Genomic DNA, 139,650 nt, shown 5'->3' with positions numbered 1-139,650 from the left:
CTGCAAAAGAAGCCCCAGCTCAGGTTCTGCCTCTAAGGGGCTCGGCCCGATTAGGGACAGCACAAGGCAGAGTTAAGGGGACCTCGGATGCTAGAATAACTAGAAGGGACTGATGGGCGGCACAAACAGAAAGAAACCTGGTTCCTTCAACCCGCTCCCACCTGTGTCGCTTACTGTTAAAGTTCCGCAAGCCAGGTGGGCCCGCCGTGCTTTTTCCAGCCTGGGGTTTCCTGCGTTCCAGCCCCGTGAAGGCCGAGAAGAGCTTCTAATGGATTTGTTTGTGGAGGCTGGAAGTCTTTGTTAAAAAAAATATATTATTTGTTATAAAAATATTATTATTACAAATCGTGATTTTTCTTTATGCTCTTTAACAAACCTATCCCTCCCCAACCCCCCCCCCAGCCTCACCCCCATCTCTAGTATTCTGAAAGTTCAAGGAATTGTTTAGTCTTTTCTTTCTTTCTTCTTTCTTCCTTTCTTTCTTTGCACCTGGTCATTAGTGAGATCATAGGGTATTTCTCTTTCCTTGTCTGGCTTATTTCACTTAACATCATTTTCTCCAGACTCATCCATGTTGCTGCAAATGGCAGAATTTCATTCTTTTTTATGGCTGAGTAGTATTCCATGGTGTATGTACACCATATTTTCCTTATCCAGTTGTCCTTTGATGGATACTTAGGTTGGTTCCACGTCTTGGCTATCGTAAACAGAGCTGCAGTGAGCATGGGAGTGCAGGTGTCCCTTCGACACAATGATTCCCATTCCTCGGGGTATATACCCAGTGCTGGGATTGCTGGATCATATGGTAGTCGTATCTGTAATTGTTTGAGGAACCTCCATAGGAAGTCTTTTGATTTAGGTAAAGGACAGTGGCAGGTGTGGATCCTGTTGCCCCACAAACACATCTGTTAGGGGATACTCCATCTGCCTGACCCGGCCTGCAGGGAGAATGACAGTTCCCTGTGGTGAGGTACTGAAAGGGACAATGGCAGTGGGACGCCTCTTTTCTCAGGTGGCACATGACGAGGAAAGCTGATAGAAAGGAAGTGGAGCTCCTCCCCTCAGCTTCACTTCTCTCTCTAAGCCGCCTTGTCCCACACTCGCTCCTAATCCAAGTGCCGTCCTCCCATCCCACAGATACTGACTGAACGGCCTCCAGGTGCCAGGCACCGTTCTGGGACCGGGGTACAGCAATGATCACAACAGTGAGGGCCAGCTCTCAGAGTCAATGGAGGCTGAAAACGGGAAGTGTATTACCCAGAAATAGTATTAACTACAATACGGAAAAAAAGGCAGTGGCTTAGAGAGACTGAGTCTTGGGAGGATACGCCACTTTGGGTAGGGGTCAGGGAAGGCTACCATGAGATGACACTTGAGCTGAGCCCTCAGGGCTGAGAAGAGGCCAGTCTGCAAAGATTGGAGGTGGAGGGGTTGGGGTAAAAGACATCCAGACAGTGGGGACAGCAAATGTGAAGTCCTGAGGTGCGCTGAAGATGTCAGAGTCCACAGAGCCACAGAGACCTCTGGGGCATCTCTTGGGGTCATTTTCCCTTTCATCTGGTCCCTGCAGGGATGCTCACGGAGGCAGGACACCTTTCTCACCTACGCAAAGTGTACACGTTTCCACCGAGTGTCACCTTGACAAAGCAGAGCGCTTTGCTGGGGCTATCACCTCCTCTCTAGATGGCAAGCCGGGTTTTCAACAGTGACCCAAAGCTTTCATAAGAACAGAAAACAGCCTTCTGTTTTCTTTCTGGTGCCTCGTGGTGTCAGGTGTTCTGGCCACTTACTGTACAGACTGCCTGACTCCCGCCTGTCAAGGGCGAGGATGATGAAATTTCCTCTTTGGGTGAAAATGCTTCCAGTTACTTCTCTTTGAACCCACAAATACGTCAAACACTTACAAACCCAGTCTTTTTTTGGCAAGGTGGGCCCAAAACACCCCTCAGGGCAAAGGGGACAAGGGCTTTGCTCTCTTCTCCTAGGAGATGTGGAGCCAGACGAGGTACAGATTAACCTCCGCAGGCTCCCTGCCAAGGCCATCTCCCTGGGCATCACTGCGTAATGGCTCAGCACGGCTCCAAGCCGGGCTTCTCCACCCACTGGCCCCTGAGCTGCAGGGTGAGAGGCCTGCTCCTGTGCTGCCTGGTCACTGGCTGGGCTCAGGACAGCTTCTTTTACTTCATCGACAAGATGCTCAGGGGTCTCTATCCATGGTAGGTCAGATGAGCTTGGGAACTTTGACACCTCCCTTCCCATGTCACCCCCCTTACTGATTCTTCTAGCTGACCCCCCTGAGTTAACGCCACACACCCGGATTGTGAGATTCGATCCCAGAGGTGTGGTTTTCTCTAAGAAAATAATCGTGAGAATTACATGGTGAGGAAGACAGAATCATTCAGACCTCTCCAAGTCCCAGGGTGAGCATCTAGTCGGTTTCATTATTTCGTGCAGTTTCTTGATCGTTTCTCCTTAGGGTCCTCCAAAACCCTCTTTAAAATGTACACTTACAAGTGGTTAAGGTGGTAAATTTTAGGTTAGGTGTATTTTACTGCAAAAAAATAATAATAATAACTGGGGAGGAGAGAGTCGCGGAGCCACGGGGGCAGCACACTGCCACCAGCCACTGCAAGCAACACAAAGAGAGGTCCAGAGTCCACATCAGGGAGATGCCTCTCCCTCTGTGCTCTGCAGCAGGAGCCACTCTGACGGGCAGGAGAGTGAGGCTGGTGAGGGGGAAGGGACAGAGGGACAGTGGGAAGCATGCCCACAGGACAAAGGCCGGGAAGCGGGGCTCTCAATCTGAAGAAGATGGATGGAGTGAGATCTGGCAGGCATCATAGCAGGGCTCTCAGATGACATGTGACTCTGAGGACAGAACTGTGGGCAACGGGTTGAAGGAACAGACAGAGGGCACTTTATTCTAAGAAGGAAGGGTCCCACTGTCCAAGTGTGAGCTAACAGTGTAATGCCCCCCATTGTATCGCGGGAGCCCCAAATCTGAAAGGGCACTCGCGTAGTGTTTGCCTATTCCAAAGAACTCACCTGGGCCAATAGGTAGAGACATTGGTTTATTAGACTCACTGGAGGTGCTGATGGGGGTTGGTCAGCTAGAAATCTGCATCGCCACAGGGTACGTACAACAGTTATATAATGAACAGATCAAAGGAGAGGTGTAAATCATTTGCATGCTTATGTGCCCATCACCCAACTCAGAGCTCACAGGAGATCTGGCTGAGTAGATAAGTTAACCCTTCCTGGAGTTAACACTAGTATTCTAACTCCATTTACATGCTAATTAATTTACTCAGGGCTCCTGCTTCCTACTGTCTTCCATTTGTCTTAAAGGAAACGTGCCTTGCCTTGGGTAAACTACCTTGGCCAGAGGTAGTGGGGCGGGGGGTATCTGGTATGCACGGAGAGGGTGAAATAGGTCTATGTTCTGCATTTGCCTTACACCCCCAAACTGAGAAGGGATCCTGAGACCGAAGAATGAAGCAGGCAACTCCATACATTTTGCAAGTTTAGTAGTAGGAGTAGTATTGATGGGCGAGTTACTTACAGAGAAAGGATGAGGTGTAATAGTAGATCTGGGGAGGGGTGTGGGGGAGGGGCTGAAGCTTTTAAGGGACTTAGAGACAAGTGGAGCTGTGCCAAAGAGAGAAAGGTTGTGGAAGTGCAAGATTCCCAGCTGCCTGGGATGAGCAACGGGGACAGACTAGGGTTCTCCTCCTGCCCAAGAGCCCTCTGACCCAACCTCTTCTCTATCTGCAGAGTGTGGATTAGGGTCTCACAGATCTTGTTAAAACCATTTGCCTCCAGATCTTGATCTCCAAGCCTGGAACAAAGGACTCCCCTAGTCCGAGAGCCAGCCCTGCACTTCTCCGGGGCTGGGGTTCCCTTAGCAGGGAGATCCCCGAGCAGGAGTGCATGAAACAAAGTGATACCTCTGGGGAACAGAGTGTAAAATCCAGAAATAGAAATCCAGAAAGAAATGGCCTATAGAAAGCTGGTGTATGATAAAGGCAGCACCTCAAGTTGTGGGGATAGAATGGGCGACTGAGTAGGCGGTATTAGGACAGCCACGTGGGCTCAGAAACAATTGGAGGCTGTTCCTCTGCTGTGCACCAAGATGTGCTCCAAAGGGACTGGAGACTTAAATGTAAAGATGAAACTGTACAAGTACAAAAAGAAAACATGGATAAATTCTCCTATAATTGGGGAGTGGAAAAAACTTTCCTAATTCTGACTCAACATCCAGAAGTAATAAGGGGAAAGATGAACAAGTTTCAAGGAATTGAAGTTTTATGTGGCAAAAAATTAAATTAAGTTAAATAAGCAAAATTAAAAAGATAAATGACTGGTTAAAAAAAATTTACCACCTACATCACAAAGGGTCAATATTCTTAGTAGAGCATCTAATATAATAGGATACTTCAAAAAGTTCATGGAAAAATGGAATAAAAAACAATATAAATGATGAACTTTTTGAAGTACCCTCATAGATTAAAAGGCCAACGACCTGATAGAAAAATGCACTAAAAATATGAACAATTTACAGAGAAAAAAGGCAAATGTCTCAAAACTATATGAAAAGATGCTTTACCTTTCTGATTGTAGAAGAAATGCAAATTGCCCCGAGGAACTATTTCTCTCTTATCAGATTGGCTAAAATCCAAAAGTTTAACAAAATACTCTTTTGCCCAGGCTGTGAGAGAACATTCTATTTCATTGCTAGTGGGAAAGAAATGGTGTCATCCTTATGAAATGAAATTTGGCAGTGTTTAGCAAAATTGCATGTGCATTAGCCCTTATATCCTGCAATCTCACTTCTGGTTATATAGCCTAAAGACACACCACAAACAACACAAAAAAACCACAGGGACAAGGCTACTTGTTAAGGCTCTATTTGTAATAGCCAAAGCCTGGAAAAAAGCCAAGTGTCTATCAGTAAGAGCCTGGAGAAATAAACAATAGTGCATCCACACAATGGAGTATTTTGCAGTCATAAAAAAAAAACAAGAACAATCTCTACGAACTAATACAATGTGATCCTCAGGCCACTTTGTTAAAAGAAAAAAGACAAGGTGAAGAAAACTGTGTATAATGTACTGTTTATCCAAGAAGGGAAGACAAAAATATAAATAAAAATTTATAAACACATTTTTTCTTTTAAGTAAAAAATAAACATTGGTAGTTTAAACAAAAACAAGGAATATAGTAAAGGGGGAAAGAATAGATGCTAGATCCCTTTAAATGTATCTTCTTTTATAGATTTGGCTTTGACTATGTACATATTTTACATAATTATACAAGTAACTTAAATTTTAAAAAAGCAATTCTTAAAAATTAAAAGCAAAATGAAGTAAATGCTCCTAACTGTGTAATAGGTGGGTAGCATAAACACACAGAGAGGAACCATTCCAGGTGACTTTAACAAACATTAGTTTGACTGTATATTCCTAGTGAGATTTCCTTTAAGAAGAAAACTGTAAAAATAAAATATTAAGCTGTTTTCAATAATGATTGTTTGGTGGTTGTACTGAAATTGTTACCAAAACCGCTCCATATGTGGCAGAGAAAAATGTAAAAAAAAAATTCTGTACTTGTCTTTGAAAACTGAGATTTGGGGCATGGGAGAAAGATAATTCAGATGTAAAATCTATAAGATTAAGCAAAAACCTTAGAATTCTGTTGAATTGAAACTCTCAGAATGAACTCATATTTTTCTAAAAAACTAAAAAAAAAAAGGTGTGGGGGTTTCCTATCTCTGTCTTCTGAAAAGGCGTAGCATTACTGGACAACACAGAAACAATGACACTTCTAGTATCTGACGGTCTCCTCTAAATACCATTTCTCACCAAAAGGAACCAGGGTTCCTTGGAGAAATGGCTGACTGCAAGATTCAGGAAGTGGGAGCAAAAGTACAGTGAGCTTAAGCTTGGAACAGCTTATATGAGAAAGCAAAGAACTCATCCAAATCTCTTAATATAGAGGTCAAAAGGAGGGGGTCAAGGTGAACAGGCTGCCACTGGACCCAAATTGAGACAATTTGAAAAATCAATAAGGATAATAATTGCAATTAACTAAAACACATCAAATATGTTTAAATCCATGAGTTTATAATGATTTTAAAAATTCATTGATCACCTTTGGTGGACACTAGAAAACTAACTTATTATTGAGAAAATAAAGGGGGAATAATCAAGGACTATTTGGCCTTTTCCTTAAGAATTATTCTTCAGAGTAACCAAATAGTTCATAAAGGGAAGTTTCTCTGTGTAGAAATATTCCACATAATAATTGAGGAAGGAATTATAGATTTGAATATCACTATTTTGCAAATCCTAATATATTAATAGATTGACAGCTTCTAACAAGCAGAAAGATAAACAGACATTATGTGCTTCCTGATGGAACAAAACACCACCTATAAAGTAATTTTGTCAAAAATATGCCCAAAATATCTGATCAAGCTTCTATATTTAACTACTAATTTATTGGAAATTCAGAGGACAGAGGAACATGTTATGTAACACCACAAGTCAGCAAGCTCCAGAGTGTGGAGGGAGGGGCTGTGGAAGGAAATAGAGAGGAAACTAAAGAGACATTAACCAATCATGGATCTTTTCTGGATCCTGATTCAAACAAGTACATTTTTTAAAGGTATTTGTAAGACAATAGAGAAATGTGAATATTGACTGGACAGCTGATAATTTTAAGAAATTATTGTTTTCTGTGGTTGTATTTCAAAAGCAGGATCATTCCCTTTTAGAGATATATATTGAAATATTAACAGGTGGAATGATAGCATGTCTGGGATCTGCTTCAAAATAATCCAGGGTGGGAAAGGGGACATGGATGAGGATGTAGATGAAATAAAGGTTGTCATAGGCATGGGCTGGTAATTGTTCAAGCTGGATAAAGGTACATGAAATTTCACTGGACCATTCATTCTATTTTGGCAATTCTTAGAAATTCTCAATAATAAAATGGTTTTTAAAAATTAAGTGATTCTTTAACCAAGGAAGCAAAAGACTTGAACACTGAATACTACAAAACATTGCTGAAAAAAATTAAAGACACAAACAAATGGAAAGACCTCCCATGATCATGGACTGAAAGACCTAATATTGTTTAAATGTCCATAATACTCAGATTAGTCTATAAATTCAACGCAATCCCAGTGGTATTTTTTGTACACATAGAAAAAATCCTAAAATTCATATGGAATTTCAAAGGACTCCAAATAGCTGAGACAATCTTGAGAAAGAACAAAGCTGGAAGCCACACACCTCCTGATTTCAAAATATATTACAAAGCTATAGTAATCAAAACAGCATGGTACTGGCATAAAGACAGACGTATAGACCAATGGAATAGAACAGAGAGCCCCAAAATAACCCCTCTTGTATATGGTCAAATCTTCCTTTCCCCATTGTATGCAAAGACTACACAGTGGGAAAAGGATAGTCTCTTCAACAAATGGTATTGGAAAAACTGAATATCCACATGCAAAAGAATAAAGATGAACCCTTATCTTATACCATATACAGAAATCAACTCAAAGCAGATTAAAGACCTAAATGTTAAGACCTGAAACTATAAAACTCCTAGAAGAAAGCACAGAGGAAAACTTAATTGGCAATGATTTCTTTGACACCAAAAGCACAGGTAACAAAAGCAAAAATAGACAAATGGGACTACATCAAATTTCAAAACTTCTGCTTAGAAAAGGAAACAATCAACATAATAAAAAGGCAACTTATGGAATGACCGAAAATATTTACAAATCGTATACCAGATAAGGGGTTAATATCCAGAATATATAAAGAACTCCTACAACAAGCAACCTGATTTAAAAATGGGCTAAGAATTTGAATAGGCATTCTCTAAGGAAAATATGCAAATGGCCAACAAGCATATGAAAAGATTCTCAACATCACTAATCACCAGGGAAATGCAAATTAAAACCACAATGAGATATCATCTCACACCCATTAAAATGGCTACTATCAAAAAAGAAAACCAGAAAATAACAAGTGTTGGCAAGGATATGGAAAAATTGGAACTCTTACAGACTGTTGGGATTGTAAGATGGTGCACCCACTATGGAAAACAATATGGAGGTTCCTCAAAAAATTAAAAATGGAACTACCATATGATCCAACAATCCTACTTCTGAATATACTCATATATACAAAATAATTGAAAACAGGATCTCAAGGAGATATCTGCACTTCCATATTCATTGCAGCATTATCTGCAATAGCCAAGATGTGGAAGCAACCTAAATGTCCATCAATGAATGAACGGATAAGTAAAAATGGAAATGCATATAATGAAAGATAATTCAGTCTTTAAAAAAAGGAAATCCTGTCATATGCTATAACATGGATGAACCTTGAAGACATTACGCTAATTGAAATAAGTCAATCACAAAAAGATGGATACTGTGTGATTCCATGTACAGGAGGAATCTAAAAGAATCAAAGTCACAGAGACATAAAGTAGAATAGTGGTTGCCAGGGGCTAGGGGGAAGTAGGGAGTTTCTGAGCAGATAGTTAATAATACTGTACTGTACACTTAAAATTAAGAAGATAATTTTGTGTTACGTGTTTTTTATCACATTTTTTTTTAATTAAGTTATTCCTGTGCTAGAGAGGCTGATCCAAGCCTTGGGCTGGTTATCCTAACCTTTCCCGTGCTAACCAGCCCGAAGAGAAGGGGCCTGGCTGACTGAGCTTCAAAGGGGATACGGTCCCCAGCTGCAGCGGCAGGGCCACACAGGGCCTGGATGTGCTGTGAGAAGGCAACTGGCAAATCCAAGAAAGAAGGGAGCCACTTCACTGGGGCTGAAAGAGGCACCTGCAGCCCCAGCCCTCTCACCCATGCACCCCCCAAGTCTCTCTCTGGACCATTGCTGGACTGACTTAGTCTGGGCATTTCACCTTCCTTTGCAAGGAAAGGGCAGTTCCATTGTTTGGCTCTTCCATGGCTCTCTCAGGCTCTCGGCCCACTCACCTGAATCCCACTGTGCTCTTTCCCCATGTCTCTGCTGATCCCGGGTCTGTCTGCCTGGGCCACTGTGAACACAGAAGCTTGGTTTAGCAATCTCCACCTCTTCAGAATCTGGCTGGGAGCTTGGCCTAGAGTGGGCAGTCAACCAATGTCCAATGGATCCCAAAGAAATTGGGGGTTTTTTGGCTCTATAGCAAGACTCAGTTAATCCCCTCTGGTCTCCCCAGCTGGAAGGAATGCTCCTTCAGGGAAGTGCACAGGGAAGAAATAGAGGCATCATTATCTCCAACTGACAAGTGACCACACAGAGGCCCAGAGAGGCTGGCAATTTACCCAAGGTCACTCAGCTAATTGATGGCAGAGCTGGGACCAGCTTCTGCAGGTCTGGCTCCAGGCCTGGTGTTCTCTCAGGGGCACACACTCAAATCACCATCACCGGCCTCAACCAGGCAGGTTACTTCATCAGGCATGACAGGCAGGCCGGGGCCTCGTGCCTGTGAGCTTTGCAAGGGCCCAAGAAAATGTACTGCCTCCTAAATTCAAAAATAAGGGCTGGCTGGTTAGCTCAGTTGGTTAGAGCACAGCCTTATGTAACACCAAGGTCAAGGGTCCAGATCCCTATGCTGGCCAGCTGCCAAAAAAAAAAAAAGCAAAATCAATAAAAGTATAAAAGTAAATGTTTACCAGCTGTAAAGCTTTCATCTACTCAACTCTCAACTGCAATTGAGCTCAACTCTTTTTAAATTATTTTTTGATTATATTGATGTAAGCACGTTTTAATATGTTTGCCCTTGTTAGGTTCAGCGAGATGGAGAAAAGGGAGAGGGAGAGAGAGAGACCCGAACCAGGCACTATTTCAGCCAGAAAGCTTTACTCCACTAACATGGAGGGGAGACTGAGCCAGATCAGTTCCCCCAAACAAAGGAAAGCAGGGGTTTATAAGCCTTTGAGGGTTCTGGCAGAGTAATGGGCAACTTCAAAATCAGTAGTATGCAAGGTGAAACAGCCCTTGCAGTCTGCTAATATCTAGTCAGTTAGGGCGTAGGCTTCTAATTAGCGTCATTACTATATCAGTGTAAAGCACTCCAGCCCAAAGCTGGCTACAGCAGCCCAGGAGATGTTCCTTTGTTGATAACAGTCCTGTTTACCCCGTCCCAGGAGAGGAATTCTGCTGCCCAGTTCCCAGAGCAGAAAAGGGAAGGGGAGGGGGAGAAGGGAGGAAAGTTGCTTAAGCTGGCTGTGCTGATGTTAAGTTAGCCATGAGGCCTAATAGCCCTGATGTGCAGTAGAGCCTCCAAAATCTGAGCACACAGACCCACATACAGTACTGAACTCTGAAGGGTGCAGGCCTGCGTGTCCCAGCTAATGCTGGCTGGGTTCACTGTATTATTTGGTAAAATCAGATACCAGCAAGTCAGAGCAGAGAGCACTTGGCAGAAACTCCTTCTGTCTCCAGTGAGCTCTGTAGCCCAAATGCCACTTAGAGGTGCTTATCAACTCCTGATGGAGTTTGGATGTGTTGTCCCCTCCAAAACTCACGTGGAAATTTGATCCCCAACGTGGCAGTGTTGGAAACAGATTGGGTCATGGGAGTGGATCCCTCATGAATGGATTAATGCTCTCCCCAGGGGAGGGGGGATTAGTGAGTGAGTTCTTGCTCTATTAGTTCCCGCGAGAGCTGGCTGTTTAATAGACCCCAGCAGCTCCACTTTCTCTCGCTCTTGCCTCCTCTCACCATGTGACCTGCTTGTACCCACCACCAGCTGCCTGCCACTTCCTGCCATGAATAGAAGCAGCCTGAGGCCCATGCCAGATGCAGCTGTCCCAGAACTGTAAGCCAAATAAACCTCTGTTCTTAATAAATTACCCATTTCAGGTATTTCTGTTACAGTAACACAAAACAGACTAATACAACTCCCTTTCCTTGTTTTGCTTAAACAGCCATGTAGCATCAGACACACCAAGAGACAGTACTGGCTCCAGTGAGACCCAGGCAGACAAAGCTCAAAACCTTTTTACAATGCTTGTAAGATGGGGCAGGGGGGTGGGCAGGGGAACATCTAACTCTACCCTGGAGGAAGGAGGCCTGCAACCCTGAATGCTGCTGGAAGGTAGCCTGAGGATGAATCCCACAGATGGCAGCAGATCTAAGAGAATCACAGAGAAAGGGGGCCAGAGCCCTGATGGAACCATGCCTGAAATCCGCCTCCTCTGGACTTCTCAGCCACACAAGCCAACAATCCCCTTTGCTGTTTAAGCTAGTGTAGGTTGGGTCAGGGGTGAGGGGTGAGGCCCTCATGGCTTTGGTCCCAGCTCCCATTTCCCTGAGTCTGACTCCTGTTTAGAGGCACAGGGCAATCAGTTCTGGACAGTGCTTCATCACGCCCCACTGGTGGCTGCTAATTGCTGCTTGCTTGCCAGGGGAGAGGTGAATGCCAGTGCAGCCTTGGCAACAAGCAGGTGTGGCCAACAAGGTGACTACAAAAGACACTTCCAGGAAATGTGTCGGACATGGCTGCAAGCTCCTGAGGGCAGACACAGAGTCTTATTCGTCCCTGTGTCTCCATGGCCTGACCCAGAGGACTCGGGCCACTCACTCCATAGATATTTGTTGAGTGAACAGCTTAAATGTTCGGTTGTTCCCTTCCAGTCATTCTCCACATACGCAAGGCAACTTGCGTGTGTATGTAATTTTCGTGTATGTGCGTGTGTGTGCTAAATTTTTCATACATGTTGTTTTTATTTTTGACGCCTTCTTTCTTACCTCTCTTTCTCTTTCTCCTCTCTCCCTTTCTCTACATCCTTCACCACCTCTGCCTTGTCCAGGAAACCAATGAGAAAAGCTCGGCATAGAGGCCCCCATGCTTTTTCATGCTTACACAACCACATGTAAACATGCCACCAGAATTTAATCTCATGAAGCAGAGGAATGTAATGAAACAAGTCTGGCTTGGGGGTCAGAAAGTCGGGGTTCTGGTCCTTGACTAGACCACTAACCTTCTGTGTAATCCTGAACTGGTCCCTTTCCCTCTCTGAGCCTCAGTTTCTTTAACTAGTCCAGGGCCTGGCACAAAGCTGGCATTTTAAATGCTAATTGAGTGACTGAAATGAATGTAATGAATGTAGTAGATTAGAAAGGCTCCTTTCTGGCTTGAAAATTCTGTGATCCATGCAGGAATTAGTTGCCATTAAGATGATTTAAAGGGTAAGTTGATTGAAAAATGTATTGCAAGTCATAGAAAACATGTCTGCCTCTGAATCTGGGGATGGAGGCAGTTCTCATGACAGCACATGGCAGGGGTTGGAGGGGAGGAAATATTCCCCAGAAGGGTGGTCGATGTTGAGAAGTAGGTGTGGATCTGGAGAAATCACCAATTCCAGAAAAAAGCAAAATATCTGGACTCCTGCCACTACCCATGCACACCCACACACACCCATACTATTGAAAGGACAGCTGGACAGGTAAGCGGGTAGGAAAAAAATCATAGCTAATTACTTCCAAACGATATTTCCAAAGCATTACAGAAGTCAGGGATGTTCCAAAGGGTGTTAGAATATCATCACACGGCAGGGAACAAAGAGATGGGAGAGGTAATAATATATGTAAGACCCCTTCCCTTGGGAAGGCTTTCCTAAGTCTGGCTCAGGCCGACAGGCTCCTAAGCATCAGACCACAAGCTCTGCCAGAAAGGGGGTGAGTCCTCCACAGAGTAAGCTAAGGGTGGGCGAAGACCCCTGCCAAGCCCAATACTGCCCTAATTTGGAAGTGGGTCATCCTCTGCTCCTAGATGTGTGATTATCTTCAGCTCCAGGGACCCTGAGGCTCTTTCAGGAACGTCTGTGTGGTTCTCAGATCCCACAAGGGAATGAGGGACCATGAGATCCTTTGGAGGCATGACCCACTGCTCCCTAACATGGTGTGGGCACCTGTGGCCTAGGAAAGGCCCCCCCAGGCCCTGGGAGGAACAGGCCCTGGGGAGCACTGGAGGCCTGAGGAGCCAGCCCTGATCCCTGGCCGGTTAGCCCAGCTGGTTAAAGCATGCCGCTGATAACACCAAGGTCAAGGGTTCAGATCCCCAAACTGGTCAGCTGCCAAAACAAACAAAAAAACAAATAGTATGCTCCAGAAGTACCCTGAGGTCTCAAGCACGGGCCCCCAGGCCCAGCAGCTCTGCTTAGGGATGCCACTGAACAACCAACAGTCCCCAGGCCACCCAGGTATCTCCTGGGCCTGCCAGCCACCAGCACCAAGCTCAGGAGACAACTCAAGACCGAGTCTACAGTCTGGGCCTTGCCATGGGATCCCCATGTCTTCTGAAAAATGATAAAACCCCACCAAGCAAAAGGACTCCAGTTACTACTCAAATCAGCCTAGCAGTTTTGAAAATCACCGGTTACAGCTTTGCTACTGGTGGAATCTCAGCGACTACTTTGACAGTGCCAACCGTCCTGGCAGGTGCCTCTGCTGGTCAAAGGTGGGTGCTGACTCACCTTTGCCTGGGATTCAGGGCTGCAGGAACTTCTCCTACAGGGATATTTCAGAAGTCTCCAGGCAACTGGGATCTCAAGGATCTTCCTCCATGCCTCGTGACCAAGGGGCACATACTGTGCTGAGTTTCAGAATTGCTGGCATGGCTGCGTCAGGGAATCAGATTTGGGAAATTGCTCCACAATTAGCATCTGGCTTCCAGTCAGAGCTCTGTCACCAGCTGCGCAACCTTAGGCAAAGCAATCACTTAATCTCTCTGACCTCTAGCTTCCTCCTTTGAAAGAAGGAGACTCAGCACAGGCTACCTGCCCTACCTCCTCCCCAGAGGTGCTGTCAGTTTCAGGCACAAACATGTCAACTTGCTTTATGTGAGCTCTCTGGCACATTATGTTTATTGTTTATGGAACAACAACCACTTCAAGAACCTGGAGGCACATGGCATTGTTTCATAATAGTGAGCTGCTCTTACACTAATCCTTCTTTATTTCTTCCCCTCCTCTCATGTTATAGCCCACAAATTCCCCCAGTTGAGGAAACACTCTATGGCCACAAGAGTAGACAGAGGCAACTGGTCCTCAGAGCAGTGGAGCCCATGACCATGGCTAGCTGGTCCCAGGCCCCGCTGCTTTGCAGTGAGCGTCCTTGGGTTTCTGCCAGGAAATAATCCTCAAGCCCCAGAAAGATTCACTATCCTCTGCACCTTCCATGTGGGAGGTAGAAAGGGCTAGTCTTCCTTAAGTAAAGAAGGAAAAAACCAAACCTTGAGGCAAGAGGTGGGGGGCAGCCTGTCCCTCAATAACAGGAAAAGTGAGTAAGAGCTGGGGTAGGAGCTCAGTCCAAGTTAAATCCAACCCACATTTCTCGGTAGTCTGTGAACCAGTGCTTTGCTGGGTCCTGAGGTGGGGAAGGGGAAAGCATTGCCCAGATGAATGGGGCAGGGGCTCCCCTTCGAGTGGAGCAGTAGCTACATAATAGGTCACTGCAGGAGGGGGACGTGGAGGCGTGCTCAGAGTGCTGGACAGCACAAAGAATGGAAATTCTCCACCCCGCGGGGGAGTGTGGGAAGCCTCAGGAAGGATATTTGAGCTGGGTGTTGATGGCTGGGTAGTTTTTCAGGCAGAAAAGTCAGGGGTAGGCATCCCGGGCAGAATGATCAGCGGTGCCATGTCCAGAGGTGTCAGGGGAAAACTGTTAGGCTGGATCAGAGGCCTCGGGGGTTTTAATCTAGAAGTGAAACGCTTACCTTTGCATTTCATAATGCTGAAAAGAGACAGAAAAGAGACAAGTTATCGAGGGTGAGGCTGCAGGAGGTAGTACAGGCAGGAAACAAGGAGCCACAGGGAACAGCCACAGGTTGACTGAGACCTCTTCCGTGAGATCCTTTGCATCCTGACCCTCTCTCAGGACACTCAGGACTCCCCTCTGCTGACCAGCAGGCCTGCATCTGGTGGCCCAGCCAAACAGGCTAGCTTGTGGGATTGCACCTAAGGGACCTTCACTGGAGGCAGGAAGTCACCTGGCCACTCAGTGCAGCTGCCTCCTTCTGCAGCCTCCGAGCTTGGTCAGTCCCGAGCTCCCCTTTACTTCCACCTCCTCTCTGCCCTGGGCTGCCGACCTCTCAGATTCTTAACCAGCCTCTGTGTCTTATCCCCTACTCCTACACCCCACCACAAGAGACTCAGAGATCGCCCAGCCCCAGACTCTGTGTAGCTGGATCTCTAGCTCAAGTCTTCTCCCCCAGCTACTCGACCTTCGCCTGCATTCCAGGGACTGCTTTTGCTCGGCCTACCCGAATGTAGACAAAGTGAGTGTCCACACCATGGAAGGCCGAAGAAGACATGAGTCCCCACTTTCACAAGGAAGCACCCCCAGCCCCTGGCTGCCCAGGCATGCAAGTCTCTTTTCTCTTTCTATCCCCTCCAAGGCTGCTAGCTGTTGGTCCCCACCTGCCACCTGCGCTGAGCTGGGCCTCTACTGATTTGGCCAGGGTGGGCACACTGAGCCCAGACGGGGTGATGTGGGCATGCTGTATAGTGGGTACCAGCTGATGGGGTGCACTGTGAACTGCCGTGAAGAGGGTACCAAAGGGAAGGAGGGCATTCAAGGTAGCATGGGGAAAGGCGGGCTCCAGATACTGTAAATAAATACAGGATTCAAAGTCCAGAAAGGACAGGTGACCTCTCTGAAGCTTCTAGGATGTGGGCAGAAACCCAGGGGATCATAAGAAGGGTACAGCAGGGGACTATCAAAGACAAAAATCTTTGACTTCCAAGGGCTGGTGGTCCAAAGGAAGAGTCCAGACATTCCACTGGGCATGACAATTCCAGAGAAGAGGTATAGAGCTGCAGACTGCTAGAACTGGAAGCACCCCTGCGCTGCCTTAAGTTCTGGGGACACAGAAAAAAAAGGAGTTCAAAGTCCAGCATGAAAATGAGCAAACAAATAGCCAGGGCCCCAAGTCATGATAAGGTCTCTGGCAGAAGTGTGGAGTGCTGGGCTCCCCGCAGAATCTGGGGATTCCTTTTTTTAAAAGGGTCTTCCTTTAGCGGTCTTCTAACATTCAAAATTGTGGCTCCTGACTTTCTGGAAGAGGGGGATTCTGAGTACTTTAAGTCTCTGTGGCTGCATGGTCTTTCAAGAAATGATTTAGGGACAAGCTCTCTGAACCATGGTTGCATCATCCAGAAATGTACTCGAATCTGACTTAGCATTGTTTCTGAACTCAGAATTTCTGAACTCGAATTTCCTGCACACTTCACTTCAGGGGGAATCCCATACATTTAAAAGAATTAGCTCTTCAGTTAAAACATCATTTGACCTATTCTCTCCCAATCCTCATTGATGTTTCCAGCCCTGCCATTTTCCTCATGTAATCAGCTTGCGGGAACTATTTGGGGCTCTGCTTTTTCACCTAACGTTATCTCACATACACTTTCCAGCAGCACACTTACTGTTTCTAATGCCACGCCGTGTTCCATGATGTAACCTGTGCGACTGCAGCGTGTGTTTCCGCCAGTGACTGGCTTTGGGCAAGCCTCTCCTTCTTTGGACCTCACCTCCTTATCTGTAAAACACTGTGATCTGGAAACTCTAAAGTCCCTTCCACGCCTTAGTACTCTATGATTTCCTAGCTGTGGAATCCTAAACTGTGACTGCAGAGCAACAACCCCTAGAAGGGAGAGATCCAACATCTGTTGAGAACACGCCTTGAGGCAGGAAGGCACTGAGGAAGGTAGGAAAAGTCACGTACCCCCTCCCCCTTTCCAGCAAAAAACACCATCCAAGGCCTGGCTGGGTGATCTAGACCCCTTTGGTCCTGGTGCAGCCTCTGGTCTTTGTCCCAGTAGGCAATCGGACAGGGTCACTCTCCCTCGCTCTCCCCATAGTGAAGCCACAGCTGTCCAAGTCTTTGGACTTTCCCTTCTCCTCCATGACACAGCACTTTTGGAGCCTAAGCCCAACCCCTTGGACCACCAGAGTGCTGAGTCACAGTGGGGCAGCCCTTTTACCACAGTCCCCACCTCTGCCCGCTCCTGCTCTGTATCCGTATCCTCCAGAAACCACTGCCTGGCTGTTCTCTCGCCTGCGGTCCCTCCCTCCGCTCCTGGCCCTGGGAGGCGGTGTCCCAGGAGGCGAGCCAAACTCCCCGCCTCCTCAAAGTCACGAGGAGTTGGGTCGGAGGGAGGAGGCGGAATCCTGATCGACAAAGGTCCAAAGACCAAGCAGTAGCTTCGGAAGAATTTAGAAGTCTTGGAGATCGCTGCTCTGACACCCGGGGCTCCCAGAAGGTGGGGACCGGGCCCACGCAAATCATACAACACGCACACACATCCCAACAGAAGATTTCCCTTCCATTCTTTCCGAGCAGTCTCCCCTGTGACACAGCACAAGCTGTCCCTGCTCTGCTGTGATGTTCACTGCAGCTACATACGTGTTTAACCAGGCACAGAGCCAATACTGATTTCATGAAACCTACTTCTGCAGTAGACCGACTTCCTTCCAGTGGGCTCAACATTACGCTGACTCGGTCCAACTGTGGCGCTGGAACTTAGCACATCCAGTCCAAAACCAAGCCGGAGAAAAATAAGCAAACAAACAAACAAAACAAAAAAAATCAAAACAAGCTGACCTTCCCAACAGCCTTCCCCCAAACCTGCATTTCCTCCTGCGCTCCCTGGCTCAGTGAATGACAGCAGCTGCGCAGGCCAGAAAGCTGGGGGGGACCTCCCTTACCCACTCCTCACCTCCCAACCCCCACCCTACCCAATCAGCCACCTCATCCTTTTCTGTCTTCATATATCTCAAATCTGCTTTGTGTCTCCTCTGCTCACTGACAACTAAGGCTGTTGCCTCTCGACTGCCAGCCCTCCTGCCTGACTTTAATCCATCCCCCACATCCAATCATGCATCTATGTGTTCATGCAACAAATACTGAGCCCTACGGAACAAGCATCTTGCAAAATGCTGGAGTACAGGAAGTGCAGAGACAAAGACAGAAATAATGCCTGCCTTCCAGCAGTTTCCAATCTACCAGAGCAGAAAGACCATCAAAAAGTTCTTATAAAATATATGATTATACATATAAACTAGATATAGTATGGTTATTCATCTTCCTCATTTATATGAGCTACAAATATCATCAACCTAATTTGTCATTTCTATTTTAACTTGGTTTATGACATCTTCCATCTCACAGCTTTTCATTTGTAAGTTGTCAAACCTGCCAACTGTCCTTTTATGGCTTCCAGCAGCCTCAGAAGAATACTCCCCACCCTCAAATTACAAAAGATAATCTTCTATACAAAGATTCATACATCCTTCTCGAAACTTTATAGGTTTTGGTTTTTTTTAAGGCTTGGACTTTTAATACATCCAGAACATACTTTTAAATACAAGAGTGAGTCGTATTTTCTATATGACTGTCAATTATTTCAACATTGTTTGTTGAACCCATTCTTTCTCCCTCTCCCCTCATTTGTTTTTTTTGTTTTTCTCTTAATTTTATTTTGTCAATATACAATGTGGTTGATTATTGTGGCCCATTACCGAAACCTCCCTCCCTCCTCCTTCTCCCCCCTCCCACCCAACAATGTCCTTTCTGTTTGCTTGTCATATCAACTTCAAGGAATTGTAGTTGTTATGTCTTCTCCCCCCCCCCCGTTTGTGTGTGTGTGTGTGTGTGTGTGTGTGTGTGTGTGTGTGAATTTATTTATTTATTTTTAGCTCCCACCAATAAGTGAGAACATGTGGTATTTCTCTTTCTGTGCCTGACTTGTTTCACTTAATATAATTCTCTCAAGGTCCATCCATGTTGTTGCAAATGGCAGTATTTCATTCGTTTTTATAGCTGAGTAGTATTCCCTTGTGTAGATATACCACATTTTCCATATCCATTCATCCGATGATGGACATTTGGGCTGGTTCCAACTCTTGGCTATTGTAAAGAGTGCTGCGATGAACATTGGGGAACAGGTATATCTTCGACTTGATGATTTCCATTCCTCTGGGTATATTCCCAGCAGTGGGATAGCTGGGTCATATGGCAGATCTATCTGCAATTGTTTGAGGAACCTCCATACCATTTTCCATAGAGGCTGCACCATTTTGCAGTCCCACCAACAATGAATGAGAGTTCCTTTTTCTCCGCAACCTCGCCAGCATTTATCCTCTCCCCTAATTTGAAGCACCACTTGATGGCCGGCCCGTGGCTCACTCGGGAGAGTGCAGTGCTAATGAAACACCACTTGAGTGAATACCAAATTCTCATACATATGTGGATTGGATGAATTTGTTGCTTTGATCTAGCATCTCTTCCTGTGCCAGTACCACACTACTTATGTACTTTATTGTACTTTTTTTTATAGCAGAAAAGGCAAATCTACCCTGACAATCTTTTTTTCCTCCAAATGTTTATCAGCCATTCTACACACTCACTCTTCCAAATAACCTTTAGAATCACGTTGTCAAGTTCCCCCTAAAACAGTGCATTTTATGGAAATTGCATTGAATTTATAGGTTTATTCAGGGAGAATTAACACCTTTACAAAACAGAGGCTGGCCTTTTAGGCACATGGTGTCTCTTGATTTGTTTTTTCATTTTTTGGTTCTTTTTGGTGGGGGGGCGGTCCAGCAGTAAGCATTTATAAGTTTCCTCATACATTTCTTGTCAACTTCATTCCTAGATACTTTAAGCTTTTGTTGCCAATGTAAGTGAAAAAATTTTTTTCTTTCATTCATTTTTTACCTTCATTAGAACAGAAAGCTTTGCACCCTATAATGGTGACTTTGCTGGACCCTTATCCTAACAGTTTTTTGTTGGTTCAGCATAAGATTTCTGAAAACAAAACTGCAGGGCGTGTCCATGTTGTCTCTTGGATTAATGTTTAACCACTTTTTGTGGCACACAACTTTATCTGACCTTGCCCCTATACTCCACCCTTCCAGCATTGCCCAACATGCACTTTACTTTCCAGGCCAATGGCCTTTCTTAAGGTACCATGAACAGGCCATGTGTCTCCACACCTTCACCTTCGCATATGCTGTTCCCTCTGCTTGGAATTTTCTTCCCCATCTCCCTTCTTCACTTCACCTTCCTTTTAGCTTTTTCTTCAAACTTAGCTCAAGTATCACTTTCTCAGGAAAACCTTCCCTGACCTCCTCTCCCAGACAGTTTAAGGCACCCCATGTACAGCAATATCCTTCTGCTTACTTTATTGTAGCTCTACAACCACTAAGATATTTTTCCTGAAAGTAAAATATGTTCCTTGTGAAATTAATAAAGACCCCAAAAGAGAGACTGCCACAATTCCATCAGCCATTTTTTTTTTTTTTTTTTTTTGACCGGTAAGGGGATCGCGACCCTCGGCACGGTGTTGTCCGCACCACGCTCAGCCAGCGAGTGCACCGGCCATCCCTATATAGGATCCAAACCCACAGCCTCAGCGCTACCAGCGCCGCACTCTCCCCAGTGAGCCACGGGGCCGGCCCCCATCAGCCATTTTTTTAATATTTCAGTAGAGTTGCTTTTTAAAAAAATAATTTGCAAGTCCAGCTTCCGGTCGCATGCTTTGGAGTATCCTGAAAAGGGTCTTGATAGGTCTCCCACCTGACTGACACACCTGTGTGTCAGAAGACCTGGCTGAAAATAGCGGACAGGGCCTAGCTAGGAGCAGAGACTTAGCTCCAGCTCTGCCACCCACGAATTCATACCTACTCTGTGCCTGGGGTACAGCTGCAAGCCACCCACAGTAGCCCTACCCCTCTAGGGCCCCATAGGGCCACCTGTGACTGCGTCTCCAGATCCAAGTCACTTCTCCTTTCTTTTTAACCCAGAGATCTATCTTTGAGTTTTAAGCACCACCAGCGATTTTCTCAGAAGCCTAGGTGGCTCATTCCCATGACTCCCTCGGAGAAGATGGTCCCCTCTCCGTCTCTTGGGAAACACGACCTGCCTAGTCTTTGTTGTATAATCTGCACAAGAATCCACATTTGCTTTCAGCAAATGGCGGACACGGTCGCCAGAGTCAGAAGGGCCGGGACAGACCCGAAACCCGTGGGCCCCCACTTCTTCTCCTGCGTGCTCCCTTCCTGAACACTGAGGAAGAGAAAGAGGTCCCTTCTCAGCCCAGCTCCTGACTCAGTGGACCACCTAAGGCGCACGTTTCCACCTTGCATTTTCCCAATTTGCATTACGAGGTAATTACCTCGGGTGTGGTAACTGCTTCCCTCCTGCACAGATTTTTAACCACATGCCCTTGGCCCAGAGCCTCGGGGTGCGCGTTGGGGATTTTCAGAATGACCCCGACGCCCCCCTAAGTTTCAAGACTCTGCAGACGGAGTTTCGAGGTGGGCACCCCATGCCTCCTCACACCTGCCCTGTGACCCCACTAAACGGGCCCTAGAGGCAAAGAGACGCCTCCCCTCATTGCTGGGGACGTCTCGGTCCTTTCGCGACCCCAAGCCCGGCCACACAGCGATGCGGCCTCCAGTCGCGCGAAGCTACCGCCCCTCCCCCGCTGCGGAGGCGGGGCGCCCGCGCGCCCCCCGGAAGGGGCGGGGCCCGGCGGGTGGGAGGCGCTGATTGGCCGGGGCGGGCCTGACGCCGGCTCCCGCTATAAGAGCGCGGCTGGCCCCCATCTGCGCCAGACCTCCTTCTCCGCCGAGAGTCGTCGTGGTTTCCTGCTTCAACAGTGCTTGGACGGAACCCGGCGCTCGTCACCCACCCCGGCCGGCCGCTCAGAGCCAGCCCTCCGCCACCTCTTCACAGCGCCCTCGGATCGCCCCAAGGCCCCCGCCGCCGCTCCAGCGCCGCACAGCCGCCGCCGCCGCCGCCGCCGCCACCGCTCCGTCCTCTTCTCAGCCGCCGCCATGACGACCGTGACCGCCTCGCAGGTGCGCCAGAACTACCACCAGGACTCGGAGGCCGCCATCAACCGCCAGATCAACATGGAGCTGTACGCCTCCTACGTCTACCTGTCCATGGTGAGCGCGGGCGGCGGGGCGGGGCCGGGCGCGGCCTCCGCGGGCCCGCTGGGGGCGGGGCAGGGTGTGGCTACCGAGCGCCTCCGGGCGCCCTTCTGGAACAGGCAGGCTGCTCGAGGCCTCCCGGGACTTCGCTAGCGCAAGAAGGCCTGGGCAGTTGGCCCTTTTCGGCTGTCCCCCGGAAAGTCTGCCTCATAGGCAAGGGCCGTTCTTGCATACCCCTGTTTAAGAAGATCCTGGTTTTCTGAAATCCCGGGGTTGCAAGAATTGCAGAGTGCAATTAGTCCTGCGGTTAGGAGGGTGGGTTTTTGCACTCCCGTCCCTTCCTCTGCCTCCGGTCACGTGGCCCTGAGGCTCTTCGTTTGCTCGGGTATGCAGCTCCCATCCCCCCCGGGTATGGCGGTGCCTGCTGCGTAATGGTGTCAAATGGCAACCTTGGGGGCTGGTGCAAAGTGTCTTATCTCTTGTGGACAGACCCCTTTCTGAGCAGCCGTCTTCACCTCTCTGTTCTGCTTTATCTGCAAGTCCCACTTGTATTGAAGCATATCTCTATAAATCTCCCTTTCTGCAGTCACTCGACCTTCCGGCTGGGGTACTTAGTTCTTCGTCCTTTTTGTGTCTAACTTTAAGAGTTGTGGGGTTGGTGTCCCACTAATTGAACTACTTGAATAACGTCCACCAACAGTTACTAAGCAAGGAATTTTTCCACGCAGTAATCGATGGGATACGTTTCCCCAAATCTTGGTTTTACACTGTGTTGGGAGTCATCTTTAGCATTGCCTTGTGATGTGTGCACATTGTCCAAGAATAGACATGTTCCAAATGGACTTGGAAACAGGCTTGGCTTTCTATGACTGCCATTCCTTTTCAGGAACACCCAAGTACAGCAAATGTCTAAAACTGAAAATCTTATTTTTGACATCAATTGCCTACAGTTGTCACCTTGAATGGTGGCTTAATTTTATAAATAAGTCTATCAATCTGCTGTACAGCTGGCAAGCCCATGAGCTCTTTGTTTTAACTATTCTTTAACGTGGTTAATCAGGGAGGAGGGGAAGCAGGGACCAATAGTGTGGGGTAAATACTCCAGCACTCACTCTTCACACAATTGAACTTGGCACTGGCTGTAAGAAGTTTCTTCTGCACTAATACAGATCCTCAAGACACTGTGCTGGAGGCAATTCCCATGATTTTTTTTTTTTTTTTTTTTTTTTTTAAAGATGACCGGTAAGGGCATCTTAACCCTTGACTTGGTGTTGTAAACACCACACTCTCCCAAATGAGCTAACCAGCCGTCCCTATATAGGGATCTGAACCCGTGGCCTTGGTGTTATCAGCACCACACTCTCCCAAGTGAGTCACAGGCCAGCCCTTCATGACATTGTAAAGGATCAGATTTTAATTTTTATTTTATTTTTTTCTTGGTGGTGGGTACAGGGATTAAACCCCAGACCTCGGTTTATCAGCACCACTCTCCAACTGAGCTAACCGGTCAGCTGTGCTTTGAGAAAGGAAGGCTTTACTACCCATAGCCTGTTATATCTACCTTCTTTGGGAATCCCTAACATAACATGTTCATGTTCCACTTTCAGTCTTTCTACTTTGACCGCGATGATGTGGCTTTGAAGAACTTTTCCAAATACTTTCTTCACCAGTCTCATGAGGAGAGGGAACATGCTGAGAAACTGATGAAGCTGCAAAACCAACGAGGTGGCCAAATCTTCCTTCAGGATATCAAGGTGAACAGAAGATCCTAGGGTTGTCGTACTTGTAATCTGGCAGTGCTCAGGTGTTAGAAATCACTTAAGGACTGGCAGTTGCCCTTATAAAATGATGATATCTTGTGCTTTTGTGCTTTTTTAGGCCTACCATCTAAACTAAAGTAAGCAGGCTGGCCAGTTGGCTCAGTTGGCTAGAGTGCCACCTTGTAGCCCGAAGGTCAAGGGTTGGTTGGGATCCCTGTACTGGCCAGCCACAATAAATAAATAAAGCAAGCAGACAGTAACGGGCAAAGATGTTAACTTGGAAGCTGTTGTCAGGGAAAACTTGGATGTCCCTCTTGCCAGAGCGTGGTGGTTAGATAGATGTTAGGTACTTTCTGACTTACGGTTTAATTGGTAGAGACTGCAGATACATTGACCTAACCTCCTCTCATTTAGAAACCAGACTATGACGACTGGGAGAGCGGCCTGAATGCAATGGAGTGTGCGTTACACTTGGAAAAAAGCGTGAATCAGTCACTACTGGAGCTGCACAAACTAGCCACTGAGAAAAATGACCCCCACGTGAGTATTGGAAACCCACAGGATAAATGGAGGAAATAATTTACCTTATGGGTTGGGAAGGCTGACCAATAACTTTCTTCCCTATTCTGTTTTTCAGTTATGTGACTTCATTGAGACTCATTACCTGCATGAGCAGGTGAAGTCCATCAAAGAACTGGGTGATCATGTAACCAACCTGCGCAAGATGGGAGCCCCTGAATCTGGCATGGCAGAATATCTCTTTGACAAGCACACCCTGGGAGAGAGTGATAACGAGAGCTAAGCCTCAGGCTAACTTCCCCGGAGCCATGGGATGACTTCCCTGGTCACCAACGCAGTGCATGCATGTTGGGGTTTCCTTTTTAACCTTTTCCATAATTTGTACCAAAACATCCACTTAAGTTCTTTCATTTGTATCATTCCTTCAAATAAAGAAATTTGGTACCCAGCTGTTGTCTTTGAGATCTTGAGATGGGCCAGAAATCTATCTAGGCCATCTTCCAGATTCCTTAAGTGCCACAATTCAGTTCTAGTCACACTAATCAAAATGAAACAACTAGGAGAATATTTGTATTTATTTGTATTTTTTAGTTTGGGAAAGATGCCAAGGTGTGTTTGTCAAATTCAGACAGGATTCTGAATTGGGTGTCGTACATGACATGTTTTCAGTGGTTCATTCTAGCTTTCACAGTTTTTATGTATAAAAGGCATTTAAAGGCTGAGGTAGTCCTGGACTACTGAGTTTTGTTATCCATTAAGCTAACCCTTTAATTCAGGCTGTCATAGAAACATATCTTCAGTGTGGACAACTATATGGCTGTGACTGGATCAGTGTCCTGTTGGTGTTCACGCAGGTGAGGACCAGGCCAGTGAAGCGTCACCCTTAGGAAACAGGTTAGGAATGTGCTTCATCCCTGTTGAGAATTTGAGAAAGTTCACAGCATGAGTATGGGAGGCACCTTCATTTCAGTACTAAAGTTTTGCAGTGGTAGGGCAAAGGTTGAGACATCTTAATATCATATCCTAAACAGCCACAGGTGATTTGTAAAGTTCCTGTCTAGTCCTCGAAGCAGGCCTGAAATTGTAGTCCTAAGTTTTCAATCATAATAGCTGTATTTTGACCGCAAAGTAAATAGTAGAGAATCTAGAAACGGGAAGTTACACTTCTTCCCCAGATTGTGATTGGGGGTGAAATAGGTTATTTCTAGTTGGGTGAAAGTGTCCAGGAAATCTAGAATAAGGAGAAGCATCTACTGGTTTGGGATGGCCCCAAGGAAGCATAAGGTTCAGAAGTATTTTGGTGAGATCCCCAAGGTCCCTGGACGCCCTCACCCTCACTATCTGCTAGTTCTCCAGGGGTGAGAGCACTAGCCTTTGAAGGAGTGCTCGGGTACCACCATGAACAGTTGCGGGGAAGTGCTCATTTGCTATCTCCTAGCTCCTGTAGCAGTGAGTTGAGTTCTTAGGCTACCAACTAGAGCCCTCAGTTCTGCCCTGTGGTTTTGTGTCAGCCACCCCTGCTCAAAGTAAGCTGGCCCCAGTGATAAGATCTGCCCACCCACGCCTGGCATGCCAGCCCTGGGGTAGCCCTTCCTCAGTATCATTCTTGCCAGTGCAACCTCATCTTCCTTCACCTGGGTCTCGGAAGTCTTCCTGGTGATGCCAGGCTCATGGCAACACTTACCTAGGGTTTCTGCTGAGTTGGCCAGGTATATGCCCCAAGCCAGTGCTGGGCATAGGTGCAGCTTGCTCTGGCAGTGGTGGAACCACAGGGAAATGAGGAAGGGCAGGCTCAGAGCGAGGGAAGCTGGGGTGGGGGAAGAGGTCATGCACAGGGGAAAGCAGTGAGCATGGTCTGGGTGCAGGACAGACCTGTCTTCCAAGGCCCAATAAGGATCTGCGTGATCTTTGAGTATAGTGTGTAAGTTGCTTGCCGATAGTTCCAAATGTGGTTCTTTGAGTTGGCTTTCAGGGATTTCTGGCATATCAGTCAGGTTGAACTCGACAGTTTTCCTCTTCACATGATGTACTTCTGGGTGCTCTGTCAAGGCCTCATCGCCCTCTGGGAGCAATTCAAAACTGTTCTTAGCCCCAGAAGTCACCGGCTTTAGGCTTTTGTCTTTGGCATCTATGCCTGTGACACTATGAAGCCTGGAGGGTGCCAATTGTTCCGGGGGGAAGACCATGGGAATGGTGTTCAGGGGCGTCTGTGGGGCACTGTAGTAGCCTGGCCTCTCATACAGTGAGGCAGACTTGAAGGCATCCACCGCCCTGAGCTTCCAGGCCTTGCTGTCTTCCTGGCCCCTGGGGATCTGTGCAGGCCCCTTGGAGTTCTTGGGCTGACCCTCATGGAAAAAGGATTCTTTCCTGGGCCATAGGAGTTTAGTCTTTGAGTTTGTCCTGGGAGGATGATGGTCGTGGGACTGCAGCCCAAAGAAGCGGTCAATGATGCCAGTGGGAGCATCCTCCTCCTCTGGATTTGGCTGGAACTCCATTTCTTCTTTGTGCAGGCTGAAAGAAGGGCGAGTCTCAGGGCTGAGGGGGTGGACCAAGGACTCCAGACTGACCTGACGTCTCCCTTACCCCTGCCTCCCTCTCCCCTGGCCCAAGGCCAAGGCTACACAGTCTTCCTCACAGTGCCCAACTCTCGCCTCTCTCCTGATCCATCCTGTACCTCCCGACTCATCCCTCAAAGCCCAGCTCACCTCACTGTCCTTTGACTCCCTTTTGCCCACAGTTAACATCCAAAGTCCCTAGCCTGGCATTTAAGGGTCTACGAGGACCCTTAAGTTCATCACCCACTTCTTCCCTTTAAAATCCCTCACTCCAGGAGTCAGAACTACTGGTCCCCAGGTATAAGTGGTTCAGATGAGACCCAGGAGTGACTCTGGCCAAGGCCAGGGATTTGTGGTTCCAACTGGAGAGCAATATGCACAAAGGGAGAAGTTTGGCTCCCTGGGAGCCTGAGACCTTTACTCTGCAAGAGAAAGCTCTCCTACCCTAGAGGGTGGCCTGCCCTTGCCCGGGTCCACATCCTCCTCATGCTCCAGGCCCAGCTGAAGGCCGCCTCCCAGGCAGCCAGAGGTGACCTCTACGTTCTATCCCTTTCCTAGGCATCTAGTATTTTGTAACCTGTATCCAGAGTTTGGGCCTTGGGTTTGAGCTCCCTCTCTAAATTGTGCGTTCCTTGGAGGCAAGGTCTATGAGTTATTATTCTGTTATCTACCTTCTCCTGCCCCAACCTTCAGCTGCTGGGGTACAGACCATGTAGGGCTCAAAGGCAACCTCCAGAAATATTTCTGACCTAAGCAAGCCCCCCAACCTTCATCTGACCACTTTTCCAACCCTTCCTCGCACTAACTATGAACTCTAGTTAATCTTAATTATAGCTGAATGGGATATTCGGTTCTTAAAACAGCAAGGAGAGAACAGTGCTGGAGACTGGGAAAGAGAACTTTGAGTATGGACCCTGACGTGCAGCCCGGGCCCTCCAAAGCCCTCTCAACCCAGGCAGAGAGGACTGTCAAGAATAGCCCTTCAGCCCACTGCAGCTTAAGAGGGATTCTGACAGAATCAGGGAAATTGAACCGGGTGGAGGAAAGTCTGGCTACTGTGGGTGGCCTGAGGCCTTTACTATGTAGGACAAAGTCTACTCAGGGGGTACCTGTGATGGCCCCGCCTCCTGCTGGGACATGCTTGCTGCCCCTCTGCCATCACAGGGACACCATCCACACTTCCATCCCCCCATCCAAACTCCCCAGTTTATCAGAAAACATAGCTCTGGATCAGAGTGAGGACCCAGGCCCTAATGCCCTCTTGCCTCATCAGTCACCAGCTGCCCTTGAGTAAGTCCCTTTTCTCTCTGGACCTCAGTTTCCAACTCTGCACAGGGAAGGAGAGCTTACACTGGAGGTACCTGAGAGCGCTCCTAGCCTGAGGAGTCCTTAAGCAGCACAGGTAAGGGTAAGAGCACGGAGTTGGAACCAGACATACCTGGCTCAGATGTGCCATTTGCTAGCTATGTGACCTTGGGCTGGGCAACTTAACCTCTTTGCATCTGTACTTAATCGTCTGAAAACTGGGGATAACAAACCAGGGTCATTGGGAGGAAAAAAATAGTAATATCTATAAAGAGCATAGTACAGCGCCTGGCACTTATATCCAACACGTATTGACTAGTGCTATTCTACGTTCTCAGGCAGGGCTCTGCGCTTGAGTGGTTTCCCACCCGGTTGCCCGACACTGCCCACCTAATGTTGAAGGTGGAGCCCAAAAAGGAGGGTCGACGGGACTGTGCAGAAGCAGCGGTGTAGGGGGGGTGTGGTTCGGGCTCATTCCAGTACATGTCCCGCTCCATCTGAGGCAGGTCCCGGTGCATCTCGTCCACAGCCAACAGGGACACCTGGTCACCAGGGACAGAAGTCCAACAGAAAGAGAGAAGTCACTTCCCTCTCTCTGGACTCAGTTTCCTTACCTGTGAAATGGAGAGACTAATATCTACCTGCAGGTTCCAAAGTTGAGGTGAGAATCCTGTGGGTGAATGGTTGGCTACAAAGGGGAGGGGGATGACAATTCACTGTGAAGCCTCCCTCTAGAATTGTGAGGTCCCCCTCCTTGGATCCAGTTTGGGGAGGGTCCGTGGTACGCCCTCCCTCCCTCGCCCCATACCTGCAAGTTCCTGTCAACGATCCAGTTGGTCTCAAAATCATCATCATCCTCTCCAAAGGGGTTGATGAGCTGCTCTGCCACCTTGGGGACAGGTGAGGCTCTGGCAACCTTCAGGTAGAACTCCCTGAAGCTCTGCTTCTACCTTTAAACCTTGGCTCCAGCCATTTTCACACCTCCATGGTGCCCTTCCTGCCTCAGCACCATCGTTAAGGCCACAGTGTAGGGCTCCAGCCACCCACACATGTGGGCCACCACACATGAGCCCCTTCCCTTCTGGACACTGAAGTCCTCTGATCCTCCTGAACCAATCCCTCCCTGAATACCTACATCTGTCCCTGAGTGTGTCATTCAGCTGAGTCTCCACCTTTATCTCACCTTATGTATCTTACCTGGAGTTGCATCCTTTCATTCATTCATTTACTCATTCATGTCTTCAAACATTTATTTATTCATTATTTTCTAACATAACAGATATATACTGGGGCTGTGCTGAATTAAAGGCTGGTCCAGGTGGGCAGATTCCTGGATACTAACCTCTAAAAGACCCTACCAAAGCCCCGCAGAGAAGATGAGCTATGTTAAGGGCCCAGGGGACATCTTGCAAGCCACTGGGGCACCTTGGAACATTTCTAGCATAAAAGTGGTGTGGTCTGGTTTGATCTGTAGAAACCAAAGATAACTGTGGGGAGGATATAGGGGCAACATACACACTGCACGTGTGTGTATGTCACATGGACAGGAAGGGAAGAGAGGGGGACCCATACCACCACTCCCCCAAAAAATAAAAGAAGGAAGGGAGGGAGAGTGGGTGGGAAACAGAAGGAAGGAAAGATAAAGAGGTGAGGAACACAGTGTGATTCAGGACTCCTGTTAAGGAGTACCAGATATGGTGGAAGGAATACTCAGATAAGCCACTTGGAGTATGGACAAGCAACCCCAGCAAGGAGAGGAGGATCTGCCTTCTAAAGAGCTGGGGATGTGGGTGGAGTAGGCTCATTAGCTTCAAGGCTTTTGTTTTACTAAGCAGAGGGGACACATGTGGGGCCAGAGCTGAATGGAGAGGGATGGTGAGAAGTTGCCTCACCGGCAGGGCCTGCCACTGCAACTCTTATTCCATGAATTCTCCTTCTTCTGGACAACATTTGGAGAACATTCTCTTGACAGGGCACCAAATGGTTAGACAGACTGAGCCTTATGTCTAGGGCCTAAGTTCTGGGCCTTGGGGAAAGCCTTGGAATCAGACCCAGGCCTCAGGCAGGTCTCCCTCCGTCTTTGAATCTCAGTTTTTTCATATGTAAAAACGTGTGGACAGTGTAGACCAGAGGGTTGTGGTCAGGGCCCAGCACCCTACTTCCCACATTTGAGACCCTCTTTCCCTGGCTGTCCCTCCTCATCTCAGGCAGCTGCTGGCCGTGACCCCTCTGGCCACGCCCACAGCTGGTGGGGTCCTGGAGAGGCTCACCTTCAGCCAGCCAACATAGAAGAAGAACTGCAGGAACGTGAAGGCAGGCACAACAAGGTCCAATTCGTGGCCAGGGTAGGCCTTGGCTGGATTCAGAAACTGCCGCCCAATCAGGCAAGCCAGGAAGAAGCTGTACACTGCCACGGTCACCACCTGGGAGGAGAAAGAGGAAGAGGTGGCAGAGGGGACCCTGGGATCAAAGCTGGGAGTCTGAGTCCTTGCCTGGACTTTCACACTCATGGGACTTTGGGTCTCTGTTATCTCCTTTTTAAAATGGGGACAATCACACTGCCTCCACTTGGCTAGACCAAGCAGAAGCCTGGGCTATTAGAACTTGGCACTACACAGAACCTTCAAAGCCCAGACCCAACTCGCAGGGTGAGCCTTCCCATCACAGGCAGCTTCCTGGGTCCTCCTAGCCTCAGTTTCCCAAAAGGGCAGCTTCACCAACCTAGTCCTCACCTGTGTGTACACCAGCGGTATACTGATCCAGTCGTAAGCATACAGGAGTCCACACTGAGTACGCAAGGTATTCATCTCCTGGAGAGTAGGAGGGAAGATGAGGTTCTAACTACTACCTGCTCTCCCAGGCTCACACCCAGTTGGTCTCCAGGTACCAGGGTCTGGTGCTCATGGTCCAGCCCTGGCTGTGTGGTCATGGGCAGCTCACTAAACCTCTCTGGGCCTCAGCCTCCTCTATCAAAAAGGAACCAGGGTCTCACAGGCTTAGTTAGAGAGGGGCTAGGAGGGGTATTTGGGGAGGGGCCACCTCGGGCTATGGAATCCTGTTGGAAATGATCCTACAACCCCACCGTAGGCTCTAGGATGACCCTCCAGGGCTCAAGCCTTCTCTTTGTAGGAAACCTGGTTTCACCTGGGCCATAACCCCTCCCACTCCGCGGCAGCCCCATCTGTGTAGTGGGCTCACGTTCAGCAGGCTCTGGAGCAGGACAGGGTCCCGGATTCGACCTCCAAGCCAGGCCTTCACTGACAGGTTGGCAAACCACACCCAGGGCACCCAGAACATGTTGTGTGGTAAGCTCAATTTTTCTAACTGCTTGTGTTCCGCGGGGGTCATAAAGCCTGCGGAGTAGAGTGAAGAAGGCAGTGGGTAGGAGAACCTGCAGAAGGGTGGCTGGCACCAGGTGGTTAGGCCAGGCCCAGCCCTGCTGAGCCCATAGGGACCTCGGCGTTCCTTTGCCATCCTCTTTCTTTTCAGTAAAATATTACCGAGCGCTCCTATGTGCTGCTCTGGGCTGAGCGCGTGGGAGGGGGTCTGTCTTATCAACCAGGACCTGCTCAGGCAAGGCGGAGAGGGAGACCAGAGACGAAAGTCACTGACTTCCCAATTAGAAACCGGAGATCAGAAGCGGGAAGGGCAAAGGGAAGTAGACCTGAGCACCTCACCAGTTCCCAAGCCCCCACCCCTTCCCTTACCCTCAAGGACCCTTAAGAGCCCTGCCTCAAACCCCCTATCCTCCGAGGGTAGGTTCCTGTCCTCGCCCCACCTTCAGGCACCTGACTCCGCCCCGCCCAACTGGGCACTCAGGTCTTGGCCCCACCCCCTCCCGGTCCCACCCAATCAATCCTCAAGTCCAGGGGCTCTGGCTCCACCCCACGCCCCGCCTCCAGCCACTGGCCCCGCCCCCGCCCCGCCCCGCCTACCCGCTCGCACCAGGTGCTGGGCGCTGGGAAAGCGCTTGTAGACCGCGGTGCTGACGCTGCGCAGGATGAGCACGTTGCCCAGGTTGGCGTAGCGGATGAGCGTGCGCCGCAGCAGCCGGCCCTGCTCGTCCTTGCCCTCCACGAAGCCCGACACCAGGCTCATGAGGCGGTCGGGCCACGGCACGTTCTCGTACTGGTTCCACCAACGGGTCACGACCAGCGTCACGTAGAAGCCTGGGCGGGAGGGGCGGGGGGGGCGAGGGACGAGGGACCGGGCTGCGGCCAGAGCCCAGCGCAGGGCGACGCCTCGGTTCCTCCATCTTCATGACGCGAGCGGGCCCAGCCCCAACCCAGGCGCCCGGGAGGGGGAGGCAGACCCTCGCATGGAGCCGCGAGAGCCTCAAGGGTTATTTCTTGGGGAGGGGGCCGATCCCAGAAATCCGCCAGACACCCCCTCCCCCCAGCGCAGGGTCTCCAGGGACTATGATGTCAGTGCTTCCCCCAGAAAATGAGGTAGTGCTAACGGCGGGACGTCCTTCCTGATGTCTAACCTCAGTCTTTCTGGCTGCAGCCTGCATAGTTCCCTGAACTGCAGAGAGGCACTGACCTTCCTCCCCCCACCCTCCCCATCCCCAGCTCCTCGTGATCAGCCCAGGGCCTGTCCGGAGCCTGGGGCGGCCACGGGGACCCCAGACAGTCGGAAGGGAGAGCTCACCCAGCACGAAGGAGATGGGGATGAGCTGGATGTAGCTGTCGCAGTACAGAGTCAGCTTCTCAAACAATAGCTGCTGCTCCTCCGTGAGGGCCAGCCTGAGGACGGGGGGATACTGTGAGGAGAAGGCTGAAGCTGTCCCCAGCTCCAGCCTGGCCCAGGGCCCCAAACCCGGACAGGCTAGACGAGGTCCCCTTCTGTGGTTTCCTGTGGGGAGAATCCTCACGCTGACCACTTGATGAGGTGTAGGAAGGAAGGTCCTATCGAAGGGGTCAGTTGTAGGCATCACTGACCCTTTTAAAGGAGCTAAGGAACAGTTGTTTAAAAGCAGGTTGAAACAAAGGGTGTTTGGTTTTCAAAAATGCACAGTGCGGAGGGATGAACAGGTGGAGCACAGAGGGTTCTTAGGACAGCGAAGCTACTCTGTGACACTACAATGGTGGATACATGTCACTATACTATATCTGTCAAAACCGAAAGAAGATGCAGCACCAAGAGTGCACCCTAATGTAAACTATAGGCATTGGGAGCCGATGTGCCAATGCAGGCTCATCTGTTGTAATAAATGTACCACTCTGGTGCCAGGTGTTGATAGTGGGGCGCTGTGCGTGTCTAGGGGAAGGGGACATGTGGGGACTCTCTCTACCTCCTCAATTTTGCTGTAAACCTAAAATTGCTCTAAAAAATAAAGTCTAATTAAAAAAAAAGAAAACAAAGACCAATGTGCTTTGTGATTAGTATTATGATGCACTCAATAATTTCATGTATTTGATATTTTTTAATCCATTGTAGTCATTAATGCTTTTTCAATTTAAAATGCTGTCATATATTCTGTGATTATATCTGTCCTACATTTTATTGTTTGGATATACATTTTTATTGAAATATATATATATTTTAAATGTACCCTCTGTGTCTGTGAGCCTGTGTGGGATTCAGTAAAACAGCCTGGCTGAGTGGGACCGGGGCCCCTCCTTGGGTTGGAGGAAAGAGTGTCTGCCACTCTCCCACCCGGGGTTGAGCTGTCTTCCTGGTTCCCAGCCCCAGCCCCCAGGGCCCAGCCAAGAGCTCCAAGTTCACTGGTGCATTGGCCCCCTATTAGCTGGGAGGCCCCACAGGAGCTCCAAGCCCCAGCCACATCCTTCCCAGGACCCCAGGCCCAGTCCTGCCACCTGCACCTATAAATGAAGCGGATGGTGTAGTAGCAGAGCAGGAAGACGAAGAACTCGCCATAGAGCAGCTTGTAGATACTGCCCCGCCAGCACAGCAGCAGGCGGGAGAAGGAGCCTAAGCGGGCATTAGCCACTTGGCTTGTGTAGGTGACAGTCATGGCCAGGCACTGGGCTGCAGCAGATGGCTTGGGTCCTAGTGGACAACCAGAGAGGGAGACTGATGGGGGACCAGTAAGGATCAGAGGCCTTGGTCAGATCCTCTCTGGGACTCGTGTGACCTTAACCAGGACCCTTCCCTGCCTTGGGCTTCAGCTGTCCCCACTGGACATTGGGAAGGGAAGGGGCTAGTCTCCAAGGCCCTCCCAGTTCTGACTGCCTGTGGGAGGTGGGAACACAAGAGAATGAGCCCAAAGTCTGCCCACAGCCTTGGCAGGGAAGACATAGGTCTGAGTACTGGCATGTGCCCTTCATTTTGTATGATGACAAAGGCAGTGACAGTGGTAACATCTGCACACTGAGTGCAGGTCCTCCAAGCTAGGCAGTGTTCTGAGCCCATGGTGCTCATTAGCTTTCCAAGCTCCCTCTAATCTCCCCAGAGTGAGAAGGAGGTCCAGGACAGAGCCTGGCTGGCGGAGATGTTCTAATAATGTTTACTGAAGGGTGGCCCCAGGGCCTTTCCACCTGCTGAGCCTCCTGCCTGGGGGATTCTCCTCCTGACATAACTGCCTGGCTCATCCCCACTCCAGATCATCTCCTCAGAAAGGATGTCCCCAACCATCTTACCTGAAAATAGTGCCCTACTGCCACTGGCACTCTCTGTCCCCTCACCTTGCTCGATTTTTCTACACAGCACATCTCACTACTTAAAATTATATTATACAGCATATCTGCTCATTTACTGCCTGTTTTCTCAGAATGAAAGCTCCTATTGTGTTCTCATAGAAGGTGCTCAATAAAAAAATACTGAAGCAATGATCGGCCCCCTCCCCCACTCTTCCCACGTGCTCTGATGCAGCCACACTAGCTGTCTGTCTGTGCCTGGTGCATTCCAAGCTCAATCCTCCCTCAGGGCCTGTGCACAGACGTACAGGTGCCCACACCACTGCATGTGTGCTGCCCATGTGCACCCATCACACACACGCAAACAAGGACAGTCATCTACCCCGAAGCCCCTCAAAGCCCCAGCCCAGTCCACCTGGGGCACCCTCTACTCACAGATGGGGCTCCGGGCTGGTTGGGTGATCCCACAAAAAGTCTGGCCACTGGACTAGTGGGATTCTCTGGGGCTCTGTGGCCAGTGCCCCAGGCCTCACTTAGAGGCTGGTGCTACCCACGCGTGTGCTGAGCAGTCACCTGACTCCCTAAGCCAGGCCTCCACAAAGGAGCCCTTGTCTGGCCCCTCCTGTAATCTGCTCACAAGCAGCAGCCAGTACAGCCAGCCAGGGCCCCTCTAATTCCTTCCTGGGGGGCGTCAGACTGAGACCAAGGCTGGAATTTGGGGCAACCCCCCTTCTACCATGGCCTGAAATTGGGATATTGAGGGATCTGTTACACCCACGTCCTGACTCCCGAGGTCTTGCAGAGAGAGTTGGAGGGGAAGGAGGATCTGGGCCTCATCTGGGCCAGGAGCTGGGGCGCAGCGGGGAGACTCTGTCCAGGTCCTGGGTGGCCTCAGCAGCCCTATGGGCTGTAGAAAGAACACTGGGCTACAATCAGGAGTTCTGGTTTATAGTCCCAGCTCTGCCACCTGTGTGTGGTGACCCTGGGTGAGCGTCTGCTTCTCTCCGAGCCCCAGTGTCCCTGTCTGAAAAGGATGGTGTTGCTTTGGAATTTCATCATCTCGGTAAGAGGGACAGAATTCACTGCACATACTGATGAGGAGCTCTGATTGGCTGCTGGTGACATCATAGGTTATTCTGGCCATGATTCGTTGGCAGGACGTGGCCTCGGCTGCTTCAGAGCAATGGAAGGAGAAGGGGGCAGGGGTCTGGTATGTGGGGACGAGGGCTGGTGGGGGATGACATAGCAGCCCTGGTGTTTATGCTGCTGGCTCCCAGCCACCTGGTGCAGGATGGGAGTATGCGCCCAGATCCCCAACGGTAGCTGGTTAAAATCTCGGCAGCGGATTCAATAAATTTTAGTAGATCGATCCATACCTGAGGGCTCTCCTAAGACGCTGGAAGTGATGGGCGTCTACCAACACGCTGATCGCTCATCGTGTATTGTTAAGTGAAAAGAACAGAGCTCAGAGTAGCAGTGGTTCCTGGTCTTTAGTGGCTGTAAGAATCGCCCGGAATGTTTATCAAATGTGAAACTTCTCAGGATCCTTCTCCAGAGTCTGATTCTGTGGCCTTGGAAATGTTGCATTTTTATCAAGCACTGCAGGGGATGATGATGCCCAAGTCTCAGAACCATACTTCCAGAAGCCCTGCTTTACAACATGACCCCGAGCCTTAAAATAAATCCCCTCTCCCACTCCCTTCTGCTTCCTCCCGCTCGTTCTCTCTCCCTCCCCTCCCCATCCCCTCAAACTTACTCCTTAAGTTAATGCTGAGATTGCAGGTGAATTTTATACACACAACTTGGGACTTTATAATTCTCTGCCTGGAAAAAAAATAAAACTATTTCATGACCTTGGGTACTTTTCTAATCACGGCAAACAATACAGCTGTTGTTATACGAGCTACTGTCTTCAGAGACCAGGGACAGCCTGCAGGAGTATTTGCTGCCTTCGCTCTGCCCCATCGCTGTGCTTAACTGAAACAGGCAAAGGAGTGGATTCACTTGTCCCTGTCTCCTCATCAGCAAAATGGGAAAACAACTCCTACTTCGGCAGCCAGGTGAGAATTTTGGATGGGAAACATGTTAGTCAACTCTTTAAACCAGTGGTTCTCAGCCTGGCTGCCCATTAACTTTTCCTGGGGAGCAGCTACAACCCACTGATGCCTGAGCTCCACCCCCACAGATTCTGATTCAATTGGTCTGGATGGGGCCCAGGCATCGGTATTTTTTCAGTTTCCCCCCGGTGATTCTAATGCAGAACCTGGGCTGAGAACCACTATTGTAAGAGATTATTTCCTTACCTTATATCCCTTTGTTCTGCCAACACATACTGACACTCAGGAGAGAGGTTTTGACTTGGCAAATGTTTAATATATTTTTAGGTAAAGTTAAAACATGTGCTTGGCACCATGCCTGGCACAGTGAAACCCACTCTGTATTAGTTAAAGGAATAAATGAGAACCCTGCCTTTGTGGGGACAGGTTCCTGCCTCCCCTGTGGTGGCCACTGGAGGGCAGCCATGACTAGCTGGCTCTGGCCTGGGAAGCCTTGTCCACTGGCCAGGGTCAGAGTAGACCGTGGAGCTGGCACTGGAAGTCTCCCTCCTCCCCCTGACCCTGACAGCGCCATAGAGCTGTGAGAGGGAGGTAGGGGACACTGGAACCCTCTTCCCTTTTCCCTGCACCACAGGCTCTTTGGCAAAATCCCAGAAGTCCAACCAGGACCACCTGACAATGCTTCCCCAGTCTCCCTTTCCCTCCCAGGTGCCCCAGGATGTCCCCAGAGACACCCAGCTGCTCCTGGCCCCACCTGAGTGCTGAGACAGGTACAAGTCATGGTCTCTCCCACTGAGTCTCAGCCATGAAAATTTCCCCAGCCATCCAGGCACAACTCAGACACACAGTAGAGCCAGAACAAGCACCGATTGACTCAAGCCATACCTGGATTGACCCCCTGCAAGAATTGTGCCCAACCTAGTCAGGGTGGCCCTCTTCTGCTTTCTATTCCACAAAGTAGTTATTCAACAAACTATTTCTGATGCCAGAACAGAACCTAATCTGATTCCTGCCTCCAAGAACTCATAGTCAAATTAAAACAAGGGAAACACTTAACTAGCTCTAACACAAAATGGCAAGGCTTAAGGTCTGTGCCAAGTACACTGAGGTCAGGGAAACTTTTTACAGAAAAGGGAGCATTTGAGTTGGGTCTTGAAGCATGAATAGGAGTTCACTGAGCTGAGATGGATGGGAGAGTGTTACATGTCAAGGGAACAGACTATGACAAGTCACAGAGGCATCACCAAGGGATGGTTCAGTATGACATTCTATCCAAGTTTTTGGAGGATACTGAATCTAAAGGCTCACCTGGTCCAAGGTCACCTGGCTATACATGACCTGGGACTGGAATCTGAATCTTGTGGTTTTAGATCCTGTGCCCTTTCCACTCCCCACCATCACCTCTGCAGTGGAGGTCAGTTTCTGAGGGATGGAGTCTTATCTGTTAGGGCAGTGGTCTCTGTTGGGGTTGAAGGGAGGTCCGAGGGATGGGGGTGCATAGAAGAGACTTTGACTACAGCAGAGCTTGTGCTCTTGAGCCCCCCAGCAGAGAACCATCTCTGAGAGGAGGCAGAGCAGAGCTGGGCAGATGGGTGGAGGAATGCTATGGCCTTCTCTCCTAGGATTGCCATGGCAACAGGAGCATCACAGAGGGCCTGCCACGGTGCCCTTCCAGGCCCTGCCTCAGCTGGGCAGGAAGAAGGGGACCCAGCTTGGCTGGGGACAGTGGGCAGAGGGCCCTGGGGTGGGCCAGCTAGGCCTGGATGCTACCTCCAGGCTCTGTGTAGGGCCCTGCCAGCCCACACCCTTCTCTTGGGCCAATCACAGAACAAACAGGGCAGAAGCCAAGAAAGAAAAGGAGGGGGCTTGGCACAACTGGACAGGGGAGAGGAGGGATACTGCCGGTCCAGGACCTGGAAGCAGAGCAGACCACAACACCTCTACCCTGAGGTCAGGCAGCCCTGATCCCTGAAGGGCTGGGAAGACTCAGCACTCAAAGAGATGAATGCATAAGATCTGGCTACTGCAGAAAGACAACAGGAACTAGAGGAGGCAGGGAGAAGCCGGGACACACCTGGTCCAGCTTCACCTAGTCCAGTCCTGCCAGTAACAATGCAATAGCATGAAATAGACCAGAGCCGGTCCAACTAGAGACGTAAAGCAAGAGGATTCACCACCACCTTGGGGACAGTGCTGGGATCCCCAAGCTGCCCTGTCCCCCATGGACTCTGCCCCACTGAGGTCAGCCAGGTGAGGTACTGACCCATCCACACCCCACCCCACCTGCTCAGAACTGCTGGGGCTAATGACAGGGGAGGAGGAGGAAGAGGAACATCATGGGTCAGGAATTGGGCCAGGTGTGAGATGACCTGGATGCCATCACATATTCACTACCAGTCAGTAGCCTCAGTTTCCTCATCCGTCAAATGGGCATGTGAGTAGTTTGACATGTCATGAGAGAATGTTAATGGTTCCTCATCCAACTGCTCATTTTGCAGACCAAGAAACTGAGGGGTAGAGAAGGAAAATGACTTGCCTGCAGGCACAAAGAAGTAGAGTCAGAGCTCGGCAGTAAACGCAGGTCATCTGCCTCAGTCAGCACAGTGTCCCTCTGCTGCTGCAGGATGTCCCACAGGCAGGCACTAAATGCCCACCCTGCTTAGCACTGCACTCGGCATTGTGTGAGGGAGAGAAGAGAAACAATATATTTTCTCTCACATCTTGAGCACTTACTGGGTGCCAGGTAGTGCAGTAAGTACTTTTTAGATATGATGTCATCTAATTAGCAAAAAAAAAAACCCTGGGGAATAGGAAGGGTCATCTACCTGTTATAGGGGGACAAATGTAGGGGAGGAAGGCCCAGGACAGGCCAGGTGAGCAGTAAGCCATATAGACGACTATCTGCTAGGACAACAGGACCACCAAGCAATCCGCCTTTAGTCACCTTGTCCTGCCTCAGGTGCAGCTTGGCTGGGATCCCACAGCTCCGACCCTCTCCACTACCAGACTTAGCAAATCAAAATGCAGGACAGTTAAATATGAATTGCAGATAGACAAGGAATGAATCATTTCTTAGTTTAAATATGACCTACACAGTATAGGCTCCTGACGAAGCAGGTTCGGAATTAAACAGCCTTTTCTCTGTGGGCCCCTCAGCTTTGGTGAATTGCTTAATCAGTCCATTCCCTCCAGCTGCTGGCTTCTAGCCCCTGGCTTCTCAGACTTGCGGCTGGGGCCCAGGTGCTTCAAGCTCATTGGGAAGCTTGTCAGAAATGCAGAATCTCAGGCCCCACCTAGACCTACTCAATCAGCATCTGCATTTTAACAGGATCCCCAGGTGATTTTTGTACACATGGAAATTTGAAAGTCTCGCTTTAGACAATGATAAGAGATTTAAGATTATTATTGTTTCCATTTCAAAAATACTACATGGTTATCATAAGCAGTTAGGAAACTACAGAGCAGTAGAAAACGGAAACACCACATGTTATCCTTTTGATGTATTTCCTTGCAGTCTTTTTTTTAAATATAGAGGTAAAGTTTATGTACTGAATATTCATCAATCTAACCATTTTGATGTACAATTTCTTCACATCCTCAGCAACACTTGTTATTTTGCATTTATCTGTTTAAATTAAAGCCACCCTAGTGGGAGTGCAGTGCTATCTCATTGCGGTTCTGATTTGCGTTGCCCAAATGACAAATAACTTTGAGCATCTTCTCATGTGCCTATTGGCCATTTGTATATCTTCATTGGAGAAATGTCTAGCCATGTCTTTTGCCCATTTTTTGGTTGGATTGCTTAGCTTGTTGAGTTGTTTTTTATATGTTCTAGATACTAGACCCTTATCAGACAGGATTTACAAACATTTTCTCTCATTCTGTAGGTTGTCTTTTCACTTTCTTGCAGATACCCTTTGATGCATAAAAGTTAATTTTGATGAAGTCCAGTTTACCTATTTTTTCTTTTGTCATTTGTGCTTTTGGTGTCATATCTAAGAAATCATTGCCAAATCCAAGGTCAGAAAGATTTACCCCTATGTTTTCTTCTAAGAATTTTATAGTTTTAGCTCTTACATGTCGGAATTTGACCTATTTTGAGTTAATTTTTGTACATGGTATGAGGTAAAGGTCCAACTTCCTTCTTTTGTATGTGAATATCCAGTTGCCCATGCACTGTTTGTTGAAAAGATTATTCTTTCTCCATTGAATGGTCTGGGAACCCTTGTGAAATTCAATTGACAGTAGAGATATAGGTTTATTTCTGGACTTTCAATTCCATTTCATCGGTCTATATGTCTAGCCTTATGTCAGTGCCACAGTTTTGATTACGTAGCTGTGTAGAAATTTTGAAATCAGGAAGTGTGAGTTTACCAAATTTATTCTTCTTTTTCAAGACTGTTTTGGCTTCACGGTTCCTTGCAATTCCATATGAATTTAAGGGTCACCTTGCCCATTTCTGCAAAAAAAGCAGTTGGAATTTTGGTAGGAATTACATTGAATCTGCAGAAAACTTTATCATCTTTGTTATATCAAGTCTTCAAATCCATGAACATGAGAGATGTCTTTTCATTTATTTAGGTTTTCTTTAATTGTATTCAATATGTTGTTGTTGTTATTGTTTTTTAAACTGGAAGAGTGTGGTGCTGTAACACCAGGGTCAAGTGTTTGGATCCCCTTACAGGCCAGTTACCAAAATATATATATATTTTTTTCATTAACCTGTAATAATTGTACATATTTATGGACAATTATTTATAAATTAATAAATTATTAATTGATTTATAAATAATGATAAATATATTATATTTATGGGGTACAGAGTGATATTTTGATATATGTACAAAATGTGTAATGATCAGCTTAGGGTAATTAGCATATTCGTCACCTAAAATATTTATCATTTCTTTGACAATGTTTTATAGTTTTCAGTGTACAAGTTTTGAACCTCCTTGGTTAAATATATTCCTAAGTATTTTATTCTTTTCGATACTATTGTAAATAGAATTCTTCCTTAGTTTCAGTTTTAGATTGTTCATTGCTGGCGTACAGAAATACAACTGATTTTTGTATGCTGATCTTGTAATCTGTAACTTTGCGGAATTCATTTACTAGCTATTATTGTGTAAATTCTTTAGGATTTTCTATATATATAAAATCATACCATCTGTGAATAAAGGATTTTATTTCTTCTTTCCCAATTTGGATGCCATTTACTTCTTTTTCTTGCATAATTGCCCTTGCTAAAACTTCTAGTAAAATGTTGAATAGAAATGGCAAGACCAGCCATCCTTATTTTGTTCTGATCTGAGAAGGAAAGCTTTCAGTCTTTCACCCTTAAGTATATTAGCTATGGGTTTTCATAGATGTCCTTTATGGGATTGAGGAAATCTCCTTCTATTCCAAGTTTTACGGATGTTGGTTTTGTCAAATTATTTTTCTGTATCAATTGAGATCATCATGTGGTTGTTTTCCTTTATTCTGATAATACTCATATGGTATATTACATTGATTGATATTCATGCATTGAACCACCCTTGCATTCCCTGGATAAATCCCACTTGGCTATGATATATAATCCTTTTAATATGTTGCTGGATTCAATTTACCAGTATTTTGTTGAGGATATTTGCATCTATATTAATGAGGGATATTGATTGGTAGATTTCTTTCCTTGTGATGTCTTTGGTGTTAGTTTCAGGGTATACTGTTATCATAGATTGTTATGAAGTATACTCTCCTTTGTTTTATGGAAGAGTTTAAGAAGGATTGGTGTTTATTCTTCTTTATTTTATTTATTTATTTATTTATTTAAAAGATGACCAGTAAGGGGACCTTAACCCTTGACTTGGTGTTGTCAGCACCACGCTCACCCAGTGAGCTAACCGGCCATCCCTATATGGGATCCGAACCCGTGGCCTTGGTGTTATCAGCACCACACTCTCCCGAGTGAGCCACGGGCCGGCCCATGTTTATTCTTCTTTAAAGGTTTGAGAGAATTTACTAGTGAAGCAAGACATTTCTTTATAGGAAATTTTTTGATTATGGATTTGATCTCATGTTTGAGGTCTTTTGAGGTTTTCCTTTTCTTCTAGAGTCAGTTTTTTTTTTTTTTTTGGAGGTGGGTGATGCTGGCCAGTGAGGGGATCTTGAACCCTTGACCTTAGTGGTGTTAGCACCACACTCTACCAAGAGAGTAACCAGCCAGCCCTTGAGTCAGTTATAGTAGTTTGTGTGTTCTAGGAATTTGTACATTTCATGTAGGCTATCTAATTTGTTGGCATACAATTGTTCATAGTATTCTCTTATAATCCTTTTTCTGCCTGTAAAGTTGGTAGTAATTTTCCTACTTTAATTCCCAGTTTTAGTAATTTGAGTCTTCTTTTTTTTTTGATCAGTCTAACTAAAGGTTTATCAATTTTGTTGATCTTTTTGAAGAACCAACTTTTGTTTTTGTTGATTCTTTCTATTGTTTTTCTCTTCTCTATTTCATTTATTTCCTCTTTAATATTTATTATTTTATTCTTTCTGCTTGCTTTGGGTTTAGTTTGTTCTACTTTTTCTAGTTCCTTAAGTTGGAAGTTTAAGTTATTAGATTGAGATTTTTTTTAATGTAGGTGTTAAAATAGCTGTAAGTTTTCCAATAAGTAATGATTTTGCTATATACCATAAATTTTTGTATGCTATGTTTTCACTTTCGTTCATCTCATCTAATTTCCCTTGTGATTTCTTCTTTGATCCATTGGATGTTTAAGAGTGTGTTGTTTAGTTTTCACATACTTGTATATTTTTTCATTTTCCTTCTGTTATTAATATCTAATTTCATTCTATTGTGGTTAGAAAAAAATACTTCATATGATTTCATTCTTTTTAAATTTATTGAGACTTGTTTTGTGGTCTAACATATGGTCTATGCTGGGGAATGTTTTATGTGTACTTCAGAAGAATGTGTATTTCGCTATTGCTGAGTGGAGTTAGGTCTAGTTGGTTTATAATGTCCAAGTCTTCTATTTCCTTATCTTTTACATAGCTGTCCATTTTTTTTTCCAAAAAATTTTTTTTGGTTATGAATATTCATGAGATACAAAGCTGATTGTCACCCATCATGCCCAAGATGTGATGGCCAGATTCATACTGGCAGCATGCCCATTACCATAAATTGTGTTTGTACCCCATGTACCCCACCCAATTTTCTCGACCCTCCCTCCCCCTCCCCATAGCTATCCATTACTAAAAATAGTCTCCAACTATTCTTGCTGACCTATTTCTCCCTTCAATTCTATCCATTTTGATTTAAATGTTTTGGGAGGTTGGTTGTTAAGTGAATATATGGTTATAATTGTTATACCTTCTTAGTTGATTGATCCTTATATAATGTCTCTCTTTGTCCCCTGTAATAATTTTTTGCTTTAAAATCTATTTTTCATGATATTCATATGGTCATTCCATCTCTCCTTTTGTTAGTTTTCATATAATGTATTTTCCATCCTTCCATTTTCAACCTATTTGGGTCATTTGATCTAAAGAGATTCCTCTTGTAGAGAGCATATAGTTGGATCATGTTTTTTAAAAATAAATTCTACCAATCTCTGCCTTCTAATTGGAGAATTTGACTCATTTATACTTAATGTAATCATTGGTAAGGACTTAACCCCATTTTGCTATTTTTCTATATGTATTATATCTTTTTTATTCCTCAATTCCTCCATTGCTGCGTTCTTTTGTGTTATATATTTTATAGTATACCATTTTTATTCCCTTTTTGTTTATTTTACTAGATATATTTTAGTTATTTTCTTAGTGGTTGCCCTGGGGATTACAATTAACATCTTAATTTATAGCAACCTAGTTCTAATTAGTACCAACTTGGTTTCAGTAATTTACAAAAACTCTGTCTCTATCGTTTCATCCTCTACCCTTTACGTTGCTATTGTCTCAAATATTACATCTTTATATATTGTGTGCCAATCAGCATAGATTTATGTTTATTGTAGTAGTCTTTTAAGTTATATAAAGGAAAAAAAAGAATTAAAAACTAAAAATACATCAATACTGACTTTTATATATATCTATATATTTACTTATGTACTTACCTTTACTGGTGTTCTTTATTTCTTCCTGTGCTTTTGAGTTATTGTCTAGTGTCCTTTAATATCAGTCTGAAGGATTCCATTTAGCATTTCTTATATGGCAGGTCTACTAGTGATAAACTCTCTTGGTTTTTGTTTATCTGGAAATGTCTTGATTTCTCCTTATTTCTGAAGCATAGTTTTGCCAGATATAGTAATCTTGGTTGACTATTTGTTGTTTTTTCAGTACTTTTTAAATATATCATCCCATCGCCTTCTGATCTCCATAGTTTCTGATGAAAAATAAACTGTGAATCTTATTGAGTTTGACTTATATGTGATGACTCTTGCTGCTTTCAGGGTTCTTTTTGTTGTCTTTGGCTTTTAACATTCTGATTATAGCATCTGATTATACATCTGTGTCTTGACATGTCTTTGAGTTCATCCTACTTGGAGTTCATTGGGATTCCTGAATGTGTAGACTATGTCTTCCATCAAATTTTTGAAGTTTTTGACCATTTTTTTTTTAGTAGAACACTGACTTTTATTTAGGAAGATAGGCCAGATGTTGCCCATATAGTTACTGCATTTTTCTGACAGTTAATTAGGCAAGCTCCTCCTTGAAGGATGAATAGTTCTCAGCAAAAACAGGCATCATCATTCTTCTGAACCACCCATGAATATTCTGGAGAATAGGTAGATAGCTAGATTCTGAAGGATGTGCAGTGATGAGCTAGGTCCTCAGGCAGATGATGGTGCCTACCAGAGATGGCACTATGATCCCTGGTCCAAGGAGAATGCTTTGGGCCAGAGGTCTAAGAGAAAAGGCTGGGCATTGCCAGCATTATTCATAGACCAACAGGCCTGTGTCAGGCTGGTCCTGGGCCTCCTGTTCTGGCTGCACAATGGATGCCTCCCTCTGGACTATAGTTCACAGGGCCACAGTGCAACTGGGGCTCCTCCACCTCATACCAGCACTGTTCACTGAAGTCAGGGAAGAAAGCTGCAATCTCTCTGCTGGCTGAAACCATCAGGCCTGAGCCAAGGGTGATGTTGCAGGTATCAGTGAGGCCAAAACTCCCATGAATTGAATCTGGGGCTATGTGGCATGCTTGAAATACTCACATGGGTCCCATCAGCATGGCCATTATTTCTTCAAATATTCTTTCTGCCCCTTTCTCTCCCTCCTCTCCTGGAACTTCCATTATGCATATGGTGTTATGCTTGACAGTGTCCCACAGGTCTCTAGGGCTCTGTTCATTTTTTCTTTATTCTTTTTTTCTCTTTGCTCCTCAGATTGGTTAACTTCAACTGACTTACCTTCAAGTGTCATGGTTCTTTCTTTTGCCTGCTCAAATCTACTGTTGAACTTTTCTAGTAAATTTTTCATTTTGGTTATTATACTCTTCAACTCCTTCCTTTTTATAATTTCTATCTTTTTATTGATATTCATTTGGTAAGATATAGTTCTCATAGTTTCCTTTAGTTCTTTGCACATGGTTTCTTTTAGGTATTTAAGTATATTGAAGATAGTTTATCAAAAGTATTTGTCTACTAACTCCAAGATCTGTAAATCCTCAGAGACAGTTTCTATTGTTCCAATGATTTTCCTTGAAGACATCATTCCTAGTGACCACAATTCTCCTCTATCTGGGCTGGTTGCTCTTCAGCTGCTACACGGCCTTTGTCCTGGGACTTTGCTGTTATCTTTGCAATAACCTTTCTCATTCTCCCAGAATTCCCTGTTTTCCTAGATCTCCTGTATCTCTTTCTTATGGTTTACTCTTCCATTTTGGTGGAACCCATCCCGTGATAGTTCAGGTGGTGGTAGAGTGGTGGAAGATGTGGTGATCACTGCCCTCTTTGTGCCAGCCATGATCTTCTATTTTCCAATTTGGATGAATTTTCCTCTTCGCCAACACAGGATCCCAGTATCTGCCCTCACCACCATCCTGAAGATTCCCTCCCCTTTGGTCCTGTGTTGGCTTTCCTGTATTCTGACCCATGGGTTCTTTCTTAGTTCACCCCCTCATTTTACTGAGTGCATCTGTCTTAGTCCATTCCTGTTGCTACAACAAAATACCTTAGACAGGATAATAGAGATTTATTTCTCACAGTTCAGGAGGCTGGGAAGTCCAAGATCCAGGTACCAGCAGATTCAGTGCCTGGTAAGAGCTTGTTCCTTGCTTCCAAGATGGTGCCTTCTTGCTGTGTCCTCACTTGGAGGAAAGACGGAAAGAAACTGGGGTGCTCCCTTCAACCTCTTTGATAAGGTTACTAATCCCACTCATGCGGACTCTGTCCTCACGATTTAATCACTTCCTAAAGGTTCCACCTTTTAGTACTATCACATTGGTGATTAAGTTTCAACATATAGATTTTGGGGGACACATTCAGACTATCGGAGCATCCTTCAGCAGTTTCTGAGAAAAGAGATCATTAGAGTTAAATTTTGAGAACTGAACACATAAAAATTTCTTTAGTCTACCCTCATACTTGAATGATAGTTTGACTGGCATAGAATTCTAGGTTAGAAATAATTCTCTTTCAGAATTTTGAAGATTTTTTCCATTTTCTTCCTGCTTCTAGGGTTGCTGCTGAGAAGTCCAAATCCATTCTGATTCCAGATCCTTTGTTGTGACTATTTTTGTATTTATGAAAGCTTATAAGATTTTCTCTTTGTCCCACTTTCCTAAAATTGTACACTGATGTATCTTAGTGTTTTCATTGACTCTTCTAGGCACAAGGTGGGCTTTTTTAAATTTGAAAACACATGCACGTTAATTTTGAAAAATGATCTTGAATTATTCATTTGACACTTTGTGCCCTCCGTGTTCTCTCTTCTCTCCGGAATACTTGTTACTCAGATATTGAACCTCCTAAATTGGTCCTCTAATTTTCTAATCCTTCCTCTGTTTTCCATTTCTTTCTTTTTGTTTATTTCTGGGGATATTCCCTCAACTTAATCTTCCAACCATTCTTCAGAGGTTTTTATTTCTGCCATCATGCTTTTAAAAAATGTATTAATTTCCAAGAGTTCTCTCTGTTCTCTGAGTGTTTACTTTCATTGAATGCAATACCTTCTTTTCTCTCTCTCTGAGGATATTAATGATGGGGTGTTTTGTTTGTTTGTTTGTTTTCCTTCTTTTTCTTCCTGCAGATTTTCTGTTTCCTGCAAAGTGTTTTTTTCCTGCTTAATGGATTTGGTTTCTTTCATGTTAAAAGTTCTTAGTTGTCTAATAATCTTTTGTTGTCTGCTCGTTATTGGGAGTAGGAGCTTAAAAATTGATAGGAAGCCCTAAGCGTCTTGACTTTGAGCTTCACAGTGTGGTGTTCTGGGTGGGTATTTGCTGGGTAACACTAGTCTTGGGTCTTTCTCTTGGGCTGGCCAGGGTCCCAAAGAGGGACTGTCTAGAAGTTAAAGGCCTAACTGTCCCCATTCTGGCTGCCAAGTGAGAGAAGAGGGTTGGGTCTGGCCCAAAGACCCTCTGTTTTACTATCTTCAGAGATAAATTTCCAGTCTTCTGCTAGACTCTGAAAGGGGAAGTTGCCCAGTGGCATGAAATACGGGAAAGGATCTAGGGATCTAATTTCCTCTCAATCAGCTTCAATCTAGTGCTCCACATTTCAGCCTTTACTTCCAATGCCAGAGGTTTCTGTTGCTACTGGTTCCTAATATTTTGCTTCCTTGATCTATCCATAACTGAGAAAGGTTTGTTGATACTTTATACCATGTGAGAGATTTGTCTAACTTCCCCCTGTAGCTCTAAGGACTTTTGCTTTAAATATTTTAGGCTATTTTATTAGGCGCATATTAATCTAAACTTATTATATTTTTCTACCAAATTTAACTTTTATTTTTTTAACATTGTCATCATTGTTACTGCATAGTGACCAACTTTACCCCAAATAATGTTTCTGTCTTAAAGTTCAGTTATTAATCTGGGTATACCACCTTTCTTTTGTTCTGTATTTTCCTGGTATAACTTTTTCAGTCTCAATGTTTCCATATCCTAATGCTTAAGTATGTCAGCTATGTCTCTATTTTTTAGTGGCATTAAGTATATTCACATGGTTGTACAACCATCATCAATCTTTGGAACCTTTCTCACCTTCTCAAACTGAAACTCTGTATCCTTTAAACACATATTGCCTCCCCTCCATTATCTATTTTCTATTCTTGGATTTCACAGACCTTATTAGTCTATGCTCTATGTCCCTTTTTAACTTCTTTTTCATATTTTCCATTTCTGTGTGACCGTGCTGCTTTCTGATTAATTCTTTCAATATATCTTCCAGGGCTTTAATTCTCTCTTTAGCTATATCTAGCTGCTGTGGAACCCATTCTTTTGGAGATGTGTATATTGTATTACTCTGTTTCTATTGCTTATAACAAAATACATGGAACTGGGTGATTTATAAAGAAAACGAAATTTATTGCTTACAGTTTCTGAGGCTGGGAAATCCAAAGTCCATCTGGTGGTGGCAACAGTGATGGCAGAGTATCACATTGTGGAAATGGTGGAGCGGAGAGAAGGACAGACTCTTCATGCTCCCCTTTTAAAGCCCTCAGAACCACGCCCCTGACCACCATTATTAATCCCTTCACAGCAGCATGGTCCTACAATCTAATCACCTCTTCAAGACCCCACCTTTCAATTACCATAATAGGATTTCCCACCCTGTCACAGTGGGGATTAAGTTTGTTGAGGGAGTACATTCAACTCAAGGCATACATATAGGTACAGGTGTAGATATAGATAGATTCCATTTGTCATTTAAAAAAATCTTCTTGATTCTCCTTGATAATCTCTTGTTGGTTATTCATCTTAAATTCATACATAACCTTTCTATATTGTATATAGGAGCTTAATATCTGGATTCTTATAGTGTCTGAATGTGTTGTGTGTTGTGTCTGCTGATTCTCACTTATAGTGGCTAGATCTCCATGTGTTGGTGATTTCTGATTGTGAGCTCATTGCTCAATATTAACCAATGGGAATCCTTCATACTTAAATTTGAACACTTTCCTCCAAAGAGGATTTGCATCTGTTTCTACCAAGAGCCAGGGGGTACCACTAACATGGAACATTCCAGCCCTCCTTGTGGATCCTAGCTCCATGTAGTTGTCCGAGATTCAGCTCCCCAAACTCCCTGCCGAGTAAGCTCCCAGCTTCAGTCTCACTTTCCTTTGTGGGTAAGGAAGTAGCTTCTGAAGATCTTGACAACAAGGCCTCCAAGAATTGTGGCCTCTCTTTTCAGGATATTCTTTGTCTGGAGCAGGAAAGTTCCTTGCTGCTGCCACACTGCCACCTCACTAGAAGCAGAAATTCTCCAATCCGTTCCGCACACATCCATAGGAGCTACCTTTTTGACATGTGGATCTAATCACATCACACTCCTGCTTAAACCCTTCAATGACTCCCCTGTGTCCTTAAGCGTAAAGTTTGAATTCCTTACCTAGTACACTTGGCCCCACCTGATCTGGCCCCCAACTCTCTTGCCAGCCCCATCTCTTTCAATAGTCCCCCTCCCCACTCCCCAACTTTTGCCTCAAGAAATTCTTCCAGACCCCAAGTCTAGGTTAGGAGTTCCTGGATGTGCTTCCAGGGCACCCTGTACTTCCCCCCTCCTCGTACCTGTCACACAGTGCTCTTAATCAGATGTCTGAATCCCCCTGCCCCCCACCAAACTGTGTCCTTCATGAGTGCGGAAACTTTGTCAGTCTTTTCACTAATAACCTTATTGATTTTTGAAAATTTTTATATGTTAAAGATGTTAATACTTTGCCACTGGCTGGGAATATTTTCCCCAGATTATTTGCCTTTTGATTTTATTTGTTTGTTTTTGTTTTTGAGGGAGAGAGAGCATAGAGAAGTTTAATGTGAGCAGATCTATTAATCTTTTGCTGCTGAGATCTCTTCAAACACTTCCAAGTTTAGAAAGTCTTTTCCTCACTGGATATTTGATCAGTATTCATTTCTACTTTCCATGAACACTGTTGTCAATTTAGTCTTCCCAAAGCACGGCTCTGATCATTTAACTTTCCTGCTCAAAAATGTTTAACAGTCTCCTTAGAGTCTTCAGAACAAAGTCCAAATTCTTTAACTTGGCCTCAGAGCTTTCCAGGGTTCACCCTTAGGCTGCCTTTCTAGCCTTTTCTTTTCTGTCGTCTAACTTAGCCTGAGCTGTGGGCAAAGTGAAGGGTTCGCTTCTCTCTGTGTGCGCTCTGCTCTTTCCCACCTCCAAGCCTTTGCTCCTGCTGGTTCCTCTGCATAGAAGCGCATCCTCTACTTCTATGTTTAAAGCCTGCTTATTCTTCGAGCCCTACTTTCTCTACAGAGTCTCAGCTTACCCTTCCTCTTGACAGGATGAATGGTAGAGAGATAAGAAAATGAGCTCTGGAGTCAGACAATCCTGGATTAAACTCTGAGTTCCTTTCATTGTTAGCTGTCTGCCAAATCCTTTAACCTTTCCAAGTCTCAGTTTCCTCATCTTTAAAATGGGAACAGAAAGGAGTGAAGAACCACACTGGGTGGTTGAAAGGATGAACTGAGTCTGACATCACATGGAAAGACCCAAGCACAGTCCCCGCCACATCCCACATCCTGCCATTTTGGAAGGGAGTCACCAGCTGTCCAGGGGGCCATACCTTTCTCCACTAGTCATGTCTTCCCATGAATGTTTGGTTTGTTCTAGAGTCCCATTAGGTGGCCGAGCTTTCCTACTGAGGAGGTGGGAGTGGGCAAACAGGTTTTACTTCTAGGAATCCAGCCCAGGCCCCCAGGCACCATGGTGGGACTTCCATACCTGCCTGGGCCAGAGGAACCCCTCCTTCCTTTCCTCTTCATTTAAGCTCCAGTGGTTTCGTCACTGGGAAATGTTTAAGTCTCCAAAGGGGTCTGCCAGCACCCCTGCTCCTCTCCATCAGCACCCCACAGTATGATGGTGAGTCAAGTGAAGCAAAGATAATCCTTCCAATTTTAAGGTGGGTAAACTGAGGCTCAAACTAACTTCCATATAGTTGGGTCTAGAACGTGAGTGTCTTCGCAACCAGAGAAAGGATTTACTCAAGGTAGGCTCTGGGGGGCTTGGGCAGCTGCTGTGGGGAACTGGTGGAGCCCTGGCCCCAGAACAGGAGATGGGACGGGAATCCTGGCTCTCAGGGCTTCTATACCTTGTGGCGAGTGAGTTAATGCCACTTCATAGGCGGGCCGGGCGCTCAGTGTCTGTGACCCTGGAGGATTCACTGGCTGTTTCTGGGGCTGAGGGTGGGGCTGTGGACTCCCCGAGCAGTAGGAAGAGCAAGCTTAGCGTCAGGAGGCTGGACGCTAGCCCAGCTCCACACCCAGCATGCGGCACCCCCTCTGGACCCCCATTGCCTTATCTGTAAAATGAGGGTGGTGGTAGACAGCTCTCTGTCATGGGGTCTTAGCGTGCTCAAAGTGCTATCCCAGGAACGGCCCCTCCCTGAGCCCAGACTGTCCCCAGGGCCTGACTTCACCAGGCTGGCCTGACCAAATCTCTGACACCATCTGCCTCCACCCTCTGCCCTGCCCTTCCCTGAGGGGCCTGGACCTGACTGCAGCTCCTCACTGAGCTGGGGCCAGACAGGCAGTGGTTTTGGTCAGGCCTGGGGGTTCAGGGGGCCTCCAGGCCCACATTCGACCTCTTGAGTCTCTTCCTCCCTCCCTCTTGAAATCTGAGCCCAGGGATCCAGGGAGGACTGCAAAACATTCCATCCAGTTGTCCAAACACGCTGCACAGCTGGCGGAGGGAGGGGCACCAGAGCCGGCTTTCAGGAGCCCTTGGGCTGTTGTTTTCGTGGAAATGGGGGAGTCTGCCCTCTGAGGGCCAGCCCTGGCTGCCCTGAGGGGGTGGATCACAGGATTGAGGGGATGAGGGAAGACACACACACACACCCATCCACCCACACACACACACAAACACACGGCCTCCCCCCTGCGTGCCCAGCCTCAAGGTCTGCCCAGCCAGGTGTGCATGGCTGCCTCATGCCTGCCAGCCAGGAGGTGGCTGGGCAGAGGGGCAGGCAGGCAGGAAGGTGATGGCCTTGTGAGCCTCCCCCTGTGACTGGGCTCGGCACTCGGTGGCAGGGGGAGGGCAAGCAGGAATGACGCTGAGATAGCAAGCCGGGGAGGTAACTTCGGGCAGCAGGTTTTACTGGCAAGCTGTCCCAGATGTGGCTGCTTCTTGGCTCCAACTCTCCAGTGACCCCAGGTGAATATCTGAGCCTCAGTTTCCTCATCTGCCAGAGGAGAGAGTTGGGCCTTTTCTGGCTCTGATTTTTTTTTTTTTTTTTTGGTGGCTGGCCAGTATGGGGATCTGAACCCTTGACCTTGGTGATACAAGACCATGCTCTAACCAGCTGAGCTAACTAGACAGCGCTTTTTCTAAGTCACAGCCAAGGACAAGGACAAGGCCTTCACAGCTCCCTGTCCAGTCCAAACTATGTGTCCAGAAAATAACACGTTTTTCTATACAGCCCCCGGCAGCTCTAACTTGGCTCTCCCCCAACCCCCAAGGGACTGGCTGGGGCTTGGCGGGGAGGGACCAACTCCCACATACTTTGCCACCAGCCAGGTTGAGCCCCTTCCCCTCCTGCCTTGTGGGTGTGATGGGGAGACCCGCCCCCCATTTCACACATCCTGTTTTCCATTCATTGTTTCCAGGTGGGCCCAGAGGTTGCCGGGCAGAGGAAGGTGGGGGCATGGGTGAATTTAGCAAGGGGATCAGTGAGGAGCAAAAACAGGAAGGGGGTGGGAGCAGCCATGGAAAATCATTGCCAGGAAAGGGAGGCCAGCATCTGGTTTGCATTAGACTGGGGGAGCTTTGAAGCCCAAAGCCCGAGTGGGAGATATTGTTATCCACAGGGCGGGGCATGACAACTGGTGGGGAACCGGCAGCTCCTCCCCAGCAGGGACGCAGGCTGATGGGAAAGGAGAGAGAAGTCAAGGGAGAAGGGGATCGGAATCTCTCCTTTCAGTCTACACTGACAGAAAGACTGTGGCCTACGCCTCTCAGATATTATCTTCTTTGATATCCACAACTTCCCATTTTATAGATCAGGGAACTGAGACCCAGAGAGGTTAAGTGACTTGCCCAAGATCACACAGCCAGAGAATGGTACAACTTGAATTAGAATTCAAGCCAAATGAGATAGGGGGCACATTTAAACCATCCTGCGTGTGGATCAAGGCTGACTGTGTGCCACCACCCAAGAGGACACTGAGAGAAAGACTTGGTGATAAGGGCAGGCCAGCTTCTGCCCATAGACTCACTCAGCCCTTGTTGGGGTGTCCAACAGTTCTGTGGAGCGTTCAGGATGACACAAGGCTAACCCTGTGTCTGAGGGCTCCAGCCAGTGCCTGCAGAGGAAGAAAGCAATTCCCAAGTGGAGGCTTCCCGGAGGAGGGGTGTGAGCGAAAGAAATTTATCGGCAGGGGTGGGATGGGGTAGAAGGTGCAGAGAGAGAGGGGATAGTGTGTAGAAGGAAGGGACGTGGTTTAGGGCACGTTTGGGCAATGGCAGCTGGCCTGGTGTGTCTTAGAAGATGAGAATCTGTTTTATAGTTGGGGAAACTGAGGCACAAAGAGGCTAACATGCCCGAAGTTTCACAGTCTGGAAGTGGGGTTGAATCCAGCCTGTCCCCAGGCTTGTGTCCCTCACTGCTACACTGAGTCGTCCCTAGTTGGTGGTGGTTAAGAGTGATGAGGGCATACTGATGCCTGTGATAGTGGCAGGAAGGGCCAGGGTTGGACAGGCTTCTTCCAATGTGCCAAGCTGGGTGAGGTGGCAACAAGCAGCCCCATCTGTGGGCCTGGTTGAAGCCTGGGGCATCAGGCATGTAGCGGAAGCCTCCTACCTCCCCTCAAAATGGCTCACCTTCCCTGGCCCAGAGCCCAGGAAGGAGGGCCCCAGCGGCTTGTGCTGCCCATGGAGCCACAGGAGTTAATAATTACAGGCTTAAGGAGATAGAGGCCTGTCTGGGAGGCGCCTCGCTCATGGGCTGCTGCTTCTGAAAGATAGCAAAGGTTAGTGTGAGGCTCAGCCTGGGGGTGGGGAGAAGGCTCCTGCCACCTCCGCTCCTGGCAGTCTCCAGAGGGACCCTCGGTCTGGCCCCCAGGCATGGACTCCCTTGAAGAGCCCACTGGGTACCCTGCCCAAGGGACGTGCCCTGTCCGAGGGACATGCCCAGTGTTCCTGGCCATGAGTTCAGGGACTGTCCACTATGCCCCATCAGGCCTAGGCTCTGTACTTGAGGGAAACTTGGCAGAGGAGCCCTGGGATTCAGACAGGTGAGCTTGGGACCTGGGACATGGAGGGGAGGTGGAATCTTGCCACTCTGCAAGGTCACGGGGTTGGGGGGGAGGGTGAGAAGCCAGCTATGGATGGGGGACTGACACGGAACTATGAGGAATTTCAGGAGTCCCCTGGGAGGTCAGTGCTAGGGGTGGCTCTTATTGTCTTGTCCAACTTAGTAGTTGTACAGAGGTGGAAACTGAAGCTCAGAGAGGGCAAAACACTCATCCTGGGTCACACAGTGAGCTGAGGACAGACCTAAGTACAGAATCAGGACCTTTCTCATCCAGGCTGTCTCTTGCTTCTCATCCAACTTCGGTGAAGGGTCTGTGGTCAAGGCTGCCAGGCTGGGGATGGGATGTCAAGGGGGTATAGAGGGAGGGAGATTGGGGAGAGGGCAGTGGCTTGTGGGCAAAGGACATACCTTTATTTCTCCCTCCTGCTAGGCCAGGTAACCAGGGCTCTCTGGTTTCTGGGTTGTCTTTTTGGAAAAGTGGTGTAAGGGGACGCTACTCCACCAGCCCTGGTTGTGTGATATCAGGCAGGTTCATTAACTTCTCTGAACCCACGCTTTTCAGCTGAGGAGCAGGGTTCACTGTGCTACTGGGAAGAGGCAGTGAAGACTGAGAGTCCACGGGAGCTGGATGCGTAGATGGCAGGATATTTTTAGTTAGTAATTGGAGTGTCAATGCTCGCAGAGTGGTGACCACACACTTGTCCTTCGAGGCCTCACTCAAGGGCCTCCCCAGTCCGCCAGCCCTCCCAGGCTGAGGACTCTTCCTCTGAGGTGACACCTCCTCTACCCCTTATCTCCCACTGGCCTGGGTTACCACAGTATATCTCCTGCCTGGGCCTGTTACGACTTGGAGGCAAGAGCCCTGTCCTGGGCTCCTTTTGTGTCATTTTCTCCCTTTTCTCCTAAAAAGTGAAAAGAACAGGGGGCAGGAAGACAGCAGTTGCTCAAGACTTAGTAAAGAACTCAAGTCAACAAGCGCACACTGACATCTGCTTTGAGCCAGACCTTGAACTGGGCTGGGGTATGTGGCAGAATATAGCTCTAAGAAGGAGCTGCTTCCTGCCCTCTAGAAGCCATAGTCATGGAAACAATTGCCCTGCAAAGCAAAGGGCATGGGAGGTCTGGGCTGAATGATTCTGGAAAGTTAGAAGGGATGCCATGGAGGGCTGTCCAGGTTGTTCACTGCACAAGGTGTTGGCCAAGGGAACAAGCAAGTCATGAAATCCAGCCTGGCCACCACTCACCAGGTCCTGTGCCTTGCGCCCCAGGCCCACTTGGGAAAGGAGCACTGTTTTCTATTTTGAACAGAGACACTATTCTTTTGGCATGGTGTGTCTTAGGCAAACCATGGCCCTGGAAGTGGAGGTCTTTGAGTATATGTCCCCACCCCCATTCCCCACCATCCTGGAGCCCCAGGAGGGCAGAGCCTATATCTGTGTGGTTTCCCTATGGGAACCCAGCCCTTGCATGGCCTATAGTTTGTGCTCAGAAGGGGTGGTTGAATGAATGAATGAGTAAATGAATGAATGAAATGTGTCTTCAAATGAAGACCTGATAAACTCAAGCCTGGGGCCCCAGAGTCTCTGTGGGCCTGGAAGAGTAGTGTCCAAAGTGCTGGTGGCATCCCGGGCCCGCCCGTAGCTCACTTGGGAGAATGTGGTGCTGATAACACCAACGCCACGGGTTTGGATCCTATATAGGGATGGCCGGTTAGCTCACTGGCTGAGCGTGGTGCTGACAACACCAAGTCAAGGGTTGAGATCCCCTTACCGGTCATCTTTTAAAAAAAAAAACAAAGTGCTGGTGGCATCTGGAAGGGGAAATACCTCCCCCACAGCCCTAGTCCTCTTCCAGACTCAGAGGGTAAGAAGCGCAGTCCCTGGCAGGAGACAAGAGGGGTTCTGCTCTCACTGAATCCAGTTCCAGGCTTAAATTGAAGCCAATGGTCGGGGCTTAGGACAGGTGGGACAGAGGAACAGGTAGACCAGTGGTCTGGGCTTTAGGGAAAGGTTTTATAGAGGACCTCGGACCAGACAGGTGTGTGAGTGTGTGTGTGTGTTGCGGGGTATTCTCCAGAGGGCAAATGGTGGGTGGGCAGAGCGTGTTCGGAGGCAGGAGGGGAGGGCCGAGCCCGTGGCGCACTGGGAGAGTGCGGCGCTGGGAGCGCAGCGACGCTCCCGCCGCGGGTTCGGATCCTACATAGGAATGGCCGGTGCACTCACTGGCTGAGCGCCGGTCACGAAAAGACAAAAAAAAAAAAAAAAAAAAAAAAACAGAGGCAGGAGGGGAGGCCCCTAGCAGGCGAGGCTGGGCAAGGAGAGTTGGGCCAAAGCTGATTTCTCCCTCGGGATAAACACGCAGAGAGTACGACTGAGAAATCTTGTTTGGGGGTCTGCACACACACATCGCCCCCCCCCCCGCCATTTCCCGCCAGGCAGAATGTTGCACAGGGACAGACCCAAAGCAGGGAGGCCAAGGAAGGAGGACACAGCCAGGGGCCCGATGAAGGGGTGGAAGGATGTCTGCTGGCCTTGAGTGACAATCCGAGTGGGAACCGGGGAGCTGAGAACGGGAGAGCCATGGTAGGATCTAGAGCAGGGGTGGTCCAAGGTGGGTGGCGCGCGGTGCTAAGCGGGAGGACCGTGGAGAGAGAGACGGCGGGGAGCGTGTAAGAGCAGCGCTGGGGCGGGATGACGGAGCTCGGCTTCCTCCCCCTCCTCCCCAGCCTCACCGTCCCGGAGCGGCGGCCTGAGCAGGGCCGGCCCGGGGAGCGCGCTCTGGCTCCCCGCGTGGGGCCGACGGAGGGGCGGGGCCGGGCACGTGTCCTGGAGCCGCCCCCGCGGCCACGTGACCTCCAAGGGCCGGGGCAGGGCTGGGCTGGGGGCCGGGACCGCCGGGACAGAGCGACAGGCTGCGGGCAGGACTGGCGGGCAGCGGGGCAGCCCCGGCCCGGGGCGGAGTCGGCGGCGGGCGGGGACGCGGCGGCGGCGGCGCAGGGAGGACGCGGCGGCGGCGCGGGGGACCGACGCCCGGGCGCCCCGAGGCGCCGGGATGTGGAGCGGGTAGGTCCGCGCGCGCTGCCTCCCGGGATGGGAGGATGGAGGTCCCTGCCGTGTCCGCACCGCCACCCGGAGGTGCCCTGCGCCCCCAGCCCTGTCTGCGGCTGACGGGACAAGGGACTCGCAGCTGGGGAGGTGGAATGACACCCCGGGGGAGGGGCGGGGGGCTCTCCTGGGTGGGGTGCGAAGGGGGCCGCAGACCGTCCCAGCTTGACAGCCCAACTCCTAGCTCATCAGGAGCAAGTGACCGGGGGCCCGGAGCATGTGCGCGCCCAAGTAATCTGGGGCACGCAGGGAGGAGGGACCCCCGGCAGGGCGAACTCTTGGAAAGCAGTCCAGTTGGGAAAGGGGGCCGGGTCTCTGCCGAGGTCGCTTGCAAATTGATGGCAGAACCTTCGGGGCTCCTGGAGCCTGGGGGGCTCAGAGGTGTGGAGTGAGATCTCCTCGGCAGTGTCGAGGGGAGTGGCACAGACTCTGGTGTTAGTGGCCCCAGTACCAGTATCTGCTCAGGCCATTGGTTCTCGCGGGTGTTTCCAATTCTTGGCCACTCCGATGTGGGATCCCTGCCCTGCATGTGCAGAAGGGTTGTGGTGTTTTCATGGAGTTGGGCAAACACTTCCTCTTCGAAGTGGCCTGGAAAGACCAGGTCCTGGAGGAAATGTGGCCAGAGTAGGGGTGGGTTGTATGAATATTCGTGTAAAGAACTGGGCCAGATGGGTGGTCCCAGGACAGGGCTGCTTCCCGGCCACAGCCTGGGACTGAGGAAAGCCAGCTGGGGAGACGGGCAGGCTCCTCCGCTTTACTGCACAGCACCTAGCGAAGCTTGAACCCAGATGCTAGTGGAGTGTAGGGTTTCTTCCCCAGTTGGGGTGCTGAGAGAGTGGGTCCTGGTAGCGCTCAGGTGTGGAGAGGCTTGAGCCTCTTAAAGGGAGAGAGCTGAAGCAGAGCCCTGTGTTCCTTGGAATTGTGCCCGGGCTAAGGAGGCTGGGCCTGGGGAGACAGTGCATGAGGTGGGTTTGTGGTACTTGGAGAGGTCAGGACTATCCTGCCTGGTGTTGAGTGTGTTTGAGGAGCAGCCTGGTCTGGAGGAAGCTTGGGACCCCTTGTGTTGGGTGGACCCAGGCAAAACGCAGCTGCTGAGTTGCAGTGTGACCTTGAGGGGTGGCCTGACTTATCTGTGCCTCTAGGTGAAATAAGTGGGTTGGGGGGGGGTGATTCCAGCCCAGAAAATGTCCTTCCCTGGAGGCATCCAGGCCAGGGTCAGACACGGCTGGGAGCCATGAGTAGATGAATGCTCACTTCAAGGACAGAGTCAGAGAGGCTTGGTCCTGGACATGGCCCCAGTCCAGCTTCCCTGCCATGTTCCCAGGACCCTTCTGAACAAAGCTGGCTGCCAAGCCAACCCCCACATAGTCATCAATATGCTCATTTCCTGCATGTAGCTCTGGATCCCGTGGGGCATAGGTGGGTGCAGAGCACACAGTAGGTGCTTCATAAATGTAGAGGGAAAGCATGAGAGGTAGTGAGGAGCTGAGCACTTGGAGGTTGAGCAGACTTGGGGGTTACCTTGAGCACTGCCTTTTTATGGACCCTTCATTTGGATGTGGAGGCAGGGTATTAGGGATGGGAGTCAAGCTGCCAGCACTCCTTGGGAGTCTGGTGTGCTGGCAGCAGCAGCTGGGAGACCCTGCACAGGGTCACACTTGCCCAGGCCACTCTGACTGAGCTGCTTGTTCTGGTGACCCCCAGTAGCTCATGACAACTCTGGGCAGGTATATACTTGGACATGGGACTGTTGTTCCTAGAGCAGGAGGAGTCTGGGAGTAGGACTTGGTGACCCATTGTTGCTGGGACTTGGTTTCTTCATCTGTGAAATGGGTTGAGATATCTCTGTTGGGTGACTACGCTCTGTTAATGGCCAGGTCCCAGTGCCAGTTCACTCTCAGCCCTGGACCCAGGGCTGCTCTCCTTGGGGTGAGTGGCAGTGGCTGGGCCCTGCAGGAGCTCTGGTGAAGCCTCTTCCTGGAGACTCCCAAGCGTGGGCCCTAAACTCTGAACCCAGAGGCAACTCCAGTCTGACTTTAAGGTGTCCCCCGCAAACTGGGCTGCACCCCTCCCCCTCTCCTACAGTTTACACCTCCATAGTCTTGGGTGCCAAGCCTGCTCTGAGGTGATGGGTAAGGACAGCATCTTGGGTACTTCTGCATCTAACACAGTGCTGGGCACTTGACACTTGGTCAGCGGAGGCCAGAGCTTGGGTTCTGGTCTGGTTTTCTGCCATGGAGTGGCCACATGACATTGGTGCAGCCCCTTGGTCTCAGTTTCCTCACTTGACAGATGGAGCTAGTTATACCTATCTTGGGGGAGGGCCAGCCTCTGATGGACTGCCCAGGAATGAGATGAGACCACCCCAACCTCCCAGGGATGGGGGACTGTCTTTGCAGCAGGCAGGATGCTGGTGAGCTCTAGGGCTGTAGGTGTCTTCGACCTGCTGTGTGATCTTGAGCAAGTCCCTTAACTGCTCTTGGCTTTGACTGCCTTAGGGATGTGGATCTGTGAGCTCCTGCCTATAAGGCGTAAGTCACAAAGGACTACAAGACATGTGACAACTCTGGGTTAGGCACATAGGCCTCCTCATTGGGAAGCGGTCATCACTGTTGCTACCTCCTGGAAACCCTTCATGATCTAACTACCTGCCATATCCCCTCAACTGGTAGAGATGTCTTTTATTCTGTTCCTGAATCAGCCCATTTGTGTGCCAGGCTCCGACCCTCATCAGAGTCCTGCTTGTCCTAGGTTGTCCCAGCCTCTGCACAGAATTTCAGCCCAATAGGCCTTGGGCATGGGGTGGGGGTAAAGGGGACGCAAAATGAAATAGAATGCAGTGGGAAGGGGACGAGTGATGTGGCTGCCAGAATCTCCAGTTTGTGCAGATTGTCTGGAGCTGGGCTGCTGGAATGCCAGGCACAGGACAGGTGCTCACTGCACACGTGTGGGGTTTCTCCGGTCTTGGGGTGTCAATTCTTGCACAGGGAAGCCTCGGGCAGATATGAGGTGTGGACAATGTGCCCTGCCCTGTCCCAGCACAGGAGTAAGACCCCCACCCTCCCAGGCCTTGCACAGGCTCTTGGTGGAGACAGGGCTGGGTTCCCTCCTCAGGGCTGGGCTGGCAGGCCTGGGCCCATGGCAAGGAGGGACTTGTGTTCCCACCTCCCTGCTGACCATCCTGAGCCCTTCTCATTTCTCCATGTTCTCCCCAAACCTACTGCTGCTCTTGCACCTCCACCTGCACCTACTTCCGCTTCCCAGGCCCACTGTGTCCCCAGCCTGTCCCCTGCCTGTCCTTTTACTCCCTCCTTGCCTTGAGCTCATTGGGTCTTGGCCCAACTCTAGGCTCTACCTCCAGGGAGACTCAAGACACCCTCTCCTGCCCCTTGTCCTGGTCTGCTGGCCTCCCTGGCATTCTTCGGTGCAGATGTCTGACACTGTCGTCTCATTGTCTGGCTGGCTCTCTGGCCCTCGTCCCTGCTGTCATGCCCTTGACCAGGCTCTGGCTGTGGCTGCTCCTCTGAGTTGGTGCCTCCCAGCAGCTGTCACCCTCCTGCCTTTACCCTTCAGCCACCCACAGGACGTGCCATTTCCTAAATGCCTCAGCCACCCCTGTCCCTTCCCTGAAAGGCACCCTCCCAGTTCCTCTTCCTGCCGTGGGTACCACTGTTCTCATTCACCTTGTCCCTGGTTTTTAAACTGTACTAGTTAATTAAGGTAATTACTGTAATTAATTTTTTCTGTCCCCCACCCCCCTACTTCCAGCCCCTGGTCCTTCCTCCCACGAGTCCCCTGTCAGTCTTTTGCCTCTGTGTCCCCTCTGCGTGTCCCTCCTGGCCCAGGGCCTGCCTGGCTCGGACAGCAGCTGTAGGCGTCACTCCCCACCACCACCACCACTTGGGCACAATCTCACACTTCCTCAAACCCCGCCTGCATCCTGCCTCACTTCTCTGAAATCACCATTCATCTCCTTTCCTCATGTGACATGCTGTGCCTGCACTCTGGGTTCAGCTCCCATCCTGCCACTTCCTTGCTGTGTGTTCCCACTGGGTCACCATCCCTCTCTGAACCTCAGGTGCCTCACCATTGTTAAAACCAGGCTGGGGAGCGCATCTCCCTGCAGTGTTGTCAGGAGTCTCTGCACGCATCGACACCTGTTGATACTTGCAGTGGGGACTGGTGTGGACTTGGTCAAGAGCTTGGGAACCTGACGTGCTCGTGGGTTTGGGGCTGAAGACTTAGCCCCTCCGTATAGGCCGAGCCTTGCTGGGCTTGTAGGCTGGTCCAAGAGCCAACACCAAAAACCCCTTCCTAGGACCCTCTTTGTCCCTGGACACACGTCACCGGACTATGGATATCAGTCCCCTCAGAGACCATACAGTCTGAGTGTGGGTCTTAATTTTTAATTTGTGTGTGTGTGTGGCTGGCCAGTATGGCCAGTACAGGGATCTGAACCCTGGACGTTGGTGTTATAACACCAAGCTCTAACCAACTGAGCTAACCGCCAGTCCTGAGTTTAAACCCATTGCGTCCATTAGCACAGGGGTTCTTTAATTCCAAGAGATGACAGGAGGGTCATCCTGGGCACTGGTTGAGGGGCAGAAAGACCTTGCAGCAGGTGGTCTGGCCCTGTTGGGAAGGGTCAGAACCCTCAGAGGGCCATGCAGGATCCTGTTTGGGCCCTTCTGACCCCAGGAGCAACCTCTGGCCAGGCTCCCTGGCCCAGTGGGTGTTCCTGAGTGACAGAGGCCCCAGAGTCCAGGCATCCTGTTCTCTCTCTTTTTTTTTTTTTTTAAAAGATGACCGGTAAGGGGATCTTAACCCTTGACTTGGTGTTGTCAGCACCACGCTCAGCCAGTGAGCAACTGGCCATCCCTATATGGGATCCGAACCCATGGCCTTGGTGTTATCAGCACCACACTCTCCCGAGTGAGCCACGGGCCGGCCCATCCTGTTCTCATTTTGCCGTGTTTTGTGGTTGGGGAAAAAAGCCCTGCTGGCCCACCTAGGGCAGGCCTAGTGGGGTGTGGATTGCGCTAGTGGCGTTTTCTCCCTGGTGTGTGTTTCCTGGGGAAGTGACCCAGCGGGGCCCTTCCTGCATGAACCGCCTGGGGCTCCAGGCAGTAGAGCGGGCTTGGGGATGGGGGATGTTGGCTGCCCCATCTACATCTGACCTTGACTTTTAACTCTCTCCCCCCTGAGCACCTCCCTTCCCAGTGGCCTCTGCAGCTCTTCTTAGAGGCTGGACTCTATTTCTGCAGGGACTGGGGACCGAGGAGGTTTGAGCAGAGAGCCATGGACTGTGCAGGGGTAGGGACTCAGGAGAAGGACTGGAGCGATGGCCCAGGCTTCCCTGAGAAGTCGGTTCCCACCGCCTCAGGTGTTCACACCCAGGTTTGGGGCCTCTGGTCTGGGAGGCCGAAGTGTGTGGAAGATAGGGGATTCAGGGGCCCTCTTTCCTCTGAAATTTCTGAGTCACAGGAGTTGGCCTCAGAGCCCGGAAGTGTAAGGGGAAGGAGGGTCTACAGATTCGAGCTTCCCTCCCTCCCCCTGCCGTTCCTGCCACCCCTGGCCCAGGCACTGGGGAGTTGGTGGCTACGGGTGGTCCTGCTGTTCCCATGCTTCCTGCCATTAGGATCTAGGCTTTGGGCCTTTCCACCAGGGGGAGGGGTACAGTGTCACAGAGACCCTGTCTCCCGCCTCCTGGACCACTGTTTTCCCAAAATAGGGCCCCATCCCCCCAGTGGTGGCTGAAGTGAGAGCCTGTTGGGAAAACGGTGGGGATTGTCCAGCCACACCTCCAGCCCATGCCCTTGGGACCAGCAGGAGAGTCTCTCACTGTGGCCAGAAGCCCAGGCCACACGAGTGGGCAAAGCTCAGCCCCTGTGGGAGAGGCAGGAGGCCTTGTTCTCCTGGGCAGGGGCCATGGTCAATGGGGGGTGGTCCTTTCTGTGGGACAGATATCAGGGCTGGGCGTCTGAGACCTGGGATCCTGCCCCATGTCCTGTGGTGTGCTTGTGGGTCCGCACCCGCTCTGTTCATTCTATTCAAGTGGGCAGACCCTGAGATGGGGTCTGCTGCCCCTGGCCCAGCCTGAGTGACTGTGGCCATCCTCTGTCACCTGAGGAAATGGGGCTGGACTCCAAGCCTCCAGGTTCCCAGTGGGGGCACCTCCCCAGACCTGTGGTTTCAGCTGCAGGACCCAGAGCCTTCAAGTGACTTCTCATTTGATTCTTACAGTGCCTCCTGCAGGTTTTTAACCCCCAGTCCTACAGGTGGGGAAGCACATTCAGAGAATTTCAGTGACATCCCAGGGGCTCACGTGTGCCCCAGGTCAGAGGCTGGCTGTACCCCGGTTGCCAACCCTGGCCCGTGCTCTCAACCACGGCTCCCCCAGCCCACGCCCCCCTCCTGGAAAGGTGGTTTCTGGGCCTGAGCAGAGGTGGAGAAGCCAGTTCCAGACGGAATTGGGTCAGATTTCCCTTCCACAGCCAAAGAGGAGCCTCCAAGTCCCCCTGGGCCCAGCAGCGCTTGATCCTGAGGCAGATGCTCTGGTTGCAACACTCACATGCCTCACCCCACCCGCCCTTCTGCTGTGGCTGGGAAGCTTTGGGCTGGGCTCAAGACCTGGCCACCTGTCCCTGCACTGCCACTTGCCAGCAGCATGACACTGGGCAAGTCCCTTCACATCTCTGAACCCTGTCCCCTTGTCTGTAGAATGGGACAATAACAGAGAGTTTTAAACAGAATAACGTGGTCAGAGTGCCCTGTGTAGAGTCCCCCTGGGGCCTCCATGGCCATGTTGGGGGGGTGGGCAAAGGCTGCCACAGCCCTGCAAACTTCAGAGACCCTTTGCCAACAAGACCGCACCCCTCCCCCCAAACAAGGTATTAGGAGATTTCCCTGTCTGGCATAGACACTGTTGATGGAGTGATGGATACGTGTCCCCGCCTTAATCATCAAGGCCTGAGGCCCTGCCAGGCAGGACCCAGCCTGAGGAGCCTTGAGGCCATAGTCTGAGCCAGTTCCAAAGCAGAGGGCAGGCTGGGCTGGGCAGCTGGACAGGGACATGGAAGGGTGGCTTGGGAATGGACTCTTTGCTGGGGTCTCTGGGTGTCCAGTCCCATTGTGTTACCAAGGGGGAAACTGAGGATTGGGAACTGCTTGGTGACCTTCCTACAGTCCCGAGGACAGGCAGGGGGACCAGGCCCCAGACTTGTCTCTCACCTCTCCCCTCAGCTACCCTGAGTCCTAAGATCACCCTGGCCTTGTCTTTCCCCCATCCTGTGCGGGCCTCTCTGAGCCCCCTCCCCCCACCTCCCCTACTGTTATCAGCAGCCCAGCCCCCACCCCAGCCCAGCCTCTGTGGCTTAGAAGCTGCTGGCTCAGGAGCCACGAGCTTTTTTGCTGAGTGAGCGAGTCCAGAGGTGCTGTCTTGGCACAAACCACTGCTGGCCGAGCCCGCGCCCTCCCTTCCCTCTCCAGGGTCTGCTTCAGAGGGGTGAGGGATGAGGACGGAGACTACACACTGCCACCAAGGTCTTCAGCTCCAGGGAGGGGACGGTCCTGAGGCCCAGAGACAGGGTGTTTGCCTGAGGTCAATAAGACAGGCCAGGGGAGCTGGGACTGCTCCCCACAAAGTCCAGGGGGCCAGGAAGTGGGTCTGCCTTGGCTGGCTGCTCACAGAATCTTCCCGCCTCAGCCCTGCCTGCCCTGGCCTCGTCCTTCCTCTCTGGTCCCCCCTGAAAGAGGTAGAATTTGCACTGACCGTGCCAATGAGGCAGCGCCCACTTCAGTGCCTACTGTGTGCCAAGATTTTAGGCACATCCCCTCTGATCTGCTCAGGGACCTGGGAAGTAGGGGCATTGGGATTGTCTTCAGTTTGTAAAAGTGGAAACTCCGATTCTCAACACTGATGCATTTACAGTCATCTGTTCGACAAACATGAACTGAGTGCAGGCTGTGTGCTGACAACCTACTGTGTGCCAAGAACAGCCCTATGTCCCGGGCTGGAGAGAGTGGTTGAAAAAGATGAGTGAGCCCTACCCTTGCCCCCAAGAGCCTTGTGCTTGGCTATTCTGCACTTGTGACAACCCTGGTCATAGCCAGTGGTGCCCAGGTGCCCATGAGGCCCAGGTGCCAGGGTATTGCCCAGGGTCACTGATGCCCTTGTTTGTGTTGCAGCCTGCCCCAGCCAGACGAGGGCCTCCAGCCACCTCTCGAGGCTGTCTCTGTCCCCTGGAAGAGCGTGGACCCCTGCAAAGGCCACAGGGAGTCCCCAGGAGCCCTGGTGGAGGCCTCTGCAGGGGAGGAGGCCCAAGGTGAGGAGGGCCCTGCAGCTGCCCAGCTGGACGTGTCGCGCCTACGCAGCTCTTCCATGGAGATCCGCGAGAAGGGCTCGGAGTTCCTCAGAGAGGAGCTGCACAAGGCCCAGAAGGTGGGGGCCTGCAGGCAGGCTGGGGGGCTCCAGGGTGGAGGTGTCAGCCTGGGAGAGCCCTGAGATATGCCAAAGGGAAAGGGATCGTGCACTTACCTTCGAGGGCAGTACAAACAAAGGAGAGACCCTTTCTTCTTGCATTTTTAAATGATGTTCCCAAGTCTTCTCTGAAAACCTGCCCCAGGCTCTAATGGACTGACAGACTGTGTTTCAACCTCAAGCTATGGGCTAAGTGGAAAATGCATCACAAACTGTCAGGCAGCAGAGAGCAAGCAAGCTCAGGGCCCAGAGCCCCGCATAAGATGGTGTGGGGAGAGGGGACAGCTGGGTCAGTCGGGCCGGTGGCCCCCACCCTGTGCTGACAGCCCCCGCCTCGGGCCCCCAGGAGCTGAAGCTGAAGGACGAGGAGTGTGAGCGGCTGTCCAAGGTGCGGGAGCAGTTGGAGCAGGAGCTGGAGGAGCTGACGGCCAGTCTGTTTGAGGTACACCAGCCCATGGGGCAGAGAGGGTCTCCCGGGTGTCCATCGTGTTAGTGCCATTCACGCAGGGGCTGCCTTCTTCCCAGGAGGCCCACAAGATGGTTCGGGAAGCCAACCTGAAGCAGGCGGCGTCAGAAAAGCAGTTGAAGGAGGCCCGGGGCAAGGTGAGGCCTGTCCCTGCCCACCCAGGCCAGTCCCGGCCTCCTGCACTGCCTCCCAGCCCCAGGAGAACTGGACTTCACTACCCATGTGGACCCTTGCCTGACCTTGTGGGGACACTGGAACCCACAAACCCAGGCCCAGGGAGGGCAGCAGGGAGTGTCTGAGATCACACAGCCTGATGCCCCGTAACTCCGCCAGTGCTTCTGCTGCACCACGGAGACTTCTGGGGCCTTCCAGGGCTGGGAAGATCCTGTGATTGTTGTAATTTCTTCTCCCGCCTCCCAGTGCCCCCTTTACAAAGCAGAAACCTCAACCTGGCTGGGGAATCCCGGGCAAGTGGCTTCCTTTATCATCCTGTTTGCCCATCTGTAGAATGGGAGACTTGGAGTGTTCCTGGCTCCCAGGGGACCCAGAACCCTCACTGGGAGGCCCAGCCAGCTCCAAGACACTTGCTCCTAACAGAGTCCTGCTCACAGTGACCTGGGGCCAGCCGTGTCGCCTCTCTGAGCCTCAGTTTCCCTATCTGTAAAACTGGTGTCTGGGTCTCCACCTCAAAGCTATTCCAAGGGTGACGGGTGAGGTTAGGTGCTAGTCGCTGTTGGTTACGGGCTGTCCTGAGCTGGGTCTATAGGTGGCAGCCAGAGTGGCATCAACCCTGGGTGAGGGTTGACGGCCATCCCATCCTGGCCAGATCGACATGCTGCAGGCGGAGGTGACAGCCCTGAAGACACTGGTCATCACGTCCACACCAGCCTCTCCCAACCGTGAACTCCACCCGCAGTTGCTGAGCCCCACCAAGGCCGGGCCCCGAAAGGGCCACTCACGCCATAAGAGCACCAGCAGCACGCTCTGCCCCGTCGTGTGCCCTGTCGCAGGACACACCCTCACCCCAGACAAGGAAGGCAAAGAGGTAAGGGTGGCAGGTGGGTGGTAGGGACAGAAAAGGGGAGACCATGCCCACTGTCAGCGGGTCAGAGCCCAATGGGGACCAATCTACCTTTGCCGTGTGACCTGGAGCCTGTCCTGTCCCTATCTGGGCCTCTGTGTCCTCCAGGCTGTGAGGGCTGGGCAGGTTCCTTTTCTTTGGTTTCCTATGATATGAGGCGTTTGGCCCTGAGCCTCCAGAGTGTACAGTCTGGGGGGCCTGATAACCCCTCCCTGCCATGCTGACTCCAAGTATGCGTGGGGGTCTCTGCCCTTGAGGCTGGCTTTGGCCCTGAGGATCTGCCTTTGGGGGTTCTCTGAGAAGGCACACACTCCCTTGGCCTTAAGAGGCTGGGCAGGGGCCACTGGGCCCCCGGAGAGAGGCTGCCTGGGCCCTGTGTAGCCACAGCCTTGAGGCCTGGGACCACCTGTGAACCCTTGTTCTCAAGGGATCTTGTGCCCTCTAACTCTGGTGTCAAGATAAGCATGGCCTGTAGAGGGGCGTCTCACTCCTGCCATGGCCAGGCACATGCTGTACTTGGTCCAAGCTGGGTTGACACTCATGGTGGTGGGACCCTGGGCAAGTGTCCACCTGTCAGCACCTCAGTTTTCTCATGTGGTAAATGGGCCTCCTGGGTCACAGGAGGAACTGACGAGATGCAGCTGTCAAGAGCTCAGCTCAGGGCTGCACCCAGTGAACACCCGCGAGGGACGTAGTAGCATTCGGCTTGCTGAGTGTCTGGTGCCAAGCCCGCCAGTCCTGGTCCTGTCCTCCCATCCCTGCCTCCCAAGCTTCCAGGGAGGAGGTGTCGGTGAAGCCCCTTGTCCCCCTTCTGAGCACTGAGCTTCCAACTGGACACTAACTTCTCCTTCCTCCTGTCTGTCTCTGTGCACCTGTCTGTCTGTCTGTCTGCCTTGTGGGCCCCACCCGCCCAGCCCGGGCTGCCCCCACTGCTGTCCCTGCTCCTCTGCGTGGTCCCCAGCAAGGCCATTCACCTCACGTACGAGCCGGCCTGGCCGCTCCCACCTGGGCAGCCGCCCCCGGCCCCCACCTCCGCTACCTCTCTCTCCTTTTCCCAACAGGTAATGGCTCGAGAGAGGGGCCGCCCCCTCCATCCCCGCTCCCAGCCTCACTTACTCTGCACGCAGCCCAGGGCAGGCCAGGAAGTCACCTCCTTGGAGTGAGCCAGAGGGGCTTCCCTCCTGCGCGCACAGGCCTGTGTGTGCCTCGTGTCCCTGCGGGTTCCCACTGGGTCACTCTTCAACTTTTCCTTCTCAAAGAGGCAGCAAGGGTCCTCAGCAGGAGTCCCCGGACCCAAGTCTGTCATCTTATAGCACCGAGAAACTTAAAACACACCTGGCAAGAAAAGTTTTGTTCTAAATTCTTTAGTGCCGAGGGCAGAGGGAGTTCTTTCCTGGCCTTGGCTCCCCTGCACGGTCGCTGGGGCCTGCCCTGCGTCCTCCCTGGCCCTCCTGTCCTTCAGCTCGGCCTGCCCCTGCCATGCTGGCCCTCAGCACCCTGACTGCCCGCACCCTGGCTCGCTCTCCCCTGCAGGTGGATACAACCCTGTTTGCAGAGTTTCAGGCCTGGAGGGAATCACCCACCCTGGACAAGACCTGCCCCTTCCTGGAAAGGGTGTACCGGGAAGACGTGGGCCCCTGCCTAGACTTCACAATGCAGGAGGTGAGGCGGGAGGGGGCAGCCGGCTGGGGGGGGCAGCCCCTGGACCCTTCAGTGGGGCCCAGCCCCTCACCAGCCCACCTGCCACTCTGGTCTGCTACAGCTCTCGGTGCTGGTGCAGGCCGCCGTGGAGGACAACACGCTTACCATCGAGCCCGTAGCTGCACAGACACTGCCTGCAGGGAAGGTGGCCGAGGTTGAATGTGCCAGCGCCAAGTAAGCTTCGTGCCCCCAGCCCTTCTGCTCTCTTGGGGGAGCCCGCTGGGCCTTAGGCTGTGCCAAGAGGGCAGGACTGAGTCTCATGCCCCCTGGGGCCCTGGTGCAGGACCTGAGGGTGGGCAGGGGCTGTGGCATACAGGCCTGGCCAGGACATCTGACAGAAGAGGGACAGTTGCTGGCCCCCTGCAGGGAATCTTTGCAGAATTCCTGTGGACCCCCAGGCTCTCCAGGGAGTCTGGAAGCTGGGGTCTCCCTCTTACTGGCCAGCCTGACACATGCTCCCTGCCCTGCCCCTTCTCTCCCACAGTGGGTTCTGGACCCCGATTCCAGCCAATAAATAACTCAATGGCCTTGACATCTTGTCCTTGCTTCTCAATGGCATCGACAGGGGTAGTGGCAAAGCAGAATAGTCAGGTTGGAGCCAGGGAGGGATTAGGAAGGAGTCCCCCTTGGCAGCCCAAGATCTGGCCTGGGAGGGCTGGTGCCAGGTGGAAACCTTGTCATGGAGAGGAACATTTGAGCCAGGTTTGGAGGATGCGTAGCAGTTTTGCAAGCAGGGAAGGGCCTCTCAGGCAGATGGAACAGAATGCATGAAGGCATGAGAAGCGGAGATAGTCACAGAAACACCCTGGGGCAGTGGGTAGAGCAGTGGGTGGGCGCAGAGTTGGGGCTGAGGCTGCAGAGGGTGTTGGGGCCAGAGTATTAAGAGCCTTCATAGGTTTGGGTTTTCACCTGCCAGGCTAGTGTTTCATAAATCAATAGATATTACCTGAGAAGAGGGTTCTCTGGTCCCCTCAGAGAATCACAGTGAACCTGGAGGCAGCTAATGCTCTGACAAGTCCTGCACCAAGGAGCCTTTTTAACCTTTTACTTGGGGTTCTCCATAACTCTTTCCTGGACGATGGGAAAAAAGCAGGGAAAGAGGATGGATTGGATGTGGGCCTTGGAGGAGCCCTTGGCTACAACGTGGAGAAGAAAGGGGGAGATGAGGTAGAAGGCTGGTTGGAAGGACCTCAGGGGATTCAGGCAAAAGGCGCTGCAGGCGTGCCCCAGCCTGGGGACCTGGTGACCAGGTGGAGGGTGAGGAGGAGAGAGCTGAGTAGGTGCCGCCCCAGAGAGGAGCAGCATTTGGGAGTGAGGGAACAGATGGTGGGCTCTTCGGGGCCACTGAGACCTGGCATGTGGGCAGCTGAAGATGCAGAGGGAGGTACCCAGGCCTGGGGTGAGGAGAGAGGGTGGCATGGCACGGGACTCTCAGTTGGGGCTGGTTGGCAGGCAGAGGCAGACGGGGCAAGAGGGGCCGCATGGGCAAAGCAGGTGAGCACCTTGGTGTTAAAAAGAGGGAGGCTTAGTTGGGGGAAGCGGTGACTGGGTCTGAGGTCCCCAGTAAAAGGTGATGCATTTTTAGAGACCGCAGAAGGTGGGGCTCTGGCGTACCTGCGTGAGGTTGACCAAGCTCTCTTGCCCAGCAGAGGCAAGGCAGAGGTCTAGGAGTGGGGTCCAGGTTGGTTTCAAGGTCTGTCCTAGGGACTGCTGGCAGAGGGGAGGTCAGACCCCACCGCCATGTCTGTTTCCCTGCCCCTCTCTCTGTGTGTCCTTCTGGCTGCTGTGTCCTCCCTGCGTGGGTGGGCATGCCCCAGCCATCCCCCATGGTCCCCTCTGCTTTTCCCCCAGCACATGTGCCCTGAGCGGACTGGCCCGCGCCTGCCGTCACCGCATCCGGCTTGGGGACTCTGAGAGCCACTACTACATCTCACCATCCTCCAGGGCCAGGGTGAGTCACCCTCTGCAAGTGTGGCTTGGCTTCTTAGGAGAAACCTGGACTGGGACTCTGGGCCCCAGGCATGGTAGTACAACCAGAACTACACCTCGATCTACAGAGCAGGGTACAGGCTCAGAGAGGTGCAGAAACTGACTCAGGCCACACAGCCAAGCCCAGTCCAGTCCTTTGTTATGGCTGCACAGCAAGTGACCATAAACATAGTGGCTTAAAACAACACACTCTTATTACCTTGCGATTTCCCTGGGTCGGGCATCTGAGCACTGCTTAGCTGGGTCCTGTGCTCGGGGACTCATAAGGGTACGATCAAGGTGTCGGTGGGCTGGGTTCTTTTCTGGAGTTCAAGGTCTTTTCCAAGCATATGTGGCTATTGGCAGAATTCAGTTCCTTGTGGTTGAAGGACTGAGGTCCCCATTTTCTTTCTGGCTGTCGGCTGAGGACACTCTCAACTTCTGAGGGCTGACCGCAGTTCCCTGCTGCAGGGCCCTCTCTCGACAGGACAGCTAACTTCTTCCAGGTCATCAGGAGGATCTCTCTCCCATCTGCTAAGACACAGGCTGATATAACGAAATGTAATCATGGAGGGACATCCATCACCTCTGTCATTTGATTAGTAAACTGGAGTGCCACTAGAGTTCAGGTTAAAGCTTGAGGCTCCTGACTCCTGGCTTGGGTTTTGGCCCGAGGTGTTGTTTTTGTTTTTGGTGGCTGGCTGGTACCTTGGTGTTGTAACACCTTGCTCTAAGCCAGCCCTTGGCCCAAGGCTTTTGAAGAGATGCAGAGGCAAGTCTTGTCGCACTGCCTTGTGGTCAGCTGTGGGTGCCGAGGGGCCTCCAGGAATCCCAGCTTCTGCTCTCACGTGCCGTGGGATTCAGGCCGGCACAGGGGCCCTCACCAAGCTAGGGGTTGAGGACGAGGTGAGTCCCCTTCTTCTGTCACCCTACTGACTTTAAGAGGATTGGAAGGAACAAAAGAGAACGTGTTTGGAAACACATGCAAAGTGAGGGTGTGAAGAAACCCCCCCCACACACCAGCCAGGACTCAAGTGGACAAATGGCCCTATCACCAGGCAGCAGGCTGTATAGTGAGGGCCATGTGTCAGGTCCTCAACAGCTTGTCCCACACTCAAGTGAGTGTGAATTCACCCAGTGGTGAGACTCGGGGAGTCTGAGCCTTAGCTAAGGGACGGGGTGTGCCTGGGGCCAAACAGCCTAGACCTGGGATCTCCCGACTCTGAACCTGTGTCTCTTCCCTGCAGCCCTTCCCCCATGGATTTGTGCCCAAAGCCTTGTTCAGTGCCCACAGGTCCCCATTGCCCTCTTCCAGTCCCAACCAGGACTCAACAGAAGGGCCACGCGAGCCATTCCCATGCCTCACAGAACTACTCCTCGGACTCAGGTTTTTTCCTGGCCTGGGTGTCTGGCTGAGCCGGCTGAGCTGGGGATGGGAGATGAGAAGAGAAGGGTCTGAACTTTCAGGGTGTGGTCCCCGACCTGAGACACCAAGGGGTGTGGAGTGGATGGGGGGGGGAGTTGTCTCCCCCCAAAGAGAGCCCTGGGGAGAGAACTGCACTATTCCCTGCCACTCCCTGCTCACGAGCTTCTCACGGTGCCCGCTGTCCCTGCACGTGAGCTGTCCCGCCCCGCCCCTGCCACAGCCTCTCCTCCACCCACCCCACCCCACAGTATCCCTGACCCCTCTCACATCTCCCTGCCTTTGCCAGGCCACTGGCCCTGCACCCCTTTTTCCTCCTGGCAAGGTCTGTGTGTGCGAGGCCAGCAGGAGCACCACCCTCCTCCAGCCTGTGGGCGCCCCACTCCCAGGACACTGGGCATTCAGCACATGGCTGTCATGGGCACAGCTGCTGCTGCCTTCCTGTCTTAGGCTGGGTTCCCTGGAAGCAGCACCTAAGATGGGGATTTTGTGCGGCTCTCAGGGGAGTGAGGGAGGCAGAATGGTGGTAGGGGAGAGGAGCCAAGCCTGGTCCCTGGGGGCTCTGGAGCACAGCGTGGGTTCCACCCTGAGGCAAGGGGCTGGGCTTCTACACCCCCCATGCCAGCCAGTCATTGGCTGAGGTCTGTGGGGGTTGGAGATGCAGAAGGTGCACCTATGCGCCTTTAGGGGCCAACACCCTCAGCAGCTGGCAGTTGGGGTCCCAGCCTAGAAAAGGGACCCCAGGCGGGGCACCAACAGTGCCCTCTCCACAGTATTAGAGTCCTCTAATAGTGGCAGTGTCTGAGCCAATGTAGGGTCCCCAGTGCCTGGCACTGGGCCTGGCCTGCAGCAAGCCTCGGGTCACCCCCAGGTTGAGGGCTTCAGGCACGGGGACCAGGGCAGCCCAGGTGAGTTGCTTCTGATCCCTTTGCCTTCCCTGGTGTTAAGAAGAGCACGTGACTTAGGCCTGGCTGGTCCAGACCTCCAGCGTCCAGAGCAAGCAGGCCCACCAGGGGGTGAGCGTAGATTCAGGCACAGCTGCCTGGCTTCATCTCTCAGCTCCAGCTGCTTACTAGGTCCACGATGTCCGTAACCATGGTCAGGTGGCTTTGTCCTTGCTGGCTCCATATTCCCCATGTGTAAAATGGGAACCATAAGCATGTCTGCCTCATTTGCACGTGCTTGATTACATGGTCATTTCCACTACATCATTCGGAGCAGTTACTTACTAGTCTTGCTGCTGTTCATTAGAACTTCAAAGCTCACCCCTGTCCGAGGCAGGGAGCATTACCTGGCTCTGACGTTGACGTGGGCTAACTGCTCTGGTCTCAGATCTGCACTGGCTTGTTGGGGGACCCCGAGTGTGGGGGACAGGCAGGTCACAGGTCCCCACTTCTGCCTGCAGATCACCGCAGTGTGCAACTTCTTCACCTACATCCGCTACATCCAGCAAGGCCTGGTGCGGCAGGACGGTGAGCGCCCCCTGGCGGCCGGTGGAGGGATGGCGCCGGGGAGAGAGGCTGGGCGGACAGGCGGCTTCTGGGTCTACCTGCCCCCTCGCCAAGGCAGGAGTCTGGGGCTCCTTAGCCAGGAGGCCAGCGAGCAAGAGGTTGTGGGTTAGTGAAGGGCTCACGAATCTCCTGGGTGCTGAGTTTTGTGGAGAGATGAGCAGCAGAAGGAACCTCCCAGGTCCCGCCTCACCAGGACAGCAAGCCTGATGCTCCCACCCACTGGGTCTGTCCAGCTGCTCTTTCTCCTGCCCAGAAACCTCTCTCGGCCCCCAGGGCCTGTGGGGACAGCATTGCTGTTATTGACCCAGCATTTGAGGCCCTGCATGATGGGGCCTCCGTTGGGAATCTTCCTCCACTCCAGGTGTGGCCACCTCATGGACCCCTGGGGCTTGCCCACCTACAGACCTGTGCCCCCACTGTACCCGTTGTCTGGCAGGTCTTCCATCCACCCCTTGCCCCACCCCTCCCCATGCTGCAAAGTCTAGCTTCCCGCTGCCCCACCAAACTTTGTCCCCTAATGAATCTTCTCCTGAACCAATCTGGTCTAACCATCTTAGTAAGGAGCTATTTCCTTCCCAGCTTGGGGGTCGAGTCCCACTCAGAGGCCAAGGCCAGTGCACTCTGGGTGTTTACACCTGCCAGGCTAGGGGATGCTCCCTGAGGGGCTGCCTCCTACCAGGTACATGGACTGATCACTGCTGAGGTCACCGTGAGACCCCAGGGAGGTGGGCATATAAAGCATTTGTAACCTGTTGAGCACAGTTCCTGGGCCCAGGCTCACCAATGTTGAGTGCGTGGCAGTGTGTGCATGCATGTGCACATCAGGCTGTGGGGGTGCTGTCAGTGTGGTACAGTGCAGATCCCTCAAAAGTGTTCAGCACTCAACAGTTTCCAAGGCTCAGAGTAGAGCCTGAGAGGTCCAGCCACTCGCCAAGGTCATCTGTCCTGGGGTTCTGGGGAGCCCTAGGGTCCCTTGGTAGCTTCCCTGTCCAAATTCAGGGGAGGGGGCCTGCTGTCTGCCTGAGGTGACCCTGAGCTGCCCCCAAGCTGTCTACCTTCTTTCTGCCTGTAGCGGAGCCGATGTTTTGGGAGATCACAAGGCTGCGGAAGGAGATGTCACTGGCCAAGCTTGGCTTCTTCCCACAGGAGGCCTAGGGCATGGCCTGGGCCTGGAAGGGGACTCTGAGCTGGAGCAAACATCTGTTCCAGGACAGACAGACAGGAAGACAGGGTCCTGGAACCAGCCCTGAGCCAGAAACCAAATGGACAGACAAATGGCCTGGCCCTGGAGGCAGCACTGAGCCAGCACCAAATGTCCATCCTGGGACAGACAGCAGGACAGACAGGCCTGGACTTCATGAGATGAACCTTCTCTCTTCCCCACTGGGTTTTGCAACCACCAGAATTTCAAGGAAGCACCAAAGACCAAGGAGCTTGGAGCCATACCGGAGGGCTCAGCCCTTGGGAGGGGACACCTGGGGCAGCCAGCACCCCTTCCCCAGGCCTGGGAACTGCTGCCTGTAGGTGCCTTGTTGCTGCCATGTCCTCAGAAAGGGACTATCCTGGGGTGGCCTGATCTCCAGGGTATTCCCCAACCCAGTTCCCAAATCCTGGGCCACCAGCACCCCCTTGTGGCCATTCCTCACCCCCAGGTGGCCTCCCCTGCTGTCCCAAGGGTCTACAGGGCAGCAGGGCTAGGAGTGGCTGGCAGGGCCTCAACAGCTCTGCCACTCCAGCCTGTACAGTATATGGTTGAGAATGACCCCAGAGCGTTCTTAAGATGTCAGAGCCCCTCCTCCTTCCCTCCCTCTTCATAAAGGCCCTCCTGTCACCTCCCTCCCCCATCTCAGCCCTGTGCTCCAGGAGGTCCTGCTCCCCAAAGCACTGGAAGGATTGCGGCACTTTCCTCCCAAGGTCAGACACAGACAGGCCCTCAGGCCACCCATGCCTGTCTTAAGGGCGGCCCTTCCGACAACAGGGGCCCCTGTGTGGGGGGCTGGGGTGGGGCAGGCAGGACCTGGACCTCCCCTCACCCGTCACAGCCCACTCAGGACCAGAGTTAGGGACTCTAACCTGGACACATCCCTCACCATGTCTGGATTTCCTTCTTTGAATGGAATGTAACACGATCTCTATTTAATAAAGGAAGGCTTTGTTGGTAGAGGCTGGGCGGCCACACGCCTTCACTCCTGCACCCTGGGGCTCTGGCCAAGGCTTGGGCATCTGAAGGAGTGGAACCAAATCCTTTCCTTGCCTGCCCTCGTGCTTGGGATTAAACCCAAATCCTGAAGCCCCACCACCACCACCACCACTCGCTATAGGGAAGACCGTTTGAATCATGCCTTAGTGTTCCGCAGGGACTTGGGTCACTGGGGATGAGCCTGGCCTCCCTGCTGCCGGGGTGCCCAGTGCTGAGGCTGACCATGCCGCTGCCCCCTGTGGCACCTTGGGCAGTTCCCTCCTCTAGGTCTCCTTGCCCTCAGAGCTGGCCAGCTCAGGTCCAGTGGAAACTCAGAGCTCAGAGTCAAAGCACGGAGACTGCCAAGTGCTTGGCAGGACGGTGGCAGGGTTGGTTGATGATGTCTTCCAGCAGCACAGATGGGGACTTTGGTGGCTCTGGGTTTCACAGCCCAAGTCTTAGATGGGTTGTTAGCAAGGGGCAGCAGTCACACGGGGAAGAAGATGAGGGTGGCCAGGACCTCTGGGGACTCAGAATGGTGCCAGGGGTGTCCATGGTGCCTGACCTCTCCCCACCTGTAAGGGTGTGGGCCCAGTAGGTGTCCTTCCTGGAGGCGGGGCACAGCAGCTTCTGGGTTGGGTCATTGTTGGTGATACTTCCCTATTGGCCTGAGGCCTCAGGGCCACCCAGCTGGTGGGTCAGGCCAGCTGTGGGCGCCTCCACCCTTTCCGGCCAGTAGCCTTTTCCCAAGAGGTCTCCTGCCTCCTCAATTCCCCTTTGTTCCCACACCCCCTCCCTGCTCCATCTGTGATTTGGATCCCCTCACTGTCTCTCCAGCCCCCTAAGATGTTCACTGGTCGGGCCTCCTGTCATTCTCTCAAATACCAGGCAAGTGCTGTGTGGTGGACACTTTCCTGGTGCTGGGGACACTGTGCTTGAGCTGAGAATCTCAAGGCGGGAGACCGGCAATAAAAAAGTGCATCAGGGGCCGACCCCGTGGTGCACTCGGGAGAGTGCGGCGCTGGGAGCGCAGCAGCGCTCCCGCCGCGGGTTCGGATCCTATGTAGGGATGGCCTGGCCGGTGCGCTCACTGGCTGAGCGCGGTGCGGCCGGTCAAAAAAAAAAGTCAAAAAAAAAAAAAAAGTGCATCAGTGGCATATCAAAGTGTCCGATGAAGGAAAGTAAAGCGAGGAAGGTGGAGGAGGGTGTTAGGAAGGGTGAGTGCCTCTGTGCTACAGTCTCTCCTGTGTGACAGTCTCTTTCTGTCCTCTTGGTCAATCCTGGGTCAGCTGGCAGCCAAAGGAGGATGAAGACCTGGGCCCTGGGGCTACCCACCCCTACCCCAGCTTCTGTGCCCTTGGCCCAGCCACACCCAGGACCAAGGAGACAGCAGGTGACTCCAGAGGCCTGGTGGAAGACCCGCACCCCAGACTTGCTCACCTGCCCCTGCCATAGCATTTCCTGTTAATTTGGTGGCACTATCATAAACTGACAAATAACTGAGATACCCAGGGGACGGACACACACACTGCCAATAATAGCTAATGTCTGAGCAATGACTGTGTTTCAGGCATGGTGCTAAGCCCTGTCACTGAACTAATTCATTTGATCCTCACAGCAACCTTATGAAGTACTATCATCCCCACTTTGCAGATGAATAGACTGAGGCACCTGTGACCCCCGGACAGGAGCGATGAGCCCTGCACTAGAGCCCACAGTATTTAACCAGCATCCTAAATGTCTTTTACTAAACACCTGCAGCGTGCCTGGCCCTGAATTAGGCCCTTCCCTGTTTTATGAGGTAGAAACTGAGCCTCTGACAGTGGCAGAGCTGGAATTTGAATCTGGGTTTCAACATTCTTTACTGTTACAGCTGCTCCCAGCACTGCTCTGCAGGCCTGGGGCTGGGGTGGGGGTGGGGGTGGCACTCTCTGGAGGAGCTCAGGGCTTTGGCTCTTGGAGTTGTCTGGAGAGGGTTAGCTGACATCAGCCATAGAAGAGTCATTCCTCTTAAGTGAATTTTCTAGATAACCCACTTGGGCCTCTCTCAGTGCCTTTGGCACATGTGAATCATTTTAACCCTCACTGGCCACCTCTTAAGAGCTAGTACTGCCTCTGGCCTCTGAGGGTGGGGGCATCAAGCCCGAGCCCAGTTGCACACTGGCCATGTGCTTTGCTCTGACTGTGTCACACATTACAATCTGCTGAGCCTGTCCCAGTCTGAATCCTGCCAGGGATGTGGACTTGGGGCAAAGTCACTCCTCTCTGGGCCTCAGTTTTCTCATCTATGAATTGGGAAGATTGTGTTAAATGGCCTTTGCAGCACCCTTCCTTCCCCCTTTTTTCATTTAAAAGATTATGGTAAAGAAACAACAGGTGGTTAGAGCACAGTGTTATAACACCAAGGGCAAGGGTTCAGATCCCCGTTCCGGCCAGCCACCAAAAAAAATAATAACATAAAATTTACCATCTTAACCGTTTTTAAGTATACACTTCAGTAGTATTAAATACATTCACATTATTCTGAAACAGACCTCCAGAACATTTTCATCTTACAAAACTGAAACTTGCTACCAATTAAATGACTCCCTATTTCCTCCTTCCCCTAGCCCCTGGCAGCTACCATTCTACTTCCTCTCTATATGAATTTGGCCACTCCAGATACCCTATATAAGTGGAATCACACAGTATTTGTCTTTTTGTGACTGGCTTATTTCACTTAGTATAGTGTCCTCAATGTTCATCCACGTTAGAGCGTGTGTTAGAATCTTCATCCTTTTTAAGGCTGAATAATATTCCTGTGTGTGTGTGTGTGTGTGTGTGTATCACATTTTGTTTATTCATTCATCTGTAGATAGACACTGGAGTTGCTTCCATCTCTTGGCTATTGTGAATAATGCTGCTATGAACATGTGTGTACAAATATCTCTTTGAGACCCTGCTTTCAATTCTTTGGGGTATAAATCCACAAATGGAATTTCTGGATCACATGGTAACACAATTTTTTTTAAGGAACCTCCATACCATTTTCCATACTGGGTGCACCACTTACATTCCCACCACAGTGCACACAGTTCCAATTTCTCCACATCTTTGCCAACACTTATTCTCTGTTATTTTATAGTAGCCATTCTAACAGGTGTGAGATGAAATCTCACTGTGATTTTGGTTTGAGTCTCTGATGATTAGTTAGGCCGAGCATCTTTTCATGTATTTATTGGCCATATGTGTGCTGCCCCTTTTTATTAAGGGCCATTCTAAGGAGCTCTGCCCTCCACCGTAAAGAAGGCTCTTTCATGGCAAGTAGGGCTGTCTGTGGTCCCTGCTCTAAATGGCTCCAATACAGCTGTTGCATAATTCTGTGGTCCCCACCTTGCCAGACCCCTCCCTTCTCAGAAGAATTGTGTCCAAGGCCTAATAACCAAGCTCACGGTGTGGTGAGCTTTAACTCAAGAGCCAAATTGTAAAGCTCTGACTTGAATCCACTTTGTGTGTCTGCTGCAGAGTAGATGCCTGGGCTTTGTGACTACTCCTTCTGGTAGGCCTAAAGCTTTTTCTTAAATTTGCCCTACCAGGCCACTGCTTTGCCTTTACAGCTTGCCCGAGCCCCGCTGGCACTGCACAAACATCACTTGGCTCCAGACAGTAGCTGGTGGCTCCATAGTGGGTGGAGATTTCAGTGTGTCTAACAAGAGGCCTGTGTGGCAGTTCACAACAGGGAGAAGTCCAGTAGGGACTGAGGGGCTCCCCTCAAACCTCAAGCTTCCCCCCCCTCCAAAAAAAATACTCCAGCTGGCCAGTTCTACCCACACTCATCCCCACAAACCCTGGCAGTGGCCCAATGGCAGCTCAGGAATGTTGAGTGATGCCTCTCCCTTTCCAAGTGGTCTGAGAGGCCTTGGCTGTCCTGAGTTGGGGGTTTGGGGATGGTGGAATTCCATGTTCCCCCAGTCCCCCTGACTCTCTGACAGTTGCAAGATTCACTGAGTTGAAGCCCAGAGAGGTAAAGTGACCCGTGGAAGGCCCCAAAGCCTACAGAGAAACAATATGGGAAGCTGTTTCACCTCTCTGCCAATGCTGGAATGAAGTGGCTAGAGTGGGTGGCACAATCCAAGCTCTGTCCTTGCTTTATCTCCTGGGAACCCTGTGTGGACCGTCCAGGCATTCCTATCTTTCCTGGGGTGGCTGGGGCAGGCAGAGTGTCTAACCTACCCCAACCTCCAACTGCCTCACATATAGCAGCTGAGACAGGCCGAGCCCCAGGGAAGGAGCCCCTAGACGGCCCCCGGGCTGGCCACATCTGATACTGAGGGCATCTGAAGATGGGGCAAGGGCTGGATTTTGGTGCAGGGGGTGCATTTCCTCAAGAGTCTTCCTCCTTCATCCCTGTGCTCAGGGTGGATATGTGGGCCAGGGGTACCTGCAGTCACCTCTGGCCAGCGCTGCCAGCCACACTCCTCCACACTCCCACATATATGCCAGGAGGGGGATTCAAGATTTTGGTGAGGGCCTCAGTGGAGAGGGCTCAGGCAGCCCTGGTCGATGGTGATTCGTGGGCCTAGCACCCCCTGGTGCTAGGAAAACGTGGGATTCTACTGTCCTGGCAACGGAAGGCAAGAGCTCCTGGTACCAGGGAGAACCCAGAGGCCCCCTCTGCCCTTCTGCAGACCCTCGTCTGCCATTTAGACCAATATTAGCTTCAGTGACTTCCTATAAATTGTTAGACCAAGACAAAATATTAACATCAGAGAAACATACTTAAGGTTCTCCAAGTGCATTCCCGGAACCAGCACATAAACATCCCCTGGGAACTTGTTAGAAGTGAGGATCTCTGCCCCCAAACCAGATCTACTGACTCACACTCTGGGGTGAGGCCAGTGGTCTGTGTTATCACAAGTCCTCCCCGTGGTTCTTTTTTTTTTTTTTTTTTTTTTTTTTCTAAGATGACCGGTAAGGGGATCTTAACCCTTGACTTGGTGGGGTCAGCACCACGCTCAGCCAGTAAGCGAACCGGCCATCCGTATATGGGATCCGAACCCAGGGCCTTGGTGTTATCAGCACCGCACTCTCCTGAGTGAGCCACAGGCCGGCCCCTACTCCCCGTGGTTCTGATGTGTGCTCAAGGTCGACCACCACTACTCCCGGGCATAACCTCAGCCTGAGTTTATTCGTTGCGGGGGTGAACCTGTAACTTTTAGGAACGGGTATCTTTATTTCAATACAGAGCAGTGTGGGGAGTTGCCTACGCTCTGCAAAGGACTTGAATTTATTGAAGTAAGAAATGGGGCTGGGAGGAGTGGGGGAGGCGGTAACCAGCGGGCTCACCCCGGGAATGGTGGCGCCGCCTCCAGGCTTCGGTGTCCCCGGGCCCCTTCCCCCCAGCCCTGCCGCCCGGACGGCGGGGAGACGCCGGCCGCCAGCAGAGGGCTCCGCGCGAGCCGCAGCGGCGGTGGGGGCGGCGGGGCCAGGCCCTCACTAAGGCGGCCTCGGGGCGCAGACGTTGGGGGCCTATTGTTTGAAGGCTGTTTACAGTCACGCCGAGATGTGTCCCCACCTCTGGGCCTTCGGGATCTAACGTTCCAGGACGGGTGGCTGGAAGCCGCCACTCCCCCGGCCCCGTCATTCCAATCCCGGCCGTGCGCAAACCTGGGCCCCGCCCCGAGCCCCCCGAAGGCGCGCGGCCGGGGGCCGCGGGACGGACACGGGTGTGTGTCGTGGCCCCGTGCCCCAGGCTCCCTAGGCGGGGTTGGGAGCCCGGGGGCGGGGGACAGACGGGGGCCGGGGGCCGGGGGCCGGGCGGGCGTGGTGGGCGTGGCCCTCCCGGAGCTGGAGGGTGGGGTCTGTACCGACCCCGCCCTCCACGGCCAGCCAATGGGGGCCGAGGAGCGCGCGGGATTGGAGCAGGCGCGGGCCGGCGGCGCGGGGGCGGGGGCCGGGGGCGGGGCGAGGCGAGGCGGGCGCTGTCAGCGCGGTTATAAGGGAGGGAAAAGTTGCGAGCGCCGGCAGCCGGGCAGGCGCACGCTCGTACGGCGGCGGCGGCGGCAGGGCGGGGCCGGCAGTGCGGGCGGCGGCGGCGGCGGCGGCGGCGGTGGCGGTGGAGGAGCCCCCGGAACGCCACCTCGCTTCCCCCGGAGCCTCTCGGACCTCGGGGCGGCGCAGGCGCTCGAGGACTTCTCCGCGCAGACATGGGCGGCGTCGGGGAGCCGGGAGGGGAGCGGGGGCCGCGGGAGGGGCCCGCGCAGCCGGGGGCGCCCCTGCCCACCTTCTGCTGGGAGCAGATCCGCCCGCACGACCTGCCGGGCGACAAGTGGCTGGTCATCGAGCGCCGCGTCTACGACATCAGCCGCTGGGCACAGCGGCACCCGGGCGGCAGCCGCCTCATCGGCCACCACGGCGCCGAGGACGCCACGGTAAGGAAGCCCACCGCCGGTGGGCTGGAGCCTGGCGCTCGCCAGGGCCTGGGTGGTGGCCCTGGGTCCCGCTCCATGTGCAGGGCCTTAGCATCCTTCCTCCCTCCGCTGACTTTTGACTGCCACGCGCACCGGGCACCCAGAGTTGGGATGGACTGGCCAGGGGCCTGATGTGGGGTGAGGAGGCCATTTCCCTGCGGGGAGGACCCGCACTCTGTCCGTGGAGCGTCTGTGGGGGCGGAAGGGGCTCTCCTAGGTGGGTGTGTCATGGCGGACAGGGCCTGACCTGGGGGAGGGCCCTCCCTGCTGCTCTGAGGTTCCTGTCTTACTTCTGGGTTCCCCAGACCAGGTCGCTCATTCTGGGTGCTTGCTGGGAGCTAGGGGCAAGGGCAGGGTCCCCAGGGGTGGGCAGGGATGTACCATCAGAGGCAGGGGGCTGGGCAGCAAAGCTTGGGCAGGGCCGGGAGGTCTGTGGCTTTCCCAGGAGCTGCTGTAAACTGCTCGGAGGGATAGTGACTCACCTCTCCTGGGCTGGCAGCTGCACGTGGGAGGACTTTGCCAGCCAGGCTGGGTGGGCCTCTGCGGGAAGCACAGTCACCCCAGGAACAGGCTGGACCCTGGGGACCCCGACTTCCCATTCACAGCCCAAGTCTAGACAAGGAGGGATGTGGCCTGGCCCCTCAGAACCGTCTGGCTGGATCCCAGGGGTATATTAGGACAAGACTTACCAGCCCCCTTTCCTTAGCCTCCCTCCTGGAGATTAAGGGTTGAGGCCAAGGTGCATTATGCTTGACCATCCAAAATTCTAAGTTGACTACATTGGGTACCAGGAAGGTCTTCGAGACCAGAGGGGGTGAATCCGTAATGGTGGAACTTTAGGTAGCAGAGGAGATTCTGTCCTGTCTGGGGCCTGTCAGCATCCCTGTTGCCACGGCCGCCTGCTCTCAGCCCACTGCCTTCTCCCATGGGTTGGGCAATCTTCGCTAGACTCTTTTAGGAAAAATAGTGTCTCTTCCCCAATTCCACCCTAGGAGGCTGAAGGGTTAGGATGAGAAGCCTCCTGAAACTCTAAAAACTGACAGAAAGCCATGTCCAAGGGTAACGAGGAGCTGGGCGCTAGCCCAAGGGGACAGCACAGCGTGGGGCCAGTGAGTGTGCAGGTGCCTGCACGCACTTAGGAGTGCGGTCGGTCATATGTGTGCGTCTCTGCCAGGGCGTGGCGGCTGTGAGGGCCAGAGCCCTCCCCCACAGCCTGGCCGAGCACCAGCCTCCCTTCAAAGGTCTTAAGGATGCCTGTTCTGGCCTTTTTCAACCTGCAGGACAGGAGTGGGCGGGTGAGGAGATGGACTACAGAGAGCATTTCTTACCGCTTTTTCCTGCCAGGCCCATGCTGGGGGCCATCCCAGCATGAGATTCCTAACTTACATTCAGCTTGATATCCTGAGACTTCCACCTGACAGTTTTCTTATTGATTCAGGTCCAATAAGGTCTGTTTTTTTAAAAAAAATCTGTGCTTCCTGCCAGCCACGCATGTCCTTCCTCTAAGCCTAGTTTCTTTGTCTGTGAAGCTGCCTGAGGACAGAGCATGCCTTCAGCTCGTGGCCCAGGGCTGCTCTGTAGTAGTTTGAATTCAGTAAATGTTGCTGGCTCTTAAGTGTGAATGTGCCCTGCAAACTGTAGAGTGCAGTGGGAAGACCATGGCACAGCTATCCCTTTGCTGGATGACCTTGTCTTGTTCCGGCCCTGTCTGTAATAGAAAAGGATTGCTTTAGGCCATCTCTTAGCTCCCTCAGGGCCCCAGACACTGGGCTGGAGTTGCCAGAAATACCTGGTCTGTTCAGGCCAAGGGGACTGTGAGTTGGCTGGGGTGGGGGACCCCAGACTTTGTCTATGATGGCCCTGCAGGGCAGACCAGGGGTTGGACCAGCCCAGTGCCCTATGCAGTTGGACCAGCCCTGTGCCCTGAGCCCAGACCCCAGGCGCTCCACCCAGGCCCGGGCACTCAGGTGGGGGTGAGGCAGCCATCTTGCCAAGGCTGAGTTCCAGCAGCCAGCTCTCACCCGGCTGCCCATCAGCTGTTCTCATGTCCAGGCAACAGAGCCTTCCTGCCAGGAAATTCCCAGAGTTCCTGTGCCATGAAGTCAGCCTATGGCCATCCTGGGACACAAAGCTGTGTGCCCGGGGGAGAGTGCTCTGGGCCCTGGGCCAAGTTTGTCTAAGTGTCGTAGGCAGCCTGAGACTCTCAGAGCAAGCCAGGGAGGGGCAAGGCCCAGAGGCTGTTGGCCATAAGTATAAAAGGCCATTCACTGAGCATCTACTATGTGCCAGGTTTTGATTTGGCACTTGCTTCAGTGATTCTCTCTTTTAGCCTTCAAGATAGCCCTATCAGGCAGGCACTATTATTGTTACTCCCACTTTACAGATATAAAAACTGAGGCTCAGAGAGGCAAAGTCACTTGAAATTAAGTGGCATGTCTGGGATTGGAATCCACAGCCATGCTCTTAACTGCATGCTACACTGCCTACACAGCCACTTAGCTGTTTCTTTCAGTCATTCATTCATTCTTTAATGACTGAATCATTAAGTCTGTCAAAGAGCATCTCCTATGTGCCACTCTATTCTAACCTCTGGAGATGTCGCTGCGAACAAAACATCTACAGGGAGAGAGTACATGGCAGAGGGATCTGCTAGAGCAAAGGCTCAGAGATGGGACGGTACTTCCTGTATCCCAAGAATGCAGCGGGGCTGCAGGAGAGAGCCATGAGAGAGGGGCCGCAGCGAGGGTGAGAGGCAGCCGGGGCTGGCTCCTGCTGGATGTTTGTGTCCTTGGAAGGAAGAGGAGGGGGAGCTATGGAGGGAAGAGCAGGGAAGCGAACAGAATGTGGTGGACATTTAAAAGGATCCCTAATGGAAAGGACAAAGGCAGAGCCTCCCAGGAGAAGAGTAGAGGCCAAGAGAAGGGATGATGGGACCTGTCCTCCCCTAGGAGAGGCCACTCAGAAGAACCACTCAAGTGGGCCCTGAAGTGCCAGGGCAGAGGGCAAGAGATGTTGCGGATGCAGGCACACCGGTGGGAGCCATTAGGATTTATCTGTATGTTGTCTTTACAGATTGAGCTGGTCTGGCTTCATTCTCTGACCTCGGACATGTCCTTCCCCCAGTGTAAAGGGGATTAGAGTGCTTTTGTCCTGGGCACACGATGGGGATGGTGCTGGGTGCCTGGGTGCCCAGTTACCATGGGCAACAAAGCCCTGTACCCATGGGGGTGATGAACCCGCTGCCCACAGCTCCTTGGAGAGGATGAGGAGTTTCCCAGCTCTGGTGCCCTTTGGGTTGAAGCTCTAAGAGCTGTGGGATGATCCAAGATCCAGCAGACCTCTGAGCCCCCTTCCCTAGGACTCTCCCTCTAGGTGGCCCTCGGGGCCTGACCCAAACTGGATGGGCGTGGCCAGTGCTACTGCCAGAGGCTGCATCATAGTAATGCAGCCCATAGTTATTGACCAGCCACTGTTCTGAGGGTTTGGATGTGGTAACTAATTTAATTCTCTTAACAGCCTTATAAGGTGGGTCATATTGTTAGCCCATTTTGTAGATGAGGAGACTGAGGCTGAAAATGGGGCGAAGTAATAAGACCTTCTTGGGACCCTTGGAAGGCAGGGCCTTCATCCTTGGGCTTAGAGGGTATGGTTCATGTTTGGGTGGTCTCCTATGAGAGACGCCAGGGAGAGGATGGGAAGGAGCGTCTGAGTGCTGGACATGGATTCCTGTTTTATCCTTCCACCTGGGAGAGGGAGAGAGGCAGGAATTTCTCGGGGTGTCCTCTGAAGCATACCTCCCCCACCCCCATCTCCAGCAAAGTGTAAGGAGTCAGCAAGGGTGGACCCAGACCATCGGAGCCCCCAGCAGCCTGCTCCGTTCCCTGCTCCACCCTTTTCCTGACTGATCTGGAACATTCCCTATTTTTTGGGGAATGACCAAAAACCCTTCTTCCCATGCTGTGTCTCGTGGGTGGGAGAAAAATTACCAGCCCCTCCTGTTTCACTCAGCATACCATCCTCAAGGTTTATCCATGTTGCAACATGTGTCAGAATTTCATTCCTTTTTAAGGAAGAAACATGATGCGGATTCCTTCTCTTCCCTTCTTATAACCAAAAAATCTGTTCTGACAAGGTCAGCTAAATTACAGTGTCCTGGGAGATCTGGGATAAGTCAGTAGTCACGTTCACCTGTCCTGGGAAACACCTCAGGCTTGGTCAGGACTTGACAGAGACAGGCAGAGACACATCTTCATTCTTGTGCCCCACACCTGCAAGCCCACCTTTGGCAGGCACTAAGTGGACTCTCGGGGAGGGTGCACATCAGGGCAGCTCATGTAAGTGCTTGGCTGGGAAGCACTTGCTGGACTCCAGGCCCCTTCTAAGTGCTTTACCTGCCCCCATCAACCCGTGAGATGGGCATTTGCGGTTCCTATTCACTGATGAGAAAACAGAGTGGAGAGGGCTGCAGTCTTGTCTGGGGCTCCCTGGCTCCTAAGTGGCGGCTCAGGTTCCATCCCAGGCAGGCTGGCTCCGGAGCGACACCCCCTCCCCAACTGACCGCTATATGAGGAGTGCTTAGTGGGACTAGGGGCAGGGCTGGGGCTCTGGGGACCTAGCTGAGCCCCTCGGGGGTTTCCAGGGACCGAGGCAGGGCTGAGATGAAGCTGTATCCTGAGGGAATGGGAATATCACACACAAGACAGACCCGGGTTCAAATCCCAGCTCTGCCACTACAAATTCTGTAACTGGGCAGGTGTTGCCACCCTCTGAGCCTCCATTTCCTCACCAGGAAATTGGTTCATGCCCCTGTCTCAGGGGCTGTGGAGGCTTGGCTCCTGCCTACTCATTCACACCTACGACCAAGTGCTGGCTCTGTGCCAGCCTCTGAGGACACACTATGAATACAGCCTGTCACTGCCCTGGGAGCTCATGTTTGGGGGTGTTGTTTTGATTGCAGCAGCTTCACCCAACTCTGCTCCGAGACCCAACAAGAGACCTCGAGTGCCACCTTTGACTCGCTCGGGGGGGGTGAGGGGTCACAGGGCTTGGCACGCATACCCCTGGGAGGATGCTTCTGGGTACATCAGGGCTAGCTGAGGGTGGGACCTCCTGCATGCCCTGAGACTCCGTTGTGAGGCCCAAGAACCGCCCTCCTGTCCTCCACAGCCCAGGCTTCCAGCAGTTGGAAATTTGGCTGCTTGGGATAATGACCGGCCTCATGGTGAGGATCCCCCATGACCACCTAGGAGGTCCACTGCCTCCTCTCTGGCCCAGAAGTGGCTACCCTGGGGTGACTGCTGAGTGGCCACAAGCAGCTTTGTAGTCAAAGTCAAACCTAGATTCTGATCCAACCTTAGTCACATTGAGCTGTGTGACCTTGAGTTAGTGGCTTAACCTCTCTGAGTCTTAACTTTTGGCTGGCCCCTGGGTCCTTGAGCAAAGGCCCAGACAGGACTGGTCATGTGACCCCAGCCAGTATTCCATACAAAGCTGTCTGCCGGTACATCAGGTTTCTGTTGGAATCTGAGGCCCCACATTGCTGAGACTCCCTAACAGCACAGAAGTGCAGACCCAGGGGAGGCCACCCAGCCCCAGGAGCCCAGCTTGCTTCCCAAGGGCCTGCACAGTCTTACCCGTCTCTTTTCACCTATAGAGCCCTGTCCACAAGCTCTGGGGTTTTCTGACCCAGTCCTTAGGTGGCTCACTTCACCGCTTGTCATTGGCTGGAAGACCCTTAGGTGGGCCTGGCTCTGTCCTCCCCACTCAGTGCCTGTAGTACAGGGGTGGCCTGGGTGAATCAGGACCAAGGAAAAGGAGTCACGGAGGCCAACCTGCCCCCCACCTCCTCAGCTCCTGGGCTCCAGGGGGTGCCTCCAGAACAGACACAGGGGATGGAAAGGGAAAGGCTCGGAGGGAGGAAATCTTGAGGCCATAGCCACAGCTTGCATGTTCTGCCGTGTGTATTTCTATGTGTGCCACACGTGCAAGGCTGCGTCTGGCTGAGTGGCCACATGGGCTGTGAGCGTGGGCACGTTTCTGAGTTTCTGAGACTGGCTGGCCAAGGTGGGTTGGATGGGTGTGTCTGCAGGTGTGTGCAGGTGTGCAAGACACTGCCGCTTTGTGAGCATCTGGGCTCCAGGTGCCGCCAGGCAGTTTCAAAGTGCTGACCTGAAAGAAACTGAGGCCAAACATATAAAGCATAGGATTTATTGAGACGGTATGACAATTGCAACTGGGAAACACGTAGGTCAGGTCGCCCTGAGAAGTGCCCCGAGGAGGCCAGCAGAGCATAGCACTTTATAATCACAAGAAAGGGGGAAGGGTCAAATGAGAGAGAAGACAGCCCCGCCTAGTCACTTCATCAGGTTTTCTATTGGTTGTACATGAAGCATAGATTTGGGATGGTCACTCGTTTACATCCTACATGCAGAGATCTAGGGTAAGGGTCCCAAGAAGCATTCTAGGTTATTTTATGGCTTTCTGGTGCCATCCTGTGTGCTTCTGAGAAAAAAGAGTCTTATGACAATGTTTTCCAGGATAGGTGGACGTGACTACTGAGTTATCCCAGATCTCTCAAGGCATTACAATTTAGCTGACCGGGTCAGAGCAGATTTTTTGGTTATCAGAAGGAAAGAGAGGGAATCAGCGTCTTCTGACATATGTTCAGTGTGGATGGACCTGGAGGACATTATGCGAAGTAAAACAAGCCAGGCACAAAAGGATAAATACTGTGTGCTTGCTTTTATATGAGGTTCCTAGAGTGGTCAGATGCATAGAGACAGAAAGCCTGGGGTTGCCAGGGGATGGGGAGGAGTTTCTTGGGTGTAGTCAGCGTTTTCACTGGGGAAGATGAAAAAGTTCTGGAGATGGATGTTGGTGATGGTTGCACAACAGTGAATGTATCTAATGTCGCTGAACTGTACACCCAAAAATGGTTAAAATTTTATGTATATTTTACTACAATTAAAGAAAAAAAAAAAAAGAGTTAAAGCTGGGCAGTCCAGAACAGAAGGGCTCTGAAGTCTCATCCCCTGGTTTGCCCAGGGAAGAGAATGGACTAGCTCAAAGTCACACCATGAGAGGGGTCAGCAGAACCCCAAGAGCAGCCGACCTCCTGGCTTCCCTGCCGACAGCAGCCCTAGATCCCCAGGCAGCCTCCTGCAGGTCCTCAGCCTCCCCTCTGCCCCTTCTCCTAGTTTTGCTGCCTCTCCTTCAAGGATCCTCTCCAGTGGTGATGTAGCGCCCTCTCCCATAATGACATTCAGGGTGCCACGTCAGCCTTCCCAAGGGACCAGGTTATTCTAGAAGCTGCACCCTCCCAGTCCCCCGGTCCCCAGGCTGCCCTGGGCCAGTAAGAGAGCAGGCAACAGGAAAGGGGATGTCCTAGCTGTTACTACTGTGCCCAGCAGGTGTCACTTCTGTTTTAGGCTACACAAGCTGGTAGGCTCATTAGCAAGAGGACAAAAGGAGGCCCCTGTTCTCAAATCAGTCTTCTTCAAAGGTGTTTCCTTTAGCAGCTGTGGCCCCTCAGTCACCTTCCCCAGGCCATGGGGACAACACCACCCCAGTCCATTCAGGCTGCTGTGTGGCTGTGGCCAGCCTCTGAAAGTGAAAAGATAAAAATCAGTTGAAGAGCCATAAACAATGAATAAGCCAATTCCAGGACCACAGACCTCACAGGAAGGCTAAGTGAGCCAGGTGTGAGCTCCTGTGCACTAACACTGCAGGACCTCCTGGGCCACTTCCTGCCGGTCTCTTTCCCTCCCCCTTTATCTTTCCTCATCCCTCTTTCCCTCTAACCACGCTTTCTTTTCTCTTTCTCCTGCCTTGCACTGCACCCCACCCCAGCTAGTATAGAGAATCAGGAATGTTAGATTACTCATTTTATTTACCTTTTTAAAAAATTATATCTTCCCTTCCTGCTTTTTAAATTAAATGAGTTTAACTGTTCAAGTATCTTCCTTACAAACTCCTAAGAACTCATTGTGTGTGACTCTCAACTGATTCGCCCCCTGGTAGCCCCAGTGGTCCTCAGTTACAAGTCCCCCCCCACCCCTCCACCACTTGACCCACTGCTTGTGTTTGTAAAAACTGGGTAAATCTAACATTTGTGACCCAAACCGTATTTTTTGTGCAGTAGAAACATGTATGACTTCTGGAAATCTTTTCAGAAAAGCCAAATCCTTTGATAAAAAAAGAAAAAAATCTGCTCTGATCAGGGCAGCTAAATTATAGTGTCTTGGGAGATTTGAAATAAGCCAGCAGTCCCATCATCCATCTGTCCTGGAAAATGTTAGCATAAGACCATGTTACTTAGAAGCGGGTATAATGGCACCAGGAAGCCATAAAATAACCAGAGATGCTTCTTATAACTCTTCCCCTAGATCCCTGCATGTGAGCTGTAACCTAGTTACCATCCCAAATCTATACCTTATGTACACCAATAGAAACCCTGATGAAGTGATTACACAGGGCTGTCCTCTCTCTCTCTCTCGTTTGATCCTTCCCCCCTCTGTGATTATAAAATACTAAGCTCTGCTGGCCTCTTCAGAGCACATTTCTTAGGGTGACCTGACCTATACGTTTCCCTGGTTGCAATCATAATGCTGGCTCAGTAAATCCTTGCTATATGTATCTGGCCTCCGTTTCTTTTAGGTCAACACTTTTATAAAAGGAATCAGAGTCTCCAGGGTGGTCTTTCTGTAAATTCAGATTTTTACACACTCAGCCATGTTTGCAGAAGGGCCCCCTGTGCTGGGCGAAGCAGATAGGGTACAGCAGGCAAGGGTTGACAAGCAGGGCACCTGGGGCCAGGGGAGGACCAGGGAGGGCTCTTAGGCAAGGCTGACACATTTGGTCTTATTTCCTTGACTGCTGAACAACCAGATGACTGTCTGTCTCTTTGTCTGCTCTGCCTGGATATCAGCAGTCTTTCTGCCCTGTCTGTGCTGGCTGCCTCTGAGTGCTGCTCTGTCTGCCTGTCTGTCCACCTGACTGTCTGTTCTCCTTCAGGATGCCTTCCGTGCCTTCCACCAGGATCTGGATTTCGTGCGCAAATTCCTACAGCCCCTGCTGATTGGCGAGCTGGCCCCGGAGGAGCCCAGCCAGGATGGACCCCAGAATGTGAGAAGAGCCCTGGCAGAGGCTCAGCTCCCCCGAGGGGAGGGTGCTAGAGGGTTTGGGGGGCATCGGCACATTGCCAGTATCAGCTCCCTCTGCAGTACCCCAAGGGGATGCTGGGCCAGGGCTGGGCAGGCATTTGAAGATGAAGCTGTGGCGATGCCCTGCAGGAGTTCAGGGCTCCAGGGCTGGCTTGGCTAGGCACTTGCTGTGGGTCCCCAGGTGAGCCCCTTCCCTGCTGGGCCCAGTGACCCCATCTACAATGAGGATTTTGATGAACTGAGCTCTGTCTAAGGGTTTCTCTCCTGGCTCTGGCTTTCTCTGCTTCTTTCCCACCCCACACCTTTTGGAGGAGGAGGAGATTTTGCCACCAGCCATTTCCCAGGCTCACACCCCAGCCTAGGTGTTCCTGCCCCTCCAGCCACTTGGGCCACATCCCTTGGGCCTGGTAGTGGGAGGAGTGGCTGGGGTTTGGGGAGCAATGGGAGGCCTCTGGGGAAGGTGGGGGTCTGGCTTCCCCAGCTGACTGGCCACTCTGCCATGGCAGGCCCAGCTGGTTGAAGACTTCCGTGCCCTGCGCCAGGCAGCCGAGGACATGAAGCTGTTTGAGGCCAACCCCACCTTCTTTGCTTTCCTGCTGGGCCACATCCTCGCCATGGAGGTGCTGGCCTGGCTCATCATCTACCTCCTGGGCCCCGGCTGGGTGCCCAGCATCCTGGCCGCCCTCATTCTGGCCATCTCCCAGGTGACCTGGCCCTGCATTGCAGCCACCTCGGGCTGCCCAACTGACAAAAGGCCCAGCACATGTGGGCACTCTGGATATATTTGCTGAATGAGGGAATGAATGAATGAATGAATGAATGAATGAGTGAACAGCCAGAGGGCCCATAAGGCGTGTCTGTGGCTGTGAGCTAAGGAAGTTCCTCATTTACTAAATCCTGAGCCAGCACAGGGCTGCTGACCACAGCTCCACAACAGACTTGCACAGCCCCTCCACCACCCTGAAAGTCAGTTGTTCTCATATGCAGAAAGAGGATGCTGACCCACAAGGGTCTTGAAATGGGGCATGAGCTGTGGGCATACCCTGCAAGCTGGAAGGGTGCACTGGTGCTCCAGGGCTGGGCTCCAGGTGGCCAGCACCCTCCTCCCTGGCTGGAGCAGGCACCGGCGAGTTCCATCCCTGTCAAGGCTCCCTCCCACTGACTCCTGACCCTGCCTCTCCCTGCAGGCCCAGAGCTGGTGTCTGCAGCATGACCTGGGCCATGCCTCTATCTTCAGGAAGTCCCGGTGGAACCACGTGGCCCAGCAGTTTGTGATGGGGCAGCTGAAGGTGAGGGTGGGCAGCCAGACACCGAGTTTGGGGTGCACCGCTGGGTCTGCCCCAGTGTGTGGGCACAGAGTGGTGGGCACAGCCCAACCCTACCGCTCAGAGCCCCCTCCTCCCCCACAGGGCTTCTCTGCCCACTGGTGGAATTTCCGCCACTTCCAGCACCATGCCAAGCCCAACATCTTCCACAAAGACCCAGACGTGACCGTGGCACCCGTCTTCCTCCTGGGGGAATCGTCTGTGGAGGTGGGTGAGGAGGGACGTGGACGCCCTGAGGCCAGGCTTGCAGCTGAGGGGGGACCAGCAGTGACTGAGCCCCCCACTCTAGCTCCAGGCTGAGCCCCTGCCCCAGTGGGATTCCCTCCCGACCTCCCAGCCTGCTGGGGATGTGGGGCCCAGTTGCTAGAATCTAGAGTTGCCTTTGACCCTTGGCTCCAGCCAGCCCCCTGACCTTGCCTGGGAGAAGGAGGGCCTGGAGAGCTGCTCACCCCAGCCGCCGCCTGTCTCCACAGTATGGCAAGAAGAAGCGCAGATACTTACCCTACAACCACCAGCACCTGTACTTCTTCCTGAGTGAGTGTCCACTGGCCCTCCTGGGGTCGGGGGGCGTGCCTGAGCCTGCACTGTCCTCTCCACCGTCCTGAGCCACTCCCAGCCCAGGGGAGCAGAGGCCTACCTGTTAACCTCCCTCACCGGGGCAGCCTGCCGGCCTCTCCAGCCTCTGCTCTGCACGCCCACCCTCCCAGCGCCTGCCTGGGGTGCCTTCTGGCCCCATGCAGAGCAGACACAGCCTTGCCAGAGCTTTCTCAGGCCCAGTTAGAACTCCTTCCTGCCCTCACATCAGGGAGTCCTAGAGTGTTTGGGCAATTACTGGGGTGGACAGGGTGAAGATCCGAGGCTGGCCCCTGACCTGCAGCAGAAGGGACATGAGAGGCAAAAGCCACAGGGCAAGGGCCACCCTGGTGAGGCTCCAACTCAGAAGGAACAAGTGTGGACCAGGCCTTGTGGGTGACATGGTGTCATCCCAGTTGGAAGGGACCAGCACCAGTGTCCCATGGGTGTTCCTGGAGTAATAGCCCCACTCCCCCACACTGCCTCCCACCCTGCCTGAACTCTCTCCTGCCCCGTTCTTGCAGTTGGCCCACCGCTTCTCACCCTGGTGAACTTTGAGGTGGAAAATCTGGCGTACATGCTGGTGTGCCTGCAGTGGACAGTGAGTGCTCAGGACCCCAGGCATACCGATGTGCTGGCAGGAGTGGGACTTCAGGGGACAGCCTCCATCCACAAATATAAACAGGGTGCACAAGCAATGGTCTGGTTCACGTGTGTGTGTATGTCACACATGCACATGGGGGAGAGTGAATGTGCATGTGACTGTGTTCGTGTGTGTGTGCAGGGGGAGCACAAGCATGCACGTGACTGTGTACGTGTGTGCTGAGGGGAGACCAAGTGTGCACATGACTGTACGTGTGTGTGTGCAGGGTGGGCACAAGCATGCACGTGACTGTGTACGTGTGTGCTGAGGGGAGACCCAGCATGTGCATAACTGTATGTGTGTGTGTGCAGGGGGAGACCCAGCATGCATATGACTGTGTGAGTGTGTGTGTGCAGGGGAGTGCAAGCATGCACGTGACTGTGTACATGTGTGCTAGGGAGACCAAGTGTGCACATGACTGTGTACGTGTGTGTTCACAGGGGAGTGCAAGTGTGCGTGGGGAGGCAAGGTGGAGTCTCTCTCTCTGTAGAGGTGTCCCCCCTGGAGGGGAATCACCAGACCAACTCTGCTGGCCATATGTGTCCCAGGCAGGGGTTCCCCCCAGCACCCTCCATGGTACCTTCACTTCCAAAGTCAGCCCTGTGAGCTGGCAGGGCAGGGACCCTGTTCCTTTCTTTATCCAGCTGAGGAAACTGAGGCCCAGGGAGAGGTGGTGGCCTGTCCAGGACTCCGAGGCAGATCAGGCAGAAGGGGTGGATGACCCCAGCGACCCCTCCCACCCACCTATCAGGCCTCCAGACCCCGGCCACCCGGAGGCCACTCAGTCTCACCTCTGCCCTCCTCTGTAGGACTTGCTCTGGGCTGCCAGCTTCTACGCCCGCTTCTTCTTGTCCTACGTCCCTTTCTACGGTGTCACTGGGGTGCTGCTCCTCTTTGTCGCTGTCAGGTATGGCCAGATTTGGAGTGGCACGGAGGGCGGAGGTCACATACAGTCGCAATGATCTGACCACAGCATCCCCCGCCCCCAGCCTTCATTTCCCCATCTGCAGAATGGGGACAGCAGTACTGCCTCCTAGGTTGCTGGGGGTGTCCACCCTCATGAGCAGGGCTGCTCGGGGCTCAGCCTCACAGTGGACACCGCTCCATTTAGCTTCTTTATACACCAGTGAGGGAGCAATGGCCACAGTCCCATTGTATAGGTGAGGAAGCTGAGGCCCAGGTCTGGGGGACAGCCGCACTCCAGCCTCCACCTGCTGTGCCTAAGGGGTGAGCTGGACATGGGGCAGTGCCCAAGCCTCCTTCCACAGGGTTCTGGAGAGCCACTGGTTCGTGTGGATCACACAGATGAACCATATTCCCAAGGAGATCGGCCGAGAGAAGCACCGGGACTGGGCCAGCTCTCAGGTGGGTGGTGGGGGCAAGGAGGGATGGGGCCCCTGCTGGGGCTGCCGGGTGTGGGAGCGTGCTGTGGGGTCAGGGCTCCGTGCCAGCCCCTCACCTGTGCCTTGCCCACTCCTGACAGCTGGCAGCCACCTGCAATGTGGAGCCCTCGCTCTTCAACGACTGGTTCAGTGGCCACCTCAACTTCCAGATCGAGCACCAGTGAGTGCGGGGGCCCAGCAGGTGGGGCGCGAGGCCTGAGCCCATGGGCTGGATTCCGAGTCCCTTTCTAGGCTTTCCCAGAGGCCAAGACGAGAGCCCTGGACTGGCAGGAGGCCCCCTGGGAGAGGCAGTGGGCAGTTTTTGCCCACCTCGGGTGCCAGCATGTGCTCCCCTACCCCCAGCCTCTTCCCCACGATGCCGAGGCACAACTACCGCAGGGTGGCCCCGCTGGTCAAGGCGCTGTGTGCCAAGCACGGCCTCAGCTACGAGGTGAAGCCCTTCCTCACTGCCCTGGTGGACATCGTTGGGTAAGGCCACAGCCCGGGCTCCTGCTGGTTTCCCAAGGGCCCATGTCCACCCTTATCCTGGTCAGCCCCCTTCCTGAGCACCTGGAACCCTAAACTCATGCGGGTCCCTCCCTAAGAGCTGGCATTCGAGGCCTTTCCAGATTGCTCCACTTTCTGTCCTTGGCCCGCGCCCTCCCTCCCTTTCCCAGCGTTTATTCACACGGTGAGAATTTACGGAGCAGCTACCGTGGGCTCGGGCCCCGTCCTACAAACACAGCAGTGAGCAAAATGGGCCGAGGTCCTTGCCTTCCTGGGACTGATGTTCTAGCAGGAGAAGCAGAAAGCAAGCAGTTAGAATAACAAGTAAATTACAGAAAATATGCAAAGCGCTTTAGCAAAACAACCACCACCACCACCTCTCAGGGCAGGGGCAGGTGATGGGAATGCCAGGCAGGGGTTGCAATATTTAATGGGGTGGCAGGGTGGGCGGTATTGAGGAGCTGACATGCGAGCAGAGACAGGGAGGAGGAGAGAGGGCCGGCCACAGGGCATCTGGCGGAGTGTTCCGGGCAGAAGGCACAGCGGTGCCGAGTCCCTGAGGCGGGAGCCTGCTGATGTGCTCGGATGGGGAAGGCAATGACCCGGCGAGTGTCGCAGCAGAGAGAGCAGAATGAGGCTCCCACAGCCGGCCAGGGGAGGGTGATGGGGCTCAGCCCCAGTGGGAGCCTCGGAGGTAGGGACAGAGATCGGATTCTAGGTCTTCTCCCTCTGTGCCTTTGCACGTGCTATTCCCTTTACTTGGATGCCGTTCCCTCTGTACTGGTGTGCACAGCCCTGCTTGTCCTTCATGACCCTTTCCAGCCTGATCCTCTGAGCCCCTCCCACTGGGCACAGCCCCCTCAGAGCACCTGGCACAGGGTTTCCTAGAGAGCTGTTAATATTTCTGGCTCTTCTGCCTGAGATTGGGCTCCTGGTGGGAAAGTTCTATGTCCTATATGTCTGGGTCACAGGGCCCAGCAGGAGGCCACAGGGAAAACTGGGTGAAGGATGGACAGGCCCACTCAGGCTCATGCCTGGACTTGGCCTTGGCTGCCCCCCCCCATCCCCAGTCTAGGTTCCACTCCAGTTAATGAGTGCTTAGCTTCCTCTCCCAACCCACCCCCCGGCCCCACATAGCTGCTTGTCCCTGTGGGAAGGGACCCACAGGGAATAAAGATGTCTTCATTCACACTCATCATGGGGGATACAGGGGGCCATTAGTATCTTGCAATTGATTCCTAACACCCCCCCCACCCCCGTCCCAGGTCCCTGAAGAAGTCTGGTGACATCTGGCTGGATGCCTACCTCCACCAGTGAAGACAGTGCCCAGGCAGGCGGAGAAGGGGTAAGGGCCCAGGGCCCCACCGACGCCAAGCTGGCCCCAGGCAGCATCAGCACCCCTACCCTTCCACCCCCAAGCCTGGGACGCCCTGCCTACCCTCCTGGTCCACCTGTCCTCCCCTCAGCCCCATGCCTGTCTGTTCAGCAGCCTTACAGTTGTGACTCTGAGCCCAGAAGGACTGGGGGTAGAGGCAGAGTACATAAAGCCACACATGAGCATGGCACGTTTTCCTAGAGCAAGAATTGGGAGGAAACTGTTATTTTTATATAAAAATAAACCCAGATATATTGTGCAGTAGAGTGCTGAATTTGCATGAATTTTGGAGCTGGCGTCTGCCCCAGGCTTCCCAGAGGTATTAAGGCCCTTGGGCCATCGGTGTGAAGGGAGGTGGGGATGGAGCATAAGGAGCTCCCCTCGGTTCTGGGTGCTCTGGGTTGGGGAGCCGGCATCTGCCCAGCCTCAGATCCACCTGCCGGCCTGCTCTCTTCCTGTTCATCCACTTACCACCGATCTGGAGTGGGTCCTGCTGGGCTTCACCTCACTTTACCCCTCTGCATGATGGGACAGGGGCTGGTCCAGCAGGCGAGGGTCCAGGGTTGAGGGCCTCCAGAGCACCGGACAGGGAAACCGGGGTGTCCAGTGGGCCACTACCAATCTCAGTACCACACTTGGCATCCCATAGGTGGTGGCGGTGCAGCCTCACTGCTCCCAGTGGCCCACAGGAGGCAGCACCAATCTCCCCCAGGCCCACTGCTGCAGCAAATAAGCTGGACTCCCAAGGCATGATACTCCCAGCCATGAGTCCTCAGTTTGGGTACTTGCCCCGACTGATTGGCATCCTTGGGCAGAGCACTACCCTTCACCAGGCTCCAGGCTCCTCATCTGGACAACAGGTGCTGCTGGACTGTGCCTGTAGGTTTTTGTGTTCTTTCTGTTTTTGTTTTTTTGTCAGTCGGCCAGCAGGGGGATGCCTGTGGGTTTTTGGACAGTACTAGGGAGGGTTTCGACTTGCCTCTTGGGGCGTCCTTAAGGTGTTCCCTCTGCAGGGAGTCCCCCTTTCTGTAGCCAACTGTCCAAATACTAATGACTCCTGGCACCACGTGGGCATGCCCGAGCCAGGGAGGGCTGCAGATGGCATTCCCTCCATCCCCTACCTACCTGGCAGGGCTCGGTCCACACCCTGACAGACAGCCAGCAGAGCTCCTATGGTGGCCCTGATGCGCTTATTGGAGAGATAGGTGTTAACACCACGGGCTCTGGGGTGGGGGTGTGCAGCGCGCTGAGCCTGCCGCTCCACCCGGGGGCGCCCGGAGTCTCTGCCGCGTTGTGGGGCGGGCTGTGCTCCATGCTGCCCCTGGTGGTGGTGGAGGGGAGTGCGCCCCCCGTCTGCAAATCACAAGTCACAGGGTAACTTGTTTCTAAGGCCCTTGGGGGAGGCTCCCACCCTCAGTAGCCACTCCAGGCCTTTCCCTGTTGCCTGGAATCCATCACTGGTGGGTCACCCTTGCTCTTGTCCCACTGTGTCCACCATGCTGGAGCCCCTGGGAACAGGTCACCCCCCACGCCTAAGCTGAGCTCCCCTTTTCAGTCACAGAACAGACAGGGAACATGGGCCAGGTTTGTAAAAGAAAAGAGGGAAGGGTCTTGGTGGTGCTTCTAAGAAACCCCGCATCGCTTTTCTTATCGTCTGCATAGAGTCCTGGGCCCAGAGAAAGAGCAAGACTAGTGAGGGAAGCCACGACTTTTTACTTGCTCCTTCTGCCACCCAACATCAGCCGTTGGGGAGAAGCTTCACGAGAACTAACCCCTGCCTGTCATGTTGGGAGTGGCCTGTGGGGGAGGGGAGGAGGACAAACTCGTGTGACACACCTCCCCCACACCCTGTCCCAGAACACCTCGCCACCATCTGGCCTTGGCCCTTTCCAAGCTTACAATTCCTGTCACTGATTGTCTTGGATACTTGCTCTTGAACCAGCTGGCTTGGAAAAAAGACCTAACTGCCTTCAAAATCCAAAGGAACGGGTTCCTAACAGTAAAGGACAATAGACAAGATTGTGGTGTCCTGGCACGCTGGCTGGCCACTTGTCCTATTTATGCATGAAGCCAGTCTGGTTTGAGACATAGAATCCAGGCAAGAGCACTGGCAAAAGCTTTGGACCTGGGACCAGCCTTCCCGGTGCTCCACTGACATAAACAGCTTCCCTTTTCCACCTCAGACATTAGACAGGGGCTGGTTGAGGGGCTGTGTCCTGTCCAGAGGGGCACCTCTCCAGGAATGTGCAGCTGGGCACCCAGGGAGTCTTGGTGAGCCTGAGGCACTGTGTCACATGGGTGGTGGTGGCCAGCTGCTCCCAATGGCAGCCCAAGCCTGGCCCAGTGGCCACCACCTCTGCCCTAACCCCTCCTTGTCAAAGGGCTTCTTTCCCTTCCCAGCAGGTCCAGAAGGCTTCTGAGTGTCCAGCTGGAAACCCAGGGAACTTGCCAGGTGGTGACCACCCTGATGCTCCAGCTCCACACACAGCCTAGGCTGCTGTGCCAGCCCCTCTTCTGGGCCTGGCGCCCTGTGCATGTCCACACCACCCACAAAGCTGATGTTATCCTTTTATCTCGGCCACCAGCACTCTGGGTGAGCAGCTCTTATCTCCTGCACAGGGACTAACCGCCCTCCACCGCCTCCATCCCCTTTGGCCAGCCACTGGGCCTCCTGGGAGCAGTCTGACATTGGATATGATGGGGGCAGGGGTGACTCGGTCTGGGAAACAGCCCTTCCTGTGCAGGAAGAAGAGATGACCAGGGAGACTGTTGGGTTAGGAGCAGGAATTCCACTGCTTGCCCTAATTTAGCTGTTGTCACAGTGTGGCCTGGGGCCATTCCTTCCTCTCTCCGTCTTAGCCTCCTCACCTGTGAAAGGACTTTTGTGATCTCAGAGCCTTGAATATGAAGGTGTTACTTTGGCAGGGGATAGAGAAGGCCATACTTCTGGAGGTGTTTGGCAGGAGACTCAGCCATACTGGGACAGGAAGGTGCCGTTAGGCAGAGAGCAAGTATGGGTGTCCCAGCTTCTTGACCCAAGGGTAGGACTTAGGGGCAAGGCAGGGGCTGAGGAGAAGTCACAGAGAAGATCCAAATGCTCATGGATCTGGGCCAATAATTTCCTAGTGCCCTTATAGCTGCAGCATTTGCCCAGGCTTCAGACCTCCCTCCCCGGGGTCTCTGGTTGTCATGGATGAAGGGGTGAGGTTGGCGGCCATCCCTGCCCTGTACCATCCTGGGAGTTGGGGGTGCCAGGTCTAGCCCAGGTAGTAGGCAGAACACAGGCACAGGTAAGGATGGAAAGCTTTTCTCCAAGGTCTTCCAGCCTCCACCAAGTCCACCAGGAAGGCAAGGCCAAGGGCTCTCAGGTGTTGAGAGATGACAGCACTCTTGGAACCCCTTAGCCCAGTCCCTTCACTGGCCACGGAAGACCGTGGCCCAGAGGGTGGGGGGAGCAAAGGGCTCACCCTGGGCCACTCTGAGTCTGCGGTGTGTCTCTGCCTCCTGGCTCAGGGCTTCCTCTGCAATCCCAGGCCCTACTCCAGACACCCTGCGGCCACTGGGAATCACACACCCCTGCCCTGACTGCTGGCTGTCCCTTCCTGGCTAGGCTGACGTCAGGCAAAGCTGAGGTTGGGGCAGTGAGAGGGGGGCGAAGGTCTACTCTGGAGCCTTCCCCAGCCCTGCCAGGAGGAGCCACAAGGCCGGTTGGGGAGCCCCTGACATGCTGGCTACCCTGCCCCTCTTGGCTCTCCCCAGCACACCCAGCTTGCCAGCTGAGCCAGCTGAGGGATGATCAGAGCATTGCAGGGCCAGTGGGAGGCAAACTGTACCAGTGTTCCAGCACTTTCCCTCAGGCTCTTCCCAGGCTCTGGGGTCTCTGTGCCATTGCATATGCACCCGTGACCACAGGCTGCAATGATATCACCTCCCCCAGGCTGTGGGGACTGAATGAGCCACAGCATGGGCACAGGGGTTGCAAGATGGAAGAAAGATCTCCAGGGTCTTCCCTCTAAAGAGTGGGATTCTCCTTGCCCCTGGTGCTCTGTGGGAGGACAGCGGGTGCACTCGGGATGATGGAGGGTGAGGATGTCAGGAAGGTGGCCTCTGCAAGCCCTTCCTTGCCACCCTCCAGAGGCATTTCGGAATTGGGTTGGGATCAGCTGCTGAAAGAGTTCTCAGGAGGAGGGAGGCAGCCCCATGTTTTTGGATCATTGGCCCACAGTGCACTTCAGAGGGGATGAGGGTTGGATGACGACGGGGGCCAGGAGGAGGACACAGGGGTGCCCAGGCCCTGAGGGAGGGCCTCCCCACCCCCACCCCCACCCCCAATACCATGCCTGTTATTAGCCCGCAGGAAACACACTAGCCATAGATCTTACTGAGCAACAAAGAAGTGAGAATAAAATTACTTCTTTTATTTCCAAAAAATGTAGGGGTGGGGAAGTAACATGATAAAAATTAAAGTCAGTCTTCTATGGATTCATCCTGCCTCTGGGGGAGCATACAGTAGCTGGCTAGGCCCAGGTGCCCCTGTTGCCATGGCAGCTCGGAAGCCTGTCAATGTTGGATGCTGGTTCCTCCTGGCTGGCCAGGGATGGGGGGACTGGGAGCCCTCCCCAAAGGCCCCTACTCTGAGTCGGATATGCCTCACCCCTCCCCAAAGCTAAACATTAGTTAGTGGGTTAGATTTCGGAATGCAGCAGCTGTGGGTCCCTCTGGGTAGCGGCAGCCTCCCCCCTCCCCCCTCACTCATCCCTTCAGCCACCCTCACCCCCAGCCCTGACCTCCTCCTCTTCCCAGCTCCCACTTTGCCCTGGCACCCCAGAGTTGCCTCCTCCCGACTGTAGCATGGTGAATAAATCCGGCTCAGCCCACGGGGGCTTGCGGGGGCTGGCACGGGGCATGTGGTAAGGCAGATTGTCAAGGCCCAGCCCCGCTGCCACCCTCCTATAAGAATGTATTCTGTAGCAAAAGGTTAAAAAACAGTACGAGTAAAGACAGGAGAGGGAGCCGAGGATGGTGCGATGGAGCTGCCTACACTGGCAGCCCCCGTATGGGCAGGGGCTGCAGCAAGACCTCCCTGGCTCTGGTGCCTGCCTGCAGCCTGCAACACCCATGGCCTCTTGAGCCAAGGGGCCAGGGACTGGCTGGCCCTGCCCAGCAAGTAACGGAGCATTTTGGAGAAGGGTCCAGAACCTTCAATCTTTCAACTAGGACAAACATCTGAATAGGGCAGGGGATGGGGCTCAGCCTCCAGGCCACCCACCCCCTCCCCCAACCTGGCCTCTGCTGAGCCCACCCAACATACTCCCTCTTTGGCCCCAAGACCACAGGCTCTGGCTCTGAGACCTCCAGTTGCGGGGATTGGGGCAGAGGAGGACACTCCCTGGGCTCCGAGGTCTCAGCTGTCTGGGCTGTGGGCCCAGGGCCCAGGACATCTAAACGGAGGCCCCAGGTACTGATCCCAGCCATGGAAAGGAGACCCAGAGCACAAGGGACCCCTCCCTACACAGGGCAGACCACTGGCGGCGTGGAGCCAGGCCCAGAGAGTCAGGAGCCTTGCCTGACTAGGACCCTGCCCCATGGACCCCAAGGGTGTCTGAGGGACAAAGGGGGGAGTGTGAGGCCTAGTGGCCAGTCCACAAGGAGGGGAGTCTCAGATCGGACCCTTGGACCTCTGGTCTCAGATCGCTAGGGGTCGAGGGTGGAGGTGGGGACAGAGCCACTGCCTGCGGCCACCTCTCTCTGCTCCTTGGGAGGTGGTGGATCTGGGGCTGACAGAAGGCAGGCCCAGGAGGACACAGTGCTGGGGGGAGAAGTGAAGGCAAAAAGGAGAGGAGAGAGAGAGAAAGACCAAACCTGGGGTCTATGAGCCGGCGTGTGCCCCAGCCTCTCGGGTACCCCCCCCAAACAAAAGCCCACCCTCCCCTTTGGCTATCATCCCCACCTGCGCCCCTAACCCACGGGTGCCCCAAGGGCGGAGGCTTCATTTGTGGAGGTAGGCGTCCAGCCACAGCTCCCCAGAGTTCTTCAAGGACCTGCCAGGAGAAGGGTAGAGACCAGTGGTCAGGGACCGGGCTGGGACAGGGCAACAGGGCCCTAAGGAGCGAGCAGGCTAGGGAGGCCATGATTGGGGTGGCAGGTGCTTCCTCTCACCCTTCAACCAGGGCTTGCCACTGCCACGGGGCCAGCAGGGCTGCTAGCACAGAGCTCCCCAGGCAGGCCCTAGCAGAAGGACAAAGGGAAGGTCCTCTTCCAGCCCAGGGCAAGAAGCCAGGCAATTCCTGACATAGGCTTAGGAATAAGGGAGGTGCCCTACTGCGGGGACACCCCTCTGTCTCCACCCATGGGTGATGCCAGCTCTGTGCTTCTCAATCCTCTTGGCCCTCACCCTCTCTGCACCCTACCTGATGATGTCCCGCAGGGCCCTCAGCAGTGGCTTCTCCTGGTACTCGATGCCGTGCTTGGCGCACAGAGACTTCACCAGCGGGGCAACCTTGTGCAAGTTGTGCCGGGGCATGGTGGGGAAGAGGCTGGGGAGAGCACGGGGTGGGCAGAGGTGAGGATGCCCAGGGGGCCGGGCTGCTCCCTGCCTCTTCCCGTGGCCCAGCGAGACCCTATTCACAACCAGGACAAGGCTGGGGGTGGGTGTTTGTGCCCACCGGGGACACCTGGGTCATGCAGCTGGCACTTGTGGAGGGGAGGGTGGGCCATTTGTGAGCAGGGGGCATCTGTGCTCTAGGGAGCTGGAAAGAATTGGGGGGGCTAGAGACAAAAAGAGTCACGTTTTTTTAAAAAGGAAATGAAAGACATAGACAGGAAATAAGAGGAGGAAATAGGTGGGGATGAGAGGAACAGTGGCAGGTGAGACAGGGACAAGGGGCAGCAGGGACAGTCCCTCGGCCACCTGTGTTCCAGGCACACTATCTAGCTAGGCCTCAGCTTCCCTGTCAATAGGGAGGGATCAGTAATCCCTGTTCGGCTGGCCTCACAGGATAGGAGATGCCCAGACAAGCTCTGGCCACCCAGGAAGGAGCAGGGTTATCACTGTGACCACGTGGCTCAGGGCCAGGCACACGGGATCCTTGGGAGATGCATGTGGGAGCTCCTCTCCTGACAGTGGGCAGCTGTGGAGCCATGCTCTAGGATCAGGCAGGGACCTTGTCAGGGGGAGAGAGGTGGCCCCACATGCCCAGAGGGGGCTGGCGGCCACTGCCCTCCCAGTTTGTCTCCCCGGCCCACACTCACTGGTGCTCGATCTGGAAGTTGAGGTGTCCGCTGAACCAGTCATTGAAGAAGGATTGCTTCACGTTGCAGGTGGCTGCCAGCTGTGCAGGGGGACAGGGATGAGTGACCAGGAGGAAGGAAGACCCAAGGCCTCGCCTCATTCCCATGAGGCCCAGCCTTGCCTGGGGTCTCCCAGCCACCCCTCCGTATCATACCATCCTGCTTGGGGACCTTAGGCAAATCGGACTCCCACCTGTCCCTCTTTCTGTCTTGCTTAGCCCTGAGGCTATCAGCAGAAGGACACAGCAGCCCCAAGGAAGCCCAGCCTGGGTGAGGACAAGGACATGGGCTCCGGCTCTGCCTTCCCTCACCTGGCTGCTGAACCAGTCACGGTAGGGCTCGCGGTCAATCTCCATGACGATGTGATTCATCTGCGTGACCCACACAAACCAGTGGCTCTCCACGAACCTGGAAGAGGGCACGGCTCAGTGCTGCAGCCTCCGGGGGCTCTCCAGGGGTCCCGGCCACAGTGGGAACAGACCCAACCAGCCCAGGGCAGGTGCGAGGGCAAAGCTGCAGCTCCTGCTGCGATGCCGGGACAGGAGGTCCCCAGGCAAAGTGGGGACATCTAGGCCTTTCCTCACAGGGCTCAGGTCAAAGCCCCATCAAGGCCAGTGCTCTCAAGGGCCCAGGGATTACCCAGCAAGGCTCAGGCACCTGATGAAGTTGAGGAAAAGGAGCGCTCCCAGGATGCCATAGAAAGGGATGTAGGTGATGAAGAAACGGGTGTAGTAGCTGATGGCCCAGGCCAGGTCCTGCGGGGAGACAAGACGAGATGTGGCCTGCCTGACCCCAAGTGTGCACACACACCTCACAGTCACCCTGAGGCAAAGGTGTCCAAAAGAAACACCAGCAGATCTCTGGGAAGTTGGGTACCGGCCCACTGAGAGGCGACGCCTCCCTGCACTCTGCCTGCTTGCAAGGGGTCTGCGAGACTGCACTGTTCTACAGAAATGCTGTGTGTTTAGCAGCAGGCAGCAGACAGCTCCTCAGGCAAGAAACAGGGACGGGCGACAGGGGATATCGGCAAGGGGCAGCTGTGGGGCGGGGCTGGAAGTCAGCAGCCTTGCATGGGTCCAGGGATTCTGAAGGCGCATACATCATCTGCACACACTCTCCAACACCCGGCCAGATCGCCAACTGTCCTTCAGCCCTGTCCCTGCTCACCAGCACCTGGGGTCTCCAGCATGACAGCACAGGAGGGCAAAGGCCAGCAGACACTGTCCGCTCCCTACCTCAGGGCCCTCCTGCAACCTCAGACACACCAGCCCCATCCCACGCCTGATTCGCCTCCTGTTCCCTCCCCACTCCACCCTCCCTACGCCCCTCACTGGGGCGGTCACAGCGTCCTGAGTGTGAATGTCCTCTCATTTGCTGGGCAAGCGCCTCTGCCAGAGACCACACTGCTCAGCATTCCACCACAGGCTCCAGCCTTCCTAGTGGCCTCCTGCTTGTCCTTGTGCACCCATGGCCACCAGAGTGGCCTTTGCCCGCTCTGAGCAGATCCCTTCTCTCCCCTCTGCAGCCCTTATCCCACCCAGTCACCCAGAGCTCTGCAGGGTTGGGAGCCACTCTCCCCTAACCAGAGCTCTGCAGGGTTGGGAGCCACTCTCCCCTCAGCCGCCCTGATCCAGCTCATTCCCACCTCAGGGCTTGTGCCCTGACTGCCCTCTGCCAGGAATGCTCACACCCAGCTGTGATTCTACACAGATGACACACTCCATATGCTCCAGTACAAGTGTTCTAGGTGGGGGGCAGCCAAGGCTGAGGAGGCCAGCCACGGCCAGGTCACAGCCTGCCCTCTCTCTCCAGGGCGGTGGAGCTTCAAAGGACAGCAGAACAAGATCACATGTGTGTCTTAAAATAGATCCCTACCAAGTGGAGTTGAGGAGGTTATTTCAGGAGCTGAGACATGAATGGATGGAGGCCTGCACCAGGACCCACAGTGCTGAGGAGGTGGTGGACTCCTGAACGAAGCAAGAAGCAAAGACAGCTGCATTTGGTGACCGCCTGGTTGGGAGGAACCTAGGCCGGTCCCTGGAATGATCGGGAGTCGGGGTGCCATCAGCTGAACAGGAAAGGAGAGGGGAGCAGCTTGGGGGGGGGGTAGGGAAGGGAGAGCCCGAGGGCAAGACCTGAAGATCCCAGAGGGTGGTCTTTAAGGGGGCGAGGGAGGCAGGTATCCCAGGTCTGCTCACCCTCTTCGTCACATTAGATTTAGTTTCTGTGTGTGAGCGCCGCGCACGCACACATATGTCCATATACACATGAATAAAATGGGGTGTGTGCTTATGGATTTATTTTGGGGTACAGAGTGACGCTCGTCCACAGGACCACTGGCTTCAGGGGTAGGGTGTGAAGGACAGGGAGGCACCGTCAGGGGTGGGGTGAGAGCCGACAAGAAGAACAAGAGAGAACAGTTGGTGGCATCAGATACAACAAAACTCCAGGAAGATGAGACCCGGAAGCCAACTCCGAGAGGTGGTCACTGGTAACTTTGCCAGAGCAGTGAAACCCCCCTCGGAAGCCGCCTTCAAAGCTTTATGAACCTCCTTCGTCTAGCCCAGGGTTCCCAGCATCCATGCTACTGGCATCTGGGCCTGGATGATTCTTCATTGTGGGGGCTGTCCTGTGTGATGGGATGTTAGCACCACCCCTGGCCAGATGCCCACTAGATGCCCGTAGCACCCTCCCACCCCCAAGTGACAATCAGAAATGTCTCCAGATATTGCCAAAGGGTCGGACAGAACTGCCCTGCTAAGAACCACGGCCCCAGGTCACAGCTGCACTTTGGGCCCTGAAAGACCCGAGGGCTCTAACCAATGTCCCTTTCAGGGAAATGTTCCTTTTAGAAACACAGTGTGATTTCCTTTTGAGGTCTTCCTATTTAATGCTTTGCTCCTTAGGGAACAAGTAGAGTAATAAATAAGTAAAAATTTAAATTATATATTTACACCAAGTCATCTGCCATAAAAGCTGATTAAAGCACCCCCAGCAGCGTTGCCTGCCCAGCACAGCAAGGCTCACGTTCCTTTTGGGCTGTGACTCTTCTGGGGACCCGGGTGAGCCCCAGTGGAAACAGCAGTCACGGTAGGGATAGGAAATCGGGGTTCAAATTCCACCACTTAGCTGATCCAGAAACTTAGGGTCAGTCCCTCCAGCCCTCACCAGCCTGCCAGTAAAACACAGTTAAACGTCATAAGGTAGGTGGCAGTGCCTCATTGTTCCTGGAACACAGTAAAAACTGACAACACTCTCACTTTCCAGTAAATAGCATGTCCTAAAAGCAAGTTCATACGGGTTCTACCAAGTCCAAGTCTAGCCTCTTCCCCAACTCCCCACCCCTATCTGCTCCTCGAGTCCCAGTCTGGGCCCTCTTAGCAGAATCACCAGCCACAGCCCCTTTGCCCATAATTTCAATGAGAGAATGTAAGACAAAGTACTTTGAAGCGCTTAAAATGCTCTACAAATATGAGATATTGTTATTCGAAAAAGAGAGAGGTGGCTGGGGTGTGGGGGTGAGTACAGGCTGTGGCATCAGGAGGCCACCCCCTAGGCAAGTCTCATCTCTCAAGGGTCTCAATATCTTTATGTTTGAAACTGGGTTAAAAAAACAAAAAGACCAGCGACACCTCCTAAGTGACTGTGCATTCCTCTGTTCCCTCCCAAGGGCAGGGGCCATGTCTCTGTCACAGTGAACTCCATCCTGCCTCTGGTGACTGCTCCACAAAGGTTGTTGTGTCACAGGCACACTGTTGTCTTATACAAAATCACCACTGCACGTCTGTACCAGTCTGGGGCCTGCCTCACCCACCACGCTGTCCAGTAGCCTCCCCAGGGCCCCCTTTCTTTCTCTTTGGAAGCAAAACCAGGAGGCTTCTCTAAGCCTGTTGTTTGAGGTTGAATTGTGTCCCTCCACAATTCATACTGAAGTTCTAATCCCGAGTACCTCAGAATGTACCCTCATTTGGAGATAGGGTCATTGCAGACGTAACTAGTTAAGATGGGATCATTGGAGTGTCCCTATAAAAAAGGGTAGATTTGGACACAGATACAGATATGCATAAAGGTAAGAGAGACAGGGAAAGATGACCCTCTACCAACCAAGGAGAGAGGCCTGGAACAGAGCCTTCCCTCAGAAGAAACCAACCCTGCTGACACCTCCATTTCAGACTTCCAGCCCCCAGAATTGTGAGACAGTCCATTTCTGTGCTTTCAGCCACCCAGTTTGTGGTGCTTTTTATGCAGCCTTAACAAACGAACACACCTGTCTTCTCAGCCAATGCCCAGAGGCTCCCCATTTTCCAGCCAGAATGTGGGGTGACCTGGTTCACAGGGCCTCGGGGCTGCAGGGGACATGGGATGGCAGTGGCTGAGGCAGAGCCTCAGCTGAGTGGGCTGCATCTGCCTCTCATCACATGGCCTTCGAACATTCCCAGAGCATTTTGCAAAGGCAGTGGCTGCCCCAGTAAACTCTCCCTGTGTGCGTGTGTGTGTGTGTGTGTGTGTGTGTGCGCGCGCGCGCGCGTGCGTGCTGGAGGAGTTTTAGGACTGGCGTGCTGTGGCCTTGCTGGCTCCTGGTAGCCCCAAGAGGGAGTCCCTTCCTCACAAGGCAGCTACCCCCTGGGAGGAGAAGCCTGGGACCCTTTAAGCCCCACAGGGGCACACAGGGGCACAGTACAGACCCCTGGGTCCACCCTCCTCCCCATCACCCAAGCCAGCTCTGCCCTTGACTCACCACCCAGTCTTTGCGAACAATCATGGTCATGATGATCTGATACTGGAAATACATGGGGATGAGCAATGGTGGCCCAACTGCAGGAGAGAGAGCAGAAGTGCGTGAGGCATCCTGTCTAGTCCTGTCAGAGCCGGCCAATCAGGAGGAGCCAGGCCCAAACCCTGAACGCAATGGCCAGCTCTGCTGCACTTGAGCAGAGGCCGCCAGGGGCCCCCGTGCCCTAGGAGGGGGCTGGGATCCCATGAGGACAGTGCACAGACAGCCCAGGGACCCTCTGAGCCTCCATGTCCCTGCCTGTAACATGGGCCAAGAAGGGTCTGCATGGGATGGCTGCTGCGGCCCCTCCCTCTCTGAGAGGAACAGCTCTGGGTTTGAAAGGCTGTCAGGTGGGAGCGGGTGAGAGGAGGGTCTAGGGCACAGAGCACTCACTCAGGAAGAAGTACTCGTGCTGGCGGTTGTAGGGCAGGTATTTCAGCTTCTTCTTGCCGTACTGAGGAGAGAGGAGATGGAGAGAGTATGAGCACCCAGCAGCCTCCCACGCCCTCCCCTACCCGCTCTGCAGCTCCTGTCCCAACCCCCTGCTCAGGGCGGGCCTCCATCCCTTTCCTGTCAATCTGCACCCTGGGCCCACCGAGACTGGGACCGAGGCTTCCTCAGCCCTAGCTGAATGTGTCAATCCCCCACAAGTCCGCAAGGCTGGCACTTCTGAAGCTGAGGCTCAGAGTTGTCATTGCCCAAGGCCACATGAGAAGTGGGTGCAGCTGGGATGCAAAAAACTCCACTGGGGCACAAGCATCCAGAAGGAGCTCCTGGGCCAGTCTCCACCCCTTTGGGAGTGAGAAAAGTTCCCGAGTCACCATGGGGAGCTCCCTGGAGTCAACAGCAGCTGGGAGAACCCAGGTAAGGGCCCAGGAATTGTTAACAGTCATCAGGCCAGAGCATCTGCCTCTCCAAAGCTTCCTTATAATTTCCAAAAGCTAATCATTCTTCCCCAGGAGGCCCCTTTACACTTGAGGACACTGGCAGAAAAGAGGAGGCCAGAGCATGGACTCCTTGGGCCACACCTGGTTACCCGAGATCTCACATAGGGCACCGGTCCCGACCTCCATCAGAGCCTGCATCCCTGGATGGCCTAATACCCAGAGGCTCCGACTGAGGAAGATCGAGCTGGGGCTTGAGCATCCTCATTGTCCAACACCATTCATGCCTCTCAGCATGAGCCTGGTGTGGGAGTCACAGCCCCAGAGGATTCCTGGAGCCCTTCAGTGCCATGGTCCAGCCCCTGGGGACCAGCCCACCCTGCCCCTCGGGGACCGAGTCCATAGGCTGAGTGGCATCAGCTTGCATTGCTGGGGGGACGTGTAGGGACCCGGGCTTGACTTGAGCCAGATGACTTGACTTTGATTAGACCTTGCTTCCCACCAGTGCCGAGACCCTGTGCCAATCACTTGCCCTCTCCAAGCCAAAGAGAACATGAGCATAAATGACAGGTGCCGACCCCAGCACGCTGCCCTTCACCCACTCGTCCCTCATCCAAAGGCCAGAGCCGCCCTCCACCGATGGTGCCCACTCCTGCTTATTGCAGTCGGGAGATCAAAGTGAGCTACAGATGGAAGAAACCTAGATGTCATCAAGGCCAGCATGACTACCAAAATCACAGGGAGAGTCCCTGGACCCCAAAAGGAAGAGGCCGTGGGTGGAACAAAGTCCAGACTGTTCCCAGGGCTTGCACATTGGTGCCAGCGGCCATGGTCAGGGCACACCCGGCCAAAGTACACCAGAAACGACCCCTTTGTTCCTTTTGTGTGGTCTCCTGCGCCTTGGCAAGAGTCTCACTCATTCCCAGAAAGTATGTCCATTTGCACAAAGGCTGTCATTAAGGCCAGGGCTGAGGCTGGTCTTGGAGAAGTCCCAGCTGAGGAGGCCTTGGAGGGAGCCTCGGACGATTTCCCAGTGGAGGGAGGGGCCGGAGGTGCAGTGGGGAGGATGTCCCCCGAGGTGGCCTTGTCAGGGGAGTGTAGCAGCCCAGGGTTCCAGGGAGCCTGTGGCTCTAACCTCCTCCCAGAAGCCGGGAAACAGGCCCACAGGCCCAGCCTTGGTCCACAGGCTTCTCCCGCCCTGGCCAGGAGCCTTCTCCACGACATCTCTGCCCCACAAGTAGTCCTATTCCTCTCAGGCTGGTCCGGCTCTACTGGAGGAGTGACACAAAGGGCCACCCAGACAGGTCAGCAGAGGCCAGAGGGTTCCCACAGAGGGACTCAGGGCTGGCCAAACCTGCTGTGGAGGCGGGGGCAACTGAGGAGTTTGTTGGAAGCTGCGTCTGCATAATAAGCACACTGTGCTCATTGGTTTATGATGACCTCGGGGGAGATGACAGAGATTACAGGGCTGCCCCCAGCTCTCCCCAACTGGTAAGCACTGCCGGCTCCAACACGTGGCTCTTCAATGCCCCTGACTGACCTGCGGGAGCTGGGGGCCCTGACGGCAGGCAGCAGCGGCAGCGGGCTTTGGGATCAGCCTCTGCAGATTCGGAAACAATCCCTTATTTGAGCAAATTGTTTCACCTCCCCGGGCTTTGGGCTCTTTGTTGCAAAATGGAGGTATAACTTCATAGGGTCAGTGAGGGACCAGCGTTGAAATGGATATAAAAGCACTTTGGGACGGTGAATAAGACATTAGTCACGGTCACACTGCATGTGCTCTGTGGGGGGAGGGGTGCCTCACAAACATGCCACTGCGTCTGTTCCCCTCACTGGCCTCAGCCAGGGCAGCTGCAAGGTGGTCTGTCAGGGATGGCTGACCCATAGCATGCTCCTCCAAAAAACTGGAAAGCACAACAGTGGGTGTGGTGGCTAACACTCTGCCCCGTGGCTAACACTCTGGCCCGTTTTTCAATGCTCAGGTCTTCGCCAGCACCTTGCTGTATAAGTCACAGGAGCACGGAAGGGTTAGGAGGGGCATTTCAGAATGTACCAAGCTAGGAGGATGAGTGCCTGGGTTTTTAATTTCTCAGAAAGCTGGAGTTAGCCAACAGACACATTTCCCAAGTGCCTGCCAGATGGTGGCCCACAGGGTCCCCAGGACACAGAAGCCCTGGCTTGCAGCCAGACAGTTTGGGTTTGGATAGTGGTGCTGCCTTTGCCCAGCTGTAATCCTGAGCCAATCTTTTCATCTCTCTCGGCCTTGTTGTAAAAGGGGTGTGTGACAGCTCCGGCCTCATGGGTTAAGCAGCCTAGGTGATGCTACGCATGCACAGTGCCCCTCGAGGAGAACTTTCCTCCCAGGGGCATCAGAGGGGAGAGGCAGGCAAGGGCTGCAGGCAAGGGCACGGGTGGCTTGTTGCGGCCAGACCCCAAGAAGCAGATGTCGGCACACACAGGGCTCGCCTTGAACAGGGGCGGTGCGTTCCTGAGCCAAGGCTGATAGCCGGGGACACAGGCCAGGGGCGGAGGGAAGGGCACTGCCAGCCCTGGTGGCTCGGCTGACCCTCCTGTGTTCAGCTCTCCACGGACCACAAGGCTGGGCTTGAAGGAGGGCCTGAGGGGGTGCCAGGGGCATGTGGGGGGGACCTTTCAGCTCTGGAACAAAATGTCTGAGGAATGACAAGGGCCTTCCTTGTGTGACCAGGGTTGGGGGAGGGAAGCTGTCACAAAGCCCAGTTGCTGCCTCTGGGAACCTGCAAACTAACACAGAGAGGAATGAGGAACATGGCCACCCCAGGCATGAGCAGCACGGCAAGATGCAGTCAAGGTCCCTGAGAGGAGGCCTGGCTTGTCTGGAGGGCAGACTGATCGAGGTGGCCTGTTCACAAAGGTCCGCCTGAAGTGGGACGCCTGGAGTGGAGCAGGGACAGATTCCCAGATGAGAAGAGGAGGAGGATCTCAGGAGGAGACACGGAAACACTCACGGTTTCTGAGAGCCACTATCTGGGCCATTACGGGGATCATGGCCTCACCGTTCCCTTCAACAATATGGAAAAAAAAAGAAAAGAAAAAAAGAACTAAACAAGACTGCTGCTGTTATCACTGCTGCTTAATTCGGCTCTGAAAGTGCCAGTCAATGTAATAAAATCCAAACCAGAAATAACAAAGTGGCACTATTAGAAAGAAAGAGACTATTTGTCCAGTTGGATTTAGTAAGAAAGAGAGAGACTACATTTTCATTATTTTCAAGGGTATGATTGTCTACCCGGGAAACTCAAAAGAACCAACTGAAAAACATCTAGAATCATGAAGAGATGGGTGAACACTAGCTGGACACTGTATACTTAGCCAAGCATCAACTGCTTTCCTGAACACTGCAGAAACCTTGACCATAACGATAAAAACATCAAATATATAAGGGTTAAATTTTAAAAGAAACATCCGCAAGACATATAAAGTATAAAACTGTGTCGAGAGAGATAAAAGGAGTCTTGAGTTAATAGGAAAGATGCCTTATAATTTCTGGATGAATGGAATGATGTAAATTCTTTCAAGAAGGGGAAAGTCACCCAGTGCCAAGGACAGATCAGTGTGATGCCCAAGTCACCCAGACAGCACCCTGGGAGAGGGCAGCCCAGACTCGGGGCCCAGCAGAGCTCACCCCATCACACGGAGGGGCAATGTGACCCCCTGGGGTGCTAGGAAATGGTCTGATTCTGGACAAATGTGAAGGTAGGACACCATCTTACCCAAATCCCATTTGGCAGAAGCTAAACATTCAGATGTGAAACCATAAAAAAACAGGAAAATAATATGTATGAAGAACCTTCTAAGCATAAAAGAAATGAAAGGAATCCCTAGGGGTGGAAGTGAATACATTTCACTACATAAAAAAAACAAAAACATCTTCCCACAACTCATACTTAAGCCCCAAAGGCAGCAAACTCACTAGGAAAAGGGCTTCACTGCCGAGACGCACAGTTGACATTTCCACGCACCAGGCAGCCCTCTGGAGCCGCCTGGCAGAGCTGCTTTGTTTATCTGGACCCGGGGATAGGAGCCCTGGCAGGTGGGCTTGCTCTAGAGGCTGGGATTATGGCCCTGCTGTGGTGTATGGGACTGGCATGCGACAAATGCCATCGGACCCCCTGTCACCTCAGTCAAGAGGCCAGAGTTCCTTCCAGGGCACTAGATAGCAGGCCCCATGGGCACCAGGGTATAGTCCAACTAGGAACCAGGAAACAACCTGCCCTTTTCTCTCATGAGTGTCTGGGTATGAGAAGGGGATTTCCACAGAACACTGTGATGCTGGCCACAGACTTTCAAATGCTACTGGCAACCAGACAAACAGATCCCCACAACCTCCCACTGCATCCCCTGCCCCAAAGCCGGCGTTCCAGACATATCTCGGTGAGATGTCAGAGGAGGTTTCGAGGTTTCACCAGCAGGGAAGAAAGAAGCCTTCTTGCCAGCATAGCTGGTGGGACGAGATTTTGAGAAAGGGAAGCCCTTGTCTTCCCTTATCAGAAGGCCCGAGTTTATCAGTTGTACGATCTAGACACCTCTAATCAAAGCTAGCAAACTGTTTCCTAGAAAAAGAACGAAAGCATGTATTTTAGCAGGCAATGAAATCCCTGCCAGTGCAGAGAGATTAAATGCTTCCAAAGTACAGAATTTCAGCTAATTTCCTGTGAATTGGCTATGTCACAGAAAACCTGCTCAGATATTCTCTCAGGTGAAAATAAAGCAGGAGGAGGTACAAATCAGAACTGGGGGAACAGGCTCTCTCCTCTCCGGGTTCCAAGCTCAGACGCCAACCCTGGTGAGAATACTACTCCATTCATGACACCACTCTTTACGGAGGGTAAATCTGCCTCACTAGGTAACACTTACCGAGTTCCTACTCTGCACACCATGATCCTTAAGATCTGCAGTAAAAGCAACAAGAATCTTCTAACCTTTGATTGACATCATAATATATTTCCCCAAAGCAAAGCAGATGCAAATTATTTTTTGCAAATTAAATCCTAATATAGAGCAAGTTTTCCTGTCTTATTAAACAATGTGGCTTATGTTATAGTACAGAGATACAATAGAATACTGTACAGCCACCGAGAAGGATGGGACAACAGAATACTGGACAGGCACTGAGAAGGACCGGACCAATCTACTTGGCCTCTGGGAAAGGAGTCCACGTTTGGAGAGACGGCAAGTTACAGGGTAGAAAGGATAATTTTTTTTAAAATTTTTGTTTTTAAAGAAACAGATACATGCACATTTATGCACACATAGAAAATACCTGGAAGGACAGACAGCATCTCGCTAACCGTGGTCTCCCTCCAGGGCATGAAATTTGGGACAAGAAGGTAGTGGTGGAGACAATAAGAAACTCACTTTTAAATTTTGTGTACTTCTGTACTATTTAAATGTTGATAGCAGGTATGTTCTATATTTATGATAAAACCATGAACTAATATAAAAATAAGGCAGTGTGACAGGTGGAAGGATATGGCCTAGAGGTCAGATCTGGGCCTCATCCTACCGTGGCCACTCAATTACATGACCCTGAACATGTCCCCTCCCCTCTCTGAGCCTTGCTTTCTCGGCTATGGTGAAGCAGGTTGGACCAGGCCACGCTGAGGTTCCTCCCAGCGTAGAGGACTATGATTCTCCAAATAAGGTCTCCTTAACATGTGCTGGCCCATTGGGGACCAAGCTTGAGCCCTGGAATCATGTCTTCCTGCCAAACTCGAACCAGATTTCCTTCTCGCCTGGGAAGAAACAAGACAGGAGATGCTCTCCCCCAGCCTGAGGGAGGGTGGAAGGGAGGTACCTAAACCTCTGATCAGGAGCTGCATCCGGTATTTACACGTGAGGACTTTCCACACGAATTATGACTGGGATAATTCTGGGCACTAGGAAAGGTTTCCGTGCAGCATCAGATGCAGATATGCCTGGTCGAATATCGACCCTGCGGGATTCCTCCCCTGCTCCATATTCAGGCCACACTTCCTCTGTCAACACTGTCCCCTTAGTCATACCTCAATGGGCTGCCATTTGCCCAGGACAAACACATGTAGCATGTTCACATCTGGATCCTTGTGGAAGATGTTAGGCTTGGCATGATGCTGGAAGTGGCGATGGTTCCACCAGTTGGCAGAGGCACCCTGTGGGGGGAGAGAAGTTGGAGTGAGCAATGCAGTCCAGGGGGGATTTGAGCTCACCTGTGACAGGCCCCACTCAGGACCAGTTCCTAGTGCCTTCCACACTCGGGACCAACCTCTCCATTACACTTGGGGGCAGTGCTTCGAGTCCCCTGGAAGTCAGACTACAGCCCTGCCACTACTGAGCCCAGAGTGCTGGCCAGCCCTGAATGGAGTCACGTCACTTCATTCCCCCAGGCCTCAGTTTCCCCAATCATAAGATGGTGATGGCAGGCAAGGAGAGCTGGTGTTGGACTGCACAGTGAGTGCTATGCAGTGCTATGCAGAGCCGTATCGGAGCCTGAGGCAAAAAGAAACATGTCCACCCCCGGCTTTCACGGAAGCAAACTAACTCATCAGTAATATTTTCAGCAGGCACATGGGGTGATCTCTGCCTCTCCACCAACACCAGGTGCAGAGCCTCCTGTGCCCGCTCATCCACTGCATGTCTCTTGTGTGCCCGTGCTGTGCAAGGCAAAGAGGTTTCAGGGGCAGTTAAAAGTGCTTCCAACATGTGGCCCAGCAACTTCTCTCCTGGGTGTACACTCAAGAGAAATGAGAACGTGCACACAAAAAGTGATGCTGTGTTCATAGCATCATTCTTCAAAATAACCAGAAAGTAGAAACAACTTGAATGTCCATCAACAGATGAAAAGATAGATAAAATGTGGCTCATCTACACAATGGAATAGTTTGGCCACGCCATAGAATGGATGAACCTTGAAAACATTATGCTAAGTGAAAGAAGCCAGACACAAAGGATCACATATGACATGATTCCATTGACATGAAATGTCCAGAACAGGGAAATCTATAGAGATGGAAAGATTAGTGGTTGCTAGGGCTCGGGTTGGGGTGGGGGAGTGAGTGAGAGGGTTGGGATGTGAAGGCTATGAGATGCAGGCTTTCTTTCTGGGGTGATGAAGAGGCCCTAAAACTGATTGTAATGATGGTTGCATAAATCTGTGTATATACTAAAAGTCATTGATTTGTACACTTTAAATGGGGGTATTGTAGCCCATCTGGACACGCTACTGTGCTGAGGGGTGAGCACTGAGAATCATCACAGCCAGGAGGCTACGGGGAGGGTGTGTTTTTCTTTTTCTGGCAGCTGGCCGGTATGGGGATCCAAACCCATGACCTTGGGGTTATAAGGCTGCGCTCTAACCAACTGAGCTAATGACTGTTAACAGGAACAGGGAAGAGCTTTCTTGGTCTAACACGTAAATAAAATTATGATTCCATGAGACAGGCATACCGGGGGCCTTTATTTCAAGGCCTCAGGCTTCTGCCTCACCAGCTCAAGCTCTTTCTTGACACATTCTGCTGAGGTATGTCCCTCAACAAATTTGCCCAGTGACATGTGGAAGGAAACAGACTCTGACCCTTCAGCATCAGGACTATACTGGTGAACTGTTGCCCAATCCATGCTTTGGCTAAGGGTCTGGCCACTACAAAAAGGCCTATCTGCTAAACAAACATTTTACTTGGAAGACGCTCTTGGCACAAACACAGTCTATGGTCACTAACAGCCATGGCCAGGAACGGCTATGAACTGTGGCCTGTGAGGTGACCTCAGGCCCCTGTAGGCAGGCAGGCCCTAAAACCCATCAGAGCAAAAAAATAAGTCGGAGAGCCAAAGCTTAGAGGCTTAAGGAATCAGCCGACACATTCACATCTGCAGCCAAAAGCAACAAAATTCCTCAGAAGAATCAAATGAAAAAGTCTCTGGCACAAAGCAACGGATGGGTGAATCATGAGTTTAGAATATACCAACCAAAAGATGTTTGTTGAATGAATAAACGAAGGAAAGAACAAAGAGTCAGGGAAGCGGAACAGTCGCGGCTCCCCCGGCCTCAGGATGAGATGCAATGAAAACATTTTTTGTTTGTGCTATGCCTCTGCTGTGATTCCCTTCCATTCTTCTTCTCGAAGCAAAGCCCTACTTATCTTTTAAGAACCCCTCCTTGCAGGCACCAAGAAGCTCTGCCTGCCCAGAACAATGACCAGCTCCCCGTGTTCCCAAGATGTGGTGCAGACGCTGCCTGCTCGGAGTCAGCTGCTGCGCTCGGCCCTGCGGATAAAGGAGTGAACGGAGGGACAAAGCCCCTGTCCTCAGGGAGCTGAGAGGGCAGGCCTGGCATCGTCACACCAAACTGAGATGGGGCCACGAAAGAGACGTGTCCAGGGAGCTGAAGAAGTCAAGGGAGGCTGCGTAGAAGGACTGTACTTCAGTCTGCAGGCTGGGCCAGAGGTGGCCAGGCAGAGCAAGAGGTATGTTCCTGATAGAAGGAAGAGCCTAGGTGAGGGTCCTAGGAGGGGCAGGGGGAGTGTGGAATGTTCCAGAAGCCAAAGGAAGTCCCCTTGGCAGGAACCTGGCCAGCAGTGCTATGCAGAGCCGTATCGGAGCCTGAGGCAAAAAGAAACATGTCCACCCCTGGCTTTCACGGAAGCAAACTAAGTCATCAGTAATATTTTCAAAATCTACTTTTTGGCTCATCTCATTTTTAATGGAGAGAACTGCTGAATTTAATGATTTCAGTCAAGCAAGTGAGGAGCTTAAATAATTTTTAATTACCTTAAACTGGAGTACAATGAATTCTGTTTTGGTATAAATCAAACATTTAAACTCAAAACAATGTCGTGGCTTTTAATACATTGACTTCTCAATGTTTCAACATTTTTTTCCAACTACTTTAATGTTCTGGGGGGAAATAATCAACCATTAAAAAAAGAAAGACACATCAGCACATACAGAGGGTGCATGTTTTTCCACTTGCCTCTGTTCAGCCCTGATCTTTATTTAAAATTTGGAAATTTTGTTCGTTGTAGTTTTTTTGTATAAATTTTGATTTTTTTTAAATATACAATATTAAAACTTCATTTATCTTGACGACCGAGCTTGTTAGGTGTGCCCTTAAATTTTGCACCATAGGTGAGTGCCTCACTTCCCTGGTGGCATGAGATGAGGCTAGAAAAGAAAGGCAAGTAGATTCCACCTCCAGATGTGGCATCTGGGGGACACCGGGCCTTGCAGCTCGTGTTTCATCCAAAGTGCAATGCCAAATGATGGAAGCATTTAAAGCTCAGAGCTCTTTGTAAAAGCCCACACTCTGAAAGATATGTTCACCAGATGTGATGGTGGGCTGAAGACAAGGGAAGGTTGGGATGTGGAGAACTCACCTGGAACCCTACAGCAGTGCAGTCCCCAGTCCCTGCAGGCCCCTGGCACACTGATTACTGGCCTCACCAACTTGTGCTAAACATGTGACTTGGCAGGGCCCTGGGGACCCCCTTGCAGCCAGCCCCTTTTTTCCCAGCAAGGGGACCAGAGACACAGATGGACCTACAAGACTTGCCTACCATGGCTGTGTGACCACTGAGTGCCAGGGCCAGGTTTCAGGCAAACTGTGACCTCCTCGCACTGGGGCACCTCTTGTGGGCTGCACAGACACACCACTGGCATGGCTCTGTGACATAGCACCAAGCACACAGCCAGAAGGGGCTGGCAAGCCATAAGCAGAACCCATGTGCCCAAGCCCAAGGACCTGTCTTCTCTCATCCCAGAGTCCCGATGTCATAAGCAAATGTTCTACACGGAGGCCAGTCCTTCCGTCTGATGCAAGAGCTGTGTGCTCCAGGGCCTTCAAGGACTAGGCACTGAAGGCCATTGGGCCGGAAAGGCCCTCCCGGCCCCTGCCCAGAATCTGGAAACCGGACACAGCCCATCCTTATGAAGTACGTGAGGATATCATGGGTCGGGAGGGAAATGTTATTTTCTAATACCGAGGAGGGTTTTATGCAACAACAAAGAGCAGAAAATGAAACAAAGCGCTCTACTGTGCACACCCTCTCCCTCCGCCCCTGAGATTCTGGAAGGAGACCAGGTTCTCAGGCCACTTTAGGCTCAGGTCCAGGCAAACTGCTTGCCATGCAATTGGTGACCAGCTGAGTGGCAGTTCATCCCCAACCCAACCCGTGGCTGGCAAGCCAGTGCAGTCTGTGACAGAGGAGATAAGCTTCACCCAGACACGTAGCTCTTGCCTCTCCAGGGTGGGGTGGGATGGAGTCTTCAGGACCCAGCTTTTCTAGGAAGCAGCCAGATGCTGTCAGGGCAGGGCTGGGGGGGGGGAGGGCCTGTTTCAGAGAGACAGTTGGCAAGACTTATTTCCAAAACCAGGCAGATAATGCCTATCACATCAGCACAAGGTCACTGGCAAGTCCCACTTGCTAAGTTACAAACTTGCTGAGCTTGTGTTCACCTTCCCATCTAGAAGGAGGTGAGAGCAGACCTACCTCCCCTTCTGTGTGTGAACAACTTTGGCTCACTCGATTATTGAATAGTGTGATGTCCCTTATGTAACTAAGGACTGACATGATGACGTTATCTACTTTATATACCCCACATATTTCCAAAGAGTATTTGAGATGGTTTATAATAAAAGACCCATATATAATAGAAAGATGAAGATAAAGATAAAAGCATAGGTGACACGTGAGTAAGGAGAGGATGCGTACACCAAATCACAGATGAAGAATGGCTGCTGTCCAAGGTGCTTTGTATTTCCTGGCACCCAAAGAAAAAAGAGTGACATATTAAATAGCTACCATCCCCAGTAAGAGGCAGCAGCCCGATTCATCAGGAAATGCTGCTTCTCCACTGGGCCCAAACTAAAAGGAATTTACTAGTTAAGTCTAGCTACAAAGCATCAGACAATACCGTCAACTGAGCCAATAGGCACAAAAGGTGTGAGCCTGTGTTTATAACGAGCACATGGTGGTTTTGCGGGTCTGACCTGACACAGAGATGGGGCTGAGGAAGCCACAGAAATGGAGAATCAGCATGTCCTGAGCACAGCCCCTGCTAGCAGAAGGCCCTGCTCATCGGCAGAGCTGCCTGCTTACCCTGCAGCCTTGAAGCACTGGCCAGGGAGAGGTCCTGGTCTCAGAGTAAAGCGATGGCACTGCGTCAACAACTAACCAATAGGATAGACATGCATGGCTGCTGACATTTACCTTTAAGTGGCCAATGATGAACTTGTGGACAATGTGGTTCCACGTGGACTTCTTGTAGACAGAAAGGTGGCCATAATCGTGCTGCAGCCATCCGGCTTGGGCCTGGGGAGAGAGGACCACAGTGTCAGCAAATGGGCACCAAGCCTCTGGGGGTGGGGGTGGGGCTTCAAGTGACAAGTGAGGGTGTCATGCCTCACCTGAGAGGTAGCAAGGACAAAGGCTGTGATGACCGTAGGAATCCAGCCATTGCCAAAGTAAAAGATGGTGAACCATGCAATGCTCTCCATGGCGATGATGTGGGCCAGGAGGAGGAGGAAGAACAGGTGGTTGGTTTTGAACAGGTTCATATCCTCAGCAGTCTTCTTCAGGGCCCGGAAGTCCTCGATGATCTGAGACTATGGAGCAAGTGCACAAGGAAGGGAGTCAGCCACCCAGCCCCTCTGGAGGGGACTCACATCTTGGTCAGCCTTCCCAACACCCACCGCACAGCCCCGAGAAGCTACGGCTGGAGGGGACCAATCCATAAGCCCAGCATGCAGGAGCCCAGCCGCCACACACTACAACAGCTGCCAGTACCATGCCAGCTGTGTGCCTGGCACAGCCCTGGGGACTGTGTATCTGTCTACTGCTAGTTAAGTGGCACAAGGAAGATTCGACTCAAAAGCTTGCATTTTGTACACCTATGTTCATAGCAGCTCTATTCATATAGGTAAAAGGTAGAGACAATGCAATTGGCCATTGGTGGAGGAATGGCTAAACACAATGTGGTCTACACAGACAATGGAATGTTATTCAGCCTTAAAAGGGACACATGCTACAGCATGGATGAACCTTGAGGACATTGTGCTAAGTGAAATAGGCCGGACACAAAAGGACAAATACTGTATGATTCACTTATAGGAGTCCCTAGAGTAGTCAGATTCATGGAAAGAGAGTAAAGTGGTGGTTGCCGGGGCTGGGGGAGGGGGAACTGGGGTAATTGTTTAACAGCTACAGCTTTAGTCTGGGGGATGATGAAAAAGCTCTGGAGCTAGACTGAAATGATGACCACACAGCATCGTGAACGTTCTCAATGCCACCGAGTTGTACACTTGTATATGGTGAAGTGGTAAATGTTACATTATGTATAGTATATTTTACCACACTTTTAAAAAAAAAGGAAGCTTGCATTTTTCATAACCCGACTCTGCGCCACTTGTTCTGGGCACTTTATTGAGGGCTGAGGTGGAGATGACCCAACCCAGTGCAGGACAGGTCCCTGACCCTGGAGAGCTGAGGAGGCAGGGAGGACCGGGTGAGCCTGGGCATGGGAAGCCAGGGAGGTGGTGGTGGAGTCAGAGGTGGTTCTGGGAAAGCCATGGCCTCGCTGGGAGAAAGAGGGTGATGGGATAAGAGGCAGGAGGGACAGGAAGGTGGAGCCGAGGATGCTGAAGGTACCGCTAAACATAACCAGCAAGTGCCACAGGGTGGTTTTGGTGGCATGCAGTAGAGGAAGCTGATGTGTAGGCCTGGGGAGAGGTGGTGCAGAATGTGAAGAGTGGCTGTCCCAGGAAGGCAGCAGAAAGGGGAGAAGCTGTGGGAGCTGGAGAAGCAAGGCCAGGGAGGAGGGAGCCACAGGACGCAGCAGAGAGAGAGCTGCAGGCCTGGGAGGAGCTGTGAGGGACCAAGGTGGGGCCACGTGCAAAGGAGGCAGGAGGGGACCCAAGGTCAGCCAGCATGGGCAAGCAGTGAAGACATCTCTCATGCGCCCTGAAGGAAAATGCCAGAGGAGATGCAATGGAGAGGGGATAAGGACTGGCCTCTGGAGGACTCTGTGATGGCCTGCATCTCCTTGGGAAAGCCAAACACAATGGTGGGGAGAGTGGCCAAGAGCCCAGGCTAGGAAAGACTCTGTGCCAGGCCTGGCTCCACTGAGGCCCCCGAGGTGGAGAGGCTGGGAACAAATTACTCCAAGGTGGAGGGGCCAGCCCAGGCTGGCAGTAAGAGGAGGAAGGGCTCTTGGAGCCAGGGTCCAGCATCCCCAGGGAATGTCTCCGTCCTGGACAGGGCTGAGAGGTGTGAAGCTCAGAAGGTGCCATAGCACAAGCAGGGGCTGTGGTGGCCGAAGGGCAGAGTGCGTAGATCGACCCTGCCTCCCAGCGGGCACCAAGGCCCCACATAGACTCCCGGGCCCTGCCTGGCAGCGAAAGGAAAGCGGGATTTCCTCGGTGCCAGCCTCAGCCCTGGGTCATGGCAGGGACTCCCCAGGAAGGGCAATTCCGGCAGGGAATGGCTGGAATTGAGGGGGGCAGGGACCAGTGACGGAGAGTGCTGGAGAACCTCTGAAGCATACTGTAACTGCTCTGTCGCTTATCGCTTCACTGTTGAACAAGACAGCCCCAAGAGGCCCACACGTCCTTGAAGCCCAGTGCCTAGCAGGGTGTCTGGCCATTGTAGATGGTGGACAAACGACTCAATGATGGTCGTTCTTCTCAAAGCGGTGCTCCCTGACTCTGCACCCCAAAGTAGCCACATTTCTCATTATCTGATACTCTCTTGTTTATGGTTTCTGCATTTTCTCCTAGATTGTCACAAACAGGACCAGCATCTAATACCTTTCTGGAAAGACAGGAAGGAGGAGAAAGAAAATGAAACCAGCCAGGAGAGAGGGAATGCCCTAGTTATCACCAAGCTCTGGCTCCCAGCAGAGGCCCTGAAGTCCTCACTGACCCCAGGTGATCTGCAGTGGCTCCTCCTGGACCGGCACAATGGCGCCCCTGCCCCAGCACCAGCCACTCTGGTCTCTCCAGGACCCCCCCACCACCACCACCCTACAGCCTCGTCCCGGACCCCAGGCTACAAGCCCACTCACATTCTTGCCGCGGTCCTGGCTGGGCTCCTCTGGGGCCAGCTCGCCAATCAGCAGGGGCTTCATGAACTTGCGCACAAAATCAAGGTTGGTGTGGAAGGCTCGGAAGGCATCCTGGGGAGCAGAGGGGCAGGGGGTAGGCTGAGACCCGGGCCTCTGACTGCTTCTCCACCCCAGAGAGGACAGCGATCTGCAGCAGCAGCTCTGTGTCTATACTCGGACACCAAATGGAGCCTCCCACGATCTGGCCCCAAATGGTGTCTCTAGCCTCACCCCCAGGACAGATCTCTCAGTGCCTGACTCAACAGCAATAGCCACCTTGGGCCTTTGTGCTAATACAGGGCATGCTGAGCTTGCCTAAGGTTTGTGTATAGATGTGCAGCCTGCCTTCAGGTGAGTCAGAAAAAGGTGCCCCTCCCAAGAGGTGCATAGTGTAGGGCAGGGCTCAGGGGGGACTTGAGCTTGTACCTGCTCCAGAGCTGGACACCTTATACAGTGCATGAACTGCACCACCCACCACCCCCAACAGGTCCATGATTATCAATGAAAAGAACAGGACCAAAGACAACTATGGCATGGAAAATGTGCTTAGGAGACCACATTAAACAAAAAATAAACATAGAATTATGTAAAAAGCATTCCTGAAAAAAAGCCTAATGTGTTAAGAAAATGGAGTTTTATGCCTTGCTTTATTTTCATTACTTTCCAAACTTTCTCTAATATTGCTATAATGTTATGCATTTTAATCTTTTTTTTCCAATCATAAAGTAAAAATGTGCTTAGTTTTGGCAAAGTTATAAAATGTACAGCAGAAGAAAATAACTACCACCCAGAAAGTGACCAACATTGCTAATATTTTAGCATTTTTCCTTCCAGTTTTTTTCTATACATATTATGTACATTATATAAATTATCCCATAAAAATATATAGCATCTGTTATGAGATGAGCAGGGCACCAGATGCCCCTGAGGGAATGCGGTAGGATGTTCCAGTGATAAAAAATGTGTACCCTGCATCGAACTAAGCTTCAAAACTAAGCTTCAAGACTTTGCTAGGTCAAATAGCATCATGAATAACAATCAGAAAAATCAACGTAATGGGAAAAAAATGTTCATTTGTTGGAGGATGGTCTAGATTAAAAGAGACAAAAAGATATAAAAACTGCAATGCTTTAACTTAAAAGGCTCCCATTTGGAGGGGGAAAAAACCCACAAGATGTTTATGCAAGACTTATTTGGGGTTGAATAAGAAAATGTGAATATGGACTGGATTTTTGATCATATCAAGGAATTAGTATTAATTTTCTTAAATGTGACAAAGGTGTTGTGATTATGTCAGAGCATCTCTTCCTTATTCTCAGATGACACTGAAGAATTTAGGAATGTGGTCATATAATGATGCAGCTAATTTTCAGAAGAAAGTTGCATCTATATAAAGCAAATGTGGCAAAATGCAAAGATGAGTGAATCTTGGTTGAAAATATGCAAGTGTTCATTTATTAGTTCATTGTTTCTGTATGTTTGGAAAATTTCAAACTTTTTTAAAAAAGGGGGGCTAGCTGGTTAGCTCAGTTGGTTAGAGCGCAGCCTTATAACACTAAGTTCACAGGTTCAGATCTCTCTGCCAGCCAGCCATCAAAAAAAGGGGGGGGAAGGTGGGCAAAATGCTCACAAATTGTAGAAATCTTTTCACCCCACACAGAAGAATCTCCCAACAGCAATTGCCAGTCTCCGTTTTCTTACCAAATCCCTGGCATTAAGTCCTTTTGCCTGGTCTTTGTTCTTTTTGCATCTAGAACACACAAAGCAACACTTTGTGCAGGGGAAAACTGAGCCCAGAGTTTTTTAAAAATGTCTGTGCCCCCCTAGCTGAGCTAGGGATGAGCTAGGGATGGTAGTAGAGGATCAGATCAAGCATATTTTCAGCAAAAAGAGACATGCTGTTGCAGGAGTCCTGGGCAAACAGTGAGGAAACGTGGATTCCAGAGCTGAGGAGCTCTGCCCACACTGCAGGGGGTGAGCTGGCTCCTGCCCAGCCTGTCACCTCTGCAAAGTGAGCAAGGCCCTGGGAAAGGCCCAGCAGGAGCTGCTGGAGTCGGGGCCTAGAGCTGGGCCTGAAAGCCCCTCCATGGTCCTCCTCACATCAGACTATGGCTTTTGAGATATGAACAGGAAGTCCTTGGTAAGGCAGTTTCCTGAGGAACAGCTGCTCTGTCTGACGTGTCATTGGAAGGTGAAAGCTCGCGGGTGCATTCACCTCGGCTCTTGCTACCCCTGCCCAACCTCTGCAGGTCCAGTCACGTCTGCCCCAGGAAACCCTGTGAAGCAGAGAAACCCTGACTTGATGTGGGCTGCTCCCTGGGCCCTCGGGTGCCTCACCTCCCCAAGGCCAGGGAAAGGGAATGACCATGTGCCAGGCAGGGAGCCAGTGGTGTGGTTTATGTTACCTCCCTTAAGCCTCAACACTCTATTTTACAGATGAAGACAATGGAGAGTAGGAGGTGAAAGTCTGTGCTCCACATGGCAGAGCCAGGGGCAAACCCACATCTACCTGCCTCCGGAGACTCTTTCCCACAGGCTTCCTGCTGAAAACCAGGCATCCTGCTGTTTTGGCTCACTGACCATGGTTGATCCGGCAGCTTTTGGAGCAGGCCTAGTGTGAACTGCCCTTGAACACTCCAGGCTCCTTCTCACACCAGGGCTGGTGCCACTGGGGACTGTGCCTCCATGTCACCTCCAAGAGGCTTTTTCCAACCACCCATCTGAAATAGCATATCCCCAAACCTTCTCTGGGACATCACCTTATTTTGTCTTCTTCAAAGCAGCTACCAAGATTACAAACCACAGGACATACTCACTTCTTTAAAGCCTGTCTCCCCCATCAGAATACAAGTTCCATGAGTGAAGGATTATGCCAGTCTTGTTGGCTGCAATAACCCCAGTGCCTGCCACGGAGCCTAGCAGGTGAATGAGTGAACCCAGCACCCCACGCTGTGCACCCTCTAATCCCAGGAGACTTTCCACTCTGTAGTCACATTCCGACTCTTATCTTCTTCCACTGTTTTACCCAACTTGGCTGATGCTTCTGGAACACCTTCGCCAGCATCCACACATTCGTGGCTAGTACAGCTGCCACGTGGTAGATTATGTAGCCTGGCTATGGAGCCACATGGAGCTGAGGTTTACAGACCTCAGCTACTCATCTTTAACAAACTCTGTGAGGGAGGTCCTATTTTAGAGATGAAAAAAGGCCTGGGTTGGTGAAGTTACTTGCCCACAGTCACACTCCAGAAATTAGCTGTGCAGAGTTTGAATCAGAGGCACCTAATTAATTCTAGAGTTTTCTGCTGTTAATACAAACGCCTCAACCAAAATGAGCTTCCTCCTCCCTAAGAGTTGATCATTTTTTGTCTTCCCCCTTCAAAGTGCCATGAATGTGCCCAGGCACAACAGCTGTCTGGTTACAGGAATGTCTGGCTGGTGCAAGGTAGGCCACAGTGCAAGGCAAGCCAGGGCCAACCCAAACGTTGATTTTGGAACAAGAATTGAAACCAGGCTCAGGGAGAGAAGCCAAACTTTCCAGGAAGAGGACCATGACACAGGCAGCAAAGCAGGTAGAGAGAAGAGCACTGAACCTCCCCCAGCAAGGTGGGTCTGTTGGTGGTGGGGAGGTCAGAACACTCAGATTCCTAAGCGCATGTCATGCTTTCTGTTCTTTACCAATTCCTGCTTCTGCAATACCCAGCTCCACCCGCAGCAAACATCGCCATGGAGACATGTTCCCTGCCCCTGCTCCACTCCAGGTATAAGTCAGTCCCTTCCCCCAGGTCACTGTAAATTATTCATCTTTGAGACACTCCATGGTTCAATTCATCGACAATGAATGTTTGATGAATTGTTGCTGAACATGAAAAGTCTTGAGTGGGGAAAGTACTGCAGTGGTGGGAACACCGTGAATAGAACAGACCTATTCTTGGGGCACAGGTGACAGTTCCTTTTGCCCACAGCAAGGCAGAGAAGTGAAGCACTGGAGGACCAGAGAGAAGAGATCAGAGAGGCGGAACTAGGAAGGGGGGAGGAGGGAAGGAGGGAAGATAAGCTGGGAAGACTTGTACAGGCAGATCTGAATTTAGCCCCAAGAGCTGCTGCTTGAGCAAGATTTTTAAACCTCAGAACAATGAGAGATACCTGTAGCACTGATCCGAGGAATAAATGAGGTAAAATATATGAATGCCCATTGCAGGCTGCAAAAATTAAGCAACTTTTATTACTGCAGGCAAAGCCAAATTCTAACTTCTGCAGAAGGACCAAGTGACAAGTGCCCTGTCCTCCTGGGGAAGAGACTGGTCCTGACTTCTGAGGTCTTCTCTTCTTCAGAAAGGAAAATCCCCTACTGAGGCCCAATTGTCCCAAGAATAGCTTCCTTGACTTCTGGCCTCTCCTTCCAGCCTTGTTCGGGTATTACTGCACTGTGGTTAGCTCAGAACAGTGCATTCAAGTGTTCCGGGGGACCCAACCTCTATCTGCTCATCAGTCCTTTCCCCAAATTTGCCTGAATCCATAAACAATCTCCCACTATCCAAGCTCAGAGGAAGAAGTCTATGCCCCAAGGGGCAAAGCCACTTTTCCCCACAGCCTGTTCCTGCCTCTGTCTTTAGGTCCTTTCCCATATCCCCCATGCTGCCCAAGGCCTTGTCCCAACCTGATCCCAAACAGTTAAAAAAAAAAAAAAAAAAAGCCAAAGAGAAAAGAACCCAGTTGCTCACTCCACTATTATTCAATGATACCTTCAGTTGATGTATTTCAATGCCCCAAAAGTCTTGTTTTGGAAGGCAGTAAGCTTTGGGGATAGTATTTGTCTTTATGTCTTGCTATACCAAATAGATCTAGCATAGATTTAAAAATGTTTTTCTTCCAAATTCCTCTTTGCATACTTCACATTCTAGCTGTTTCATAATCCTCACTCTTATTCCTCGTTTGTCTGATAACACTCCGTTGCATTTATCTTGTTGCATTTATCTAGTGCTTACAGTGATGGAGTGTGTGGCCATGGATCAGTCTTGTTGAAATAGGTACAGGTGTGTCTTACAGATGGTGAGGTGGAGGGGGGGCGCTCAGTGAGACGACACCTTGCTGCAGAAAAACCCAGTGATCACATCTTTCTTTCTTCACTTCCAGGGCTGTTTGCAGCCCACTCTGGCTCCCACCCTGGCTTTCTTATACCCGGGCAACTAACATCCAAGATGCCACATTTACAGTCAGTGAAAGTTATACAGAAAGCACTGGGGCAGGATTGGAAATAAAGAGACAGTTACATTTTTAGCTCAAACTTTTGAGACAGAGAAGGGGACAAGGAAGAGTAGGTCCTCCTGGCCCTCTGATGGGATAGATCTGAGCACTGATTTTTGGAGGAAACTCAAGGTCAAGTAAATACTGAGAACATCTAGAACAAGGGTGAAATAAATCTGATATCTTAAACTATAAAGTTCAAGGTAGTTGCCAGACTGAGCTTCCACATAAGAAAATATGTTTATTTAACAATATGGAATAATCAGACCAAATTCACCACACTTCACTTTCCCGTCTACGAAACTCTTTGATGAGGGCCCACTCAGACAGGGCAGGAACCTTCTACAATTTACCTCTGTTATCATGAACAGGCTAGCACAAGTCCAGCAACATATGAGGATACCACAAAAAGTTCACAGAAAAACAGAATTAAAAGATAATGCAAATCTTTCCAGGAACTTTTTGAAGTACCCTTGTGTAGTGAAAAGATCCCAACCAGATGCCAGAAGGTCTTTTACTTAGGAATTACCCAACTTTAGCCAACTTCCTCAAGGGGCTATGAAAAGATCCAGGTGAGTTAGTACACTGAAAGTGTGTGAAAGCTTACACCCAAGTTCTGATTAGCAGTCTTCACAAGCAGATAAAACAGAATGGGGGCAAAAGCAGAGGGTAATATCAGTTAGCCTCTTCTCAACTTGAATAAGCCTGGGTCCTGCTCACCAAAGCCACCAGTCCATTGAACAGCCCCGATTATGGCTGTTTGGTCTGGCCTCCCTAGGCCTGTCTCCAAGAGATGGCAAGAGGTCAAGTCAAGAGGTGGGCCTACAGCTTGGACAGCAAAAGCCCACAAACGGATCAGCCTCCTGGACCTCCAGGCGGAATGACCTGTGTCAAGTTTATCCCTCCTCGCATCCTCTCCCCTACCCGCCTTTCCCGAGTCTCTGTCCCACCAGACCTTCTCCTCTGCTTCCATTCCACTGTCACCAAGAGAGGTCCTTTCTTCCGTCCTGCCTCTCTGTTCTTTTCCCTCTCACCCATTTGAATCCACGGGCTCCAGCTGCACCTTAAAGTAATGCAAGGATGTTAGACTGGGGGGCTGTGGTGGGCATGCTGTGTGATCCCCGGGCCACACATTTGGCGCCAGTAAGATGGGCAGCCCTGGCTCCGAAGAGGCCCCACGGCCACTACCTTAGGAGTGCAACAAGAGGGAAAGTCTTCCTGGCAGGATTTGAAAACAGAGTGCCATTGAGATGAATGTCCGAGAGTAACCTCGGGTGCAGATGAACCTATTATTGCCAAGCCAGCCTAGGGCAGCTAAATCCACTCGGCTCAAGGCGCCCCTCTCGATCCGGGCTTTGCAAACTCCAGCCCGTTCTCCTTCCACCAGTTCCTCACCCCGGTCTCCCAAGAAGACCGACCCTTGGGGTGGGTGCCGATAATCTTTGGGGACGTGGGAACCTGAGCTACCAGGCGGTCTCCCCGAGGCAGCCGTCGCGGCCCTTCTGAGACAAGAGTCCGAGCTGGAGCGAGCCCCGGCCGGGACGAGTCCGGCTGGAGAGTGCGGGGGGCCCGCGCCGAGTCTCACCCGGCTGCCTGCTCTCCGGCTCCTCTCCGGGCGCCCGGGGGTGGCCATCTTCCACGCCGGGGGCGCCAAAGCCCCGGGCCCCAGCGCCCCCTTTGGGGAGTCCCTGGCGCCGCCTGAACCCGCGGAAGTAGCGGGCGCGGGAGTCCCGGCGCGCACGGTGGATGCCGCGCGGTTCTCCACCGCCGCGCTGCCTTCCCGGCCCGCAAATGCGACCTTGCACCTGGCCCAGAGGAGGAGGATGGGGCGATGGGGTAGGGAACGGACGCATAAGATACACTGTCCTTTCCTCCTGGACGTCCCAAGCTCCATTCAGCGCCAGAGGGTCTGTCCGGCGCGCGGGGACGCAGGGCCCCTGACTCCGCCTGCGGCAGAGAAGGGTGGCCGGAGAGCCCCCAGACCCTTACCGTGGCATCCTCTCCCGCGTAGTGCCCGATGACCCGGTGGCCCCCCGGGTGCCGGCTGGACCACTTGGTGATGTTGTAGACCTTGCGGTCGATGACCAGCCACTTGTCCGTGCGCTGGTTGTGCTTCTGAATCTCCTCCCAGCTGAAGGTGGCCATCGGCGCCTCGCGCTCCGTGGCCCCCTCGCCCTGGTTCCCCCCCTTCCCCATGCCGCCCGCCGACCGGGATGGCCGGTGCCCTGCGGCACGGACAGCAGCGGGCCGGTGTGTGCGGCCCAGGCCCTGCTCGCTTTCCGCTTTTGTCTTCTCGATTCCTCCTCCCACCGCGCCCCCTCCCCCAGCCTCCTCGCCCGCGCTCCGGAGCGTCTCTGCCTCTCCCTCCCGAGTCGGCCTGGCTTTCCAGTGCCCCCAAGCGGTCCCCTCGTCCGCCCCTCCCTCAGCCCGCCCGCCCGCCCGCTCGCTCACACTGGACTTTTGCCTCCAGTCAAAACTCCGGGGTGGCTCCGGGCCTCGCCGCCTCCTCCGCCCGCCCCCCGCCCCGGGTTCCGCATCCTCCGGCGTTCCCCGCCGCCCGGGTTTCCACAGTGATCAGCAGAGCGCCTGCACCAATCGGGGCGCGTCGCCCCGCCTGCCATTGGCCCAGGAGGATCTTTCGAAGGCCGGCGGGTCCCCGGCTCCCCCTCCCGCCCGCATGGAGTCGAGCCCTGCAGCGAGGCTGGCTACGTGTCGGACCTCCGCCCCACCCCCAGCTCCGACCCCGGGCGCCACAGGAGATCCCAAAGGAACGGGGCGCGCGAACGCGGGCGGAGGCTGAGCCCCGCGCGCTCCGGAGGTTTGCACCTGATGCTGCACAAAGAGGGCTCGGCCGCGGCGGGGCCAGCGGGCTGGCGGGGCGGGGGATGGGGGGGATAAGGGGCGGCGCGAGGGAGCCGAGCCTCCGGGCTGACGAGCTCCACTCCAGGACTTGTCTTAGCGAGGTGACACCCTTCTTCGGCCCGCTGGATCGGTACTGCAGTGTCCCTCATTATCCGCGCTCTCCACACGGTCTGGCGCCCTCCTGCAACCTCCCTGGAGAAACTGGCCCGACTTGGGCCGGCCCAGGGCTTTGAACCTTCTAATCAAACAACCTTTAAAAAGCATTGCGGAATCTCTGCTCTGTTTACTTGTGCTAGGCTCCATCGTAGGGGGTGGGGGCAGGAGATGCGACCGTGAATAGGACGCCCCGGCCTTGCCCTGGACTCAGGAAGCTCACAGGCTAGTTGGGAGACACGTAAGCAATACAGGACCACAAACTGTTAATCGAGCGGTGGTGTCCTACAGACTCCGGAAACAAAGAAGGGGGTATCAAATGCGTAGGGGGAGGGACTGGTTTTCTAGGATGGGGCTGGAAGGAGCTGCATAGGATCAGTGGCCTGAGACCTGGGGAAATGGGCCTGACTGGATCCGGAAGGTTGTCAGGGGACAAGTGGGAAGTAACCAGGTAACTGTGAATAGGAAGGTGAGGGCACAAGGCTTGGGAATCCTGAGGAGTTAAGGGATCTCACATTTCAATGGGATTTGCAGGTCCCTGAGTGCCAATGCACCTTCCTCGTTCTACTCACTGCAACCCTGTGAGGCACACAGGACCCATATTGTTATATCTGAGTTAAAAACGGAGAGCCTGAGGTTAAGAGAGACAAAATGGCCAAATGCCAATGGTTAGTACATGGCACAGTTGGCCCCTTCCAGATTTCACACTGCCTGGCTCCTAATAAGGTCAGTGGAAAGGAACCATGTACAAACTTTGCTGGAGAGCAACCTGATGCAGGGGGTGGCAGGAAGATCACTCTGGCCGACTTGTGCGTGGAGGAGCACCTGGGGACCACATGGGGTTCCTTTCATGCCACTCCCGCAGTCCCTCACAACCTCTCTAGCACATTCATTTCGTGCTGCTATCAGTCCTGAGCATCCTTCATTCACCTCACGTGATCCAGCAGTGAAGAGCAAGGGCTCTCTGGCTTTCAGGACTGGAAACAGACATCCAAACAAAATCCTATTTTGTGGGCCTCCCCCACATGATAAGAGAGAATAAAGCAAGCACCTGGAAGGGTGCACTGAGTTTCATGCCTGTTAAAGGTTTACTGAAATGGAACCAAGACTGTTACTTATTCAAAACATAGATTAACACAATGTATAGATAACATCAATGAAAATAAATTTTAAGAGGGCTGTGGAGCTTACAGGAAGAGGGGACAGCTGAAAGGCAGACCCAGGGGATGTCTCCTGGGAGCCTTTGAAGGCTGAGAAAAGAGCATGTGAGAGGCGTCGAGGACCTAAAAGGCAGTGTGTTTGGGGAGGTGAGAAGTGTGCACAGGGCAGCAGGTCCCAGCACAGCACTAGCCGGAGTAGGCCCTGAAAAAACATTTGTCAAAGGCACAAATGAATGAATGAGCAGTGAGGAATCATCAGTGGAGCCAGGGGTGGGCAGGGGTCAAACCGGAAAAAGCCTGGCCTGTCTCAAGGATAGGGTGAAGGATTTTACCATGGAGGAGGTGGGAGCTTTGGAATTCCATAAAGCAGGAGTGTGCTGTGATCAGATTTGTGGGGTAGAAAGAACTCTGGAGGCAGGTTGGGGCTGGGCTGGGATGTAGGGAGAAACCAGGGAAGCAGCTGGATCAGTTGAGAGAGAGGGGAGAAAGCTTGAAGGAAGAGAGAGCTTTGGGAGGATGACCCCACGTGGGATACTGTCTTGCCCTGCCCTCTTCTGGCTTCTCTTATATTCACTGCTCTCTCTACTTGGATGGACTGATGAGACTGTTTCCTCAGAGAAAATCCCACAGCAACCAGCTGACCCCAGAGTCACTTAGGAAAAGGAGTGATCTCAGAGAGGGACCAGGTTCCCATGGCTTCCTCCTGCCCCACAGAATCCCCCCACCCCCACCCTGCCCAAGCAGCACCCAGGACCGCAGCTTCCTGGGGATCTTGCCAGGACCTTGTTGTGATGATTGCATTTTATCAGGAACAAAAGAGGCCAGCCTGGGTGGCTTGGAGCCCAGACCCTCTCAGCCAGCCAAGTGTGTGAAAGGCTGGGCCGAGTGGGGAGATGCTTTGGGAGACAGGACCGTTAAAGATGGAGCCCACGCCACCAATCCCCACTGAATGAGTGAGGGGACCTTTCCATCTCATCCTCACAAGGAATCTCTGATGTCTGCTGGGAGACTGGCAGGTGACGGAAGCAGAGACTGGGTAATCACAGGGAGAGTGAAGTGAGAGAAACCCTTTGGCCATCCAGCAGCTGGCGGGGCAACAAGAGGGAATGTGATACTGACACAGAGCACCTGCAGGCAGAGGACCAGCAGCCCGCCCTCTCTGGCCTCTTCCGTCTCTTTCTGTCCCTGGTAGATAAATGTGGCCAAGTCATCTCTACTTGTTAAAAAATCTTCCAAGTTGCTTCTTCCTCAAGCCATCCCCTCTATCTTTCACAGTCTATTCATTGTCAAATTTTATGAACGAATAGTCAGCCGTCTCTGGGTCCACTTCTGTCTCCCATTCATTTCTCGGATCATTCCAGTCTCCAATTCTAATAGTAATGATAACGATCCCTCCTGTGGGTTGATCAGCGTAGGTGTGCAAAGGATTTTCAAGTAATGAACTAAATCACCTGCACAAGGTCTGGTCAGTAGATTGTAGTCCTTATCCTTGCTCCTCACGACCTCATTCCTCATGACAAGGCATATGATAAGGGGCCTTTGGGCCTACCCAGGTCTAACCTTCACTGCTTCTGGTGCAAAACTGACTTTGTCATCTTCCCTTCCAAAAACCAGCCCTTCCTCTTAACTTTCATGTCTATCAGTCACTCCACCGTTCTTTCTGCCATGCGGTCTCGGAATTCCAGAAAGTCTTCTGCTGCTTCTCATCTCCCTCCTCCCCCCCCTTGCAAAAGAGTTGTTGTGTTCGGCAGCTCCTACCTCCAGTCGTGTTTTATCCTGCCCCCCCATTCCGTTGCCTCTGCTACTGCTCTGGCTGAGGCTCCCCAACAGCCAACCACCGCACACACTGCTGCAAGGTCATCTTACAGAGCCCATCCCTCGCTGTGACTTTCCCTGCCCACAACCTTCCATGGTTCTTTGCTGCTCAGAAAATGTAGTAGGGATGGGGTGGGCAAGAACAGCACATGGAAGGAGAGCCATGGAGTGCAACAGCAAGTCCCTGCCCAGCCCTGCTGACTCCTGAAGGCCCCCTGGGAAAAGAGCTCTGGAATAGAAACCAAAAGACAAACTCTAGTCCTGGCTCTGCAACCACCCAGCTTCCAGACTAGTTTCATGTCGGGTGAAATCAGATGATTAGATGAGATGCTAAGTTGCCTCCAGCTCCCACGTGAGAGAGGTGTATAGATGTCCCATCTATATACAGATGTGTATGCCTTATTTAACTCACATCTGTAACAATTTTACAAGTGCTTTTCTATCCATTATATCAAATGATTGTTGCAACAGCCCTTTTAGGCAAGCAGGATTGTATGTATCTCTTTTTTACAAATGGGAAAACTGAGCTTCACAAGGGTTAAATGAGCTGCCTGAGTAATGCTAGTTTGGAAAGACATTGTACTTTGGAATGAGACCTGAAAATCAAATCCCAGTAAGGCCAATTACTTAATTTCACTGAACTTCAATTTCCTCAGAAGTAAAATGGGGATCTTAAAGGAATGTGCACTTCTCGGTATGTTCAAATATCTTCCCTCAGGTCACACCAGGCTTGGGCACCAGCAGTGAGAGAGTTAGCTGTGTGATGAGCCAAAGACTGGGGGTTGGGGGCTGGAGACTTGCTTGCTAAGGCCCCACAAGACCCTACCCCAAGCAAACAGGAGCAAACATTCCCAGATGAGAGGAAATGACCCAGACATCGCAAAGGATAAGGGCACGGGGAACCATCCGGATCCAGACTCTGACACACTTTGGAGCGCCTTGACTCCATAAGTGTCATGCTCAAACACATGCATACATTTTGCGATGTTGGATCAGGTCCTGTTGTCTTTCTCAGTTGATGTCAATAAGGCACTGACTTTGGAATCAGAAAACCTGACCTCAGTTGTGAGGTGGGAGAGGTATTCTCTTGAGTCCGATGGTGGGAGACCAACTTTGAGAGGGTCAGGAGGGGCAGAGGAAGCACTGCCAAAACGGGGAGCTGCGGGCAGCTACAGGAGCAGGCTAAAGCTCAGGAGTGTGCCCATGGGTGCAGGGCAGGAGCCTGCAGAACGCACAGCCCGAGGCACAGGTAAAGATGCCACAGGATCATAGGTGCATCGTTACTTGGTGGAGAGGCAGCTTGGTAGCTATCTGGTCGTACCTGTAAGACAAGAAAACTGAGGCCCAGAGATTGGCTTGACCAAAGTCACCCAGCAGTTAGGAAATTTGAGAGGTTTCCTGTTTCTAAGAACAAGATGGTCTAGGATCCATCTTCTCATTGAAAATACACACAAATCCTGGGTTAAATATATGAAGTATCACTAAAATACAGCAGTCACCAATTGCCTCAATGAGGCCAAAGGCTTGTCAGACCTTGGACAGTCTGTCCCAGTGCCTGAAGAGCAGCATCCCTCGCCTTTGGGTCCTGCCGCCAGGAGAGACGATGCCCTGCCCTGGCACCACCATTTAATGTCCCCAGCCATCTAGATCTGGAGGCCAAATGAAGCAGGGGACGACCAGATGACTGGTGTGCATAGTAAGAAGGACCCCAAATGGGGGCAGAAGAGGCCCAAGTTCATTGCGCTCACCCTGTCCCTCTGGGCTCTTTCCTGTCTTGTAAAGAAACTGGTTTTGAGTAGATGATCTCTAAATGCCGTTCTCATCTGTGGTCCTGCTTTCTCCAAGGGTGATGGGTTGCTTCAAGTTGGAGGCATCATTGCCTCCCCTTTCAAAGTGGCCGATGGAGAAGATGGCCAGTGTGCCCAGGGGCCAGCCCATCCCCGGTGCTGGCAGCCAGGAGAAATCGCCTGCCAGGTCTCTGAGTCATCTGGGAATCCTGTCCAGACTGGGATGGCTGACTGGCAAACGCTGAGCATCTTCATGCCCATAGGAGTCCGCCCCAAGCTAGGGAGGCTGCCAGGCTCAGATCTCCTCCCTTCTGTCCCCAGCTATGACACAGTGTGGGCACAGGGCAAGGCTTCCTCGTCTGTGTTTGTCATTGCTCTAAGCCCCCAAATTCAACCCCTCTCATGCCCTCAGAGAGACCCCACCAGTCTTCCAAGTCAACCCCACCCCACAATTATCCTTCCCCACACCCAGCACTGACCTCGTCCTGCACCTGCATTTTCCTGCCCAGAGTTCTGCCCCTAGCACCGGCATCTGCCCCTTCGTGATCTGGCACCTGCCTCACTTCACTGTCTCTTACCCTTCTGCCATGTGGAATAGCTCCCATGTTCCCCACCCACAGCCGTCACCTCCCAGTTCTCCTGGCTTTTGGTCCGTGCTCGTCTCCTGGCCAGAGGGCCCTTCCCCACCTTGTCTGCCCGCAACTCCTACTCGCCCTTAAGACAGTTGGTGAATCCCCTCCTCTACTGCAAAGTCAGAAGTCCCCTCCTCTGGGCTCCCAAAGCACTTCTTACATACATAGCATCAAGATTATTTATATATCTATCTCCACCACCCAACCTGTGAGTTGAGAAGAGGCTCAGTCTCACTCAGCATTGAATCCTCCATGTGGGGCATGTGCTGTGTGCTCATTAAACGTTGGTGGAAATGACCTCCAGGGAGAGCTTTGGGGAAAGAAGACTGAGCCATGGGACTCTCACCAGAGGAGGGGGTTGTCCTGCCTGGAGGCCCTGGTGCTGGTCAAGCTCACCAGAAGTAAGGGTGGTGGCACGGAAAGTCATGCC

General features: G+C 52.1%; 5 protein-coding genes across 7 annotated transcripts; 3 read left to right on the top strand and 2 right to left on the bottom strand.

Moving 5' to 3' along the window:
- Nucleotides 1-21,788: 21,788 nt before the first annotated feature.
- Nucleotides 21,789-24,699, top strand: FTH1 (ferritin heavy chain 1). The gene is given in 5 exon segments (XM_063093225.1): nucleotides 21,789-21,992; nucleotides 23,585-23,731; nucleotides 24,152-24,277; nucleotides 24,375-24,473; nucleotides 24,476-24,699. Coding segments are annotated over 5 exon segments (513 nt in total). The 5' UTR covers nucleotides 21,789-21,878; the 3' UTR covers nucleotides 24,503-24,699.
- A 452-nt stretch (nucleotides 24,700-25,151) lies between these two features.
- BEST1 (bestrophin 1) lies at nucleotides 25,152-34,093 on the bottom strand. Its single transcript, XM_063095474.1, has 10 exons — nucleotides 33,942-34,093; nucleotides 32,767-32,861; nucleotides 32,052-32,285; nucleotides 31,315-31,469; nucleotides 30,849-30,926; nucleotides 30,387-30,539; nucleotides 28,925-29,005; nucleotides 28,507-28,658; nucleotides 26,129-26,767; nucleotides 25,152-25,170 (listed from the first exon to the last, which is right to left on the bottom strand). The coding sequence occupies exons 1-10, from the start codon at nucleotides 34,091-34,093 to the stop codon at nucleotides 25,152-25,154; spliced, it is 1,758 nt and encodes a 585-aa protein (XP_062951544.1).
- Nucleotides 34,094-66,515: 32,422 nt separating this feature from the next.
- On the top strand, nucleotides 66,516-77,031 carry RAB3IL1 (RAB3A interacting protein like 1). 2 transcript variants are annotated; one of them, XM_063093028.1, is made up of 9 exons: nucleotides 66,516-66,721; nucleotides 67,107-67,202; nucleotides 67,286-67,363; nucleotides 68,053-68,271; nucleotides 69,841-69,969; nucleotides 70,070-70,182; nucleotides 71,860-71,959; nucleotides 74,805-74,871; nucleotides 75,983-77,031. In XM_063093028.1, exons 1-9 carry the CDS (start codon nucleotides 66,662-66,664, stop codon nucleotides 76,063-76,065), a joined length of 945 nt encoding a protein of 314 aa, XP_062949098.1. In that variant the 5' UTR covers nucleotides 66,516-66,661; the 3' UTR covers nucleotides 76,066-77,031. The 2 variants fall into 2 exon arrangements, with proteins under 2 accessions (XP_062949098.1, XP_062949097.1); XM_063093027.1 differs by lacking the exon at nucleotides 74,805-74,871 and having other exon boundaries at nucleotides 66,589-66,721.
- Nucleotides 77,032-83,179: 6,148 nt separating this feature from the next.
- FADS3 (fatty acid desaturase 3) lies at nucleotides 83,180-98,768 on the top strand. Of its 2 annotated transcripts, XM_063093024.1 has the most exons (12): nucleotides 83,180-83,499; nucleotides 92,551-92,661; nucleotides 93,206-93,403; nucleotides 93,887-93,988; nucleotides 94,109-94,231; nucleotides 94,498-94,558; nucleotides 95,122-95,198; nucleotides 96,050-96,147; nucleotides 96,509-96,605; nucleotides 96,724-96,803; nucleotides 96,986-97,111; nucleotides 98,395-98,768. In XM_063093024.1, exons 1-12 carry the CDS (start codon nucleotides 83,275-83,277, stop codon nucleotides 98,444-98,446), a joined length of 1,350 nt encoding a protein of 449 aa, XP_062949094.1. In that variant the 5' UTR covers nucleotides 83,180-83,274; the 3' UTR covers nucleotides 98,447-98,768. The 2 variants fall into 2 exon arrangements, with proteins under 2 accessions (XP_062949094.1, XP_062949095.1); XM_063093025.1 differs by lacking the exons at nucleotides 96,509-96,605; nucleotides 96,724-96,803; nucleotides 96,986-97,111; nucleotides 98,395-98,768 and adding an exon at nucleotides 96,230-96,496.
- Nucleotides 98,769-104,465: 5,697 nt separating this feature from the next.
- Nucleotides 104,466-133,007, bottom strand: FADS2 (fatty acid desaturase 2). The gene is made up of 12 exons (XM_063093420.1): nucleotides 132,801-133,007; nucleotides 125,526-125,636; nucleotides 122,872-123,069; nucleotides 122,675-122,776; nucleotides 117,497-117,622; nucleotides 110,962-111,022; nucleotides 110,533-110,609; nucleotides 106,452-106,549; nucleotides 106,106-106,202; nucleotides 105,756-105,835; nucleotides 104,915-105,040; nucleotides 104,466-104,545 (listed from the first exon to the last, which is right to left on the bottom strand). The coding sequence occupies exons 1-12, from the start codon at nucleotides 133,005-133,007 to the stop codon at nucleotides 104,494-104,496; spliced, it is 1,335 nt and encodes a 444-aa protein (XP_062949490.1). The 3' UTR covers nucleotides 104,466-104,493.
- Nucleotides 133,008-139,650: the final 6,643 nt, after the last annotated feature.

Source organism: Cynocephalus volans, chromosome 4, assembly GCF_027409185.1.
Source record: "Cynocephalus volans isolate mCynVol1 chromosome 4, mCynVol1.pri, whole genome shotgun sequence".
Classification (NCBI taxonomy): Eukaryota; Metazoa; Chordata; class Mammalia; order Dermoptera; family Cynocephalidae; genus Cynocephalus; species Cynocephalus volans.
This window is presented reverse-complemented; position numbering and strand designations above follow the sequence as displayed.

Coding starts and splice junctions, on each gene's coding strand:
- FADS2 (XM_063093420.1), bottom strand. CDS start 133,007: ATGGGGAAGGGGGGGAACCAGGGCGAGGGGGCCACGGAGCGCGAGGCG. Junction 122,777..122,871: donor TTGTCCTTGCTACCTCTCAG/GTGAGGCATGAC, acceptor CTCTCTCCCCAG/GCCCAAGCCGGATGGCTGCA. Junction 117,623..122,674: donor TCATCATTGGCCACTTAAAG/GTAAATGTCAGC, acceptor CTCCCCCCACAG/GGTGCCTCTGCCAACTGGTG.
- RAB3IL1 (XM_063093028.1), top strand. CDS start 66,662: ATGGAGATCCGCGAGAAGGGCTCGGAGTTCCTCAGAGAGGAGCTGCAC. Junction 66,722..67,106: donor AGCTGCACAAGGCCCAGAAG/GTGGGGGCCTGC, acceptor TCGGGCCCCCAG/GAGCTGAAGCTGAAGGACGA. Junction 70,183..71,859: donor GTTGAATGTGCCAGCGCCAA/GTAAGCTTCGTG, acceptor CTTTTCCCCCAG/CACATGTGCCCTGAGCGGAC.
- BEST1 (XM_063095474.1), bottom strand. CDS start 34,093: ATGACTGTCACCTACACAAGCCAAGTGGCTAATGCCCGCTTAGGCTCC. Junction 32,862..33,941: donor ACCATCCGCTTCATTTATAG/GTGCAGGTGGCA, acceptor CCCCGTCCTCAG/GCTGGCCCTCACGGAGGAGC. Junction 32,286..32,766: donor CCCCATCTCCTTCGTGCTGG/GTGAGCTCTCCC, acceptor CCTCCCGCCCAG/GCTTCTACGTGACGCTGGTC.
- FADS3 (XM_063093024.1), top strand. CDS start 83,275: ATGGGCGGCGTCGGGGAGCCGGGAGGGGAGCGGGGGCCGCGGGAGGGG. Junction 95,199..96,049: donor TGGTGTGCCTGCAGTGGACA/GTGAGTGCTCAG, acceptor CCTCCTCTGTAG/GACTTGCTCTGGGCTGCCAG. Junction 97,112..98,394: donor GCCCTGGTGGACATCGTTGG/GTAAGGCCACAG, acceptor CCCCCGTCCCAG/GTCCCTGAAGAAGTCTGGTG.